This window comes from Balaenoptera physalus, assembly GCF_965194825.1.
Source record: "Balaenoptera physalus genome assembly, chromosome: 6".
NCBI classification, from domain to species: Eukaryota; Metazoa; Chordata; class Mammalia; order Artiodactyla; family Balaenopteridae; genus Balaenoptera; species Balaenoptera physalus.
Window position 1 is genome coordinate 118399104 of NC_138885.1, and position 144179 is coordinate 118543282.

A 144179-nucleotide genomic window follows, 5' to 3' on the forward strand; every position below is an offset into this window, starting at 1 on the left:
TTCGACAAAACCTTGTACACAGAGCTACAGAACTTTTTGCACATCTAATTCCTCTACTTGTTCAGAAGCTTCTTAGAACCTTGAAATAGATCCCCTGCCTGAGGGCCAGTTCCTCTCTTGTTTTTCAAATGAGGAACTTTTCTGATCACCTTGACCTCTTCCCTCAGTTAACATTTCTTCCCAGAAAGTACAAAGATTATTCTGCTGCCTTAGGTCATTGTGACTAATTTGGGTTTTTCCTCTTCCTTTTTTTTTTTTTTTTTGTGGAGGAGTGTAAAGATGATGCAGAATGTATCTAAAAGTTGTGGGATGATGTGGTTGAAGTGATTTAATTCTTCCTGTTAAAACAACTATTTTTCATTTTGGCAACATACCAAACCTAAAAAGAACAACCAATTTACTTTAAAAAAAAAAAAAAAAGACAGTTAAGACAAAGGATACTAAGCCAAGGAAAGGCAATACAGGTAATGCATTTGGAGGTCTAGGTCCAGGCCAACTCTCAGAGCTGCCTCTGTTTTCAGCCTCTGTTCTCACCGCTGCTCTCCCCCTCCCTTCCCTCAAAGATGAAGCCCACCTGCTTCCCTCAAGTCTTACCTCAGCCACCCCTCCCGCTACCCAGGGCAGAGAAGCCCATCTATTTATGGTCGCCCCCTATTTCCATCTCATATGCTGTTTTCTTCTGATTTTTATTTTTATTAGGCAAACAATCCACACTCATGAAAACAATTATAAACTGGAAGGTTGTGGGGTGATTTAGCAGCTTCTTCACAGCCAGCTCTGTGATTTTAGTGAGGATTTAAGGCCCAGTTTAGTTTCACATGTACAGCTTTTGGGCTGTCCCTTTCATGGTTCAATTGTAAGCAACGTCTCCCATCACAGATTAGGGGGTAAAGATTTAGAAGGAACTAATATGTGACCTCTCAGTAAATCAGTTGATAAGACTTAGGAAGTCATTTTAATTTATATTATTAACCTCACACTTTGAAGTTGTCTAAATTGGCTGAAAATAAGTATTCTTGGTGCCTTATTGGTTTATCCTTGCAAACCTTTGTCATGTTTTCTCGTAGTCATTTCCAGTGATAAGCCTGTGTGTGTATTGTGTGTAATTGTGAGCAATGTACAAGCTTAAATAACGTGCTGACACCACTGTTTCCAAGTTGGTATTCATTAGGCCGTTTCCTCCTGGGCTAGGGCTGCACTAATCCCGACACCGGCTGCCAGGAGAAAACCTCATGGAGCCCACACCGCACCTTAATAACAGCATCCGCGACCTGCAGTCTCAAGTACAGAATGGGAACCCCAGAGCTAGGAAATGTAGTTGTATATTTTAATGAACTGCTACCCCTGCTAAAGAGGCTTCTTTCACTTTTGTGCTCTACAGAAAGACCAAGGGGGGTAGGAGGGACAAAGCCTTGAATAACTGCTTTCTAACACCGAATGTGGCCAACAGGACAGAGAACATCACAAATCTAGGCAGGTGTGAGGTACAGTGGCTGAGGATTTCCTGCTCCCCCTGCATGCCCTCTCTTGCCTCCAAAGTCCGATCAAGGGATCCTGGGAAAGAAATACGCCTGGGTCGAGGAGGGTGGTTTTGAAAGAAAAAGCTACCAAGACATTAAAGCAGGGTGAATGAAGGGTAGGCAGGATGAAAGTAACTAAGTAACCTGGCTCAGAACTCTCAAAAGCTTCTAGCAGCTTGATGACAATTACAGGATTTATTTCAGTCTGTGGTACATCATTTGAAGACAATATTACTTCATGTTGTTACAAACTGTATGTATAGCGTGTATGTGTTGTGGGTGTGTATATAAATAATATATATTATATATATGAGAGATTTAGTGACTTTTGATACGGGTTTGGTGCAGGTGAATTTATTACTGAGCCAAGTGAGGCACATACTGAGTCAGTAGTTCGAGTCCAGGGCATTCAGTACTTTTCCTGATTTCCATGTGTGTATAGTGCCTGTCCCATGCGGTATTGTTAGTGTCATGTCAAATCCAGAACTCACAAAGCAGAGCCAGCGATATTTTATTTGTAGACAATCAACTAGAATCTATAAAATTATTACTGGCAGATGATTATAATTCCGGATCCCTAACACTAGCAAAAGGAAACCCAGAGCATCTTGATAAGAAGTTTTCTGTTTTTGTTTTGTTCCTGGAAGTCAGTAGAATAGCAGTTGTATGTGGTTATATTAGTGCCAAGATACTTAATTTGCTGACCTTATTATTTCAGAAAAAAAAAATTGTATGTATTATACTTGTGGGAAGTTAAAATAATGCTTTGAGATTTTTATCAAATATGGAGAGTAGTTATTTATGAAAAACAAAGAAATGTCTATTTTTGTTTCTTTGTTCCCAATTAATGTAGCTAAATTTTAAAGTGCATTAAAGCAATGGTAAAGCAAATAAGATGCTGTACAAGTAGTTTTCTCATGCTTTCATGGAGAGACACTGTTTTCTAAGAGTATCTGAAGGAGGTATGTGCATTCTAACTTCATGATCAGATTTCTCGGATGTACTTTGAATATAAGTGGCAACGTTTTTATTGATAATAAAATCAAAGAAATTCCAATCACCAGAAGGAGAACTAATGAAAACATGTTTTACCTGAATGAATATACTTCATAGGTTTCTCCTGCTGATCCTGTGATTGTTTCATGATTCACTTGAAGAAATGAAGGAAAATACACATAAGAACAGAGACATTACCTGAGATTGTGTTCTATTTTATCAACCCTCCATCTATACTCTGTACTGAAGCAATTTGGATAGAAGTGCTGCTGTTGTTGTGTGTGTCTGGTTTGCAGTCAGAAACTCCCAAAACTTCATCATTCAGCAGTTAGATCCACAACTTTGTATTAAGGTCTAAATACAAGTCAGGGAACCCAGCTAAGATAAGAGGATATATGGTTCTCCCTCTGTATTTGTGGGTCATTGGTTCCAGTAGTCTCCCTCCCCCCCGTGCCACCCCATACCAAAATCCATGGATGCTCAAGTCCCTTATAGAAAACGGTGCAGTATTTACATATAACCTACGCACAATCCTCCCATCTTCCCCCGCACCCTCCTTTATACTTTAAGTCATGTCTAGATTACTTATAACACCAAATACAAATCCTAAGTAAGTAGTTGTAAATATAATGCAAATGGTTGGTGGTGTGCAGCAAATTCAAGTTTTGCTTTCTGTAACTTTCTGAAATTTTTTTCCCTAAGTATTTTCAGTCCATGGTTGGTTGAATCCACTGATGCAGAACCTGTGGATACGGAGGGCCAACTGTAAATTGATTTAGAGTTGGCACTTCCCTGACAATCTGGACAGATGCTTAGTAAACCTGAGATAATTAATTTAGCATCAAAGTGAGTACTATGAGCATTATTAGATTGGTACATGTTAGGGCATTTGGGAGAACAGAGAATACAGCAGTTGAGCTGGATCCTGGTGCAAGAGCCACTGTGCCTTACCCGTCCAGGTCTCTAGTTGGCACATCTTCCCAATGCTTTCTCATTGTTCATTCCCCCCAGTGGAAAAGGGGGGCACTGTTGGACTTAGGAAGTTGGAGAAATAGGTAATAATGCTTCTTTTAGTGATTTAGTTACAGAGCTCTTACGTGCAACAGAATGAGAGGAAGTAGAATGGTTCTGTGCATAGATTTGGGAGCTAGACTGATTAGGGATTCAACTCCCAGCTCCATCATTCATGGGCTGTTGATCCTGAACAAATTACTTAAGCTCTTAGTACTTCGTTTGTGTACTGCATCTTATACTTTCTCATCTGTGAAAGGGGGATAATGATAGTACTTATATTTTAGGGTTGAGAGGATCTAAAAGATGAAATCAGGTTAAGGTAAGTAAAACAAGGAGGAAGCAGCCATTCAGGCATGGAATGGAAAGGGAATTGAAAGACTAGTTTTCAAATTTGTGTCTGCATAAGAATCATTTGGGCTTCCTATTAGAAATGTAGATTCCCAGGCTTCAGCTCCAGGAATTGAGATGAATTTGGGATCCAAGAATTAGGTCTTTTTGTTCTGTTTTAGTAAACTTTTAGAATGATTTTAGGTTTACAGAAAAGTTGCAAAGATATATCCGTTTTGCCCTAATATTAACATATTATCATAGCACATTTGTTAAACTAAGAAGTCAACATTAACGCACTACTGTTAACTCCAGACTTCATTTGGATTTCACCAGATTTTCCACTGATGTTCTTTATCTGTTCTAGGATTCCGCGTTGCATTTAGAGAAGCTTCATTTCTTACAGGGACTTTCAGCCCATGAGAGGCAGGTGGTCTGGAGACCACATCTTGAGAAACACTAGGACATGTCAAGGGCTGAGGAAGGTCAAATTGCCCCATCCTCACCACCATCCTGGTGGTGGGGGTGTTGGATATAGAAATTTGATTTGAAGAGTTGGGATGGAATCCTCTCCCTTAGATGAGAGGGGTTACCTTAAGAAGTGAGGCATCTATTCCTAATGCCAGATGAAATGAGTTTTGGAGTTTGGAAGGTGGGGTTGCTGCCTAGCCTGAGGAGATACATCTAGGGATGTGGGCAGATCAGGGGAGTGAGTGCAGCAAATTGGGAACAACTACTTTGTGGGAACACAGGAGGGCTCAAGTAGTTGATTAAAGGGGATTACAAGGGGCCAGTTAGCCCGTGAGCCATAGAAATCCTGTATTTCCTGGAACCTGGTGATAGTGTTTTAGAAATGGCTCATAGTAGTAACCAACATCAAGCACTGCCACATTGGACACGAGCAGAGAGTCAAAGGGTGAAGCTGAGATGACCTTGTTGAGAGAGGGCAGTGGGAGGTGGACAAAACACTGATGCCCTGCGTTTGGAAGAGTCGGTTCCCACAGTGAGGAGATAAAGGGCCACCATCTGGGGAGCTAGAAGTAAAGGTCAGTAGAATTGAGAACGGTAAGATGAAGGAATAGATGTTGTAAGAAAAAGCTAGCAGAGTAATTTGAGGTCTTGAAGTAGAGATCGACATATTCTTGAGGACCTTAGGTTCTGAGGCTGTCACTGACTTTCTCTAATCACATTCAAATTATTTAGCTGCCCTCACAGCAGTTAAGTAATCACCTAACCTGTTCCTTTTTTTTTTTTTTTTTTTTTCTTTACAGAACATTCACCTCTTTTCATTTGACTCTGGATTTCTCTTAATTTCTATACTACTTCACTTTCCTGGTTCTTTCTGCATGTTAGCGATCCTAAACCATAAACTGGTATTCATAACATTTCTTTCACATGAAGTACATGTTATCTCATCTGCCAAACCCATTTAAAACGGACTAGTGGAAATTGCCTCAGAAGCCAAACAGATTGCACCTGTGTACAAGGGACCAGGTGTCTCTGAAGGGCTCCTAGATCTTCTGTATTCTTGCTGGCACGGTGTCAGGCTGGCCAGGCTGGTGAGTGGCTAACAGTTAAGATTTTAGGTGATCTAATCCTTAACTTGATAGATGCTGGGTGTAATCTACAGATTCTGCATAGAAATTAGCACTTACCCCTGGGAGAGCCCCTACCAGCTGTCAAGTGCTTTACCAAATAGCTCTATACTCAAGAATGCGGCTTCTGGGTGAGGGAACAGTCGTAGTCATTTTACATGTGGTTAGAGAGAAGTCTTGGGTGATGAAAGATTTTAGCTAACCTACACGCTATAGGTAAACATTTCCAAAAACATTGCATAACCTGAATACAGAGTGAATTGTTTTCCAGTAAATACTGGCTTCAGCATTTTTCAAAAGTCAAGGAATGGTATATTTTATAGAATGGGAAAACTAAGAAATGAAATTTGACCTGTTGTAAAACTAGGATTTAGTGCTGTTGAATTTCAAGAATGGGCATACAGGGTACATTAGGAGTAAATGTGAAAGCATAGGGTCATGATGGAATCTGATACAGGGTGGAAAAAATTTCTCTTAACCAGAAACACTGGGCCCTAAGAAGTTGTCTTAGGGTCAACCACATGAATTTAACATACAAAAATGGCAATTTAATTTGGTTCAAACATACATTTCAAACTTTTGTCTTTTCCTTGTAAAGAATAAAGTTCAGTTCACGGTATACCAGAGTTAAAATTGCACAGATGTCAGTATTCCAATAGAGAAAAATAATTTTTCTTAAAAAGCGAAAAAATAAAATTTGAGTTCAGGTAGTCAGATATTCTTTTATAGTCTTACTACTTTAGGGAACAAACCCTTCTTCGGTATAAAAATCTGGAAAAACATGCCATAGTTGCCACCCTATTAATAACTAGTTTCCATGCCCCATATTTGTTGGAGAACCTACTTTGTGATGTTTAAATTTTTACCTTAAGTTGCCTCAATTTCCCATTTATTAAAATGGCTGTATTGCCTCTAGAATTAAAGCTGAAGGGGAAAAGCAATTTTTAGCGATTCCCCTTATTCTACCAACTTGTTCTTGAAGCTACAGTCATGCCCAATGTTCCTACCCCCAATTTTTTTTTTTTCAAACCTTCGACCACTCGAGATATGTCAGCATTTCTGCTTAGTAACTGGCATATTACTACGCGGTGCAAACTATTGATATAAACAGTGACTTGTGATCGATTTTTTTTCCCTTCTGTACTAAATCAGATCATTTCTCCTCATCAGCAACTTAACAAGAACAAAGTTAAAGATGTGACCTTAGGAAGGTAACTAAGGTGGAGGAAATACTACGGCAATACTATCAGGACTGATGGAATATTGCTCAAGTGCAGTGGCTAGGGTCTAAAAGAAACTTGAGAGATCTGGTATATTTCCAACTGAATGTTAAGTGAAATAGCATGTTAAAGTCAAATTACGTGGCTTGTTTAAAAGTCACCCTCTTAACAGCAACCACAATTCTACTGCTTCCTGTTCTTCCATTTTCTTTCCTGTTCAATTGCTTGAAACCCTCAAACAACAAGTTCTGATTCTACAGTATTCCTGTAATTCCTTTCTCTGTGGATTTACCTACTTTTATCTTTCAATGTGCATTTCCATCTTGGCACCATAACAAACAATTCAAAAATGCCATCTAATGCATTATGCCACTGAGCACTGTAGCCAGTGATTTTAAGTGGACTAGATTATCTTCAGGTTGAAAAGAGCGTAAGCTGAAGAAATAAATGTCTACATCTTAACTAAAGGCAGGGGTCAAAACAACTTATGAATGGTTAGTTGGAAAATGCTTTAAGGCCCGACTATCAGAGCTGACTGAAAACATTTGAGTTAGGCAGAGTTGTAATGTTATGTGAACAGTGAGAAGTGTTACAAACACAGTAGCCATATATTTTAATTAAAACAGAGTTTATTAGCTTTTCTTTTAATATAAACATGAGGAAGAAAAACCACATAAGTTGTAGCATTCTTTTCAAAATAAAACTGCAATCAGTACTTGAATTTCCAAGCTCCAAACTCCATAAACAATATTTTTTGAGGTGGTAGATTGTAGTATTTTATATACCATAATTTATCATTTATGTCTCTGTCCCTTAAAAATGATGGAACCTGCAGCACTCAGTATAATGTGAAGCCTTGCTATAAAGAGAGAAAGTACTTCTGGCCCAGAAATGCTTTGTTTACAGGCAAAATTCCTAGGATTACATTTGAGAAGGTAGGAGGAGAAAGATTTCACATAGTTGAGAACACTTTTTTTTTTTTTTTTTTTTTTAATATTTCAAGTTTAGGTGACATCGTTACCAATCTCCAAAAAGACTGATTACTGGACCTCCCTGCCTTTTAAAGCCTGAGGTAAGGGTTCCTAAGGTTTATATGTTTCCTCTTACATAGAACTTGAAGTGAGACACCTACAGCCAGGTTAACACACAGGATAGAAAAGCTGTTTCGTATCACTTACTCTCCTGTCACTACTACTAGGGTCCAGTTCTTTTCAATTTATTACATGTGAATTAACACTGTTGTTCATAATTCCTTCACCAAATCTAGAAAAAAGAAACTTAGGTGATCAAGCAGGTAAGCAGCCCAGCCTTGCAAAGGACTATTTTAAAAAGAGGAGGGGAGGTATCCCCTCAAGTCTTAGTGCAATTTTAAGCTTTGATACTTGTAGAAGTATAAATGCCACAAACTTACGAAACATCATTTGAAAGTTTAATCGAATTTCTTCTAAACTCATTTAGTTTTGTAAATTTTAAACGTTAAGCGTTTATTGTTTTATTTTTTATTTTTTAAAATTTATGTATTTATTTATTTATGGCTGTGTTGGGTCTTCGTTTCTGTGCGAGGGCTTTCTCTAGTTGTGGCAAGCGGGGGCCACTCTTCATCGCGGTGCGCGGGCCTCTCATTATCGCGGCCTCTCTTGTTGCGGAGCACAGGCTCCAGACGCGCAGGCTCAGTAATTGTGGCTCACGGGCCTTCCCAAGCCAGGGCTCGAACCTGTGTCCCCAACAAGAGAGCCTGCGACAGTGAGAGGCCCGCGCACCGCGATGAAGAGTGGCCCCCGCTTGCCACAACTAGAGAAAGCCCTCACACAGAAACGACCCAACACGCCATTAAATAAATTAATTCATTTAAAAAAATAAAAAATAAAAAAATAAAAGCTTAATGTTTAAAATGTACAAAAGTAAATGAGTTTAGAAGAAATTCGATTAAAGTTTCAAGTGATGTTTTGCCAGTCTAGCATTTATACTTCTGCGACACTGTTCTGGAGTATCCAAGCACACTATATTAAAGCTTAAAATTGTTCTAAGACTTTTGGGACACCTTCTATTTCATCACCGGCTTGTTAATTACTGGACCACCATGTTGGCTGGAATTATGAAAATATCCTTTAACACAAGTACATAACAAAGAGGAAAATCATCACAAAATCAGAAGCACCATTATAGTTAACAAGAAATGCAGCACGGACCCAATAGAAGGAAATAACCTACTTTCTCTGTTTATGATCGCAAACATGCTAATATGCTAATAAGTACTGCCTGCAAAGAATTTGGATGACATGTGTTATTCAGCAGCTTTTTGGTTTAAATTGATTGCCAATAATGACTAGCAGCTTCAATGATATAGTAGGGAGGAAGAACCCTGCAAAACCTAACGATGCTACAACAGTCTGTTCCGAAGTTTGGCTTTATGAGTTGTTAGGAGTCCCATGTTTTTTTTTTGTTTTTTTTTTTGGGTTTTTTTTCTTTTTTGTTTTTTTTTGTTTTTTTTTCTTTTTTGTTTTTTTTTTGTTTTTTTGGTTTTTTTTCTTTTTTTGTTTTTTTACTTTTTTTTTTTTTTGGAGTCCCATTTTTTGATGGTAATACTGCACTGATTCTAAAGGAATATGCAGCAGTATGGGACAGTGAGGTAAGAAAAACATAGAAGTTATATAGCTAGTGTCTTTAAAGTCTAAAAATCTAAACTATTAATTAAAAAACCTCACATAGCTCACAGCTATCAGATATCTGTGCATGGATTGGGAGCAGATATCTGTGCGTGGATTGGGAGCTTTTAGCTTTGGAGTGGTTTTTGTAACTCTGTTTACAATAAAAAGGACAGAAGAGCGTGTTACATTGACGAGGTCCCGTTCTTTCCTATGAGCATAATCTTCGCTTGTCCATGAGTCTCTTGAATTCAATGTCTTTCTTTAAGGTGAAAATACTAACTTTGCTGGTTTCTGAGCAGGAGAGGTGATATTTCTCCAGTCTTTGTTTCGAGGGGTTTATGATGTTACAACCCCTCACTTCTCCCTTAAGAGAGGATGGCATTGGAGCGCCGAATACCAATGAAATGATCAGCGCTGAAAGACCTTCTCATAGCAGCTCTACACACGTCTTTGTATTTGTCGTCACACAATCTGGAAATGGCCTAGGAAAGTCAATCAGGTAGAACATAGGTATAATTAGGGGGGGAAAAAAATGTTCGGACCTTAGAAAAACAAAAAAAGCATCATTGATAAGCCACACATCTCCATTCGTTTAGATAGTTCATAGTTACTGCTACTTTGGATAGCTGATATCTACACTAACTGACAGTTCCCTAAGGTAATAACCTTTAAGGGCTATGATTAGATTGCTGGGGCAAGGGGTAACTTGCCCTAATAACTTAGAGTTACTTAAAAATTGGCTTCCTAATGATAGGCTCCTAATAGCAATATCATCTGTTACCTACACACGTGATCCTTAAACGTAATGGACATACACTTGGGCAAAATCAGTGTTTACTCAGCTATTCAACTTCTCTTCAGTTTTCATTAGTTATTACATACTCTAGGAAAATTTTAATCAGGTAGGTATGTGCTGAAGGTAGGAGAGGTCTAATGACAAGCGCTGAAAGGTGCTATTTCACTTGCACATAAATTATGGTAGAAAAACATCTTATTCTAAAGTACCACCAAGGTACCACAGAAAGTATCAATTTTAAATGTGTTCATTTCAGTTGTGAATTTTGCTGTATACCCACCAAAAATCATAAGCCATAAGTTTTACGTTGTTCCATGTACGTTACCATTTATATTAAAAACTCATGTACTTTCTACATCCAGTATCTGAATCCACATTATACCTTCCAAGTATAGGTCTCTCAGGTTAGCCACGGATGCTTTGTCTAATAAACTCATGGGACTGAACTGTGATACACACACACACACACACACACACACACACACACATACACACACACACACACACACACACGAACTGCAAGCTGAGTAAAAAACAGTTAAGAGGGAATTCCCTGGTGGCGCAGTGGTTAAGAATCCGCCTGCCAATGCAGGGGACACGGATTTGGGCCCTGGTCCGGGAAGATCCCACATGCCGAGGAGCAACTAAGCCCGTGCGCCACAACTACTGACCCTGCGCTCTAGAGCCCGTGCTCTGCAACAAGGGCAGCCACTGCAATGAGAAGCCTGCGCACCGCAATGAAGAGCAGCCCCCGCCCGCCGCAGCTAGAGAAAGCCCGCGTGCAGCAGCGAAGACCCAATGCAGCCATAAATAAATAAATACATTTATTTATTTATTAAAAATATCAAGACAGTAGAAATAGTCCAAAACATCAATTATTAAAAAAAAAACAGACAGTTAAGAGTGGTAAGTAGATTATGTAGGTACATCTGATTAGGGATACAATTTTAAGAAATTATTCATGTATGGTTATATGTAAGTGTAGAGGTTCAAATGGAAAACCATTAAGAACAGATTAAATATGATTGAAAGTATTCTGAATTATGGTTACAGAAGAGACAATTTTTTTTTTTTATAATGTGGGATCCCTGTATAAACCATAAAAGACACAGGAAATATGATGCCAACGGGTCAATAAGCTCTTCAAACTGTTAACAGCTTTCCATTTTCCTAATCACTGCTTAATATAATTTAGCTACAGGTGTGGCTTCGGTGGCTGACAGAAAACCCCAGTTAGTGATTTCACAGCCTTACCTCTAAGTTCTGTGCTCTTTCTTTGCTAAGAGGAGTGAATAGAACATTCAGGTTGTTGTCATCTGCTAAGGAGCGAAGGTCAAAGTAGTATTTGGCATACACACTGAAAGGAACATTAATATTAAACTGAAGTAGCTCCACGAAGTGCCTTTCCATCTCATTCCTGGGGGAGGAGGAGAAGACAAAACCAACACAGGACAATTTTAGTCAACTGGGCTATCTTCAAAAATACCATTCTGAGCTACTAGGATGGCTCTAAATACTGTTTTGAAACCAATAATGGCTACCCAGCTGGATTAATACCCTAATGTGCAAACAAGGTACAGCTATTTGTGGTCCTTTCTGCGTCCCAGCACTTTGAGTCTGGGACAAGGGGGAAGAGGTCACGGCCCTCTTATGCACTCATGCTGCTGACTCAGGGGCTCATTCTTCAGAGTTCCATTAGTGCAGCTGTACGATTCATGCTCCACACTCACTCACGAGGCCCCGCTCTAGTGATCAGTTGAAAGGAATGATGTATGCTGTTTATTAGCTCTGAAGAACTTGCAGACATTTTCACCGGGCTGATGACAGGAAGGGGCTTACTGAAGTAGAGACGAGCCAACAAAAGGAGTGGGCACATCACCACGGCAACAAATGGATCCATCGAGAGCCACTGCTATTATCTCTGAGGGGGGAAAACTCTTGAGGCAACAAGGATTCATCTCAAGTAAATAAATAAATAAGCTACATTCGATGGGAAAGGGAATCCCCCCACCCCCACCCCCACCCCGTGCATGGGGCTGTGTCAAAGGGCATAATGCAAGTTTCTGTTCACCTTAAAACCTTACTAGGGTGAGTTGTCGTCACCATGACAGGACAGGATGCACTTTTTAAGCTTAGGAAGGCAGTAAGATTATGTCTCAGCTAGACTAAACCCACTTTACGATACGACCTCTGATAGAGCAGTTGTTGCCCCCGGTGTTAGGAGAGCAGCCCAGAATGTTCAGACCTACCGCCCCTTGCCAGGACAGACTGCACACGCCCACAGAGGGCGAATTCAATGAAGTGGGAAAGTAGAGTGCTGGGAGCAGGCTTCTGCTATATGACCATATCCAGCCATTTGCTTGCCAAATGTTTAAGTAAATAAATATAAAGTTAGAGTAAATCTTACCACTTTTCACAGCAATCACTTTAGAGAGTTGATTAGATAAAAATGATAAATACCCAAACAAACATGCAAGTGGCTTATTTTACAATACATTTGGTTTCTTGGTTTTCAAGTGTTAATATTTTATCCATTGGATAAATCAACAAATGCTCCATGTTCTCCTGTATGGAGAGCAGAGTATGAGCAGAAATGAGGTTTCTCATTTGTTGAACTTTAAACCTAACTGAACCTACTTCCAAAATTAATTTCCTGTTCATACGGCCAGAAGTCTATAGAAATGTAAATCAGATAATGTTTTGATAATCAGCTAATCAGGACTTAATTTACTACAGGAATAAATGCACTTCACTATCCCTTTTATATTTTCTCCACTAATACATTTTAATTGTGTGGAAATACAGTACTTCATAGGATTAACATGTCTATTAATAGAGCTTTAATCACTGAAGAAAAGCATTATGCCTACAGAATATGCATCTTCTGTGTTTTTTGCTGTTTGTAAATGGCTAGGTGGCTGAAGAGCCTACCACTTACAGGCGCAGCAAACTGTCTGAACAGCAGCTGCTCAGTTTAACTTACTCTTTTGAAGGGAAATATATATTTAACAAGACACAGAGATGTTAGAAAGTTTTAAGGAAAAGCTGATAGACAGCAATTTTTCAATTCAGACTCAAAATGAGACCATTACAAATAGTAGTCAACAGCAGAGGGATGAAACAAATGTGTATTAAACACTTTGTTGTAATGCTTTCCAACTCCCAAAGATCATAAACAAAAGCAGCCTATTATAAACATAACTCCTGGTGATTCTCCGTTCTACACAGAAAAGCGTTGTTTAGAATTAGTTTCTTCATAGCTGGACAGTGCCGCCAATGCTCCTGGGCTCAATGTCTATGAACACCCACACGTTTCCCTGCATGTTCTCGGATGTTGTACCTGGAACCAGAGCCCCAGTCAGCTCAGCTGCAGATTCTGAGAAAATTTCAGCTGCCATCATGGCAGGGATGGTGTTCACGATTACAAATTTTCCTTCCTTCAAGGGACCAGTTCAAAGACTGATGATAGTGTTGGTCAACGTCACTTTAGTTTCTGCAACTTCCAAAAGTACTTCTATTCATTTCAAATTCATTATCTGCTGTTCCACTGTTTGCTAAGATTGCTACCAGCAATATCACCACGACCACCTGGTTTACATGATCACCAAAGTGGGCATTTTCACCAAAAGCCACTTTGACAGCTACTGACAGTCACTGGTCCCTTCTCTTAGTCACAGCTTTCCTCGCTTCAGCTGTAAATATGCACTTTGGTAATTGTGAATTATCTAGGGTAAGGGGCAAAGGTAACAAAAACAAACTCTTGCCCCTGCCTGCCATCTTGATCGGCCTCTGCTGTCCAATATAATCAAGAGGTGTCCTTTCACATTTTCCTGAATGCCACCCACAAAGACAGGTTCACTGTCAAGCGGGCACTTCGAGAGTCTGCTGGAATTACCTCTCTGGCTCATCCTGCTTCCCACCCTTGGGGCCCTTCACCAGAGCCAGATTGGAAGCCTGGCGTTTCATGCCAATGTGAGCGTGCCATCTGTGAGGAGAACCTGCCTAGTTAACTCAAGGCCCCACAAAGTGCCGCTGTGTTTGCTGAGTGCCCTGGGTGAGGCCCCAGGGATGCTTCCCGGACGACCTGAGAGGTAGGTGTTTCCTAGCTCAGCAGACTTTAGGGGAGGAGACAGGAACACAGGGATCTGAAACCTTTATATGTGGCTACCTGTACATCATAGTTTCTGTAACAACAGAACCTCAGATAAAAAGGAGAAAAAGACCAGCAAAAGCAAATACACAATGTGTGACTCAGGTTGAAATTATAACCTGTCAGTAGTCTAGAGGCCCTAAGACCTTAACAGTGGCCACTTGCTTCAAAGACCAGGCATGTGCCCCTTAAAAATGGACTGGACCTGGTAGACAGCTTTAAGAAAGCTGTCAAGTTACTTACTGTACCATGTTGCTCTGGTAGTGAGCTTGTAAAATGTTTGGCAAAAACCACCAGAAAAATAATTTCAATTTCTCAAGCAGAATATTACAACAATAACACATCAAGACCTACCAATGAATGAGGGGAAATACAAATTGTTATACTACAGCTAGATAGAAAGAAGGCTGTAATTTTATGTCTATTTCAGCTCTCTGCACAAGGTAACCTTTCTTAAAATGTAACATTTCTTAAAAATGTAAACTTTATGAGAGCAAATGAGGTATTGGAAAATGGTTAGAAAGTTCACGGTAACCTTACAAACTCACATGTCCTCAACTGTAACGTCCTTGAGGATCTGGCAGTCGTCCACATTCCATACAGCCCGATCGTCCCAAAACTCGGAGGCAAGAAGAATGGCTCCCAAAACAATTCTTTTCCAGTTAGTGGGGCAAATGTCGATCTCAGCATAAGTTAAAAGCCTTTCTAAGTAAACCTGCAAAAGTAGAGCACTGATCTTTGATTTTCGTTCAGTTTAAGTGCTGTGATAAGAATTGTTAGGAATGACAGATTTCATCTCTTTTTGACACCCCTTTTATTCCTAGGTTCTACAAAGACTTTGCTCAGCCAAGCCAAGGCCAGAGGCCAGGTCACAGTTGTAAGTCAGATATTTCTGTGAGTCTGATATTTCTACTCTGCCCGTGTGAATTTCCAACCCAATTTTGGTCACAGGAATGAAAGGACATCTCAGCAAAGGGCATTCTAAAGACACGCATTGTATTATTACCTTCCCACTTGTCAAGGGCAGCACATACAGCCCAGTGTCGACTTCAACTGTTCAGTAAATGCTTGAGTGCCTATCACGTGCAATGTTAACTACAAGACTGGTGGTGGTTGCATGGCGATTTTACATAACGCTTGAGTGTGTAAAATTCTGGTAAGACTGAGCACATCTTTACCTTCTCTTCAGAGTCAGTCACCAGTCCTTTTGTGGCATGAACTTGAAGATAAAAACTGGTGGTCAAGAGAGCCTCCCAGTGGCTGCTGCGTGGCACAGCAGGACAGGCAGTACAAAGGGGCTTTACAACTGTCAAGTATTCCCATATTTTAGTGCCTTTTGAAGGAACACACATGCATACAAAGGGTAGTCCTTTTCATAGCCCCAATTTTTCACATCTCCATTATCATTTCATTATTCATTTCTGTCTTACATAATCTGCAGCTTAGTCAATTCTTTTGGTTTTAAGGTGGGAAGACCTGCCTGTGTCTGTATCCCTGGGGCTCCTCTAAACCTGCCGGTTTGTGAGATGATTTCACGGTTTCTTTTACATGTATCAAATGTCTACCCTACAAAGAACTGGATGGAGTTAACAGCTGAGCAAAGATTAGAGAGGTAAGCTGTGATTTGTTGTTACCTCTGTAGAAGAGTGTATATGCCATTTGACAAAAAGAAAAATGTCCAGTTTGAAAGAGTCTGTTTACTCTCTGAAGGGTTATCAGATTGACAGCTCAGATTCGCCCATGCCCTCCAAACTCTACTGTGTTTTCAAACATGGGTATTGAGATTATATGTTCTTAGTGAAATTCGGCTCCCATTCCCCAAAGAACTCAGCACTCTCTAGTACCCTAAGAACGACTCTCCCCGCAAGGTTCAACTCTCTACTTTATGGGACTCATCAGAGGCACTGAAACGACACTGGCAATCTCTCAACTTCCTCTCACCTTTGTACTGGCAAACTTGGTACACGTGCTGATATTCATTTATCCCACTTGCCCTCCTGTCTCGGAGGAAGCGAGATTTCTTTCTTTTCACTGAAGCTAACTCTCCTATGAATGAAGTTGATCCCACCTCACTTCTGCAGAGCACTGTGCCCACAGTTAGTCTCCTTTTGAACAACTTCTCCCTGTCAGAGGCTTCCTCCAGTGTGAATGCTTCCATGTCCCCAGCCTGTCCCCCACTGCCCCTAGACGGCGTCCTCAGGCCTGAGGCCAGCTCCTCATCTCCCATCCTCTCCTTAACCCACTTCAGTCAGCCTCCTGCTGCTACCACTCTACAGAGACTACTCTTGCCGTGGTCACCGGTGCCTTCACACAAACAACCCAGAGCTCTTCGTCCCAGAGCTCCACTCCCCAGGCCTTCCCTCATAAATGAAAGAGCACTGCCACACGCCCAGTCGCTGAGACCAAAAACCTGCACTTGAGTGTATCCTGCTCCAATCTGTTAGGACTTCTTGCTATCTCTACCTTCACTGGTACCCTGACCGCTTTTCTGTCTGTCACTTCTGACTTGTATCGCTGCCACTGCCTAACTTCTCTGCCTCCCAACAGACTACAGTCTGTTCTCCCCAAAGCAGCCAGGAGAGCCTCTTAAATTAAGAGTACTTTATGCGCCTGCTCCAGATCTGCCAGAGGCTTCCCATCAAACAAATACCTTCTTCCCGTGGCCTGCAAGTTACGAGGCCCTGTGCGGTACGGCCTTGTCCTTCCGTGACCTCATCACCTATGCTCTTTCCCTCATTCCCCGCTCGGATCACAATGGCCACCTTGCTTTTCCTTGAACACACAGAACAAGTTCCTGTCTCAGAGCCTTGCACTTGTCCCCTCTGCCCGTAATGCCAGCGTACCTGATCTTCCTCAGTTCAGCCAGGTCCTGGGTTCAAACATTACCTCTTTAAAGAGGCTCTTCCTGAGCTTTCTAGTAAGCCCCTCTAATCACTTTATCCCTTTACCTTGCTTTCTCTTCATGGTTTTTACCACCACTTGAAATAGTCATCTTTTAAAAAACACTCATTAAAAAAAAACACTTATACTTTGCTATACACCTGAAACTAACACAACACTGTAAATCAACTGTACTCCGATAAAAAAAAAAAAAAAAAAAATTTACGTCTTCCACACTTGCTCCATAAAGGCGAGAACTTTATTTATCCAACTTGTTCTCTCCTCCACCCCCCACATGTAGAAAAGTGACACAGAGTAGGTATTCAGTGACATGGTATTTATGACATGAGCAACTTCTTGGTAGCATTTAGCGTTTGGACCATACTCTCCTTCTTGAACCTCTCCTGGTGTCTCTTAGGGTTCTCTGCTGGGTTTCCTACCACTGTAGCCACTCCTCTGGGGATCTGTCCCTTAAGTGCTGACAGTCCCTAGTAGGATCTATCTTCTACCCACTTTTTATTTTACATACTTTCTCTGCATTTGAACAGCTACACTTAATTCCCTCCCTCTAGCTCAGATTCATGCTCCAATCCCATATATTCAAATGATTACTAGACACTGCCATTCTGCTGTCTCGCAGGTACATCAAGCTTAACTTGGCTACAAAGAAATGCCCCTCTTCCAACCCAAATACTCTCCTTCCTGCATTTCCTAGCTCTCCATATGCAAGCACCATTCCTGCCTCTCTCAAGCATGTGCTAAGCACTCCAAGTGGCCTGTAGCGCCAAGAAAAGGCCTGTGTCTGATCCAGTACCCACTGAGGGGTCTCTTTTCAAAAGGACAAGCCTCCTGTCCTAAATTCTGCCTTGATAGGAGCAGGCAGTGAGTGGCCTAAGTATTCCTTCCCTGCAGACCACGCAGCTGACTTTCCCCCCTACAGGTTTGCTATAGGGAGGAGTAAAACAATCCCAACTACCTCTCACTTGAATATGATTTATTATTCAAATGATAAAATCTTACCATAGGAATTAGGAATGGATGACAAAAAGGTCCTTACACAGCTGTAGCTTAGCAGGCTAACTAGAGTAAAGCCTTCTGAAGTCCTACTGGCACCCTAGTCCTGGGCAACTTCACATGCAGGCAATAAGAGGACAGCAGGGATGGTTAACACCATTATCCATTATCCAAGGAACAGAGAACTGAGGGCAGTAGTTCTCAGTCAGGACACACATCAGAACTGCCTAGGCAGTGCAGTCTGGGACTCAGCTTCAAACTGCCCGGAACCTGTTTCTGCCTGTGGACCAGAGCGCTCAGTGATTGCCCCGCCCCACCACCACCACACGCGTCGTCTGTGTGTGCGTGTGTGCACTGTGCGTGCGTGTGTCCCCTCAGGTGTGGAAGGAGAAACCAGAAATCTCTCCTGCTGCCTTTAATAGCAATTGTTTTCTGATGAGAAAAGCAATGGCAACGTTTTAAATCATAATGATGATTAAAGCTCAAATGTGTATACTTTACTTTCTTTTGATAGGTTTCTCTTAATAAAGTTCTAATGATCGTTTCAGGAACCTACTTTCATTTGGGAAAAACAGGACCATACCATGTGTACAAGACAGAAATTTCTACAGATGCTTTATGAAAGAAAAAATATCTTACCAAAGTTACTACTGCACCTTCAGCAGTTAGCTGTGCGGCACTAGAAAGAGTATGAACAAATCCGTAAATGAATTTGTGTTCAGGATCATGCTCGAAGTATTCCTCTGGAATCTTTTCTCGCTGAAGGGAGAAAAAATGCAATTTAAGTATCCACGGAAGAAAAATACTTAAAAGTACCCTTAAGATAGCAGTCTTCACACTTGGGCCCACGTGCCCCTTAAAATAATTCTGATTGGGTGACATGTCTTGTAGTCTTTTAAATCTAAACAATGGGATCCTAAAATACCACAGTGATCCAGTACTCACCACCATTCATTAAAGAAAAATACAGGCACAACCGCAGAAAATTTATGTATTTCCACGTTCCTCCCCACAGAATTCTAACCAAATGTAAACTATTGGGTTGGCCAAAAAGTTCATTTGGTTTTAAGTAAAAATAAAAGACACAGTTTTCATTTTCACCAAGCATTTTATTGAACAATATATTCACTAACCAAACAAACTTTTTGGCCAACCCAATACTTTTAGGCTCAAAAGTCTTGCTGATCACCATATGTCATACTTTTCTGTAGTCAACTTTGAAAACACATTTCCAGTGTCCTGTAACCATAAGGCTCTAAGAATGTGCTGTCCTGTACAGCAGTCGCCAGCCACGTGTGGCCACAGAGCACCCGGAGAAGTGAATTTTAAAACTTTGTCATTTTAATTCGTTTAAAATGTAAACAGTTTTCTAATTTTCTTCTTAGAGGCCTTATCATATTAGGTTTATTTACAAATATTTATATTGTTTGATGCTATGGAACATCATCCTTTAAAAAGATACATTTTCTGTTACTTGGGTATGTTTACTTACCTGCTCACTATTCACACAAAGTGCAACTCGGTTCATATCCATCAACCCCTTATACAACACGCCTTCGGGAAAATGACTAGACACAACATGGCGTGGGGAAGAAGACTTAAAGGAAGATGAATTTGACTTCGAGCTGGAGGAAGTAATTTTCTTCTAGTAATTAATTTCAAAGCAAATCAGCATGAAATAAACACAACTGTATAAGAGAAAAATACCACTTCAATAAAACTGACACTTACTGTGAGTGGATGTAATCTCTCATCAAAAATATCCAAGGATCTATCTGCAACTCTATAAAATAAGAATGTGCATTTAAAAAATTAATTCAGGACTTACTATCTTAGTAAAATATCGGCTAGGAGTAGAGAGAGGGGTAGAGGAAGCTTAACCTTCAACGAAGCAAACAGTTTTATAAATTCTTCTCCTGGATTCCACCCTTAGAAAGGTTTCCTGACCTATTTTTACTCAGCACATCAAGTTCTGTGAAACCTTTTCTACAACAACCAGCCAGAGTTGCCTCTATAAGCACTGACCCTCCCTAACAGGCAATGCTAGTAAACCAATATATTTTCACCCCTCTAACCTCACACTGGAATATGCAAGAACATTTTATGAAGCAGTGGTGGTGGGCAATAAATTCTTCTCACTTCAATCAATGTGAATATGAGATTCATGGTTTTTTCCCGTTTTTTTCTCTTTAGTTCTTTATATCCTTATTGTGTATTTCTTCTTGTCTCTTTTAAATAGTTTGAGTTAAAAATGTAATTGTCTTTTTATTTTAAAAGAAACCAGGCTTTTTAATTTAAAATTTCACCACACTAATACACTGCGCTCATTTGAACAGCGGTTCTCTAAATGTGGTCTGCAGGCCTCTGGGATTCTCCCCTATCCCCTCCTTCAGGAGGCCCAAGAGGTCAAAACTGCTTTTATAAGAATACTAAGACACTACCTGCCCTTCACATTGTGTGACATTTGCTATGGATGTATAAAAGCAAAAGTGGGTAAAACTGCTGGTTTCTGAGCATGAATCAAGGCAGTGGTACCAAACTGAATTAGAAGTCATTCAATTATTCACTGCCACTTGCAGTTAAAAAATCTGCTTGAAGAACATCCTTGATAAAAGAGTAAAAATTAATAGTGTTCTTAAACCTTGGTCCTTCTTTTTAATATTCTGAATAAGTGGAAAGTATGCATTAAGCACTTTTACATACTGAAATATGGCTGTGTTAAGGAAAAGCACTTGTGACTTGGCGGTAAGTCATTTTTTTCATAGAACACCATCTTTATTTGAAACACTTTTTTCATCGAACACCATCGTTATTTGAATGTACAACTGACACAGTCATTCTTTCAAAAATGAACAAAGTGAGCCTGTCACTTCAAGGAAAATAACTCTAAAGTTATTTGTTGCCAATGATAAAATTCAAGCCATCAAGCTAAAAATATCAGGAGTTTTGGAAAACTTCTACCTTCGATTGTGAACTTGACAACTTCTCAACACTTAAAAGACTTTTCTGGTAAGACTGGTGGTGATACTAACAAAAGTGAGTTTTTGACACTGTCTAAAGAAATGTGAACCAATACTTTCCAAATGACCAATGTATAATATTATAAAGTCAGGTACAGGTAAAAAGATCTACTCAGTATGCATGACAGATCAATGGGTATTAATTTAACATAGTATTTATTACAAGTTCATTGATATGATTTAGAATTCCATTTTAACTAATTTAAGAAACTAGCACATGCAGACTTTTGGTACAGTATCAAAGAATATACCAAATTATCTGAAGGCTTTAAAAATACATCTTTTTCCAACTATATATCTGCAAGCGGCTGGATCTTCTTCATATTGTTTCTTCAAAACAAATGACTGAAGACAGAAGAGATATGAGAATCAGCTGTCTTCTATTGAGGAGATACTTTTCTCTCAATATTTTTTGTTGTGGAAAATAGTTATTTTTCATTAAAAAAAATGATTTATGTTGAACACTGGGGTTCCCAATCAGGGGTGATTTCGTCCCCCAGGGGACTTCTGGCCATGGCTGGAGACAGTTTTGGTTGTCGTAATGTGGAGGGAAGAAGGTGCTACTGGCATCTAGTGAGTAGAGGCCAAGGGTGCTGCTATATATCCTATAACACACAGGACGACACCCCACAACAAAGCATTATCTAGCTCAAAATTTCAGTAGTGCTAAGGCACACCCTGTTTTAATATACAATGAATTTAATTTTTTAAATTCTCAATTTCAATTTCTAATACAGTAAATTATCAATATAACCCATATAAACAAATACTCTTTGGGATGCTCAGTAACCTAAGAATTAAGGGTCCTAAGAGAAAAATAAATGATTCACTTCTATATTGTAATAAAAGCACTCTAATAATAAAAGCTTATGCCAGTAACATCTATAGTTATTACCTAACACTAAACTTGATACCTTGTAAATTAATTAGCTGGAATAACAAGATAGGTTTCAAAAGAGCTCACCTGTTCTTGATGTGGTAATATATTGCTAAAGTCATACTGTGGAGGAAAAAAAATACATTGTCATCACTGATTTTTATCATATCAGGCCTGAAGACATTTTTAAAAAGGGGTTAGCAAGGAGGGAAGACCTTCCAGAGGCCCAGTGGCCCCGAAATCCTCGAATTCAGAACAGTACCACATGGGTGCTTTCCCCCTTGTTTTAGGTTCTTCAGCTTTTAGCAAAATTAGGAGACCCAAAATGCTAGATATGCTGTTAGAAGGCATGTTTTGGTTGATTATTATAATATATAAATTATTACATATGTCCCCTGTCATTTGTCCTTCTACCCACAAAACCTTCTGTCCTGTACAAGTTATATCTATATATACACATGCTTAAATTTAAGCCATATAGTAGTTTGTGTGTGGGGGTGTGTGTGTGTGTGTGTGGTTTTTTTGTTAGCCCCTGCATTTCAGTTGATTTAGTTCGCTATCCACCTACCCATCCGTTTTCCATTATTTCCTTAAAAGTAAATAATAAAAGTGCTCTATACCAAAATGATTTCAAATCACTTTTACATAATTATTAGAAAATTTAATAGCAAAATTTTATAGCCACAAAACTGATGATAGGTCTAGCTATCCTGAAATAAGCAGTGCTAATAAGACAGCATAATACTACACAGTATCCTATTAATGACAGGTATTTCCAAATTATTTTAAATAAAGTATTAACGAACAGATAGATACAAGTCCTTAGGTAGTCTTTTTTAAGTTACTATATTCCTAAGTTATTCACAGATGTTGTATATTAGGCAACAAAGGGGTTCTCTGGTTAAGTTATATGCTCCCCTTTGTTCTCAGTGTCTAAAATGAAACTCAAAATAATTGAGGGAAGGCAAATCTGAATTTTAGAATAGGTCTATAGAATCTTAGCACTTGTATAAAGGCCTGTAACACCGTTAGCATCAAAGATGGATACTTCTATAGTGCTTCAAAGTTTCATCTTCAAATTGATTTTAAAATCACAGCATTAGAAGTTTTATGATGGAAAGGACCACTGAACCGTAGATGACATTTAATTAAACCACCCATTTTACAGATAAGGGAACCAAGGCTTAAAACTGACTTACCTAAGGTCCCACTAATTATCAGAAGCAGTTCTCTTTCTCCTGCCCTCTAACCAAATAGTGGCTCCCAAGCTCAGCTGCACACTGGGATCATCTGAGAAGCTTTAAAAACTGCCTGGCTTCTGCTTCAAGATGTTCTGATTTAACCGGCACTGGGTATGACTTGGGCATCAGGACTGTTTTTAAAGAGCCCCAGATGACTGCAGCGTGCAGCAAAGTTTAGGGATGAATGAGTTAGGGTTAAGATCGGAGAATCACTCGGGATGCTTTTGTCCATATAATCATGCTTCACATCATTCCCCATCTTGTCAACAGGTGTGTGTGCGTGGGTGAGAGAGAGACAGACAGACAGACAGACACACAGACACTGTGTCTTGGAGGCGGGGGCAGGCGGGTGGACTTTGTGCATCCAGAAACATATATCTTGAAAAGTTGCATAAGTGATTCTAATAAGGCTCACCTACCCCACTGAGAACAACTACCCCACTGAAAAGTAACCCCATGATAAACATTTTCAAAATCATTCCTAAAAGCCAATTGGCCCTATTAATTTTCTCAGTAAACCTTTATTTCACCAATAATGAATGTGATGAATGATCATTTCTAAAACTTCATGAGAGCAAATTAAAATTTACTGTACTTCCAAAAATTAGACTAGGTCGGGAAAAAAAAGGATGAAACCTTCTTGTCTGAGCAAGGTTAATCTTTTTTTTTTTTTTTTAATTTTATTTAATTTTACTTAATTTGGGCTGCATGGGGTCTTTGTTACTGCGCGCGGGCTTTCTCTAGTTGCCAAGAGCGGGGGCTGCTCTTTGTCGTGGTGCGCGGCCTTCTCACTGTGGTGGCTTCTCTTGTTGCACGGCACGGGCTCTAGGTGCGTGGGCTTCAGTAGTTGTGGCACACGGGCTCAGTAGTTGTGGCTCGCGGGCTCTATGGCACAGGCTCAGTAGTTGTGGCGCACGGGTTTAATTGCTCTGCGGCATGTGGGATCTTCCCAGACCAGGGCTCGAACCTGTGTCCCCTGCGTTGGCAGGCAGATTCTTAAACCACTACACCACCAGGGAAGTCCCTGAGCAAGGTTTACTTTCAAAGTACTTTTGAATTATATACTGGACATCAGACTCTTTTGAATTCAAAAGAAGCTGCGACTCTAGCCAAAGTAGAGTGGTTTTTGTACCCACAGATTCAGTGTCTTGGCTGAATAAAAACATTCAGTGATTATGTGATAAGTGCCCAAACTCAGGACTTTAGAGATGGGGCTCAATTTTTGCTGAAACATGACTTGACTGCAACTATTATTGTAAGCACAAGAGGAAAGTTACATTATTATGACTGTGAACTTGCTGTCTTTAATTAAAGTAGAAGTTACTGATAATTTAAATAGCTAAAAAAAAAGCTGGCACATTAAAAACCAATTAAAAATACAATTAGCTTATAAAATTAAGACAACAAATAAAATTAAGGATAAGGACATTAATATTTTCAAATAGCATTTCCCAAACTGTGTTCTGGAAAATCAACATTCATATCCTAAGGAGATGTTAATGTTTCGTGGACAACCGCGAGGGAGGAGGCAAGAAGCTCTGCATCCCGTTTGGTTTTTTTCTCTTAAATAAGCTTGAAAGGTTCATCATTAGGGTGTTTTGAAAGTGCATCTCCAATTGTGGACTATGAGGTGCTCCCAGAAATTAAAGAATGGTTTCCATCATCATGACACTGTTCGTGTCTCCTTAAGTATAAGCCTGACCACAGCCATGTTTCCGAAACCTCACCTCTTTTATTGTTCTCTGCTGTGATTGATACAGTGTGTTGGAGATATATATATATAAACAAAACTTAAATGTGTCTATTAAGTTAAAACCTCAGTTGAACAAATTTCATCTACAAAGAAATTAAGCTTGAGTGTGTATTTCTTAAGACTGGTTTGATATATTCTCCCCCTCTTTGGGGGACAGGAAGGAGAAGTAAAATTTCATACAGAAAGAGTGCAGGAAAAAAAAAAAAGCACAGTGGGATAAATCTGACAAACTCCAATTAAATTTAAATGCAGATTCGCTTTGGTGCCAGCAGGGGACAAGCTGTTCCTTCTTCTAAGAGCAGCTTCCAAAGTAGTGCACGTTGTTTGAGGACTACAACTCATACAGTAATAATTGTCTCTAGAAACAGCCAATCAAAAGCACCTCTCTTTCTCACTGTGTTCAACAATGGCTTAGCAACAGAAACGCGTCAAATAAAGATTTATACTTTTTCTGGGATTTCTTATTTGCTAACTGGCTTTCCCTTCTATCATGCGCTCTAAGATTAAAATGGAAACTGAAAATTCATATTTAGGTCCTTGAAATCAATCTATAGTTGACACCAGTTTTTTAACCTGATCACTGAAAAGGACAATTCAAATGAATGAACTTATGTATGTCTAGGATGCTTTTAGCGATAAGGGGGTCTGTCACTCAGCCCTTGGCAACCTACTTGTACTCACCATTTTACTGTGGTTCTAAGATTAGGCTGGCTGACCGTGCTGTCATCTAGAAATATTGTTGAGCATGAGCTATACTTTTTAGTAAGCTGCCCTGGAGATACCTGAAGGGGAAGGGAAATAGAAGAAAATGTCACAGTAAGTTAAACCTATCAAGTGTGTGTTTTTCCTCGGTTAAAATGTCAAACGATAAAGCATTAAGATTTTTCTTACACTCCATGAACTGCCTGAGTGTGATATCATGTGCAGCTCTATGGGAAACCTCTATACTCTGACTTCCACAGACGAGCTTTGAGAAATGGGTTATAAAATGCTGCCTTGATATAGTACCTATAATCAAACCTGGCAAGCACCTATTATAAATTACCTTTATAATAATGTAAAAAGTTTAGAATAAGATTTCAGGGTTTTTTCCTTAAGCAATGAAATGCAGCTGAGATTTCCTATTTCTATTCAGTTACTACAATAAAACGTAATGCTTTATGTAATACCGATGTAGGAGCATTTCACTGCAGTAAATGAACACCAATAATAAATGTATTAGTTCAGGAGACAGTGTGACGAAACAAACGTTTTCCAATCAGAGGCTGGGCATGCCAGGGCTGCTCTATCACTAAAAAGCTGGGGGCCATAAGTCTCTCTGGGCCTCAATTTCCTTATCTGGAGGACAAAAAGGTACTGCTTAAAGATTCTCTCGCATCCAAAAAAAACGGATAAAACAACTCTGAGAATTTAACTTCTCACTTCATGTTTAAGTAAGACTGCCAGTACATTACTCAAGTGAGAACCTCAGAGAATACTTGCCATTCATTTCAAAATTGTACTAATTCTGTTCTACGTGTTATTTGACACTCCTGCCTCACCCATGCTGCTCTCTGCCTGCAATGCCTTTTTCTTCCTCCTGTCCCAGCAAGCTTGACCCCATCTGCCTCTAGGATCCCTTTGCCAGCAGGCACACCACAAAACTTCTCACTTTCTGCACACTCACACATCTAATTTACCAACTGTTCCATGGTCTCAGCTGCTTGCATAGTACCACCCTCTTAAGTAAACAAGATTCTCCAGGTTAGGAAGATTCTTCTCCTACCTCCAGCTACTGAGCACAGAATCTGGGACAAATTAGGATTCGACAAGTGTTTGAGAAATTATTTAAGATCAGTTACAACTGGAGGTAAATCTTACTAAAGATACAAATTCGTGAGAATTTATCTACAGTGGTGTTGGATAGGTGACAAAGAACTTTTTGAGACCCTCTAGAGAATGAACTATCTTTAAAACACTTTAGAAGTATCCATTTATTTGTGAAGAGCCCATGAACACGGCAATAGTCAAATACTAAAATGGCCTAAACTATGTTAGGACAACTCTGTTCCTTAAAGTAAGGCCAATAACCAAATCCCAATCACTGAAAGCCACTGGAAGGAAGAGTAGCATTCTTTAATACCACAGAATACGAACAATTTTAAAGCTGGGTTTTGGTTTTGGTTTTTGTTTGTTTACTAATTCAGATGAGCCTTCCTTCCTCCTATTCATATAAAATAGTTTTCACCATGCTGTCACACTCTCCCATCAATGTCCTCCACAAATACATGAAAGGTGAGGCAGGGAGAAAATCTAGTTGATGCTTTTTAAAATACAGAGCATTTAAATAAAAATTGCCAGTATCCAATAATCAGAAATATCCAAATGGCATATATAAAACACCATTTTGCTTGTTTCAGATGCTTTATGCAAAGCCACTTATTCCTTATTAACAAAAAGTTCTAGATGTAACATATTTGAAACAGTATCACTATTTGGAAGACTAATTTCTCCTTCAAGCTAGAAATGTTTTAAACTAAAACTCTGATATGGTCCTTAAGCTATTTGGTTAATGTGTAATTTTAGAATCTCAAAAAACAGATACAGCATGAAAAATGAAAATTCACTCATTCAAATACTTTGATTCTAAACGAAGCAGGTTATCTTTTAAGGTCACTACTATTAGGGTATAATATGACATACACTACACGTAATAAAAGTCAATGCTGACCAAAAATCTATATATATGAGGGGAATAAAAATAGTAAGGAAATGTACCAAAATATAGACTAGTTGGTAGAGCTTTGGGTGCTATTTATCCTGTTTTCCTCTATTAAAAACTTTTTTTTCTATTATGAATGTATATTGATTTGTCTTTGGAAATATTACTGCTAAAACATTTAAAATTTTTAATTAGATGTGCTCTATAATCCTATGGGGGCTCATTTAAGTTGTATCAGCAACTTACAGTCTACTGGCTCGATCCTACAAAAGAAACACTTCCACAGGCCTACTCCTGAAACTATTCAAACTTTCCAGCATCTAGTGTTCACTAAAGGATGGCAGAATTGAAGCCTCTGAGCAAAGCCTAGATATGTTAGCTGCCAGCAGATTACTTTCCTCTCATCTTGCTTGAAAATTTAAGATAACTGTCCCTTATGATTAAAGCTTTACCATTGCTGGCTCACAACCTCAATAAACTGCACTGACACACATAAGGGTATAAAATGCAAATACAAAAAAAAAAAAAAACAAGTAGCAAAAAACACTACTGACAGTTTAATGTTCATAGGTATTATTTCAATTGGTCACTGAAGAAGAGTATTTATCTTCATTCAGCACTAAGGACAAAATACATGGACTTTTACAATCTTTATAAGGGGAAAGGTTGCTTAGTAGACTGCAGGTTTAATGGTGAAGACTAGAAAATAATCATACCTAGGAGGCTAGTAAGTAACAACCCTCAAAGCTTATCATTAAAGGTCAAGTACCTGTTGAAATCCTGCCCCCACCCAATGACTCTTCCCATTGTGCCTACTGCCTCTGATTTTAACCCATTAAAAGAATAAAGCTGGAGAGAGCGAGAGTACGAAGTGCGGCAACCCGAGTCATGGCAGGACAGGCATTTAGAAAGTTTCTTCCCCTCTTTGACCGAGTATTAGTTGAAAGAAGTGCACCCGAAGTTGTAACCAAAGGAGGCATTATGCTTCCAGAAAAATCGCAAGGAAAAGTATTGCAAGCAATGGTAGTAGCTGTTGGATCAGGCTCTAAAGGAAAGGGTGGAGAGATTCAACCAGTTAGTGTGAAAGTTGGAGATAAAGTTCTTCTCCCAGAATATGGAGGCACCAAAGTAGTTCTAGATGACAAGGATTATTTCTTATTTAGAGATGGTGACATTCTTGGAAAATATGTCGACTAAAATAAGTCACTATTGAAATGGCATCACGTGAAGCTGCCCGTTCCCCCAATGGCATCACGTGAAGCTGCCACTGAAGTTCTGAAATCTTTCATCCTGTAAATAATTTCCGTGTTTCTTTTATAATAAAGTAATGATATCCAAACTAATGATATTCATTGTCTCTGAAATTTCGTTTTCTCTGTATTGATTTAAACATTCCCAAATAAAAGTATATAAATGAAAAAAAAAAAAAAAAAAGAGAGAATAAAGCTGAAGTTCACTTTTTTCTTCCCCCTTTTCACAAGTTTTGGATACGTTTATTAAGCATCAATGACTTTCACTGAAAAGTCTGTAATACTCCATCTATGTTGCACATTAATGGACAATATGGTAGGGTGAGTGGTTTGAATAGAATTCATACTCAAGGCCTTAGTAGAAAAGTATAATATTCTAATTATAGGTATAATCAAAAATATTGTCTGAATTAATATCGTTAATTATATTGCATTAAACTTCAAACTCAGAACCTATATTCAAAGAATAAATCTAAGTTTGAGTAGACTGACCACAAATCTATTTCCTCTCCCCCTTCTTTCAGATATCATCTCATTAGAATTAAAGGCATTTTTTAAAAAAGCTATACATAAGACAGGATAAACAGCAGATGATTTTTAATGTTTGAAAGGTGAAAAGTCTAGATAAAGGAGTGGTAACTGACCTGGCAGAACAGAGGAAGCACAACCTTGGTACCTACAGAGAGTGACTAGGACAGGAACAAGAAAATCAGTTTGTCTTACAGAACCCAAGGCAGGCTCAGAGTTCAGAGGCGTGGTCCCCAAATCCTTGCAGTGAGGCCCATCAGTTAACGAGTTGTCCAAGTGATGCTTCCAATTAGATCTTAACAGACAGCCAAGGACCATCACGCGTTTGAGGGAAGCCCCCAACAAGTAAGAGATCAAAACAGGAAGAAGGAATGGGACTTCCCTGGTGGCGCAGTGGTTAAGAATCCGCCTGCCAATGCAGGGGACACGGGTTCGAGCCCTGGCCCAGAAAGATCCCACATACCACAGAGCAACTGAGCCCATGCGCCACAACTACTGAGCCTGCGCTCTAGAGCCCATGAGCCGCAACTACTGAAGCCCGCACGCCCTAGAGCCTGTGCTCCGCAACAAGAGAAGCCACTGCAATGAGAAGCCCACGCACCCAGCAAAGAGTAGGCCCAGCTCACCGCAACCAGAGAAAGCCCACGTGCAGAAACCAAGACCCAATGCAGCCAAAAAATAAATAAATAAAATAAAATATAAGGACGCTTTAAAAAAAAACAAAACAAAACGGGAAGAAGGAATTGATGGGAGTGATAAAAACTCAGGAGCAAATGAAAACTTGAAATTGCATCAGTGAAAAAAAGAATGACAGGATATAAGAGAACTCTATAAATTGAAAATAAGGTAGACAAAACAATATATTCAATAGAAGGATTAGAGCACAGTCAAGGAAATCTCCAGGAAGCAGGACAAAAAGACAAAATGCAAAGCAGGAGGGGAAAAAAGTTAGCGATCTGGTAAGTCTAAGACTTCCAACATCTGAATAATAGGAACCTGGAAGAAAAAAACAGAATATCAAAGAAACACACAAAAAAGGTCTATACCAAACCAAATTATGAAATTTCAAAATCCCAGGGAGAGGGAAGGTACTAAAAGGTTCCCGAGAAGGAAGGGATGGGGGAAAATGACTAAAATCGGTAATGTACAATGTACCATACAATGTCAACAGGTTTAAGAGCAACAGTGTAAATGAGAAGATGAGAGGGAAATGTCTTTAGAACGGCAAAAATTAGTTTCAACTGAGAATTCTATACTTTATCAAATAGAAGGAGTTTCAGAGAGGCTAGATCTCTCTAAACTTTCTGCCCATGTGCCCTTTTCCCAGGAAAATGTGCTCCAGTAAAACAAGGAAGTATAACAAGACAAGAGGGAAACAGAATCTAGGACATAGGGGATCCAACATAAGAGAGCAGAGTTATGTGAGATCCCAGATGACTTCACACAGATATCCCAGGAAAAGAGGCATAGAGCAGGCCTAGGGGAACACTAGTCTATATGGGAGTAGGAAGACAAAAGATTGGGGCAAAGTGTCTCCAAGAAAAAAATGGAACAGATGTGGCTTAGTAGACGGAAAATAGTTTTCATAGGCATGTGACAAATGTTAAAACATTTGGGGAAAAAAATAACTGTTAGAAAACAGGCAAGTGAATATAGTCAGGAAATTAATTCCACAGAAAAAATGAAGAATGTGAAAGCAGGGAGACCGGGCAGGGAGCTACTTACTGCATTTGGCTGTGTGAGATCACGTTGGCTAGGAAAAGGGGGATTGGGTTATCCTAGAGAAGTGCAGAAGTGCTCCAATTTCATTAATATTTAAGAAAAAGAATGAAGGGTGTACAAGGAGGAGGCACAGTCAGAGAACTATATGGCTCAGCAATGCACAATATTTGCAGAGTCGTAGTAATGTAAACATTGATTCTGATTTAATAAAAACTGATACATGTTGAGGGAACACAGGGAGGGAAATAACGTCATGGTGGAGCGAAGAAGCTCAGCTTTCACCTGCTATGACAAGAAGTCAATGGACAGTGCTAAAAATTAACTTACCTGTTATACTTTTATTACTTTGGTTAAAAAATAAGATCAAAAAAATAAGGCAAAAGAATTTAAGGCAGATCTTTATACTACAACCGTATTAGTGAAATTTAACGTAAATGTCAGAACCCTTAAAAAATGGGCACTACTAAGTCAAAGACTTTCCTGAATCCATTTGATAATTAGGAAAATAGAGATTTAGAAAATCTACAAAAAAGAGGTCCATGCTAACAGTATTGGATCCATCATATTTTTAGGAATCATGGCAGACATATTTTTAATTCAAACTATTAATTTCTTAACTTTTCAACTGTTTACTTACATGGTTGAAATGGTTGCTCCTCCTCTTTTCCCGCACTAAGAATAAAAAAAATTAACTGATGAATTCTGATACAAATGCCATAGAAAAATAAAAGTAGTCACTAATTATCTGATGGATTACCAATAACACAATGAGATAGAATTCCATTCTATTTTTTAAAATAATTTCCAACAAAATATATAATTTAAATCACCCAGCAAGATGAGTCCTATAAATAAAATCTAAAAACTTAGTTTCACTTTTTTGACCTAATAGATATTCTGTATTAGGCACAAATGAAAGACTCCCCATTTACAAAAGAAAAGGACAAAGCAAATCAGGCCAGGTGAGAAACTTAGCTAATAAAAAAATGTACCTGCTGCATAGCTGAACTACTAGCCAGGAGTATTTTCTAAGTCTTCATTTACACACAGCTTACTTTAATTACCACAATCTACAGATGACGACTCTACGAACCAGTTTCTGGCCAGGCACTCGTCTCCGAACGCACCAGGATCTCTGGAAGCATCCTGAACCACTTAATGGTAACCTACTCAAATACCTTACTGAAAAAATACACAACTGGAAAGTAACCTATGTTAAACGTAAATTTTAAAATGAGTGTGCTGACCTAAATGAACATATCTACAGCACACAAAACGGTTTTGCTCCAACAAAGGCCAGAAGAATAAAAGCCTGAAGAGGGTCTTAGGCCACACTCTTGCTCACATTGCCTCCTTTAACTCCAGACAGGCATCACAGGCACGGATTCCTTAAGGCTGAAGAGAGAGACAGGCATGGGACAGCTTTTCTTTTACTGTCTCCAGAGCCCCTCTACATGTGAGCAGCTCATGGCTCTGGAAGAAACTGAGAAATAGAGCAATCCTAACCAGAAAGGAGTGGCTCAAGTACACACACTAGAAAAATGCAAGTTAGAAACCCCAGGAGCTTCCAGGTTGGTGAGCATGTAGTACCCTTGCAGAGGGCATCAAAGCTCTGTGCCCTGTCCCCATGCCTGGCCCTATGCATCTCTTCCATCTGGCTGTTCCTGAGTTATATCCTTTTATAAAAACCAGTGATCTAACGGAAAAAAACAAAAAGCAAAACAACAACAACAAAAAACCAAACCTCCGTTTTTTATTGTGCTGCATCACTTTAAATATTATGGAATGTTCACTTCTTGTATTCCTGCTCTCGTAATCAACTGAAAAACTTGGTCACGTATGGCTTTTTAGCAAATAAACTAGGATTTAACATAACATTCAGGAAGACAAGCAGGCAAGCAGGAGTGCAAAAAATTCTACGGTTCTGATTCTCATCTTAAAACAAGGAGGACACAGGAAATGTATATGAGTTTCACATGCTGAGGATAATCTTCTGGAAAACCCCATATGGCATGTTGCTCTTATTACCCTGGCACAGCACTACATTAGGATGAGAAAGTTTTGAATAGCTTAAAAGTTCTGAGTAGCATAAATCTGGATGTGAGATAGGCTCGTCTGGTTGAACACTGTGTAAAACAGGGCCAAAATCACAAGGCTCAATTCCCACATATAACAACTGATTTTTCTGATTTGATCAAATGAAAACCTAACTGTGACCTAAACCCTATCATTTGTCTTTAACATATGTGCTCTTCGGAGCAAGGGGAAAAGGACAAAGTAGCATGGAGAAATAGACCACATCTAAATCATGTGGCCAGTTGACTATGTTGATAAAGAGGTGGCAAAATGTATAAACAGATAGTCTAAGTGTTCTCCTCCCTAAAACACTGACAACTAAAGGAAACTGTATCATCAACATATTAAAATAAGACAAGTGAATACATAAAAAAGTGAAACATTTAAACCACTGTAAGAGTTTTTCTAAATACCTCCTATAATACACAAAACAAAAACAGTTTTCACTCTTTTTCTCAGGGAAAAAAAAGCATTGCCTTACCATCTGTTTGAGATTTGCTCGGAAAAATGGTGCTTGCCCTTGGGTGGTCAGAAGGGTTTGGTTCCAAAGCTAAGTCTGTATAGGAAGAAGAGAAAAAGGTGTGGTGATTTAGTTGAGTAGAAAAATACATGATTTTAAAGATAGCTACACATTGATTGAAACCAGTTATTAATAGTCTTGAGAAGAGCTTTTAGTAATGACAAAAAGGCAATTTTAGTAAAGGCACAATATAAAAATTCTATTGGGAAACAGCAAAATTGTAGAAACTCTCCATACATGTGGACTAAAACCATGGCTATGTCTTAGACTTCTTTAACTTGCACCTAAATAATCTATGCCATTTTTAGATGAATCATATATGTGACTCCCCTCCTATTTATCAATTAAAAATTCAGTCACCCTCTTTTAAAGCTGATATTACTAGCACATTCCAGGAACAGTCTCAAGAAGCAAGTTATGCTGTGGCCAACTACTGTCAGATACCAGCTCAATATATCAAATATGCCAAAACGAAGTGAGTTGCTTTTGGCAAATGTTCTTCAGACAATCAAATGGCTAATTCTAACTCCATTCAACAAATGAACTCATTTCATTGGCTGTGGTTTATCTGGGGGCTATTCATCATGGCAGATTTAAGAGGACTACATAAAAGTTCAATGTTCTAATCTAGAGGAACACTTCCATGAGAGTGATTTTTAACTTTGCCCTCTATTTCCAAAGCTAAACTCACTTCTTCATTCCACGCTGCATGATTAATTTGGGGCTTCAATAAGAGTACTTTCTGGAGCAGATCATAGGGCTACTAGAAAAAAATTTTGGCCATACCTACACGAAAAGGTGGGTCTGCCTGTAGCCCACCTTGCACCAAGGTGGGATAGCGTCTTCTATTTAGGCAGAAATACAAAACAAGCACAAGCTACCACACAGGATAGTACGGTTGTTGTTTCAAACAAACAAACAAACATAAAAGCCCTATGACACTTCCTCAGCAAAGTCCATCTCAAACCATTTAACCAATCTTTTAAGAAACTGGACCAAGATTCAGATAAAGAGTAATGGTTAAGGCAATTATTTCCCAAACCACATAATAACTGATCTGTTTTTGAAAGATGGCTTTGATGGTCAAAGTGAAATACAAATATATCCCTGCCTCTTAGAGAATCCAAAGAATACACACATTGATATATTAAAAACTAATTAGTCTAGTAGTGAATTCTGTCTAACCCAGCATTTCACAAATGTATCTACCTAGAATCCCCTTTTCCCACCCAGAAAGAATGTGGCACGAACAGTAATTTTGGACTTCCCGTTTTAACAGGAATCTGAGCCATCCATTTTAATGTCATTGCCAGCACTAGTAATTTACAGAGCTAAACCAACTGCTTTGTTCTTCATGAAAATTCCTTCACTGAATTTGAAGTTTATCAAGCTGCTTTTGGAGAAAATATTCTATTCAACATTTTTATGTAAAAGACCCATACAATTATTTTAAAGTTTTTTTCTCCTACATATTTGAAAAATTAAGACAATGGGAAAATAAATTATTTCAGCTGTACACAAAATGGCAGGCAGAGACTTTCACAGCTGCCTCTAACCTATAGCTTCCGAAAGAATTCATGACTACTTACCTATACCAAAAAGAAAGTAAATAGACTACATTTGAATCTAAAAAATAAGCAGAAATGTTTGCAAAGTAGCTGTCTTATTTATCAGTGTCTATGGCATGGTAAAACTTAACAATTTTCAATGGAAGTCCAGGAAAATTAAGTGCCAGAATCAAAGAGAAGCAAGCTTTAACACACACACACACACACACACACACACACACACAGCCGCCAAACCAAGATGTGCTACTACAGATCTAAATACAAAAGTCAAGAAGGCTGGGATAAAAGAAATGACAACATGCAAAAAAAAAAAAAGTAAACTTAGCCCAAGTGACCAGAAAAAAGCTGGCACTCTCCCTACTCTATCCTAGGGGGTTCAAAGGTAGGCACAGGACCCAGGAACGGCCAATCAATCACAGCTGTCCTGGGGCTTGCCAAGAAAAGAGAAAGGCAGAACTGTACTCTAGGATCCTTAGCTAGTCTTGAGCTGCTGGACACTCCCCTTGCTATCATGAGGGGAAAGGCTTTTCAGGAGACATCAACAGAGGAGAGCAGAACTGAGGAGATCATTTAACTCCTGGGTCAAGTAGTGCTTAACTCTGTGATGTTCTTTTAACTTGCAACTGAAGGAGACCTGGTTAATCAGCAGTACTGATGATCACACTAAAGGTGGGGAAAGGTAAAAGTCACTTGCTCATTCCTTTAACAAATATCATGAACAAAAATCTGCATGAGACAAAACGATGCTCTGTTTAAAAGTTACACACAACCATTCACAATCATTAACACACAATGATTCACAACCGTTACTTTTAGTTGCTTTTCTTATACGTTAAAAAAAGCTCTAATTAGTGTACAATTTATGTCTTCTTGTTACTAAGAAGCGCTCTCCACCCCACTGTTGCATATTTATTGTTTAATGAATACACACTGGCCCATCAAGTGTTATTCCTATACTGGACTTAGCCAATCCCCTATTGCTGGGGATTGGTGCTTACAAAGTTCTATTCTTAAAATATTATGAGGAAAATCTTCATGTACATAGTTTTTTAAAATAATGGTTTTATCTCCTTAGCAAAGATCTTCGGAAGTGGAATGACTAAGCCAAAAGGTTAGATCACTTTCACGGCTCCATGTACAATGCTAAATTGCTTCCTAAAGAAGGTGGGGGGCACATTAGGGTATAATGCTACCAATCATGACATTTTGAGTTCCTACCCTTGCTTTGGATACTTGAAAAAAAAAAAAAAATTCCTACTGATATGAATGAGGAACCTCACTGTAGATCTAATTTGTATTTCTTCTGATTACACAGTTTGACCATTTTCCCACAGTTATCAGTGTTATTTCCACTTTGGTGAGTTGGCCTATCATTTGAATGTACTGTAAACACCAGGGCCCTACTGCTGTCAGTTTGCATGAGGTTTTCAGAAAATATTAATCTTTTGTTTATAGCCTATATAACTTGCACTTTTTGCTAATGAAAAATACCACATCACTATCTTATAGAATGGACATGTGAGCCATTAGACAGTAAACTCATACATACACACAATATTTCTGCACTTCCCATGAACTATCTTCCCAAGAGCCTAAGGAGACTATGATAAAACCTACCACACTCTTCACTATCACAAAGGTAAGACTGCCAACTATTAAGCAAAGCTTTACCACCCACCATCCCTCTCATCCCTCTCCCCACCACATGCACACACAGTAATTTAGAGACTTCAGGGAATTACTGTGCATTCAGGAAATTACATGGATTCTTCCGAAAGTTATTTCTTTAGAAACCTCTAAGAATGTTTTACCCAGGAGAAATATTCTTGAGCTCATGATTAGGGGTTATGATTAAAACTGTATTTTAAGACCCATCATTTTTGTATTATCAATTTAAATTGCAACTTATTTGACAGCATGATAGGTCGATGTAGAAAAAGTATGATTAAAAAAAAATTAAACTCGGTCTTCATGTAAACATTCCTCAGAGGAAACCTGTAAAACACCACCGACACTGAGTACTGTTTTTCCTCCAATCTAAGATTCTACCAGTTGTTAAGATCCATCTCAATTGCAGTTGTTAAAAGTGTGAAAACATAGGCAACTTAGAACAAATGAAATGCATTACTGAAGGCTAAAAGTGTTAAAACTATGCTATCAAACTGTCGATAAATGATTTGTCCTTGTTAAAATATTAGAGGGAGAGGGAAGTGACCAAGAAAGCATCTGACAGAAGCAGCATATTTCAGAAAGCGATTAATATCGACATATTGATTTCAATATATTCCAAATAAACAGGAGATGTCAGCAGTTTCTGGGCCAACTGCTGAGCACCAGTTTACTTAACGGTAACCACTGCATTTACTGAATTGCCCTAGCATCCCTATACTGTGCAGTGTATTAGTTTTATGGCTCATAATACAAACATTACAATCTTTACAATTACCATGTAAACTGATGATTTCATCTCTTTGCGTCCACACTTTCCACCGCAGTCAGGGAGTTCCTGCCAGCCAGCCCTGAGCTGGGCTGCCTCACCAGCGGGTACACAGCAGGCTCCTGCACCTGCCAGGCTACTGCTCACCCAAGCCTTGATCCTGCTTTCCTAGCTTCTGACAATCCTGGCTTCCAAACTTCCCAGCTCTGGTTTCCAACTGCTTCTGTACCTGCCTCTACCCTGGTTCTCAGTTTTGCCTTATTTTAATCCTCAATCAGTGTTACAGTGATCATGACTGAGAGGTGACACATAGGTAAGTACACCTGGCTTTATATATTTCTAAAGAGCACTTTACTCAGTTTCTTGGACTTTTAAGAACCTTTCTGGGTTGCAAGTTACCTTCATTTCATTTCACATTACGCAGTGTTACTGTTTTAACTCTTAAGTTTTATTACTTTAATACACTAAAACAACAACAACAAAAAAGGCTGAGAAAAAAGGTAGTATTCCAAAGAAGCTCACATAATGTCAACAATAAATTCTGTTCCTATATGCCATGCATTTGGAATTTACAGTCCTACTCTCTATCAATACTCATTTTTAAAACCTTGGACAACTCAATTTATACCTAAGAGAAGAATTCCTACACTACCTAACTCAGAACATGGTGAGAATCAAATGAAATGCAAGAGCAATCTATATACTACAGCCTATTTTAGACCCTTATTAATATCGCTTTTTTGTTCAAGCCACTGTTGGCTCTCACCTGAGCTACCGCACCAGCCTCCTAACTGGTCTCCCTCTCTGCTTCCTTCCACCCTTACAGTCTATTCTCACACAGTAGCTGGTCTGATCTCCCTCCGCCCTCTCTACCCCCCTTCCCTTTTTCTAAGAATTAACATCATTCCCCTGCATATAATCCTTCAATGGTTTCCCATTACAATTAGACTAAAATTCATATTTTTTGGTCAAGGCCCACTAGGCATACAAGGTCTTAATCCCCCATATTCCTCCTGGCATTCATTCACTCAGCTGCAGCCACCCATCTTTCTGTCCTTGGCACGCATCAAGCATATTCCCTTCTTAGGAACTGCACAGAAGCCTCTTCTCCCACAGCCTCACACGGCTCTCTTAGGACTGCTCATGGGTCGCTTAAGGAGAGAAGCTGTCTTTAACCACCCCTTGTAAAACTGTCCTCCTCCCCAGCCCATTACCTTCATTTTCTTTCTTAGTGTTCTCACTACGTGATGTTATTCTTGTGTCGTCAGCCCCCAGGCACCTCTAGAAAGTAAGGACCTGAGTTAGGATACGGGTTTTGTCTTGTCTAACCACTGTTTGTCCTGCCTCTGGAATGGTGCCTAATAATCATGTTTCAGTGTACCCAAAACCAGTTAAGGTTTTCCCAATTTTCCCACATCATCTAAGATTTCTTCTAATGCTGTCTTTTGATGTGTCTGTCACCTAGGACCAGAGTTAATTTCAGATCTCTTAGAGTAGTAGTTTAGTTACTCAGAATCAAAGACACAAGACAGGTTACCAAGAACCACGAAAACCTAAAAGAGGAAATCTAATGTTCAGTGAAAAATCAATGGTAACTTTAATTTGGAAAAAGAACATTTAATGTTAAAATACCTTTACTACAAAATGACTCACCCTATGAATTTAATTAAGTCGTAAGACAAAGTGTACAATCAGAATGCTATAGGGAAGTATCAATACAATGCATCAGTTTTTATCTGTGTCCCCTGACTAAAGCATTATAATGGGATTATAAAAGATGCTCAACCATAAAGGCTGGGTAAATGAATTATGCTCCAAGGTTATTCGATGGCCCAGTAAACAGTTGGTAAAAGGCAGGCTGTAGAGCTATGCGCAGCTGCATGGAAATACATCACCCTGGAGCACTCTCTAGGTGTCAGCACGGTTACAGGAGCTTCATGTTGTTACTTTTCTTTATAACAAAAAGTTACAAAGTGGCACATAAAGAACAATCCCATCTTTGTAAAATAAACACAATGTTATGTTTATATGCATACAAAAGGTTCAGGAAGAATCAACACCAAAATATTAATAAAAATTCTGGATATTCTGTGTGTGAGTGAAGGACTTTTCTGTGTTTTCTCAATCTTTCACATCAAATGTTCATTAATACTGTCACCAAAAAAAGGAAAGATCTGTTGCTCAGAGGTTTTTCCACATCATATTGCCAATTCCTTCCCTACCCACTCTTCAGGGGGATGGGAGGTAGGGGTCACTTGAGAGAGCACCTTTCACCAGAAAATTAGCAAAGCTCCTAAGGTCAGAACATAAAGGCTGTATGAAAAGTTGATGAATAAAAATAAAATCAGATAATAGGACCGTAGCATCTTCTTTTCTATTATGACACTACCATCAGTTATATTAGATATACTGTTAAAGACAAAGTAGTAAAAAATTCTTTTGAGTCTATCTGAAATCTATACTACGTTCTTAGGAGTTACTTTTTTGAGATGGCTTGAAGAAATCATGTTCTTCTCCAATGTTTCTGAAGAACAAGACAGAGCATCATTTATGTACGATTTTCTCTAAGTAACCAAATAATTCTTCACTGTAGAAAAGCCAAAATGTTTTATATCTGAGTAGGTATTTCTCAGTTTCCAGGGAAACTGATACAAAATTGTCTGAAATAAAGACATGAAGAGCAAACTTCCAATGTGCCTGTACTTTATATTTGGTGTTCTGACCTTGTTTCTATGGAAACTTAATTAATAGGCAAATGCTGAAATTGAGGTTTCTCTTATCACTTTATCGAATGCCCCCCCAAAAAAGACAAATTGAAATGAAATTTTAACAATCATGTTAAACATAAAAAGGTAAATTCTGTACTCATGAACTCTATTTTTCCAGTTCCTGATTTAGCACTCCTTCCTTATCATACATAGTCGTATGCTAAATGCTTAGTACCTTACCTGCCCGCTTACCAGCTTCCCCTAATGTCCCTCTGTCCAGGGCATTCTCGGCTTCAATTGGATTTCACCAGAACAAACTCTTTAAATTATATCAACGTGTTTACCTGACTGATAAATTTAGGCTATTTCATGACTTCTACTTTTATTCATATCCATTGCAATGTATGTACAGACAGAGAATGGAGAGGTAAATGTTGCTTCTGAGTTGTGTACAATAAACTGGAATGGCAATAATCAAAACTGGAGTATGCTGAGATAGGCCTAACTTATGGATAAATTATAATAAAATATAAGGTGCACTCTAAACAGTTTCTTAAGCATCCCAAGAACTGAATTTGGCATATCTACCACCTCCCAAGTCTGTCTCTTTTGTTCAGTAGCTGTGTTACACAGTCATTTCAGATCTCTAAGTCTTGGCTTCTTCATCGGCAACAGAGGGAGAATATATACGGGCCTTATTTGTAGATGGAAGGGCCGAGTGAAATACACAAGAAAATGCATTGTAAATCTTAAAAGAATTCTATAAAGGTCCAATTTTCGTCTCTCATCCTACACTAGCCAACTACTAACTGTTTTTAAAAATCATTTAGAGGCTTACCTTATAGCAACAAGCAGAGCAGTTTTCACAAGTACTTACATGCTTTGTGTTTAAAGCTACAATTAATTCACATAATTTGTTCATTCTTTCACAATATCTAACGATTCTGAAAAGGGAGTACTTTCCACTTACAAAGCCACGTCCATCATAAGGGTGAATCCACAGGCTTCATTATTCTAACTTTTAAAGAAATTAAATAAACCCAACTAAAATTTAAATAGAAGAGCTGTAAGACATTTCGTCTATGAAATAATGAAATAATCTCTGGCATTTAAATGAAACAAATGGGCCAGTGGGGCTTTAACATCTTTATGATACAATGTTTTATACTTCAAAGAACAGTCTTTATTAAAGTGCCACTATGCTACCCAGAATTTTTTTTTTTTTTAACCTAGAGCCATCCCTTTCCAAAATTCTAGAGGCAAAAATCAAACATTTCCTCTCTTCTCTCTCTCCTCTCCTCCCCGACAACACCCACCCCCAGCCACTTAGTCTACAGAACTTTTACCTGAACATTCCTAAAGTTAAATAGTATTCTACTGGGGGGGGGGGGGGGCGGAGGAGGAGGGAGCCATGGAGACATTTTTCTGCAGGATGGATGTGGTATGTTAACTCCCAAACCTTTATATTACAAATTACAATCTGAATTTGTTTTTTCTCCTTTGAAACTTCTGTCCAGCAGTCTCAGGAACCACCTCACCCCTCCCTTAGAACAGGCAACGTGCAAAAGAAGTCGGTTAAGGCTGTGCAACTGAAGACATACTTGTGTCAAAGTGGGAATTTAAAAGTAATCAGAACTCCATGGGGTCTCCTTTGGTAAAGAAAAAAAACCCAACAACTATTCTCTGCAGCCGTGGCAGTAACGTTTCACACCGTTCACAGTTATTTTAAGCCCCTCTCCCACCATTTTCTTTCCTATCGTGTTCAAATTATAGTTAGAAGGGATAAAGTAGCTTCTATCAGGGCGACTGAAAACATTAAAATCCAAAGAATTTTAGTTAAGAACACCACACTGACTCTGTCCATCTCTATTTTGAATTTAAATGACAAATCCTCTAATGTTTGTCTTAATTGTCTCGAGTATCAACTACCTTAAGGAATAGAAATCTGTCATCAGGCCCTTACCTAGTTCCTTCGCTTAGGTACCATCTGGATAGGGAGACGGGATGGATACGCCGAAGTTAGAGTATTTAAGTTTGCATTAAGAAAAGAGAGACTACACCAGAAAGTCTCTGCTAAGTCCCACGAGATGTTAAATAGAACCACGAACAGGAAGGGCCGCGGATTGGAGGGTCTCAGGCCGGGCTGGGAAATGGGAACGGGGGAAAGAATTGGGCATTCGGGTAGGGAAGAGGGAAGGAGACTGGCCGGACGCGACTGGTAAAGAATAAGGGGTGGGGACGCCAAGCAGAGCCAGCCTTCGTCCCCGGTGCCCAGCCCTGGGAGAGCCAACTCCGGGCAAGAAGGAGCCCTAGGCGGCGTCTCCCTCCCGGGGGACCCTGGGGGCGGCGGAGGCCAGAGGTAAGCCCAAGAGCAGACGGCGCCGACCCCGCGAGGGGCGAGGCGCGCCCGCCGCTTCTTACCTTCGGGCATCTCCTGGTCGCTGATGTGCTGCAGGTGGTGGCCTTCGCCACCTGCGAAATCCAACTCGGCGGGTTCCACGGTAGCCGCCGCCGGAGCTACTGCCACCGCATTCCCGGCCGCCGCCTTGTAGACCTCAGACTCGCAGTCCGGCTCCGCTGACCCCCTGCGCCGGCCCGACTTGGGGCTGGCATTGGGGGACAGGCAACAACACAGCGAGTTCCCCATGGGGCGCCTTCACTCCTCGCCGCCGCCGCCTCCGCTCGTCCCCCGACTCTGCCGAGCACAGAAGCCGCCCCCTCCCCCAACAATGGCGCGGCGGGCACTGGCAGCCCCGGGCTATGCCGGGGCTGTGCCGCACATGCAGACGCGACTTCGCCCGCCGCTCTCCTGTCCGCCCAGCCGCCGGGGCCCCGGGCAGGGGTACGGCCCCGGCCGCACCCCTGCCCAGCCGCTGGGCCCCGGGCAGGGGTCCGGCCCCGGCCGCACCCCCGCCGCTGCCTCCCCGGAACCAACTAGTCTGTGAGGGCGGTGACCAGACCCGCTTATTTAAAAGGGCTGGGAACCAGACAAGCGCTGAGACGCGCAGCCACTGAGGGAGAGAGCGCAGCCGGAGCTCCTCCTCCTTCCGCTGCCGCCTCCCGACTGAAAGTAGCTAGCCCGGCCGGCCCTTGCCTACCGGAATGTGTCCTTCGGTTACCTGGTTACGACGGACCAATCACGACCAGAGTTCCCTCCACGCGCCCTCCTCAGAGCGCAGGCATGTGACTCACAATGCCCCGCCCCCGCCCGCGGCTGCCCCGCCCCCCGAGCGGCGCGCCCCAGACTCTGGTTTCCATTCATCTCTCGCGCTCCGAGCTTTCCGGTCCTGCGGGAAGCGCCGCGGGAGTTTGTTAATCGAAGCCGTCCTGAGTCAGTGGGCTCTGTAGAAAGCCCCTGTTCGTAAAATGCCAGTTCAGTTAGCAACTCGCTTTCACCGGGTCCACAGTTGACTCATTTGATGTATTGCTCAACGAACTTAGTTTCACCCCAATTTTTGACCGTTTTTTATAACTGAATGCTCCTCCTGTCTTGCCTTCCAAAGAGTGTTAGTTTCCGCCTACAGTTTAACCATAGCAACCCCCGGGGCCCTGGTCCTACTCTCAATAAAGAGCTGTGGCTGTGTCTTGAATGAGACTCGAGGACACGTCACCCCTCCACTTCCTCATCAGCAAATTAGGGACCAAACTCCCCCCTCCCACCTCTGAGGCGCTGGGATTCAGCAACTCGCTTTTCTCGCCTGTTGCTCTCTTCCACGGCAGGAGTTTCCAGGTTTCCCTACTTTAGCCAACAACAACGCATAAAGCACGATTTTCTCATACAAACTTGAGAGTCACAAAGTGAAGTACCACGGTCTTGATTTGATGAAGATGATAACGATAGTTAACATTTGGCAAACACTATGCGCCCGCCCCCGTTCCAAGTGAGGTACTCATTTAACCCTCGGGAACAAAATCCTCAGAAACCTTCATTTTACAGATTTTACAGACGCTAAGTCACGTTCCCAAGGTCACATGATTGCTCAGGGGTGTGGCCAGGATTTGATCCCTGATTGTGTGGATCCCCAAAGGCACCTTATTGTGATCATCAGAAAATAAAGGTCGAAGTCAAATTTGGTTGGAAGTGGCATAGTGTATCAGGATTTTCTTTTTTTAAGGAGGAACAATTTTTTGATGTGGATTTTAAAATACTTTCCCTTCATTCAACATTGATTAGTCCCTCCTACATGCCAGGCACCCGTGTGTGAAAAATAGTCCTGCCCTCAGTGACCTCAGGCACGGTGAGAAAACAAAGGCTTAGAAAGCCCAACAGTCTGAGGTCACACTGCTGCAAAGTACTTAAACCTGAAATTCAAACCTAGATCTATTAACCCCAAGTAGATGCTGGGGTAAAGAGCTTGGTTTTCTTCCCAGAAACATGAGAGCCATTGAATGTTGTGAAGTTAAGGAGTCACTATCAGGTGGTTTGTAGTGAGGTCACGCTTGAGAATAAGTAGGACTGATGGAAGCAACAAAACCCATTAAGAGACTTTATATTCATCTAAGAGAGGAGTGAGGGCTCAAACTAAAGGCAGTGGCAGAGATTGGAGTGGAGGGAAAGGATCTGAGGTCATCTGGGAGGTAGAATAGAAGTGCTCAGTGACTAGATATGGAGCGGGAAGGGGAAAAGAGAAGCAAAAATGGCTGCTAGGGTTCTGGCTTAGGGAACTATGTAGAGTGTGGTTACTTTTTCTTAGATAGTGCAGGAAAAGGAAGAGGTTTGGGAAGGAAGATCATTTTGGGTTCTGTTAAGCGGAACATGGAAATGGAGCTCTCTGGTTGAAAGTAAGCCTCTGCAGGCTAAGTCCATTTTGTGATATCCCAACTTATGTTTTCAAAAATAACACATTAGATTAACCAAGATGGCGGAGTAGAAGGACGTGCTCTCACTCCCTCTTGCGAGAGCACCAGAATCACAACTTGCTGCTGGACAATCATTGACAGGAAGACCTTGGACTTCACCAAGGAGGATACCCCACGTCCAAGGACAGAGGAGAAGCCACAGTGAGACGGTAGGAGGGGTGCAATCAGAGTAAAATCAAATCCCATAACTGCTGGGTGGGTGACTCACAGGCTGGTGAACACTTATACCACAGAAGTCCACCCACTGGAGTGAAGGTTCTGAGCCCCACGTCAGGCTTCCCAACCTGGGGGTCCGGCTACGGGAGGAGGAATTCCTAGAGAATCAGACTTTGAAGCCTAGTGGGAATTGATTGCAGGACTTTGACAGGACTGGGGGAAACAGAGACCCCACTCTTGGAGGGCACATACAAAGTAATGTGTGCATCGGGACCCAGGGGAAGGAGCAGTGACCCTGGGGGAGACTGAACCAGACCTACCTGCTGGTGTTGGGGGGTCTCCTGCAGAGGCGAGTGGTGGCTCTGTTTCACCGTGGGGATAAGGACACTGGCAGCCGAGGTTCTGGGAAGTTCTCCTTGGTGTGAGCCCTCCCAGAGTCTGCCATTAACCCCACCAAACAGCACGGGTAGGCTCCAGTGTTGGGTTGCCTCAGGCAAAACAACCAACAGGGAGGGAACCCAGCCCCACCCATCAACAGTCAAGTGGATTAAGGTTTTACTGAGCTCTGACCGCCACAGCAACAGTCAGCTCTACCCACCACCAGAGCCTCCCATCAAGCCTCTTAGATAGCCTCAACCACCAGAGGGCAGACAACAGAAGCAAGAAAAACTACAATCCTGCAGCCTGTGGACCAAAAACCACAGTTACAGAAAGATAGAGAAGATGAAAAGGCAGAGGGCTATGTACCAGATGAAGGAACAAGAAAAAAACCCAGAAAAACAACTAAATGAAGTGGAGATAGGCAACCTTCCAGAAAAAGAATTCAGAATAATGATAGTGAAGATGATCCAGGACCTCGGAATAAGAATGGAGGCAAAGATTGAGAAGATGCAAGAAATGATTCACAAAGACCTAGAAGAATTAAAGAACAAACAAACAGAGATGACCAATACAATAACTGAAATGAAAACTACACTAGAAGGAATCAATAGCAGAATAACTGAGGCAGAAGAAAGGATAAGTGACCTGGAAGACAGAATGGTGGAATTCACTGCTGCGGAACAGACTAAAGAAAAAAGAATGAAAAGAAATGAAGACAGCCTAAGAGACCTCTGGGACAACATTAAACGCAACAACATTCGCATTATAAGGGTCCCAGAAGGAGAAGAGAGAGAGAAAGGACCAGAGAAAATATTTGAAGAGATTATAGTCGAAAACTTCCCTAACATGAGAAAGGAAATAGCCACCCAAGTCCAGGAAGCGCAGAGAGTCCCATACAGAATAAACCCAAGGAGAAACACGCCGAGACACATAGTAATCAAAGTGGCAAAAATTAAAGACAAAGAAAAATTATTGAAAGCAGCAAGGGAAAAACGACAAATAACATACAAGGGAACTCCCATAAGGTTAACAGCTGATTTCTCAGCAGAAACTCTGCAAGCCAGAAGGGAGTGGCATGATATACTTAATGTGATGAAAGGGAAGAACCTACAACCAAGATTACTCTACCCGGCAAGGATCACATTTAGATTTGATGGAGAAATCAAAAGCTTTACAGACAAGCAAAAGCTAAGAGAATTCAGCACCACCAAACCAGCTCTACAACAAATGCTAAAGGAACTTCTCTAAGTGGGAAACACAAGAGAAGAAAAGGACCTACAAAAACAAACCCAAAACAATTAAGAAAATGGTCATAGGAACATACATATCGATAATTACCTTAAACGTGAATGGATTAAACGCCCCAACCAAAAGACATAGACTGGCTGAATGGATACAAAAACAAGACCCATATATATGCTGTCTACAAGAGACCCACTTTAGACCTAGGGACACATACAGACTGAAAGTGAGGGGATGGAAAAAGATATTCCATGCAAATGGAAATCAAAAGAAAGCTGGAGTAGCTATACTCATATCAGATAAAATAGACTTTAAAATAAAGAATGTTACAAGAGACAAGGAAGGACACTACATAATGATCCAGGGATCAATCCAAGAAGAAGATATAACAATTATAAATATATATGCACCCAACATAGGAGCACCTCAATACATAAGGCAACTACTAACAGCTCTAAAAGAGGAAATCGACAGTAACACAATAATAGTGGGGGACTTTAACACTTCACTTACACCAATGGACAGATCATCCAAAATGAAAATAAATAAGGAAACAGAAGCTTTAAATGACACAATAGACCAGATAGATTTAATTGATATATATAGGACATTCCATCCAAAAACAGCAGATTACACGTTCTTCTCAAGTGCGCACGGAACATTCTCCAGGATAGATCACATCTTGGGTCACAAATCAAGCCTCAGTAAATTTAAGAAAATTGAAATCATACCAAGCATCTTTTCTGACCACAACGCTATGAGATTAGAAATGAATTACAGGGAAAAAAACGTAAAAAAGACAAACACATGGAGGCTAAACAATACGTTACTAAATAACCAAGAGATCACTGAAGAAATCAAAGAGGAAATAAAAAAATACCTAGAGACAAATGACAATGAAAACACGACGACCCAAAACCTATGGGATGCAGCAAAAGCGGTTCTAAGAGGGAAGTTTATAGCTATACAAGCCTACCTAAAGAAACAAGAAAAATCTCAAGTAAACAATCTAACCTTACACCTAAAGAAACTAGAGAAAGAAGAACAAACAAAACCCAAAGTTAGCAGAAGGAAAGAAATCATAAAGATCAGAGCAGAAATAAATGAAATAGAAACAAAGAAAACAATAGCAAAGATCAATAAAACTAAAAGCTGGTTCTTTGAGAAGATAAACAAAATTGATAAGCCATTAGCCAGACTCATCAAGAAAAAGAGGGAGAGGACTCAAATCAATAAAATCAGAAATGAAAAAGGAGAAGTTACAACAGACACCGCAGAAATACAAAACATCCTAAGAGACTACTATAAGCAACTTTACGCCAATAAAATGGACAACCTGGAGGAAATGGACAAATTCTTAGAAAGGTATAACCTTCCAAGACTGAATCAGGAAGAAACAGAAAATATGAACAGACCAATCACAAGTAATGAAATTGAAACTGTGATTAAAAATCTTCCAACAAACAAAAGTCCAGGACCAGATGGCTTCACAGGTGAATTCTATCAAACATTTAGAGAAGAGCTAACACCCATCCTTCTCAAACTCTTCCAAAAAATTGCAGAGGAAGGAACACTCCCAAACTCATTCTATGAGGCCACCATCACCCTGATACCAAAACCAGACAAAGACACTACAAAAAAAGAAAATTAGAGGCCAATATCACTGATGAATATAGATGCAAAAATCCTCAACAAAATACTAGCAAACAGATTCCAACAACACATTAAAAGGATCATACACCACGATCAAGTGGGATTTATCCCGGGGATGCAAGGATTCTTCAATATACGCAAATCAATCAATGTGATACACCATATTAACAAATTGAAGAATAAAAACCATATGATCATCTCAATAGATGCAGAAAAAGCTTTTGACAAAATTCAACACCCATTTCTGATAAAAACTCTCCAGAAAGTGGGCATAGAGGGAACCTACCTCAACATAATAAAGGCCATATATGACAAACCCACAGCAAACATCATTCTCAATGGTGAAAACCTGAAAGCATTTCCTCTAAGATCAGGAACGAGACAAGGATGTCCACTCTCACCACTATTATTCAACATAGTTCTGGAAGTCCTAGCCACGGCAATCAGAGAAGAAAAACAAATAAAAGGAATACAAATTGGAAAAGAGGAAGTAAAACTGTCACTGTTTGCGGATGACATGATACTATACATAGAGAATCCTAAAACTGCCACCAGAAAACTGCTAGAACTAATTAATGAATATGGTAAAGTTGCAGGATACAAAATTAATGCACAGAAATCTCTTGCATTCCTATACACTAATGATGAAAAATCTGAAAGAGAAATTATGGAAGCACTCCCATTTACCATTGCAACAAAAAGAATAAAATACCTAGGAATAAACCTACCTAGGGAGACAAAAGACCTGTATGCAGAAAACTATAAGACACTGATGAAAGAAATTAAAGATGATACCAACAGATGGAGAGATATACCATGTTCTTGGATTGGAAGAATCAACATTGTGAAAATGAGTATACTACCCAAAGCAATCTACAGATTCAATGCAATCCCTATCAAATTACCAATGGCCTTTTTTACGGAGCTAGAACAAATCATCTTAAAATTTGTATGGAGACACAAAAGACCCCGAATAGCCAAAGCAGTCTTGAGGGGAAAAAAATGGAGCTGGAGGAATCAGACTCCCTGACTTCAGACTATACTACAAAGCTACAGTAATCAAGACAATATGGTACTGGCACAAAAACAGAAACATAGATCAATGAAACAAGATAGAAAGCCCAGAGGTAAACCCACACACCTATGGTCAACTAATCTATGACAAAGGAGGCAAGGATATACAATGGAGAAAAGACAGTCTCTTCAATAAGTGGTGCTGGAAAAACTGGACAGCTACATGTAAAAGAATGAAATTAGAACACTCCCTAGCACCATACACAAAAATAAACTCCAAATGGATTAAAGACCTAAAAGTAAGACCAGACACTATAAAACTCTTAGAGGAAAACATAGGAAGAACACTCTTTGACATAAATCACAGCAAGATCTTTTTTGATCCACCTCCTAGAGTAATGGAATTAAAAACAAAAATAAACAAGTGGGACCTAATGAAACTTCAAAGCTTTTGCACAGCAAAGGAAACCATAAACAAGACGAAAAGACAACCCTCAGAATGGGAGAAAATATTTGCAAATGAATCAACGGACAAAGGATTAATCTCTAAAATATATAAACAGCTAATGCAGCTCAATATTAAAAAAAAAAAAACCCAATCCAAAAATGGGCAGAAGACCTAAATAGACATTTCTCCAAAGAAGACATACAGACGGCCACGAAGCACATGAAAAGATGCTCAACATCACTAATTATTAGAGAAATGCAAATCAAAACTACAATGAGGTATCACCTCACTCCTGTTAGAATGGGCATCATCAGAAAATCTACAAACAACAAATGCTGGAGAGGGTGTGGAGAAAAGGGAACCCTCTTGCACTGTTGGTGGGAATGTAAATTGATACAGCCACTATGGAGAACAATATGGAGGTTCCTTAAAGAACTAAAAATAGAATTACCATATGACCCAGCAATCCCACTACTGGGCATATACCCAGAGAAAACCATAATTCAAAAAGACACATGCACCCGAATGTTCATTGCAGCACTATTTACAATAGCCAGGTCATGGAAGCAACCTAAATGCCCATCAACAGACGAATGGATAAAGTTGTGGTACATATATACAATGGAATATTACTCAGCCATAAAAAGGAACGAAATTGAGTCATTTGTTGAGACGTGGATGGAGCTAGAGACTGTCATACAGAGTGAAGTAAGTCAGAAAGAGAAAAACAAATATCATATATTAATGCATGTATGTGGAACCTAGAAAAATGGTACAGATGAGCCAGTTTGCAGGGCAGAAGTTGAGACACAGATGTAGAGAATGGACATATGGACACCAAGGGGGGAAAACTGTGGTGAGGTGGGGATGGTGGTGTGCTGAATTGGGCGATTGGGATTGACATGTATACACTGATGTGTATAAAATTGATGCCTAATAAGAACCTGCAGTATAAAAAAGCAAACAAAACAACTAATACTAAACTTTCATTGGGTTATTTGTATGGAAATATGTTAATATAAATGTTTCAGACATTACATGAAATTTCTAAAAATCTTATATTTGTATTTGTATGGAAATATGTATGGAAATATGTTAATATAAATGTTTCAGACATTACATGAAATTTCTAAAAATCTTATATTTGTATGGAAATATGTATGGAAATATGTTAATATAAATGTTTCAGACATTACATGAAATTTCTAAAAATCTTATATGTTCTGGTATAATGTTATATGTAATAATCCTAGTTATTACTTTAAAATGTATATCTCAGAAATAACTAATTTTCTTGTCAACTGCATTATTATGAACTTTCATCAAATCTTTTACCGTGGTCATTTTTAAGGCTTTTGTCATTTACAGACAGTTCTGGGTGTACTCTGATGATTTTGCAAATATGTTCCTATAAAAGGGTTTCATCTTCAAGAAATTCATGGAAAAGACTCTGACATGTACAGGTTTCTGGTAACTGACTGTACTGCTGAACTGAATGAATAAGCATTTTCAGAACTCTGATGAAAAACTTATGAACTCATAAAAGTGCTAACAAAAGATCAAGATGAAAAAAAACAATTAATTACATGGGACTGAGTGAACTGATGAGGATGAGTATAATTTTTGTGACTTTCTGTCTGAATTAAAAAAAAAAAAAAAAATCCCACAAGGACTCAGAGGCAAAGAATATACAAATCAATTTTCACTGCAAAGTAAAGGAGCTGTTACAGTGGAGGATTACTGGACTGAATGTCAATATTATGACATAGTATGAGTGTGTTTCATGTTTGGTAATGGCAATCATTGTTGCTTTTGTTGTGGTCATCCATGTACAATGCTTGGTGTCAGTCTATTTATCTCTTGTAAAAATAAAATACAGTGTGTGTGTGTGTGTGTGTGTGTGAAAAAAAAAAAAAGGAAATGATATAAATGTGACTATGAATGAGTGTATTCAATAGTTAAAATGATCTATTATATTAGTGATATATATTGTGGAATTAGTATTGTTTTTCTCTAAAGAGCAATGTGGAATAAAAGTTATTTGTTTCATTTAAAAAAAAAAAAAAATAACACATTAAATCAATTTAAAAATGTGATTGGGGAAATTCCCTAATGTTGACGGCTAAGAATATCACATTTTTCATGGAGCAACTTGGAATCTATGGTTTTAGTAAATGAGGCATCCTATGTAAAATAAAACTGGTAAATGAGAGCTCTACCCACCACCAGAGCCTCCCATCAAGCCTCTTAGATAGCCTCAACCACCAGAGGGCAGACAGCAGAAGCAAGAAAAACTACAATCCTGCAGCCTGTGGACCAAGAAACACAGTTAGAGAAAGATAGACAAGATGAAAAGGCAGAGGGCTAGGTACCAGATGAAGGAACAAGAAAAAACCCCAGAAAAACAACTAAATGAAATGGAGATAGGCAACCTTCCAGAGAAAGAATTCAGAATAATGATAGTGAAGATGATCCAGGACCTCGGAATAAGAATGGAGGCAAAGATTGAGAAGATGCAAGAAATGATTCACAAAGACCTACAAGAATTAAAGAACAAACAAACAGAGATGACCAATACAATAACTGAAATGAAAACTACACTAGAAGGAATCAATAGCAGAATAACTGAGGCAGAAGAACGGATAAGTGACCTGGAAGACAGAATGGTGGAATTCACTGCTGTGGAACAGACTAAAGAAAAAAGAATGAAAAGAAATGAAGACAGCCTAAGAGACCTCTGGGACAACATGAAACGCAACAACATTCACATTATAGGGGTCCCAGAAGGAGAAGAGAGAAAGAAAGGACCCGAGAAAATATTGGAAGAGATTATAGTCAAAAATTTCCCTAACATGGGAAAGGAAACAGCCACCCAAGTCCAGGAAGCACAGAGAGTCTCAGGCAGGATAAACCCAAGGAGAAACACGCCAAGACACATAGTAATCAAACTGACAAAAATTAAAGACAAAGAAAAATTATTAAAAGCAACAAGGGACAAACGACAAATAACATACAAGGGAACTCCCATAAGGTTAACAGCTGATTTCTCAGCAGAAACTCTACAAGCCAGAAGGAGTGGGACGATATATTTAAAGTGATGAAGGAGAAGAACTTGTAACTAAGATTACTCTACCTAGCAAGGACCTCATTCAGATTTGATGAAGAAAGCAAAAGCTTTACAGACAAGCAAAAGCTAAGAGAATTCAGCACCACCAAACCAGCTCTGCAACAAATGCTAAAGGAACTTCGTTAAGTGGGAAACACAAGAGAAGAAAAGGACCTACAAAAACAAACCCCAAACAATTAAGAAAATGGTAATAGGAACAAACATATCGAAAACTACCTTAAATGTGAACGGATTAAATGCTCCAACCAAAAGACACAGTCTCGCTAAATGGATACAAAAACAAGACCCACGTATATGCTGTCTACAAGAGACCCACTTCAGACCTAGGGACACATACAGACTGAAAGTGAGGGGATGGAAAAAGATATTCCATGAAAATGGAAATCAAAAGAAAGCTGGAGTAGCAATACTCATATCACATAAAATAGACTTTAAAATAAAGAATGTTACAAGAGACAAAGAAGGACACTACATAATGATCAAGGGATCAATCCAAGAAGAGGATATAACAATTATAAATATATATGCACGCAACATAGGAGCACCTCAATACATAAGGTAAATGCTAACAGCTCTAAAAGAGGAAATCGACAGTAACACAATAAGAGTGGGGGACTTTAACACCTCAATTACACCAATGGACAGATCATCCAGCCAGAAAATTAATAAGGAAACACAAGCTTTAAATGACACAAGAGACCAGATATATTTAATTGATATTTATAGGATATTTCATCTGAAAAGAGCAGATTACACTTTCTTCTCAAGTGCACATGGAACATTCTCCAGGATAGATCATATCTTGGGTCACAAATCTAGCCTTGGTAAATTTAAGAAAACTGAAATCATATCAAGTGGCTTTTCCAAACACAACATTATGAGATTAGAAATCAATTACAGGAAAAAAACATAAACAACACAATCACATGGAGGCTAAACAGTACATTACTAAATAACCAAGAGATCACTGAAGAAATCAAAGAGGAAATCAAAAAATACCTAGAGACAAATGACAATGAAAACATGATGATCCAAAACCTATGGGATGCAGCAAAAGCAGTTCTAAGAGGGAAGTTTATAGTAATGCAATCCTACCTCAAGAAACAAGAAAAATCTCAAATAAACAATCTAACCTTACACCTAAAGGAACTAGAGAAAGAAGAACAAACAAAACCCAAAGTTAGTAGGAGGAAAGAAAACATAAAGATCAGAGCAGAAATAAATGAAATAGAAACAAAACAAGAGCAAATATCAGTGAAACTAAAAGCTGGTTCTTTGAGAAGATAAACAAAATTGATAAACCTTTAGCCAGACTCACCAAGAAAAAGACGGAGAGAACTCAAATTAATAGAATTAGAAATAAAAAAGGAGAAGTTACAACAGACACTGCAGAAATACAAAGGATCATAAGAGACTACTACAAGCAACTCTATGCCAGTAAAATGGACAACCTGGAAGAAATGGACAAATTCTTAGAAAGGTGTAACTTTCCAAGACTGAACCAGGAAGAAATAGAAAATATGAACAGACCAATCACAAGTAATGAAACTGAAACTGTGATTAAAAACAAAAGTCCAGGACCAGATGTCTTCACAGGTGAATTCTATCAAACATTTAGAGACCAGCTAACACCCATCCTTCTCAAACTCTTCCAAAAAATTGCAGAGGAAGGAACACTCCCAAACTCATTCCATGAGACCACCATCACCCTGATACCAAAACCAGACAAAGATACTACAAAAAAAGAAAATTACAGACCAATATCACTGATGAATATAGATGCAAAAATCCTCAACAAAATACTAGCAAACAGAATCCAACAACACATTAAAAGGATCATACACCATGATAAAGTGGGATTTATCCCAGGAATGCAAGAATTCTTCAATATATGCATATTATTCAGTGTGATAAACCATACTAACAAATTGGAGAATAAAAACCATATGATCGTCTCAATAGATGCAGAAAAAACTTTTGACAGAATTCAAAACCCATTTATGATAAAAATCCTCCAGAAAGTGGGCATAGAGGGAACCTACCTCAACATAATAAAGGCCATACACGACAAACCCACAGCAAACATCATTCTCAGTGGTGAAAAACTGAAACCATTTCCTCTAAGATCAGGAACAAGACAAGGATGTCCACTCTTGCCACTCCTATTCAACATAGTTTTGCAAAAAACTATGTAAATAGTGCTGTCAGGTAGTGCTTCTTCTTTGGAAGAAGAAAAAGAAATAAAAGGAATAGAAACTGAAAAGAAGAAGTAAAACTGTCACTGTTTGCAGATAACATGATACTATACATAGAGAATCCTAAAGATGCCACCAGAAAACTACTAGAGCTAATCAATGAATTTGGTAAAGTTGCAGGATACAAAATTAATGCACAGAAATCTCTTGCATTCCTATGCAGTAACAATGAAAGATCAGAAAGATAAATTAAGGAAATGATCCCATTCACCATTGCAACAAAAAGAATAAAATACCTAAGAATAAACCTACCTAAGGAGATAAAAGACCTCTACTCAGAAAACTTTAAGACACTGATGAAAGAAATCAAGGATGACACAAACAGATGGAGAGATATACCATGTTCTTGGATTGGAAGAATCAATATTGTGAAAATGACTATACTACCCAAAGCAATCTGCAGATTCAATGCAATCCCTATCAAATTACCAATGGCATTTTTTACAGAACTACAACAAAAAATCTTAAAATGTGTATGGAGACACAAAAGACCCCGGATAGCCAAAGCAATCTTGAGGGAAAAAAACGGAGCTGGAGGAATCAGACTCCCTGACTTCAGACTATACTACAAAGCTACAGTAATCAACACAATATGGTACTGGCCCAAAAAAGAAATATAGATCAGTGGAACAGGATAGAAAGCCCAGAGGTAAACCCACACACCTATGGTCAACTAATCTATGACAAAGGAGGCAAGGATATACAATGGAGAAAAGACAGTCTCTTCAATAAGTGGTGCTGGAAAAACTGGACAGCTACATGTAAAAGAATGAAATTAGAACACTCCCTAGCACCATACACAAAAATAAACTCCAAATGGATTAAAGACCTAAAAGTAAGACCAGACACTATAAAACTCTTAGAGGAAAACATAGGAAGAACACTCTTTGACATAAATCACAGCAAGATCTTTTTTGACCCACCTCCTAGAGAAATGAAATAGAAACAAAAATAAACAAATGGGACCTAATGAAACTTAAAAGCTTTTGCACAGCAAAGGAAACTATATACAAGATGAAAAGACAACTCTCAGAATGGGAGAAAATATTTGCAAATGAATCAATGGACAAAGGATTAATCTCTAAAATATATAAACAGCTAATGCAGCTCAATATTAAAAAAAAAAAAACCCAATCAAAAAATGGGCAGAAGACCTAAATAGACATCTCTCCAAAGAACACATACAGATGGCCAAGAGGCACATGAAAAGCTGCTCAACATCATTAATTATTAAAGAAATGCAAATCAAAACTACAATGAGGTATCACCTCACACTGTTCAGAATGACCATCATCAAAAAATCTACAAACAGTAAATGTTGGAGAGGGTGTGGAGAAAAGGGAACCCTCTTGCAGTGTTGGTGGGAATGTAAATTGATACAGCCACTATGGAGAACAGTATGGAGTTTCCTTAAAAAACTAAAAATAGAATTACCATATGACCCAGCAATCCCACTACTGGGCATATACCCAGAGAAAACCATAATTCAAAAAGACACATGCACGCCAATGTTCATTGCAGCACTATTTATAACAGCCAGGTCATGGAAGCAACCTAAGTGTCCATCGACAGACAAATGGATACAGAAGATGTGGTACATATACGCAGTGGAATATTACTCAGCCATAAAAAGAAACGAAACTGAGTTATTTGTAGAGATGTGGATGGACCCAGAGACTGTCATACTGAGTGAAGTAAGTCAGAAAGAGGAAAACAAATATTGTATATTAACGCATATTTGTGGACTCTAGAAACATGGTACAGATGAACCGGTTTGCAAGGCAGAAATAGAGACACAAATATAGAGAACAAACATACGGACACCAAGGAGGGAAAGCGGGGGCAGGGTGGTGGTGGTGTTGGGATGAATTGGGAGATTGGGAATGACTTATATACACTAATGTGTATAATATAGATAACTAATAAGAGCAAATGATTTTTCCAAATGTGCTATAACATACACACACACATGCACGCACACACTGTCTCCTGTTTGTAATCAATTCTATCCCACCTGGATCTTTTCTTATTAATCCCCCTCAAAAAAAAGAATTAAATGATAGTCATTATTCTAGAGATATGAGTATCCTCCCTATTTTTCTCCCGACCTTACAGGTGAGTCACACAAAGAAGTTGGTACCTGCTCACCGTCGCACAGAGTCACCTGAGAGCATCCAGGCCCCAGACTCTGGGGTCACAGAGCCAGGGTACAACCGGGCAGCTGATGGTCCAGGCAGCCTCCCGAGACGCCAAGCTGAGCACTTATGATTAACACATACGGTATTCTCGGAAGGTCGTGTCTCTCTCCCTCATAACAGCCATAAACATCTGCGATCATGTTTTCCGTGTGTCACTCTTTTCCTGTGCACACAGCCACAGCCGCACCCCCAGCAACAAGCAGCAGTCACCACTCGGGGCAGGAAGGAAGCACCTGTCGCCCGCCACTCACGCCCCCCTGCCCCGCCCCAAAGCCTGCGCTTCCAGAATCTACCTCCGCTAGTGGTCATGGGTGGGGGGAGCTGGGGGGTGCTCACCGGCATGCACCTTGTGTCTGGACCCCTTCTGTCCTGCTTTGTCCTCTCAGCTCCCAGCACAGCTCCTAACAGGTGCTCACACTTTGCTCTGTTAGTGATGTACACGCATAAATGGTGTGCACGCAGGTGCAGGTACGTACACATCTGTAACCACAAAGTACTTTTCCAAATGACATTTAAGTTTACCTTCATAAAGTCCTGACCCCTTCAGGAAAACCCTCACGGCTGTGGAAAAGGCCAGCTTGGCGCCACTTCTCCTGGCTGCCCTCCCCGGCAGGAAGGCAGTGAAACCTCTGGCGTTTCTAATGCCACAAATGCAGAAGCTGCTATTTGTCTACCTTGTCACACAAGCCATGACAGCCTGGATCTATCACCAAGATGACAGGACTAGCACTGCCTATGTCGAGCCCACACACCTTCCCCAAAGCACTGCTGCCGCCTCAAGGGGTCCGAATGTCCCCAGGTTTACAGTTGAGGAGTAATTTCATGCTCCTCAGCACGTAACAAAAACTTAAGATAATTATAATGTGAAGAGTCAACTAATGGAGCCATTTGGTAAAGTATAATTATCTGAAGAGAAATCATTAAGGATAATATTCAGCAGGATAGAGATGAGAAGAGAATACGGTATATTTTACCATTAACAGTTATGCTGATTTGTAAAATTGATATCAAAATGCAGCAATTATAAAAATATAAAGGCACAATTTTATTCAAACCCGAAATAGCTAATCAGGGATTCCCTGATGGCACAGTGGTTAAGAATCCACCTGCCAATGCAGGGGACGTGGGTTCGAGCCCTGGTCCAGGAAGACGCCACATGCCGCGGGGCAACTAAGCCCGTGCGCCACAACTACTGAGCCTGCGCTCTAGTGCCCACGAGCCACAACTACTGAGCCCCCGTGCCACAACTACTGAAGCCCGCACGCCTAGAACCTGTGCTCTGCAACAAGAGAAGCCACCGCAATGAGAAGCCCACACGCAGCAACGAAGACCCAATGCAGCCTAAAATAAATAAATAAATAAATAAATAAATTTACACAATAGCTAATCATAAATATAAATTCTCAGTACAAGAGTCAGAAACAGAACTTCCTCCCTCTTACAGCATGACATACCATTAATTCAGATAAATACTTATGATTCAACAGTGCGTATCAGCTGTTACGTACCAGGCATGTAATTTATTCACCCAGTCTTGCGTCTCTTTCTGAAAGAAAGGGGAACTTCCCCCCTCACTCACAAGCAGCCTCACTGGCAAAGCTGCAATCATGCCCTTTCCAAAGGCAATCATTGACTTAGACTGGTCCATATTTACACCTGAGGGTGGGATGAGGCCCATAAAGCATACGGGCACCAGATACCCAGACAAACGTGGGTTCTGAAAGCAAGAGAGAAGGGGCGCGGCTGTGACTGGGAATGAGCAGGGCTGATGGAGGCTGGGACAGAGGCCAGGGACGGGGTCAACGTCCAGGGAGAGACGAGAGCGTGAGCAAAGGCCCTGAGGCGGCCTCAAGGGCACGAGCACATCAGACAGAGACATGAGCTGGCTGGGTGGTGCTGCCGTTGTCTGACATATAAACACAGAGAGAGAGCGGGGTTTCGGGATTCAGATTAGGCGGAGGATCTTGGAAGTGTTAACTGGACAGCCAAGCGGGGCTCACCGAGGCACCGTGTTGGGCATCAGTGGGTTAACCAGAGGCAGGTGAGGCCACCTGGAAACATACAGCGAGAAAAGAACCTGCAGCAGAAGGTCTGTACACCGCACTCTGAAAGGCAGAGCAGAGGACCAGGTCCCCAAAGAGCCGGAGACGGAAGGAGGAAAAGCAGAGGGTCGGGGAGGGAGGCGTGCCAGGTGAGCCGTCAGCAGCTCAAACCCCTTGGAGGTGAAGCCAGAGGGGCAGCAGGTCTGGGGACACGGTGGCCTAAGTGTTGCAGGGACAGAGGTGAAGATGGCCAGCTGGGGGCAGGGACCACGAAGGGACAGCTCCCAGGGCAACACACTCGGAGGGAAAGAGTCAGGGAGGTGGGTTCAGCTCCCCTGCCACCTCTTGGATTCTGACTTAGCAAGGGAAGCTGGTCTCCCTTTAAAGAAGACCCGACGGCCACCGCACTTAGTTTCTGAAAGTCGTGTCACGCAAAATGTGTGCGAACGTTGTCAAATGTGACATTTATTGTCAATAGAAAGTGTTGTAATTCCTGATAGGAATAATTGGCAGTTATGTCACACTTTATAAATACAGATTATTCTCCTAAACACTAGCTCAATGAACAAAAATGTCCTAATGTAGAATCTGGGTGCATCCATGTGGTTATATTCTTACTGATATGAATTCATAAAACAGACAATAAAATATACACCTGCTGAGAGCATTCACATTCATTCTAGAAATGGAATTGGATTCTTACAATGATTTGTCATTCAAACTACTTCGATTAAAATACAAATAATTACAGTTACTTCTCTTTTAGTCAACGCTTAAATGCAATTACCACTCACTGGAAGGGGAGGGGAGTCAGCCTTCAACTAAAATCAGCACGAGAAATAAAACAGTATGAATGCTAATAACACCATGAGATTTACAATACTGAACCTTACCATTTATATGATCGTATTTATAATAGTACAATTCAGCGCCATAATACAATGGTATTCATCCAAATTTCAAATGAATTTTGGCGCCTATCAAAACTAGAATTGCTGTCAAATGTCAACAGTTTAGAGTCAGATTTATTCACTCAGAATAATAAGTGTGACTGTAAATAACCTGCAGACAGTGTTGAGTGCAAAGCGCCGAGACTCAGCCGCTCTGGAAACTCTCACAAGGTCATCGCCGGTGCCAGGGCTCCACGGCAGGGCAGCTCGGCGCCCACACGTAACTGGCCTTTTCTAACTGTTTCCAACAGGGCCTGCTGAGTGGTCCGCTAAGCAAGCTAAGAGTCACATTCACTTTTTAAAAGTCCTACTTCTTTGCTTCATTAAAAGATAGCTAGTTAACAATATTTATGGATGTAAAACTACAGCCTCCGTAGAAAACAGAAACTGTCTCACCAATAATTTCAATTGAGAAATCACAACAGCATAATATTCGCCACACTTTTGCAACAGCCTTGAAGATGAGACGCAAGAGAGGAAGGAGGTGAGGCTGCGGGGAGGCCGGAGGGCGGGCGTCCAGGGCGCCGAGCCTCCGCCGCTCAGCGCAGAATGAGTGGGGACCTCGGTGGCCTGGGGGAAACTGACATCCAGTGTTCCCTGAAAACAAGCCCAAAGCTCTCCAAAGGTACAATCTGAATGACAACATGCAGTAACCAGCTGATACTAAGGAAAAGCACACGCCAGTCGAAACACAAATACTTTTTTCCACGAAATTCGCATGCACTTTTCCCCCAAAAGCATTTCTTGAACCTGCCTTGGTACATTGCAAAAAATACAGGTAGATTCTAATTAGCGAGTTTCTGAGGATGTCGGAATCAGGTCTGAAGTGACTCAGAACCCAGACCACAGGTTCTTCGGGCGAGGGGGAGGCAGGGGACACACGGTTCCCCGTCCCCGTCCCGCCTGGAGCGGCCACCCATCACCCGTGTCCACGTGCCTCAGAGCGAGTGTCTGCTCTGAGAAGGACAGCGCGGGGGCCTGGGGTACAGAGACGGACCTCACGTGCCCGACGCCACCTGCTTCCTGTGGTGGCAGGCGAGCTGCTCTCATAATTCTGCAGCTGGGGTACCCGTGTGACAGAGAGGGAACCGGGCTATAAACTCACTGACACGAGCTCCCTCCCTCCACCCAGCGATAAAGCAGCTCGACGTCTCCGTCTGCCACTCACTCCCTTGACCGAACTCACATCAGTGCTGCCCTCTTGTCACCCTTCGTAAGTGTGTCTCCTGGGACATCTAGGGACATGGAACTAAATTAACGTTGAAATTTAAAAAGCCACATTTATGTTTATGTAGCTATACAGGCATGTAGATATAAAAGGTCGCTGTTCTACACATGTTTGGTGAAATACGGCAATTTTTACATCTGGTATTTTCAATAAATAAGCACACTTTTTAAACTTGGATCTTGGAAACCTATCCAAGATAGGAAACCTATCTCCTGGTAAAGTCAGGTAATTCCCCATCTTAAAATATGTGAATCTTGCTTATGACATCATAGAGATCATCAGAAATTCTACACTTGAAATCAAAGATGAGTCAGCAAGGATGAGAAACACGTGACAAAAGCCTAGAACAAACGGACATCCTTCCCCAGAGGTTACCTGTTTCCTTTAGCTCCCGCGACAACTCACATCTCTAACTAGATGACGAAGTGGTGACATTACTAGATGCCTACTTTAAATGACCTGACATGCTCTCACCTTCCAGTCGCCAAGCTCACCGTGAGAACTCACATATGACTGGCTCTCCCAGGCTTCCAGCCCCTCGACTGAAGCAGTGATGTTAATTAAAAACAGAAAATTGTGTTCAGCACAAACCAACAGCAGTGTTTGAACAGGAAAGCAGGACACCTTTACACACTGCACTGGCGGTTCTCCACCCAGGGGTTTAACCACAGGGACACAGGAGACTCAGGGACACAGGTATATGAACTGGCTCAACTTAGGGAATACATGTAACAGGGTACGGCTACCTAAAACGAAAGAGAAAAAGAAGTTCCAATCCTGAGCAAGAGACATTCAAATGTGGCCAAATTCTCATGATTCAAACCAGCAGTAGTAAAGAACATGTTGTTTTTCTGACTTCAAAAAAATGTTTACAACTAGAAATATAATGGGTTTGAAACGATTTTCTTGTATGTCATCATTTTTCTAATTAGAAGCACTAAGTTCTCCTTCTTAACTGAAATGATTAAATAACTATGTAAACTCAATGATGTTATGGACAGTTACTGATAAGAAAAGCAGCAAATCTGCATGCTTGTCTAGACTCCAAGGATTCAAGTGAAAAATTTATGGCCATCAGAGGTCCACAGTGCAAAGATGTTTAGGGCCATTTTCCAGCCAAGGTTCCAGCCATGATTGTGAGCTATGAATGTTCCCGTTTTAAAAGACACATGTGTAGACAGAACAGTTAACAGATTTGTTATAAATGAGCAAGAATCTGAGCTCTGCTGTAGGCCGGAGCACGCAGCATCTGAGCACACCTGATTACTTAGGACACCGGAGGGACCATTCCTGCTATTACGGGATCCATGTTACTATTCCAACACTTGTCCTTTGGTGCTGACAGAACTTCCTGGCTGGAACACAATCATCGCTGGAACCTTGGCTGGAAAATGGCCCTAAACATCTTTGCACTGTGGACCTCTGATGGCCATAAATTTTTCACTTGAATCCTTGGAATCTAGACAAGCATGCAGGTTTGCTGCTTTTCTTATCAGTAACTGTCCATAACATCATTGAGTTTACAGAGTTATTTCATCATTTCAGTTACGAAGGAGAACTTAGTGCTTCTAATTAGAAAAATGATGACATACAAGAAAGTCGTTTCAAACCCAGTATGAGGCACATAGGATGCATCTTATAATCAAGGTTCTTATTACAAATAAGCACTAGTTACAGCCTCAGCAAATGGGGTATGGAGCCCCTTTCTGAGCCCCCAATTTAGTATCTTAATGGAGTCAACATTTAGCACCCTGGAGAGTACTTATTTGAGAACCTGCAGTTGACATATTTTTTAAAAACTTAAGTTATTGCCAATAACTCGTCCACGGAGTCAATTATGCAGTATGATCAATCCACTTGGTTCTTCCACTATAATTACGGTGGTTACACACAGGACGGCTGCAAGAACACCTCAAGCAGATGCGCAGCTCCTAACCAGCGAGCGCATGGCCGCAAGACTCCAGGCAGTGACAGAACTCCCAGCCTCTTTCTTAAGCACTTGACTTCCGACTACCCCAAGCACGTCTTCCCGGTTTAAGGAAAACTGCTCCGTGACAAAGTACTTTACACAATCAGCACGGAACTTCACATGAAATTTAATTTCAAGATTTTGTGGAAACACCCCAGAATTGTATAACTTGATGGAAGAAGCAACTGTCTCTACATAAGCTTTTTTTTTTTTTTTTTTTTTTTTTAAGAAAATCATACAGTCATTAGTACTGCCCTGGTTTAGAAGCATCCTGACACACAGGAATTTATAAAAGCCTTCAACCCATAGTCTCCGAAACATTTCTCTGTTATCCTGAAAAGGACTGCTAGACACACGCCGGTTTTTACTGTCGCTCCCGGGCTTAGGGAGTCTGTGAGGACAAACCCGAAGGGAGGCGGTTCCAGCCGGATTAGTCAATCAGTCGGGGAGCCTCGGCTGCGGTTCCTAAACTGTTTCCAGAACACTCGGTTATGCTGGGGGTGGCGACGCGAAGGCTTCCAAGAACTTTTCGTTTTTGACTGAGCCACATTTCTGTTTTCCCCCAACAGTTAAGTTATTTAGAAGTAAGAGGGTGGAGGGGAGTCGTCTGGGGCAGGGATAAGAAGAGATGTCACACAGACACGCACGCACGAATCGGTATCACGAACTGGGCGTCCAGAGCTGAGCTGTCCCCTAAGTAGCGGGGCGCTCGGCCGGGGGGGGACCCCAGCCCGGGCAGAGGCCCCCCCCAAGACGGAGAGGAGCTCAGGAGGACGCCCGCCGCGGCCCCCGAGGCCAGGAGCCGCTCGCAGGGAGACAGGAGGGGCGAACCCCCAACCCCCAACCCTGGAGAACCTGATTCCCACGGGCCACGGAGCCGCTGCACCTTCACGACGGGGAAAGGCAGACCCTACAAGTTTCCGTCTGGGATGCTGGGCCGGGAGGACGGAGGGTCAGGGGGTCTGCGCCCGCCCGCCCGCACGAGCCGCCCCGGGAGATGGAGATGGGGACGCAAGAGGGAAGGGGGCGCCGGGTGAGGAGGGGGCGGAGGATGAGGAGGGGGCACGGGGAGGGAAGACGGGTCGCGGAGGAGAGACAGGGGCGCTGAGAAGGGGAGGGCCTGGAGGGAGAAAGGGGTGCAGAGGGGAAGGGGGCGCAGGGAGAGGAGGGGCGCGCGCAGAAAAAACGGCCGGGAGGTCCGGCACTCACCCTCGCGGGCACTAGCAGGCGGCCGGGGCGCCCGCGGGGGGCAGCCGGGGGGAAGGGTCCCTCGGCGCTCATCGCCGCCCACTCGGCGGGACCAGCGCTCCGGGCCGCGCGAGCTCAGCGCCGAGGACCCGCGCGAGCCTCCTAGGGCCCCGCGGTCGCCACGTCCGCGCCCCTCTGCGCTTCGGCGCCGCTCGGGCTCGGCTCGGGCTCCGCGGGCTGCGGCGGGAGCAGCCGAGCACCGCCCACCGCCCGTGAGCACCGCCCACCGACCTGAGCACCGCCCACCGCCCGTAACCGCCGCCCGCCGCCCGTGAGCACCGCCCACCGTCCTGAGCACCGCCCACCGCCCGTGACCACCGCCCCCCGCCCTGAGCACCGCCCACCGCCCGTGACCACCGCCCACCGACCTGAGCACCGCCCACCGCCCGTGACCGCCGCCCACCGTCCTGAGCGCCGCCCACCGCCCGTAACCGCCGCCCGCCGCCCGTGAGCACCGCCCACCGTCCTGAGCACCGCCTACCGCCCGTGACCACCGCCCCCCACCCTGAGCACCGCCCACCGCCCGTGACCACCGCTCGCCGCCCGTGAGCACCGCCCGCCGCCCTGAGCACCGCCCACCGCCCGTGACCGCCGCCCACCGCCCGTGACCGCCGCCCGCCGCCCGTGAGCACCGCTCACCGCCCGTGACCGCCGCCCACCGCCCTGAGCACCGCCCACCGCCCGTGACCACCGCCCACCGCCCTGAGCACCGCCCACCGCCCGTGACCGCCGCCCACGCGACGCGCCGGGAGAGGAGGGGCGCGCGGCTGCCGAGGGGCGGGACGCGTCCCGGGCTGCGGCGCTCCGGGGGAGAGCGGGAGAGGTGATAGCCTCTGGGGGCTGCCGCTCCCCCGGGCCGGGGCCGAGCGCTCCTGCCGCTCGGCGGCCCCTCCCCGCCCCTGCTCCCCGGTGGATCTGACCTGGGGCGTCCCCCCGTCCGCAGTCGGGTGCTTCCGGGCCTTCCCCTCCCTCGGAGGGTCGCAGGGCAGCTGCCTGCCGGGTCCCTGGGGACCCCTCCGCCGGGGTCTCCCCGTCACGTGGAGCTGGTGCTGGACCCTGGGGACTGTCCAGAAGAGGAAAGGACGCCTCTCGCGCCCGCGCGCCCCACCCGCGCCCCGGGCTGGCGGCTCGGCGGCGCCCGTGTCCTCGCTGCGGACCCGGCGACGCCCCGGGGCGCGGGGCTGGGCGCACCTCCGGGCAGTGGGGCAGCAGCCGGTCGGCGAGTCCCTTGCTTTCTCAGGACAGTATCAGGCTGCGTAGACTCAAGTCATCCTCGTTCAAGCGTAAATGAAAGTTTGGCATAAATCTCAGGAAAACACACAAACCCCCCCCTCAAGCTACCAATGACTGGTAGTTTTCTCTTTTAAGGATTGTGTACAGAGTAGTAATGTCAGGGTTATAAACACAATGAAAAAAAAAGAAAAAAAGTATGATAAGAAACAGGATATGTGCATATTGTCAAATTATCTCCTCACAAGATATTTTTTAATTTCAAAGGAGAAACAGTAACTTTACAGTGGAGAATCCTGGCAGACACAACTGTAACCAAATGATCAAGGTTAATCTCACCAGTAACGAAACATGCTGACATCAAGTGTTCCCTGATATGATGCACTGAGAAGAAGACAGTTTCGATTCTGTAGTATTCTTGCCAAAAATGCATAACCTAAATTTAATCTTGAGGAAATACCAGGAAAACCCATTCACTTAACAGGTGGCCAATACTCTTCACAAATGTAAAAATCATGAAAGGGAAAGAAAGATTCTGAAACTGCCCAGATTGAAGAAAACTAAGAATATACCACAACAAAATACAATGTGGGATCCCAGACTAGGAAAAAGACATTAATGGGGAAACTGTTGAAACCTGAATAAAATCTGCAGGCCAGTTAACAGTATCATATCAATGTTATTGTTTCTTCATTCTGATCATTGTGCTATGGCTATGTAAGATGTTAACATTTTTAAAAGCTGGGGGAAAGGGATATGGGAAGATTGTGTACTAGTTTTGCAACATTGTAAGTCTCAAGTTTCTGCAGAATGAAAAACTAATAATAATTTTTCTTTTCTGCACCCGGTCAACAGCTTTTGGAGAAGCAGGTGGACTGTCAGAAAGACACTCCCAAGTCAAATTCTGGATCTGATATTTATCTAGCCACGTGACTTCAAGGTAGTTATTTACACCCACTAACCCTGAGCTAGTCCTCCAGCTGTACGGTACTCACCATGATCCCCACTTTACAGATGAGTCAGCTGAGGCAGTGCACATAAAGTGCTTATGACCTGGTATATATTATTATTGTTATTATTATTATTATTATTATTATTAGACATAAGGGAATGTCATTATGCAAGCAAAATCACCTATTTCAATTATTTTTATTAAGAACTTCCTCATCTAACGAAGAATCAAAGGAAGAAGGCAGGGATGCAGTGAGTGGGAAAGAAAAGAAAAAAGGAGCTAGAAGGAGGAGGCAAGGGCTAGAGAGAGGGAAGTGGGAGGCAAAAGAACTGCTCCTTAAATGATAATAAAAGCTACTTTTCAGTAACATGAATAAGCCACTGCACAAAAAAATAATGTAGGAACTACATCCTTTTTTCACCCTTTTTTAAAAATATTTATTTATTTATTTATTTTTGCGGCAAGCAGGGACTACTCTTCATTGTGGTGCGTGGGCTTCTAACTGCGGTGGCTTCCCTTGTTGTGGAGCATGGGCTCTAAGTGCACAGGCTTCAGCAGTTGTGGTGCACAGGCTCAGTAGTTGTGGCTCGCGGGCTCTAGAGCTCAGGCTCAGTAGTTGTGGTGCGGTGCACGGGCTTAGTTGCTCCACGGCATGTGGGATCTTCCCGGACCAGGGCTCGAACCCGTGTCCCCTGCATTGGCAGGCGGATTCTTAACCACTGCGCCACCAGGGAAGCCCTTTCACCCTTTTTATACTGGGAGTTTCAAAAAATTCATATTCACACTAATATAGTTAACAAAGTAACTGCTAATGTAAAAATTGAATTCTACATGATATTTAATCACTGTCTCCTCATTACTAATCAATCATGGTAATTGATAATGATGATGACAAATCCATTTCCCTCCAGAAGCCACCTCAAGTCTAACCTCTTACCTAATACTCTCCATGGAAGCCAGGGTCACCCTACCCAGGTTAGTGCTTCCTATCTGGAACCTAATTACAGATAGGCAGACAGATAGATAGATAGACAGACAGATAGATAGATAGATATGGACAAGAGAATAGACGTATATATGTCAATCCCAACTAATAAGAACCTGCTGTTGAAAAGTAAATAAAATAAAATTCAAAAATTAAAAAAAAAAAGAGAAGAGATGGATGGATGGATAGATAGATGATAGATCAGTGAATAGGTAGAGGGCAGAGATGGATAAACAGATGATAGATTGATAGATAGATAATCTTTGGATTTATGCATTCATATCATCACTGGAAGAGTCAGATAAAATTCTTGAGTAAAGTGATATCCAACTAACATAAGTACGATACATCACCCGAATCAAAATTACTATTTAGGAACACATTTGTATATTAATTTATTTACATAACATATCATTTATTCACTCAGTGAGTACCAGCTTCTAGACACTGAGGTGGAAAGCAAGGAACAAAACAAATTTCTTGCGCCATCAAGATTACTTTCCAATGGAGAAGACAGAAATAAAGTTAAAAATGTATTATGGCAAGTCGAGACAAATGCTATGAAGAAACATAAGGCATAGTAAGGGGCAAGAGATTTCAGAGGGGCTATCTGAGCATGAATGGTCAGAAAAGGCCTCTTGGGTGAATAAAGAGCCATGTGCGTATCTGGGGGAAAGGGCTCCAAATCAAGAACGCTGCACGTGCAAATGCCCAAGGACTCGACTGAGGAACACAGAGAAGAACATGCTGCTTGCACATCGAGATAGGAGAGAACAGTAGATGAGAGGGAGTCAGCGGCCCCATCGCTCAGGGTCGAGTAGGCCAAGGGACGCCATATATGTCACCACTGGGGGTACGCGTGCATATCATCACGGGAAGACTCAGGTAAAATTCTTCAAGATTACACAGGAACTTGCAAAAACCCATGGGAAGCCAGCTCCTGTTTTTTCTCTGGAGTCCACCGGTTCCTGAAACCCAAGGCAGCCTGAAACAGGTGTGCACAGGGCTAGTAAACCTTGGTGAGGTGAGCAAGACTCTCTAGGTGAGACAGACATCTCTTCCTCGCTCTGTTTTTCTTGCCTTTCACATGTGACTTTCGTATGTTACTTTCAGACAACGCATGTCTGATTATGCAAAAGGTTCAGAGCCAGGTAGCATGGAAAAACGTAGCTTTCTGTTTATTTCTAGGCCCAAGTCTCTTCAGGCAGCGATGCCCACAGATCTCCACCCTTACTGGAGGCGGCAGAAGGAAAGGAGGCTAGAGCCAAGCCCAGCCTCCTAGAGCGTCCAAACCTGATTTAAAGCTATTTTGGAGCCAAGGACATTTTCCTGAATCCATTCCAAACAAGAATGAAGATGTTGGTGCATGATATTTTTGCAAAATATGCAGGCTCAGGAATTGACAGACTTTACATTTACATCAAACATGAAGAACCATTTGTGAATCCTTGCTGCAGAAAGCTGCTGTCTGCAAGCCAAAAATAATAGCATAAAGAATAATAATAAAACAAAGCTGGCACAAAACCTTGTCTTCCTGGAAGAGGGCCAATTTTTAGTTTGATAATAGCGCTGACTCTTGGAACCCGAAAGGAAAATAAATTCCTACCCACACAATCTGCATTGTTCCTCTCCTCCTCGTGTTAATTTTATCTCACACCTCAAACACATACAATCATTTATTTTTTTCTTATTGAAAGTGCAAGGTGTTTGTTCTAAAAGTAAGTTGTCTGCATCTGATTCCATAAACAGTTTCTTCCTGATGATTGCTATTTTTAAGGCTGTTGCTTTAACTAAAGTTATAGTAAAAAATTAGAAATATTTTCTTCCAGTATTCTTTTGAGATATGTGTGTGTGTGTACATACAGTCTTTATAACATGAGAACTAACTGCCCATTAGGCCTATTCAAATACACAATCAAATATTTCCATAAAGAAAAAAATAATAATCAAACTTGTTTGCTGCATGTTGAGCAAGAACTAGAAACTCCATTTTTTACCCCCAGTCAAGGGCCACACACAATGAAAAACTCATCCCGTCCAAGAGCCACTCAAGTCAGCTAGTATTTTTAAAAACTGGATTATAAATATAAACTCACCTGATTCTTAAACAACACAATATGAAATGGTCAAGCACACAAATATTTCTGGAATGCTTTGATTCCACTAGGTGACCAGTTACCTGGAAGAACACCCAGAGCAAGAGATAGAAAACAGGAGCTGACAAATTCATGCTCGCATCAGAAGCCCCTGCGGGGCATGTCATGATACGGACTGCTGGGCCCCACTGTCAAAGTGTCTGATTCTGGAGGTCTGGGGTGAAAACTGAAACCCTACAGCTCTAACACGCTCGCAGGGGATGCTGATGATGGACCACAGACCATACTGAGCCATAATGAGAGACTGGAGGGAGGAAAACAGGAGAGGAAGGAAACATGGAGGGGAAATGAAGGAGAGCAACGTAGAGTGAGGCAGGGGGGGTGGTGTGTGAACCTGTCACCGCCTTGGCCCACTGAGAGGACCATCAACACATACTCCCCCAACCCCCTCTGCAAGCCAGCAGTGCAGAAGTAAAACAATGAACTCTAACAGACCTTCTGAGTTGGCTGATCCCGCCCCTTCCACAGCCCTGGTTAAGTAACTGACTTAGTCCTGGCCAATGAGAAGTAAGTGAAAGCCACAGGGTAAGTGCGGCTTCAAGGAAAGTTACACTCTTGGTCCCACTGTTCCTTTTCCTTCTTCCTGCCCATACAGAGACCTGAGCCAGGAGATGCAGTAGCCACTCAACAGCCATGTAGGCATGAGGACACAGGCATCCTCCTATGCCAGGTGGAGAAAAGAAAAAAAAATGGGAAGTGCCTGCCTGTATCACGGAGCCACGGTCCCACCACGCCCACCATGACGTCCTACGCCCAGTCTTCACGATGGGCAAGGCAAGAACATCCCTCTCTGTTTAAACCTCTGTTTGTTGGGTTTTCCAGTACCTTCAGCTGAATGATCCCAACTAATATAAAAACTAGCCAAGTACTTACTAGGTGCCTGACACTATGTGACTGCTATACATGAATTATCTCATTTAAAATAATAATGATTTAATCGAGCACAAAACTCTCAAGTGCTCTGCTGATGCATTCAGAAATACATTAAGTTCCTACTTTATTCCAGCCATGGAAAGCACAGAACCTGAACGCAAAGGACTCACAGGTAATATTCGTACCATAGTGATCCCATAGGAGAAGCAAGCAGAGCTTGTGGTGGGGGACCCACAAGAGCCTCCGAACAAAACCAGGTGGATGGAACGATCAGGAAGGCTTTCTGGAGGCAGAGACCCCTGAGCTTGATACTTAAGGATGAGTAGGAACTGAGCTTATTCTTACACATGCAGCAATGCCTCTTTAAATGTGATGGCAACCGCAACCCAAGGGGAAAGAGGGGAAGAAAATCTTTTCTGGACTTCTACAGCAGTGACCAAACAAGGTGCAGCCAACTCTAAATGCACATACAAGTGGAGGGGACACTGGGTGGATGGTGGTTAAAAAAAAAAAAGTTTGATGCCATCATCAAAGATACACGCTCTTCTTTGTTAGCTACATCTTGAGATTAACTGCCTTTCTTAAATACAAGTGAAACAGATGCATGGCAATCAAAGAACAACAGTCTGGGGAAAAGGTTGACGCTTCTGAATATGTCTTTTCTGCAAAAATTAGGACTCAAATAGGACCTGGGAGAAAATAATTGTATTTGTAAATAACACCAAAATACATTTTTCCGGTAGACATGAGAAAACTGTGCAAAGCTCTGTTCTTTGAAAGCAAAGATCTTATGCCCACAACACAGACTCAGCTATGGTCTTTAATAATTGTCAAAGGCATCATGTTTTATTTGTTTTTGAACCTTAAAAACAAAAGAAACACTTTAGAGACTCACGTTGCATTTCATCCCTCAGCTATGTTACTAGATGGCATCAAATCACCAGGGAGAGTAGGTCCACCTGTACCTTCGGCTACACAGGCACACAGTAAAACAGAAGAATGGGCAAAGGACTTTGAGAACTTTTTCAGACTTTTTTCCTGATAAACAAGGACTTCTTAAGTGGTGCTGAATTCAAGTTATATGACAACTCTGTTTCTGCCACAAGCAAACTGACTTCCCATAGTCATCACTTGTCCTCATGTGCTGGGGCAGCCTGGGTATATGTGCTATTTATTTGCCTGTATATCTGAGGATCCAGAGACAAAGTCTAAGAACAATAAGATACTGGAACATAAGTAGACCTTAATGTTTCATATTTAAAATTTAAAGCTCTAAATAATTTAACACAATTATTTTCTACCGATGACATCATTTATAATATGCCAGGAACCAGGATAAATGCTTTACACATATTATTATTAATCCTTATAAAACCTGGCAAAATCAGCATTATTGTCCCTGTCTTCTTTAAAAAGATGAGCAAACCCAAACTGAAACAAAGAAAGGTTAATTCCCTGCCCAAGATCACACAGCAAGTAATGGAAAAAAAAAAAAAAAATGGAAATACAAACCCAGGTGTATTTGATTCTTAAGTTCTGGCTTTTAACTGACATTTTATATTGTTTCTCATCATCTTCACCAAGGGTTGGCAAACTTCTACCCATGGGCCAGTGCACACAATATAATGAGAGGGGGTGGAATTGCATCTGATCTCCCTAGCACCTAGCCTATCGGCAACGGCTAATTACCTAAAGGCTCAATTACACACCACTCAAACTCTGCAAAGGAGCAAAGAAATCTATTATACGCAGAAAACCTTCATCCTAATAAAATCATTAGCTTCAAGAGGAAAAGGAGTAATTCAAACTTGGAAAGCAGAAGTATCTGATGGCTTATGGCATTACAAGATTCTATTCTGCTTGTAAGAGAAAAAAAAAATCTGTTGGCATGTTTTATGTGTCAGATGAAAACTGTATCACCCAACAGAGCCTGCCTACATTCTAGAAATTAATGTGTTTGTGGGGAGGAGTTCTTTTTCAAACCAGGTCATAATGTACGCCTGCCAAGTGAACCCTCTCTCTTCAGGAATATTCAAAGCACAAGTAGCAACAGGACAGAGGCAGAGCTGCCCCTGAAGGAACAGCCAGGCGTGTTTTATTACCAAGAAAGAGGGAAAGCAAAAGAACATTCTGCGTAACCAAATTAAGTTGTGAAATACCCAAAAGTAACATGTCAAGAAACTCTTATTTGTAGGTGGAATTAAAAACAACACAACAAAAAGATCAATTTATGCTTGAGCTGCATCAGGGGCCGTTTCAGGTCTTCTGTTATAGAAGGTCTCGATCTGCACTTACAGACACAGCAATCAGACTTCATTACAGACAGTATTTACGTCTGAAAATTCTGTTTCAACTTCCCCACACCCAGCCCCTGAGAAACTTCGGTGTGAAATTATCCTGAAATCAGGAGAGCACAAATAGCTTTTCCAATGGGAGGCAGGAGGTTCCTTTTTCCATTGTGGATGGCATGTCCACCTCCAACACCCTGTGCAGACAGGCTCCCAAGCTCCCTACCTCTTCACGCCCCTGACCCTTTCTCGCTATCACAGCTTCACAGCTCTCTGTCCTGTCCCATGAGGACCAAATCCCAGTTGTGGCGTAAATGGCCCTGGCCATGGAAGAGCACAAGGGTCACAACGCTACCCAAGCCACACAGAAGCATTTTTTTTTAATTAATTAATAAATTTATTTATTTATTTTTGGCTGTGTTGGGTCTTCATTTCTGTGCAAGGGCTTTCTCTAGTTGTGGCAAGCGGGGGCCACTCTTCATCACGGTGAGCGGGCCTCTCACTATCGCGGCCTCTCTTGTTGCGGAGCACAGGCTCCAGACGCGCAGGCTCAGTAATTGTGGCTCACGGGCCCAGTTGCTCCGCGGCATGTGGGATCTTCCCGGACCAGGGCTCGAACCCGTGTCCCCTGCATTAGCAGGCAGATTCTCAACCACTGCGCCACCAGGGAAGCCCCACACAGAAGCATTTTAAAGAGCTCTTCCACAGAGCACTTACAATCTTCTAACATAGCATATAATTCTGTTATTTGTTATTGTCACGCGTTGCCTCTCTCCCTCCGCTAGCATGCAGAGCCATGTTCCTTGGGCACCTCTGCATGTTTTATACATGGATATATTTATCCCAAATATTAAGTGCAGTGCATGGGAATTCCTGGCAATAGGTGCTCCAACAATATGTGTTGAATCAAGATGTGTTGAATGTGCTGAGACTTCCCATTTTTAGTGCACATACTTTTTAGCAGTATTGCTTTTAAGCAGAATATATTTATGCCTCCATGGGGAATTACAACAGCTATGATTGCAAAAAGGAAACAGGAGAAATAAAGAGCATACAAAAAAGACTGAGATAATATGTCATCCTGCATTCATGTAACAGAACGATAGGCGACCAAGTGAAGATGATTAAGGTCAGATGTCAAGGACAAATGGTGGCGTCTTCAGGTCTTGTGCTGCGTTCATGCAGAAGATAATCTGGGTCCATGGAGCTTTATCAACCCCATAGAGGTAACTATGCCTGGCATGATGATCATTTTCGTAGAAGTCTACAGAGTTGACCCCTCCATACTTTTTAGGTTTTGAAATGATAACTGTCTTGACTTAACAGGATGCTGCTCGTATTGACACACTCAAGAGCATACAGGGAAAACAGGTTAAATGGTAGAGGACTGTCCCACTTGCATTTCTGAAACTCAGATCTAACGATGACATTCTCATCTTCACATCCTCAATGATTGCTGGTTGCCCATGTGCTAAGGGCTGATTTCTTTGTGTGGCAAACTTGCTCAGCTCTTTGGAACATTCTCCAGCTATCCATCTCCATATCCAAGTTTTCATCACCCCCTTTCCACCTCCCTTCCTCCAAAGATCTTTAGACCTGGGGCTCCAGGTCCACCCTCATGAAAAACTGAGAAAAAAGCATCATTCAGTTTGTCAAATTTTCATAACCCCTAAGTCACTCTTTGTCCAATAACCATCCATTTATTTTAAAACAAACAAACAAACAAACAGGTTCTAGTTAAGGAAAAGCTATGTACCAGGCATGGGGTTTAAAAAAAAAAAAAAAAAAAGGAAAAAAATTCATTTGCATTATTTCACTTTAATACTAAAAAACAAAATCCTATCAACACAAATGTCATTCTGCATGTATATATATAGACGCTCAATAAGTATAAGTGCACTTCACCCAAGAACAGATAAAGATGGCCTATAAACACAGGAGAAAATGTTTAGCATCTTTAGCCATTAGGGAACTGCAAATTAAAATCACAATAAAATACCACTATTAAATGGATAACTTTTTTAAACCGACCGTACCCAGACTGGCAAGGGGGTAGAGCAACTGTGACTCTCACGCACTGCTGGTAGGAAAGTAAAACAGCACAGCAACTTTGGAAAACAGTTTGGTGGGTTTCTTACACAGCTGAACACTCATTTAATGCACGAGGCAGCAATCACACTCCTGGGGATGTATACAAGTGAAATGAAATCACGTGTTCACGCCAAGACACAGGTGTACAAGTATGCAGTGACTTTATTCATAGTCACTCAAACCTGGAAACAACCCAATGGCCTTCAACTGATGGGCGGATAAACAAACTACAGTAAGTACATCCATACAAGGGAAGACTATGCAACAGTAAAAAGAAAAGACCACTGATGCTCTCAACAAATTGGACGACCCTCAGAGGTGTTATGCCAAGGGAAAGAAGCCAGACACCAAAGCCTCATGCTGTATGATTTACTTTCCATGAGATTTCGGAAGCGGCAAAACTGTGGACAGAGATGAGATGGGTGGCTGCCAGAAGCTAGGAGGGGGAGGGCCTGACCACAAAGGGACAAGAGAGAACTCTGGGAGGGTGACGGAACAATTCTATATCATGATTGTGATGGTGATTACATGGTTATAAGCGTTTGTCAAATCTCAAACCATATACTTAAAGTGGATGTGTCTGACTGGATGCAAATTACACATCAACAAAGCTTAGCGTAAAAAACAATCAGTCACCAGAAAGAAACACAAGTGCCTTGTCGTAGACCACAAGGCTCCTGAATGGTCAAGCCGGAGTGTGCATCTGCAGTATGCTTATTTATGTATTTCCAAATGACTTACCAGTACTGCTGCCGCTCAGGAATATAGTACAGCACAAAAATACGTACATAGGAAAACATCTATCATTATCAAACTTGGACATAAAACCATATAGTCTTCTTGATCGTTTTTATTTATTTTTTCGGGGGCGGTCAACTTTTTGCCAGATGTGACAGGGACAACGTTCTGACCTCACAATATAGCAAACAACAAATACAAATCAGACATTTTCTTGCGGTTCGTTGTGCTTGGAGGAGTACGCTTGGTTTTAACAGGTTGTGTGTTTTCAGACTTCTTTTTAAGCTACTCAAATGTCCTGTGGAGGTTGGCTCTCCATAAACTTCACGACATAATCTCTAGATCAGCCTGCCCACACGTGAGCGAGGCCAGGCACGTGCCAGTGTCTTGGGCGCTCTGTCCTCGGATTACCTCTCCTCCTGCTTCTGACGCGGGACACCTACCACACAGCTTGGGTGTGAGCACCAGGAAGGGTCTGTATGCGTGTTGACAATGCTAAAGACCTTCTGACACTGACACGTATTGTTTATTCTTTCAAAATGGTCTCGTATTTTCTTCCCCCATGCAACAGACTGTCACAAACACCTCCTTTTATGTTTGCCCAATGTGGAGATGTCTCTTCCGGTTGGCCTCCTTTCCCTAAGATACTTAAAGATATTTTACAGTTTCCATTTCTGTGCCAAGTCTTATACATCTTGGACCCATCATCAGATCTGACACACATTGGTCATGCATCTGACTCCCCTTTTCCTATTTATTGAAAGCAATCTTTTTTCCTGCTAGTATCATTCTGGGACATTTCTTCAAGAATGACATTTCTAGGACACTGCCTTAAGAATGACATTTAGAGAAAATTCTTCAGTGTATGTTTTTTGTAGATTTCCAGAAACAAGTGTAAATAGTCTAAAGGTCTCTTGCAAGTAACTAACTTCCTTAATCCTACCTTTCAAGGCTGGGGGCTTTTTTGCTTTCCTTTGCCAATACTGAATGGAGTGCTGGGGGGGGTCACCTTCCTTTAGTTTTATGACTTTTATTGTGCTGTGCTCATTAAAACTTAGGGACTCCCACACAGCCCACTTCTGACGAGGCCTTATTTGCCGCTTCCCATTGCTTTGTTTAGACCTCCAAGTTTTCTGTTTAATTTCTCTTTCACTGTAAGCTTGAACCTATAACCATCAACTTTTTTCAAGTTTTTCTCAACTCATCACTGGGGACATTTGGGCCAAATCACCCTTTATTGTGGTGCCGGGGCCACGGGGTTGGGGGGCCGTCCCGGGCACTGTAGGACGCTGAGCAGCGTCCCTGGCCTCCGCCCACTAGATGCCAGGAGCACCCCCTCCCCCAGGTTGTGACAACAGAAAATGTCTCCAGACATTACCCAGTGTCTCCTTGGGGGCATGATCGCCCCCAGCTGAAAACCACTGCTACCAAACGACCCGTTCCATTTAAAAGAAGACCCTCAGCACTAACAGCTCAGGAAACTATATATTAAATTTGCCAGCAAGTTGCAAGTAACACCCAGCAGCCGATTACTTAACAAAATGGAAGTACTCATTTTCTTAGGGGAGACTGAGAAATTCTTCCTTTTCAATAAGAAAAAAAAAGATCATTCCAGGTATCTATTCTGCTTCTCTAGAGAAGTGCCTCCTAAAGATATCTGTTCCTTCCCCCACAATGTCCTCACAGGGATGAGCGCTCCCCTTCACCTTCCCCTGCAGAAAACAGGCTGGCCATACCAAACATCCTTCACGTTCAGCCCATCTGAACAATGGGGATAATAACACTAGTGCCCACCACATAGGGGCAGCAGGAGGATTACATGAGTTAACATAGACGGTGTGTCTAAAACAGCCCTCCTGTGCAGTAAGTGTCTTACAAGGAGTAGCTCTTAACATCGTGACAGCCAGAAAGTGCCATTACTCAATCACTTACTCACATTCTCATTTCACAACAAATAGTCTTTACTGAACATCTGTGCTATGTAGACACTCTGCTGGACCAATGTCATTGTGCTCAAGAAGGGTACACTCTGTAAGGAGATGATGATGATAAAAGTGTAAACAAGACGCAAAGGTGCCAGACAGGGTGCCAACTGTGTCTAGAGGAGTCAGGGAAGGCTTCCTGAAGGAGAAGGTAGTCGAGCTGAGATCTGAATGACAAGAAGAAATTCTCCAGGGGGCAAGGAGGATGGAGGGCACTGCATTCAGAGGTCAAAGCAAAGGCTAAAAGTCCAAGAGCATGAAGTAGACTTCAAAATCACTACCAGTAAAAATGTGATCGGGGAGCTACGGGAAATGAGGCTAAAGAGCAAGCTGGGGTCAGCTCATGACCAGCCTCATGGAAAGTACAGCCTCTCCCAGAAGGCACTGAGGACACAAATGCCACGGGGTGTTACAAGGTTGACATGTGGGAGGTGCAGGGTCAACCAAGACCATGAGAAATGCCCGGTCAAACCTAAATGAGTTTCTTGACGACAGGACTTTCCAAAACATTTAAAATGCCAAAGGTGATTATGAGTTTCCAAAGGGAAAAACTTTAAGCAGCAGTTCCCAAACTTAGGTGACAATCTCGTAAGAGCAGAGCTCCGGAAGGGATCTGGACTGGGAAATATCGCTGAGCGAATGAGAAGACATTAAAGACTGTTTAATAAAGGAATCTCATCACCAGTTTTGCACATGAGAAATGTCACTCTAATCTGACCAACATGGAGAGATTAAATGGGATTGGAGTAAGCCCGGAGGCAGGAAAAAACAGAGGGAGAGCCACACAATATTCCAAAGGATAATAAGAGACCCAGTTAGGGTCACAGGGAGTGGACACGGAGAGGGCAGAATGCCTTGGAGAGACATTAAGAGGTAGGAGCGATGTGATGGTGGGTAACGAATGTTAGTCCTGAGAGAGAGGGAGACGTACAAAAATACCCAAGTTTTCACCTTAAGCAATAAGTGAGATGCTGGAACTACTCACTAAGAAAGAAATCAGGAAGAAAAAAGTTGGTCTGAGGAGGAAGACAAGGAGGACCGTTTTAATGGGTTGCGTGTGAGGTACCTGTGAACGTTCATGGGTATGCGGGTAGGGGCGGCAAAGACCCAGACTAGAGAGAGAAATGCCAGAGCCATTGCCAGAGAAGTGGGTTGAAACCGCTGGCATCAAGAGGACTGGCCAGTGAAAGAGTGCAGAGTGAAAAAAGAAAGGTGACACAGACCAGACCTGCGGAAGAACACCATTTAAGGGCCGGACGGAAGGGGGAGCCTGCAAAACAAGTCACGGAAGAGGTGGGATGAGAAAAGAGAGCGTAGTACCACGTGACGCAGGAAGGACAGATAATTACAAAGGAGGGAACGGCTCCATCCGGACTGAAGGTGAAGTGAGGGGAGGAGGAACACTAAAGATCCCACACCGGATGCTTCTGACAACACCCCTCCAGGAAAACAACTGTGGGAGCCCCGGTTCAGTGGTTCTCAAATTGACTGTGCGTCAGGATCCCCTGGAGGGCTTGTTCAAAGCCAGCCTGTGGGGCTGCCCCCAGAGTTTCTGGTTCACGAGGTCCCAGGTGATGGTGGTGCTGCTCCGGAACCCCCCTTTAGAACCACAGCTCTAGATAAGGAACGCTGACCTTTCCTCTCTGCCTTGAGCAGAACTGTCAGCTGGGGAAAACACAAATGTTTCATCTTCTTTCTCTCTGGCCCTCTGATTCCAGAAGACGGAAGTAATTCATTTTATTGCCTTCTCGTTCCAACTTAAGGAGCCCAAATCTACCACATTTCACCAAACATAAGAGGGTTTCGACTACAAGACACACCTTTATTTTACATAAGAAGAAAAAGATGCCAATAATTATGAGACGTGGCTGATTGTGAGAAGCAGTCTGATTTCAGAACGTGCTATCCTACAAAAATGTACATTTCAGAATTGATAAAACGTGGCCAGTCCTGTCCTCTAGGGCCACCTGGGCAAAGTCTGAACAGAAGCCTGCTCGCCAGTGGGACCTATGATTCTGTGTCTCCTCTGCTCTTCCTCTTGTGGGATATACACACGTGCTGGCATCCACCTACCAGACCCAAGAACTCTGCTGCTCCTGGGATCTCCTAGAAGCTGGGTCCTTCACCTGAGCCTCCAAAAGCATCTAACCCCACATTCCTCCAGTTCTTCAGAAGTCCTCAAAACTCATTATTAAATGTATGGGCACATTTGCACGTAACTCCTGCATTTCCCACATTTACCCAGGACAATGAGTAGCCCAACCCAGAGTGTTCTAGCCCAGACAGCCTACCACAGAGACGATCAATTCAAGAAATGCCATCACTATAAACAGCAAAAGTTAAAAGGAAACAGACACCCTCATGCTCATGCTATTTTTTCTCCTCTTAACCAGGAGAAATCTTCTGAATTGCACATATGATTAATTCAAAATGACTTATAGCCAATGGTTACTGTTTATTTGAACCTAGCTGCATGACAGATGCTTCTATCTGTATATTCTTTCTCAAAAGAAGCATTCAAGGTAGATTATCTTTTAATGTGAAACTAAGACTCAGATGTTGGTGGTGGAGCCAAGATTAAACAAATAATAAGGGATTCATTTCAAGAGTATAAAATTTTCATACACACGCTATTTTATAAAGACTTCCCCTAGCCTGACACTGGCCAGTGTCCACAGCCAAAATACTCAGGCAGCGCCAAAAGCACAAGCGACCCTTTCACCTTTTGTGGTACCTAGAAGAAAATGTCTTTGACTCTAGTCTATGGAGTGAACTTTCCACAGAAAGTCAAAGCAAAATAGCTATCGATCTCTGCTCTTTCGCGGGGAGTCTCACAGCACTCCCTTCTCTTCTGAGAGAATTCTGCTTCCCCACTTTGTGCCCCTTTGCTCTCAGAAGTACAAGTTGAAGGCAATCTGTCAACTTCTGTGGGGCCTCCCAAAGCCAGGCATTGCTGGGGTTGTCATGCTACAATAAACAACCACGCTTTTATCACCAACACTCCCTTGTAAGATACAACACTTTACATATGTTCTACAAAACGTGAAAATGGCTACACGAAGGGCAGGCACATCGGAAACAGAGGGAGGCCATAAGACTATCTGTTGAGACATTTTCCGGGTCTAACCCTGAGGCCACGCTTCCTCTGAGGGGACCCAAACCTAGAAGGAGCCACAGCTAGAACGTTCTTACCCAGGCAGCCCCTTCCACACCATTAACACAGCAGGCGAAAGGTCAACCAAAACAAATGCCTTATACAAACAGTCGCCAACATAAAGTCTTTTTCCTTGGGAGAGGGCTTGGACATGACAGGAGGAGACCTGATCCCTACCTGAATGTCCCAGGAGAGTGCCCAGTAGTAGCAAATCCTCCAAGAGGGTCAAATTTGCCTGTTATTTTTAAAACCTGAAACTTAAAATAATCCCAGACCCCTTGGCCACGTGTCGTAAAAACTGCCAGATAAGTTATACACATGGAATTGATTCCAACAATCCACCAGAGAAAGGGGTCTCTCAAATTTGGCAGCGTCTCATTTCCACATGGAAAGAATTACTGGAACTGGGCAGAGGTGGAAGGGCAGGGGAGGAAGGTGGGGAAGGCCGGTGATGATTCCAATGAGCGGAACCATATTGCACTATCAAGTATGCAGTGTGGTCCGAGCACAAGTCACTGTAAACGCTTGGAGGAAGACTTTTAGGAAAGCTTATCCTTTTAAACATAGTTTCATACTTTAGAAAGACAACAACTAAAGATAGTGAGTTAAAGACAGTTTCATAGTTTGTTACAGTTTCTACAGTTGTTCTTGCTCTGGCAAGGTTTTTTGTTGGGTTTTTTTTTTTTTTTTAACCTTTCCCAAATCTGAAAGCAATTAGTCCTCTGTATTCAAGCTCTCGTATTTGGAAAAGTCATCATTATGAATAGGTCGACTATGAGCTACCTGCAGGATTTCAGCTCTCCCACATGTGGGAAATGCTGACCCAACATCTGTTTTCCAGTAAGATCCTGTCTTGACACAATTTGATAAGTACATCTGCATTGCCCCCAGGTGTTGGAAGGTCAAGTGATAGATCCAAGGTCACACAGAAAACTAGGCTCCCTTTTAATTACCTGAATTCTTCTGGAAAGGTTTCTAAAGTAAATGGGTTCCAGGAAACCTGAGAAGCAATACCCAATGTTCACAGGTTTGGTTTGGTTAGAAGACACTAGTAAATAAAGCATCATTCCCACAGTCTTCTTCCGAGTTTAGATACAGCTTTTGAGGCTCTCTCTCTCTGAAATTCTGTAAAATTGTGCAGCTCACTGGAATCATCACCAGCCTCTCCTGGTTGCTTGCAACTGCCCAATCTATCTACAAAAAGCAAATGTTACCTAAAGCCTCCACACTCAGAGTGTGGTTTAAGAGGCAGCAGCAACAGCATCTCCTGGGAGCTTGTTAGAAACACAGACTCTCTCTCCGCCACCTCTCATCTACTGAACCATAAACTTCATTTTAACAAGTTCCCTAGGTGACCTGTATGCACTGACTAAACCAGGGGAAGGCAGACTACGGATGCGCAGGCCAAATCCGGTGCTGTCTGTTTTTGTAAATAAAGTTTTACTGAAACACAGCCAGAGCCATTAACTTGTCTTTGCTTGCTTTCACACTAGCATGGCAGAATTGAGAAGCTGCAAATATGTACATGGCCCTTTACAGAAAAATGTTTACTAACCCCTGATCTCAACCTTTACTGTGGTGGCAAAGGGGGCGCTAGACACCTATGCTAAAACCACAGCAGGAAATTATCGTAACGACAAAGTAGACAGTCTTTTTTTGATAAGAGATCTGCTTGGCCCATTAGGTAATGGAAATCATCAGGCAAATTTCTAGACCTCATTCAAGTTAAACCCCCCAAGGTCCAGCACCATTTTCTACCCTATGGACCCTGCCAAAGAAACACAGTGTCTGTCTTTATGAAATTTACAGGCAGAGAAGATGTAATTAGCATGAACTTAACATGGCACCCGGTATATAATTCATTAATGCATTAGAAGGACACAATTTTTTAAAATTAATTTATTTATTTATTATTTATTTTTGGCGGCATTGGGTCTTTGTTGCTGTGCGCGGCTTTCTCTAGTTGTGGCGAGTGGGGGCTACTCTTCGTTGCGGTGCGCAGACTTCTCATTGTGGTGGCTTCTCTTGTTGCAGAGCTTGGGCTCTAGGCGCGCGGGCTTCAGTAGTTGTGGCTCGTGGGCTCTAGAGCACAGACTCAGTAGTCGTGGCGCACGGGCTTATTTGCCCCGCGGCATGTGGGATCTTCGAGGACCAGGGCTCGAACCCATGTCCTCTGCACTGGCAGGCAGATTCTTAACCGCTGCGTCACCAGGGAAGCCCGGACACAATTTTTTTCATACCAAGTTCTGGTTATTTAAGCCACACGTGAAATAGTTAAATAGAAACCGCCAGTGAAAGAGCAGGTGGGAAGCTTTTAACTGAAACCACCACTGCTCCTATGGGGGTGGGTGATGGGGAGACTCAGGGTAGAGCCACATGCGTGAGGCTTGATGTACCAAGTGAAGAATATTCTCCCTGACCCAAATCTCTCCCCTCCTGTCCCTCCCTCTCTCTCGCCATCCCTCCATGTCCCTCTTCTTCTCCCCTCCCTGCACCTTTGCCCAACATGTGATTTTAAAGTCTACCACCTGCATTTCCTCGATTGCAAGACCTCTGCTGAGATGCCACCAGTGGTTTTGTAACAGGGAAGAACAAATGTGACTCTATATTAGATTTCTTTCTTTTACTTTAACCTTTGTATTCTATCGTCTTTGCTTCCAGTTAAGAATGTTGCCCATACCGTGAAATACATAGGACAGCCCATTCTCAAGTCTATGACCTTTAACGGTATAACACTTTTCCATTCATATAGCGATTAAAAGTTTCAGAACAGAGGATAACATTTGTCTTGTTGGAGGATTATAGGAACATTGTGACCTAACCTACGTGGACAGCTGCAAGAACGAAGGATTCCGACACCAAGAAGTTTGCAAGAACCAACCACAGCCCCTCCCCTTGTAGTATACTAAAAGAAGCCTGAATTCTGACTTGGGTAAGATGGTTTTCTAGGACATTAGTCTGCCATCTTCTCGGAGTCCTGGCTTTCCAAATGAAGTCATTATTCCTTGCCTCAACACCTCGTCTCCCGATTTACTGGCCTGTCGTGCAGTGAGCGGAACGAGTCTGGACTCGGTAACAGTTTTGGCAAAAATGAGAAGACTTTCGATCTGAGCCCCACCTCCAGGGCCTGCACCATGTCACTCTCTGAGAAGAAACCTGGCCAACACAAAACATACAGGGTCTACCTTAGAAGGAGAAGAGCAGCCGGGAAGAGAAAAGAGGGGAGGGTCCCAAGGAGAAGGTCCTGGAGACACTGGGGCTGAGACAGTCCCATAGACACATGTGTGGTACCTTCCAGGTGCCTCAACACCCAAGGTCGCATCCCACACAGGCCGGGCGGCCTGCTGCTACCCTGCTGGCTGTTTGTGTTTGTTCACGTGCTTACTGGTCTGTGGTTAGGTTAGCTTTAAGCAAACTGTGGATGATCATCCTACTGTATGGTTTTGGTTATTCTCAAGTAATCATTGCTTTAGAAAAATCACAAGTACTGAAAAAAAATTTTTAATTAAAAACTTTTAGAGTAGCAGAGTCACAAAACTCACACCCCTACTTGGACGAGCAGAAAAGGTGCTCTGTAGTTCTCCATAAAGTATTATACCTTACTCCTAAAACAAACTCTCCCCTCTGACCCAATCATGAGCAAGAAAAAAAAATTTACTTTATGTCCACTCCAGTGCAAAGCATAGTCTTACAGAACAACATAGGTGAGTGGCCCCCAAGGTGTGGTTCCTGGTACCACCTGGGAGCATGTGGGAAATGCAGAGTCTCAGGCCCCACCCCAGACGGGCCAAATCAGAAACCTCAGGGGTGGGGCCCTGCAATCTGTGTTTAGCAAGCCCTCCAGATGGCTCTGATGCACATTCAAGTTGGAGAACCATCGATTAGATAGACAATCCCTTTAGATAAACAAAGGTGTGTTAGCGTGTTCTTCCCTTGGGTTTTCTCACCCCTAAGACTGTGTGTGTGTGTGTGTGTGTGTGTGTGTGTCTGTGTGTCTGTCTGTGTGTAGGGGGTGGGGGAAGTTCGGAGGCTTTGGGGACCTCATGTCAGTAAATGAAGGGCCAGGTCCATGGGGGGTTGTCCTCTGCCCTCAACAGTACCAGGAGGTACTTCTCATGCACCTGGTGTTGCATTCTCAGCAGACATCTGAGGCTCAAATATTAGAGCACTGGTTGCAAACTTTTTCTGCAAAGGGTCAGGCAGTAAACAGCTTTAACAGCCATAGGGTCTCAGTTACAACTACTCCTGTCCGCCGTTGTAGTGGGAAAGCAGCCACGGGAATATGTGACTGAATGAGTGTGGCTGAGCGCCAACAAAACTTTATTTACAGGAACAGGCAACGGGCTAATCTGGCTCACAGGCTGTAGGCTGCTGAACCCTGAGTTAGAGTAACATGAGCTGCCACAACAAATAAGCCCACATGTCTCAATGGCTTTTAGGATACAAGTTTACTCTTACTCTTGTACCAGTCCAACGCAGTCCAGCGTTCCTAGCTGTCAGAAAGGTTTCCTCCAAGGACGCTCCGGACACCCAGGCTCCGCCTGCTTTGTGGCTCCACTCTCCCCCCACCTATTCCCAAAGGGACACGCATATCTCACCAGCAAATGAGTCACCACACCCCTCCTCAAGGCAAGAGGGCTACAAAACAGACTTGACCTGGACACCCACTCCCAGCAACATCTCCACACTACGGAAGGGGAAGTGAATTCTGGAGACCATTTAGCCATCCTTTTCACACAGGAGAAGAGAAACAGGTGGTGGCTGGAGGAAGATAAGATGTCAAGGAAGAGCTTTCATAAGATGAAATTCATGTGCACGTTTGTACATGTATATAAAGGTCTTTTCCATCATTTATCAATGTACACAACTGTTTTTTAATCTGGCAGGTGGAGGGGTGGATGGGAGACATCTGTGGCCTGAGGAAAGTAAGGTGAAGCCCCTCATGGAAGGGGAAGTGAAGATGAGGGAAGGAAAGCTGGGGCACACTAGGATGGACACCCCCCGGCCCTCCACCTCTGCCGGGATTAAAACCTACATCAGATATTGGCGCCAATGTACTAATAAAGCCAGATTCTGGAAAGATGTGAGATAAAATCTTTACGGCCTGTAGACAGACACTCCTTTACAGACCTTAGTATTTGGAATCTTAGTACAGTTCTATACACCGAAGGCCCTTATCAAAATGAGACTCCAGATGCGTGACAAATTGTGTTTTGAAAAAAAATCATATTTGAATTGCACAAGTTTAAATAAGCCAGTGATAAGCCAAATAGCCTGCCTCTTGGAGAGCTGGAAAGAGAAAAGGGTCAGGACGGGAAATCATAAAATAAACAAATCACTGCTATGAAAATTTATATGGCTCACCCCACCTCTGAAATGAGAGTTCAAAATAGAAATGCTTACTCCTTACCACTGGCTATTAGATCAAGATGTGTTTAATTCGTGAGTGTGCTGGATGCCATTATTCAGCCATGCTGTATATTTTTCCATAGATCTGAAATATCCGCTGTTTCCTTTGCTGCCTCCTCCCACATACCAGATACTTGAGAGCAAATCTCATTTAGATGATGTTTTGTCTAGAGGCAGCCGAGCGGCTTCGTAATAAGGCAGATGCAGAACACGCAATTTCAAGCACTAGCATTCAAAAGCACAGAGCTAATTACCTGTAACTGGGGAAACAAGGCAGAGACGGATCCCCTGTTTGTGTTCCAGCAGGAGGCGATCAGAAAGGTCTGTGTGCCAGGGCAGAAGAGAGCAAAGTGCGTCCTCGCCAGCACCGCCCCAGGTCCCACCAGGAGCTGGGTGGATTGCAGGGCTGGGGGCCATGGAAGCAGCCCAACCACGTCGCAGGGTGCCATCCTCAGACGTGTGAACTTGGAGACGCTGAAGACTACAAGCAAAATGGCCATGCAGCTACACTGCCGGAGGACGGCCATACCGTACTTTGTAGGAAGTCCTGGCTGCAGCAGAAAACCAACATATGTGGTCCTTCTCAAGACGCAGTACCTGCCATCCCAAGGGGGCCAAAAAAACCAACAAGAAACAAAATAAACACACATTTCGGTTCCTTAGATCATTTTCCCTTCACCTTTTTTTTTCTCTGTTTTTCATTTAACAGTTGGCCATCTCTTTCTTTTTAAACACAGTTGTAAAGTATACCAAGTTTTCGTCACTAATTATTTCTCTTTTTCAGAGAAATAATTAGTGACGAAAACTTGGTATACCTTACAACTGTGTTTAAAAGGAAAGAGATGGCCCAAATGGAGTCTGGCCTTTAGAAAGTCTGACTTTTCTCAAAATTAGCTCATTGCAATTTAGGGGGAAAGTACAGATGGAGGAAGAAGGTCAAAAGTGACAGGATAGGGGTTTCCCTGGTGGCGCAGTGGTTGAGAATCTGCCTGCTAATGCAGGCGACACGGGTTCGAGCCCTGGTCTGGGAAGATCCCACATGCCGCGGAGCAACTAGGCCCGTGAGCCACAACTACTGAGCCTGCGCGTCTGGAGCCTGTGCTCCGCAACGAGAGGCCGCGATAGTGAAGAGGCCCTCGCACCGCGATGAAGAGTGACCCCCGCTTGCCGCAACTAGAGAAAGCCCTCGCACAGAAACAAAGACCCAACACAGCCAAAAATAAATATAAAAATAAATAAATAAATAATTACTATTAAAAAAAAAAAGTGACAGGATACACCTAGAATTCTTTTACACTAATAGCAAGTTCTTGGAATTTATAAATATCACCAATCTTTGAAATGCTGGATGGGGAAGACACTGATCCCACACCTTTCCTGTTTCCCTCTGCCTATAATGTCCTACCTACTCTTCCCCATCTTGCAAAATCTGCAGTGTTTCAAACTGCAGCTCCTGGGAGTTTGGTGTTGGTAGATGCAAACAATTACACACAGCACGGATGGACAACAAGGTCCCACTGTAGAGCACAGGGAACCTATATTCAATTGTCCTGGGTTAAACCATAATGGGAAAGAATATTAAAAAGTATATGTGTGTGTGTGTGTGTGTATATAACTGACTCACTTTGCTGTACAGCAGAAATTACCACAACATTGTCAATCAACTATACTTCAATTAATAAATAAATTACTCAAATTGCAGCTCCTTTCCTAAGCCTTCCAGCCAGAGTTCACCCGCCCTGCCCCAAACTATTGTCTAATGCTTAGGGGCTACTCCCCTAATTTTCTGCTTTTAATTCTTAGTTATCTTTTTCATGTATTTCTGTTTTAAATGCCTCGACTTGATTGCAAGTTCCTTAAAGACAGAGACTGTTATCACGTGTCTTCTTTGTCATACATCTTTGTATCTTTTCTCCCTCTGAAGTGTTTCCAACTTCAGCTGAAAGTAAAAAGTAGAAGCCCAAAGTTTTCAACACAGGTTAAAGAATATTTGCCCCTCATATGCTTAAAGAACTGCTGGGTAAATTAAACCATAAATCTGAGACAGCAGAGCCATTTCTCCACTGCCTAGCAGACCTAGCTAGTCCAGGTCAATAGGACTGAAGACAAACAAAACAAAACAAAACAAAAAACCCACCATCATAAACACCATGAAATGTGCAGCCTGAAATTTGCCACTAAAGCAAAGCAAAGCTTTCCAAGGACAAAGTTACTTTGAAATCCCATTTTAATTTCTGACATGTAATTATTACTACATAAGCTGGGCTGAGAAAATTTACACTCTTTTTGAAACATAGTCAAGAAAAGTTAATTGCAAGTGTAATATTTTCAGTAAATTATTTGGAAGAATGGGGGATGACAAACATTCTACTCTAGTATAATGTACTGAAAAATTGGTTGTAATCATCTACTACAATCAAACGTGAAGATTACATACATATACATAAATACGTATATATATATGTATTATGCACAAAGTATATTACAAACACATATACTTTTGTTGTTCTGCTTGTTTATTTTGAATTAATTTTATTGTTTGGATTATTAGAGTTTGGACACTGGCCTCATTCCCCACCTAAACTATAAATTGAGAACCAGGGGTCCTGTTAGAAATTCCAATCGGGCTTTCTATAGTTGAACCTCTCACCCCTGCAGTTTATAAAGTGTTTTCACTTTGTTTTGTTTTGTTAATATTTGGAGTTGTCTCTGTCCTCACTTGCTCTCCTCAGCTAGGCATTTCTATGTCCAAATGGTACAGGTTGCATTTTTCATTAGATTAGAAGAAAAGTTCCTGCTTAAAGTTCTTGATTCACTATGAGGCAAATCCTAAACTTGTCTGACTTATTTTAGCAAATTCTTGACATAAAAACTTGAGAACCTGTGCTGCATTTTGCATCATCATGAAAGAGTAGATTTACCTGAAAGAGTTCCCTTTGTGGCTTTAAACTACTTCTACTACATAACAGAATTTAGATTATTTTCCTCCAATGCAAGTTCCCATTTCTGTTTGGTTGGCTTTCTCACGAGTCTGACATCAGTGCCCAGAATGAACAGAAGCGATGGATGTGCACAGGCTCTAATTGGGACTCTAATTATTAAGCTGGATCTTGCTTGGGGGCTGTAATTATGATGTGAAACCGTATTCCCTGTTGCCCACACTGCTACTGCAAGCTAATCCTCCAAGGCCCCAAGTCCGTCTCCAAGGGGTGAACACGCTGACGGGACACCCAGGTGACCTCCTGTTTACCATGTGAAGCCACTGCCGCCAAGAGAGACAAATCCAAGGTCAAGGTTTCACCTACCGTGCTCTGAGACCTCCAAATCCGGAACATTTCTGAGCATACGTGTGGTTTGTTTAACATGTTTCCCTGAAAAGAGCCTGAGAGTCTCAAAAGATGTCTAACTGTACCAATGACTCGTCCACAACACAATTTCTTTCAGAGGAAACTGGGCAAGACTCCACGGAAGGGCCCTGGGACTGCAGGCAGCAAAAACACCCAAGGGCACAGGTGCTGCTTCTCGCAAGCGCCTCTGGTGAGAACATGAAGGGGGCTGTACTCGGGAAGGCCGGCTCTGGGGCCTCCCGCCCGCCGTGGCTGGGAGCTTAGCCACGTCAACAGCAGGTGCCTGAGTCACGGCATAGTCCAGGGAGCAGGCAAGCGGGCCCACAGTCCACACCGTCCCCTGAACCCCGGCCTCGTGGGCAGCACCCCTCCCGTCCAGTCCCGAGAGAAAGCCCACCGCCGCCGGCCCGCTCGTGCGTGACCGAGCACAGGCCACACGCGCTCCACGTGCCAGCAAAGCGGCCCCACGCCCCTGTGAACTGTAGCACACGAAAAATACCTCCTGAGGGAGAGGCCATGAGAGCTGCAGACCTCTGGCAGGAAAGTCATGACATAAAGAATCCACCCAGGCGATCCCAGCGTCGGCCGAGGCTGCTGCCTGCCCTGCTTGCACACGCGCCTGGGTACCAGAACTCGCTGGTGACAGATCACTGCACCTGCAGCTCTGCCGTACTGACTCGTTCATTTTATCAAAGACCAAGAATTTACAACGGTTTGGATTTCTTTGGCTGCCCTGTAAACGGCCATGGGCATGAGTCGTGCGTGGCCACGTAGCCACGTCAGGACACCAGGGGGTTCTGGGAGAAGACGGGTGGGGTGCGATGGTGTGGGGAATCGCCACCACTACAGGTTGAACTGGGTCCCCTCAGAAAGATATGTTGTGGTCCCAACCCCCCGGACCTCACAATGTGGCCTTATTTGGAACTAGGTTTGTTGCAGACAGAATTCATCAAGATGAAATGCAAATCAAAACCACAATACACAACCTCACACCTGTCAGAATGGTCATCACCAAAAAGACAACAAATAACAAGGGTTAGCGAGGATGTGGAGAAAAGGGAACCCTGACACAGTGATGGTGGGAAGGGAAACCGGGGCAGTCACTGCGGAAGACAGTATGGAGGTTCCTCAAAAAACTAAAAACAGAACTACCACACGACCTAGCAGTTCCACTTCTAGGTATTTTCCTGAAGAAAACACAAACACTGATTTGAAGAGATATACACAGCCCTATGTTCATTGCAGCACTGTTTACAATTGCCAAGATATGGAAGCAACCTAAGTGTTCATCAACAGATGAATGGGTAAAGAAAATGTGTATACACACACACACACACACACACACACACAAAGAGGAATACTGCTCAGCCATAAAAAAGAATGAAATCTTGCCATCTGTGACAACATGGATGGACCTGGAGGGTATTATGCTAAGTGAAATAAGTCAAAGAGAAATACTGCCTGATTTCACTTACATGTGGAATCTAAAAAACAAAACAAATGAACAAACACAACAAAACAGAAACAGACTCATAGAAACAGGTAGTTGTAGAGGCGAGGGGGTGGGGGGTGAGTGAAATAGGTGAGGAGCTTAAGGGGTACAGACTTCCAGCTACAAAATAAATGAGTCACGGGGATGAAATGTAGAGCATGGGGAATACAGTCAATAATAATGTCGTATCTCTGTATGGTGACAGATGGTTAACGACTTACCGTGGTGATCATTCTGTCATGTACAGAAATACTGAGCCACTATGTTGTACACCTGGAAATAACATAGTGCTGTAGGTCAATTGTATGTCAATAAAAATACAACAGAGAGAGAAAGAAAATGCACACACACAGAGAGAATTCATCAAATGAGGTCACAGAGGAGTAGGGTGGGCCCTTAATCCAATAATGACTGGGTGTGCTTGTAAGAAGATGGTCACATGAAGACAAAGACACACAGAAGGCAGAGATTGGAGTGACACGTCTACAAGTCTAGGAATGTCAGGGCTTGTCAGAAACCACGGAAGATAGGACACAAGCAAGGAAGGCCCTTCAGAGGAGGGCCGCCCCGGTGGCACCTTGATCTGGGACTTCTGGCCCCCAGGACTGTGAGAGAACCAATTTCTGTTGTTGTAAGTCAGTTTGTGGTACTTTTGTTACGGCGGCCCTAGGAAACCGATACAATCACTAAGAATCATGGTTTCTGCTCTACTTTATAATCAAGACAAGTGCTTATTAAAATACTGTTTTGGATGCTGGCTGTAATGTAGCAGCAATTTTCATAATAAAAGACATGCATCGCTTTAAAAAAAAAAAAAGGCTTCCCTCGCAGCCTTTCAGAGCATCCCTGCCTAAGGAAACGGTCCCTCTGATGGGCTCTGGTCCTGCGTTGGGACTTCAGCCCATCCTCACCCGGGTGGTTTCTCTGCTCAACCACAGTCACCTGCATGTCCTGGGAGGAACCTGGGGTTCGGGGGGGAGTGGAGAGGGACAACGTACAAGATCCCAAGTTACCGAGTTGACAAAATGCTGCCTACAAATGTATACATAAAAAAGCATGTTTTAAAAAAAAAAGCATGTTTGTTTATATGACTGCTACCTACACGCGTCCCCGTATGCATTTTTAGATCCTTTAAAACAGCACAATTTTTACTGTTTAACATCACTAGATAATTATTCTAAAAACCAAGGTGGTGTGTGGGTTTCAGATCAGTAAAAGAGGCCCTGGAACTAGAGCCTAGCCGGGCCCCCAGGGTCTATGACATCAACCAAACCACAGAACAGATGAGAAACCATTACCATAATGAGCTCTTTCTCCATTCCTCCCAGTAATGAGTCTTCTTGAAGAATTCATTCAAAATTCTGAAACGGTTTCTCTTCAAAAGGAGAAAGATACGCTTATTGAGAAGGGCAGAAACCAGCTCGTATCTGTGTGTGCATATGTTCACCCTCTTGTCTCCTCACCTTTTAGGATGTCTGAAAAGTGAAGGGATCTTCACTTACTCCAGGAGTTCTCCGGCATATCAGCCAACGATTCATGCTTCTCGTTTACCAGGACTGAAAAGAATGCCGACTCCACACGGATTAATGGCAAACAGTTCTGTATGTGATCAAGAACTAAGCCTGCTCACTCAGCCATAAACGAGAACAAACTAATGCCATCTGCAGCAACACGGATGGACCCAGAGATTGTCATGCTGAGTGATGTAAGTCAGACACAGAAAGACAAACATCATATGATATCACTTATATGTGGAATCTTAAAAAAAGGACACAAATGAACTTATTTACAAAACAGAAACAGAGTCACAGATGTAGAAAACAAACTCATGGTTACCAGGGGATGGGGGGAGGGAGGGATAAACTGGGAGGTTGGGACTGACATATTCACACTACTAACATATAAAACAGATAACTAAGTAAGGACCTACTGTACAGCACAGGGAACTCTACTCCGTACTCTGTCATGGCCTATATGGGAAAAGAATCTGAAAAAGAATGGATATAGGTATATGTATAACTGATTCACTCAGCTGTACACCTGAAACTAACATAACATTGTCAATCAACTATACTCCAATAAAAATTAAAAAAAAAAAAAAAAAAAGAAAAAAAGGACTAAGTCTGCTCTTCGAACTTCTGGATTCTGTTATTCCACACCCAGCCAACCAGGATCAATTATTAGAAAATACAAGGGACAACACCATTGAGGATTTCGTGACATTTATAAAAGCAAAAAAACACGGTCTATTGCCATTTATTAAATAGTATACACCTTATAAGAATGGAAATTCAATGAGTACATATATATGAGAAAAAAGGTGAAGAAATCTTTAGTCAACTCTACCTAATACTCGTCATCCATTTGGTGTGAAAGAAACCATCTCTTGACTTTATCTAATTAATTAATCAGCTACCATTTAAAAAATATATGGGGCTTCCCTGGTGGCGCACTGGTTGAGAGTCTGCCTGCCAATGCAGGGGACACGGGTTCGAGCCATGGTCTGGGAGGATCCCACATGCCGTGGAGCAACTAAGCCCATGAGCCACAGCTACTGAGCCTGCGTGTCTGGAGCCCGTGCTCCGCAACAGGAGAGGCCGCCACAGGGAGAGGCCTGCGCACCGCGATGAAGAGCGGCCCCCGCTCGCCGCAACTGGAGAAAGCCCTCGCACAGAAACGAGGACCCAACACAGCCAAAAATTAATTAATTAATTAATTTAAAAAAAAAAACAAAATCTACATTAAAAAAATATATATATATGTTAACATTCAACTTCAAAGCTATATATTTTATTTTTTTAAATAAATTTATTTATTTTATTTATTTATTTTTGGCTGCATTGGGTCTTCGTTGTGGCGTGCCGGCTTCTCACTGCAGTGGCTTCTCTTGTTGTGGAGCACAGGCTCAGTAGTTGTGGCACATGGGCTTAGTTGCTCCGCGGCATGTGGGATCTTTCTGGAACAAGGCTTGAACCCGTGTCCCCTGCATGGGCAGGTGGATTCTTAACCACTGCGCCACCAGGACAGCCCAAAAGCTACATATTTTAAAGCAGATGAGCTCTAAATCCAGGACCAGTCACTGCTGTTGACTCGATTTCACAACAAAGCTCTCTGAGCCAGGAATTCTCAGAACCAACAGGAAGGGCTTACCAAGGATACAATTCACCTTGGTCAGGAAACCAGAAAACTGGTGGCAAGACAAGCTGAAATGCTAAGGCTCCCAGTCTACAGCAGAAGAAAAGGAACCTGAAGACAAATGTATCGGTAATGATCATCAATTGTATCCTTCACAGCCTTGAAGTCACCTCATTGAGCTTCAACAGTATTACGAGGCATTCCAGATCGTTCTACAGATGAGAACTACACACAGCACAGAATACTGCCGTGCTCGTAACCATCTCTCTCAGAAAGACAGCATTTGCGTGTGACGACGAAAAGAAGGAAAACGCAGTCACGGGGTGATCACACACCTGACTTCCCGTGGACACAGCCAGCATTTCTGCCTCACTTGAGCACACACCAGTGGGCCAGGGCTGCAATTCCTGCACGTGGTTCCCTGGGCTCTCTTCCTGCCCACCCGAGACCCCACAGCCCCTCACCACCCCAGTCACAGAGGTGGGAGAGGGGCCCGAAGCAGAGTGAACGGGGAGCCGGGATCCCAGAAACGTGAAATGGGGGGTCCCGGATGGAGGACATCACGCTGCCTTATTTCCTTACGCGACCTTCATGCCCACGTCACACTTCTAGGGGGAGTGAACGGGTCTGTGTCTGCTACTAGCTTCCAGAAACAAGTTCTGTCCTTACAGAGGCTGCCCAAAGCTGGACAGCTGTCACCAACCTTTGCAATTCACGTGATAAAATACCCTATACATACCCAGCCAAGGAGCACATTCCTGTAGGAGAGGCCAGCCCTCACCCACAACCCCCTTCCTGCAAACTCCATGGAGCCCACACGTGGCCACGAGAATCCCAGCGCTACCTGACCCAGATGTTCGTGGTGGTCTAACTGTGAGGACAGAGATTAGCTGGCAGAGGCCGATGGTAGGGGCAGGGGTGCCATCCTCCAGGCCCTGAACGCCCCCCGGATTTCTGCCACAGTTTGTCACTGATGCGCTCACCCCAGAGACTCAGACCCACCGCTGCCAAAGGTAACCCCCTAGAACACGTTACATCATTCTCCAATCAACAAACTCTCCAGTGGTCCCCTGAGCACCTGTAACGCAGCCCACATGCCCTGACCGGTTTGTTCCCTCTAGCAAGAAAGAAAACCCGTCTCTCTGCTCCAATATTACTGAGGGGTCTGGCCATGTTCAGGCCTGTCCTATCCAATCAGATGATAAACTGAAGTTTTATTTCTCGGTATACCTCCCGTGCCCAGCACAGCGCCTGATCCGCACGACAGACTCAGCAAGTACCGGCTGCGCTGAATTAAATTCAGATACAATATTATGAAAACACTGCAGGAAAAAGCATGGCTTTCCATGCATCTAGGAACAACACAGGCAGGCTTCTGGGCCTCTTCAATTTTATGACTCAAATACCCGTCAAGAAGTATTTCCAACTGGGGTCAGAAATGCTCATCGACGTTACCTAAGTGGAGAGGTGAGTATTCTTCTCTGTTACAAAGGAACGATGCTCTTTGGTACTTTTTCCAAGCTGTGACATCCTGCAGGGTTTCCATCATAAGCAGTTAAAAGCAAATGAAGACCTGGGGAGCTTTACTGATCCAATAGAGAGAGACACAGCAGCGCCAAAGATTGATTTCCCACCACGGATGCAGGTTTAGTACAGCCATACAGCAGAGAATCACAGACTGAACAGGCGTTCTCACTGGTTCCTCCACTCTCTCTCCAGTGCTTCTGTGGGGTTCACATATGAGCACCTCTTCCTTTTATAAAGATCCCCCCCAAACTGGAAGTTTCAGTAATACCCCGGAAGCCCAATGTTCATGATCTTTAATAAAAGGAACCACGGCCCTGTAGCTGCTTCCGAAGTGGCACTAACCACCCTGCTCTGTGCTCCAAGGTGGTGCAGGAAAACTGGGCCCCATCTTCTAACTCCTCATCCTCACCAAGACCAAATCAGCTCCTAGAAACCAGAGGCTGGTAGGAGGAAGCACATTTAAATTCTTCATAACACCTACTGTTTTCCTGTGAACGCAAGAGAGTTTTTTACTCTTCCCTTTCCCACCAGGGAGCCCCAATTGGGGGTGGGAGCTTCAATTCCAAATCTAAGTAAGAGTTCCCTATCAGTAGCCTGCCTGACAGTACAAACCGCAGTACTCTTGGAAACTCACATCCAGCTCTGGCCCAATAAAACCCTGGGTACTTGTCAGTGTCTCTGCTTCCCTTCCACCTCTAACGTCCAGGAGTGCTTGGGCATCATCCATCACGTGATGGAGACACTTATTTTTCCTCCCAGTGTGTATCCTTCTACACCCTCCCCCCCCAATTTATTCATGGAAGAGTCTAAGCTTGGTCATCCACTATGAATTGGTGTTATGGCTACATCTAAAATGAAAAAGATTAAGAGAACAAAAAAACCCTCTTTTCCTTGTATTCCAACGTATGATGTATTTTATTTTCCAATCAAGATATTGCTTGTGGGTTATATACTCTTTTCTATGAGCAAAATTTGTAACACATTCATGGGTGTCCATTTTTTTCTAGCTCTGGGGAGACCTATACTCCAAAATGAATTTTGAATTATAAACAAGTCATTGAATCAGTTGCACTGGAAGTAGCAATGTGGCCAGAGCCATCGCAGGAAACGGGGGAGGATGAAGATGAGAAGTTTCGAGGCTTCCAAGAGAACACTTCTGAAAACAATCAAGTTAACTCTCCACACAAACTCACGGGTTCACGGCACACCGCCTCGAACGAGACCCCATCTGCTCTGTGTCCCTCTCCCTCTCGCTGCAATGACCCTACCCTGCTGAGAAAGACCCTCCCACCAACTCCAGCTGGGGAGTTCCACCGAACCATGTGGCAGTGTGTAGGAGGAGACAACAGAAGCTTCTCATTCAGGATGCTTTGGGTTGACTTACGTTTCCCCCAAAAGATATACTGAAGTCTTTACCCCCAGTACCTCAAAATGTACCTTGTTTGGAAATATGGCCTTTGCAGAAGGAATCAAGATAACTTCATTACAATGTTCCTTTTCCTCAAAAAAGTCCCAGGTTCATTTCATGGACGGAAATATATGGAAAGACCAGTGCCAATGTACTAGTTTCATAGGGCAAACAGTTTTTTTTGTTGTTTCATAGGGCTACCAAAACAAAGGACCACAAGCTGTCGGCTAAACAGAAACGCATTCCCTCACAGTTCTGGAGCCTGGAAGTCCTAGATCAAGCAGCCGGCAGGGTTGGTTCCATCTGAGGGCTGGGAGGGAAAATCTGTTCCAGGCCTTTCTCCTTGGCTTACAGATGGGCATCTTCATGTTCACATGCATCTGTGTCCAAATCTCCTCTTTTTATGGGACACCAGTCATACGGGATCAGGGGCCACCCCAATGACCTCCCTGGCTTGGTTACCTCTATAAGACTCTACCGCCAAATGAGGTCACATTCCAAGGTGCCAGGGGTTGGGACTCCAACATATCTTTCTTTGCGGGATGGGGGAGACAGTTCAATCCATAACAATGATGTTGACTATATAATATGTAAAGCCCTAATAGTGGCAAGAGTTAACAACAGATGCAGGAAAGGAGAACACTGCTTAAAGACAGGACTAGGGTGGCCTTAGAACTCCTTACTTGGGCTTGTGCTTGGGTAAAACATCTGAGCCTGTATCAGTGGGGGGCAGGCCAGGCCAAGGGCCATCCCACTGTACAACTCCTAAAGGACACACACTTGACTCAAGGGATGCTTGATCGAAACACTTTCCATAAATTTGGGGCATATCATGAATTTCTTTCTTTAAAGAGAAAAAAAGGATTCTGTCAGTGTCTATGACTTTGGGCATTTAGATATACTCTGGCCAGTGGGTGGTTGAATATGTGTGTGGGCTAGAGAACCGTGAGAGAGTGGGCATTCACTGTTGTTCCCGATTAACATCTTTGGGAGGAAAAATGCTCCCATAATTTCATAAAGAAAATGAAAAGCAAAGAATTCTATAGGGTCCAGGGGCAGAGGCACTTCAGTCCTCTGAAATCGACAGCTAAGCTCACATTCTAAAATAAAGCAGTGGATATGCCTCAAGCCTAAAGCTTTGTAAACACCCTTCCCCATTTTTATTGGCATTGAATCTGTATTTCTAACTTACTTTCCCGATTCTTCTATCCACTGAGGTCTTATAGCCTCTTCCTCACCATTAGTTTCCCTTATGACTTTCTCCTTATGACTGTTTTCGAATCAATGTCAAAAATGTATATAGCCTCCACCCCATCACCTATAATGAGGTGCTCCAGGCATGATTGGTGTTAAGGGGAACCATGGCATGGGGGCTTCAGGATCCTCCAGCTTATTCCCAGGTCTTCCCTAAAAAGGTTGGGGGAAACTGCAAGGAGACACTTAACGATTACACAGCCCTCTCTACTTGGGTTGGACACCTGCACCTCGTGCGGCTTTACTTTAAAAGTGAGAAAAAAGCACGGCCCAAGGACTGCACGGGGCACGTTATGGACTGTTACATATACCTTGGCGACGACCTAGTCCACACTCGGATTCACAGAGGGAAAGCTCTGTGATGACTTTCCAGCCTCCTGCACACGTCTCATGCACACGCACTTCACACATCCACCAGCCTCCATGAAGAACTTTAAAGTGACATCCAAAACAATATAAAATTTATGCAACCCAGAGAGGGTACCGCGAGATGCTAACGTGTGCATTTCCAGAGACTATGGCACAAGTCATGGGCCGTGCCAGAGGATGGCACTCTAGACGATGAGGAATGAGGACCTGGGGTTCTCTTTCTGCCCCTACAAGATATTAAGCCAGTTTCCCAGGGACCGCTTAACTCCCCTGAACTCAAGAGGCCACAAAGAGAGGGAAGGGCATTCAATGGGCGGCTGCAGAGCCTCAGAGTTGATAGGGCGGTGGTTCCCAAACAGGGGCGGTAACGCCCTCAGAGGATGCTGGACAATGTCTGCAGACGTTCTGGGCTGCCCCGAAGGGAAGGGACGGGTTCTCCTGGCATCTACCAGGGGGTTGGCTCCTCATGGTGGAGGCTGGCCTGTGCACTGTAGGACGCTGAGCAGCATTCCTGGCCTCCATCCACTAGATGCCAGAAGCACCCTTACCCCCAGCTGTGACAATCAACAGTATCTCCATACCCTGCCAAGAGGCCCCTAGGAGGCAAAACCGCCCTGGCTTGGGACTGCCATTCTAGGGTGAACGGCCCACTTTGCTGACCCATGCCTCCTATGGATACTCGTATTTAGAGGGCTGGCTTGCATGACAAATAATTGTAAACATTTCTTATCTTCCCTACGAGCCATCAGCAACTTGAGAGGAGCCACATCGGAACCATCTTTAGCTCAACATTTTCAAGCACTTTTTAAACACTGCACATCTATTTTTCACCAATGAAGCCACACATTTGCCTGCAACATTCTCCCAGTCACTACTGCAACCGTCTGGTCCCTTACTAGACTAAACAGTCTCCTTGTGATTTTATTTACAAAATAATTTATTTCGTTGAGGCCAGGTGAATGGTAAAATGTCACCAAGTGCAGACTGGAAAAAAACCCCACATGCACAGTGTTTCTGTGTACTTGATTTTTAGCTCTCCTGAAGTTTAGGAGAATGACTTTATGTCAACAATTAAATTAAAACGGAATTACCTAAAACTTCAGGAAGGACACCCCCAACACTTTTTGCATGATTTCATGGTAAACGGTTTCAAATGTAGCACAGTACAAGTCAGACTTGAGGGATACTGTTGCCAGATGTCAGCTGTGAAAATCTTGGCGCTGGTTTAAACTCCGGCTGGTGACCAAACCCATTTGGGGCGCTGGCACACTTAAAAGAAAAAGCACCTCAATTTATAAGTTGTGCTTGTTTCCACTGAGGGTTTTCAATTCCTAAAATGTCCTAGGAATTTGAGCCATGGTTAAGGATTCCCTTTCATGTTTGTCTACCTTTTCCTAAAAGCCAGCAAGACGTTGAAGAGAACGGCACCTAACACGTGGCTCCCAGGAGCCATGAAGTCAGTGACTCTGTCAAGGGAATTATTTATTATATGAACCCTTTAAATCGAAAAACTGAAACAAGATTAACATTTGGGCAAAAAGGTATTTACATTTCAAACACGAAATAATGAGTTCCCTCTTATCAGCAAGGTTGTTAAGCCACTTCGCTGCCAGCAACGGAAATAAAACGTGATGCACCCATCTAACGTTATTACTGACGAGAAAACCTTCACGACTAGAGTCGCTGGACCATTTCCCAGCCACCTGTGGCCGTGGGTGAGCCCCATTTTTGACAGTGTCAGACACGGATAAGAACCGCCAACTATCTCACAGGGCGGGGGGGACAGCCCACCACACAAGAGTCAGGACATGGCTTTGCCACCTCCCTGCAAGGCTCCGAAGCCCCCCTCCCCATTCACTAGGCTGCCAAAGCAACTCTCCCTCCGAAGCGTAACTTCTGGAACCTCATGAAAAGAAAAGCTCAGCTCTGCAAATACAAAGGTGAGAAGGGAAAACATCTCAGAGGTGAGAGACTTCGCAAAGGGAGGGCATGCACCTGCCCAGTCTGTTCTGTTCTATTTCGACGTGTCTACATCTTAACATCACGAAACTTATCTGATTTGACTGTAACTCTGCTTTGCAGACCTTTGAAAGTGTGACACCTCCACTCCCGTAGCTGACAACGAGGTGAGAATGAAATCCAAGTTCTGAAACCTCCGAGTGCCGCTTAAAGGGTTCCGCCTCAGACAGAGGAAATGCAAACTGCGGCATTTGGAGAGTTTGGGGGATGGGGGAGAAGCCTCCAAGCATTCAGGTATGTGCTAATAATTCGAGATAGGAAAGTAAAATAAACCCACCAAGGTACTACATAGTGATTCGAGTATGTGGCTCTAAAAAAAACCCGTTCTGTTTGAAGCTCTAATCTCACAAGACACTACAAGGATCCCTTCAGGCTAAAATCTATTTCCGGTGGATTCTTAAGAAGTTAGTCTCCCAAATAATTCTCCCCCCATCTAGGGAAGGCACCACAAAGAGGGCTAAGGTTAAATGCTTATAATAAACCCCAGAAAGAGAGCAAACCAGGACGGGGCAGAAGCAGCATCAATAGGGAACATTTTCATGGAGAAATTTTCCCAAGAAATTTTTCCAAGTACTATTAATACCAACGCTATCAAATTACCACCTAGGAATCCCTGAGAACTGGAACACATTACTCTCTGCTTACAATGTGCCCCCTTACCACTCTGTTCCTTTTAGAGTAAAGACACCTAGAACCGGGGAGGTTATTACAATAACATATGCACGGATATGAAAAATGGTTTAAGGTGTTTTGTCAGGAATCTCGGACAAGTTCACTCTGGGAGAGTGCCTTGCTTTATAAACTTAATTTTAATACACCCTGGTGCTTCCAGGACTCTGACTTGTGATGCTCTATCCTAAGAAATGCATTTCCTTGAATAACCGCACCAGTGGAGTCTCTCTGCATCCCATTTTAAAGGTATGGGCTCCGGGGGGCTGTCTCAGGTGGGGAGGCAGTAGGCTCTGGGGGTGAGGCCAGGGCAGGTGCAGGCATGGGAGAGGGGAAGCAATGGTAGAGGCAGGGCAGTTAGGAGGTGAGGGAGGGGAAGGGATGGAGATGGCGTACGGCAGAAGACGGGCCCTGGGTAGAGGGTGGGCTTGGGGAAGGGTGGGGTGAAGTAGGGAGATGGAGGGCTTTGGGTTTGGGAGGGCAGGGAGCTGGGTGCAGGACGGGGAGTAGGTGCAGGATAGGTGAAAGGGCACCAGGGGGAGGGGAGCGGGTAGGAGAGAACCCGTCCCCAGACCACAGCCATTCCTGTGGCGCCCACCTGGCCTTACACCTCCCCACACTAGATCTGGGCAGCAGGTAGAGGTGGGTGACACCTGGGGCACCAGGAGGCCTCCATCTGCTAAATGAACTTCAGCTGCTGTTCTTCAACCTGGGGGCATTCCAAACAGGTGAGCACTGTCACCCACCACCCCTTCCATCCATCGTTCCCTCACCCCAGACACCGTATGGTACAAGCAGAGCGTATCTGAATGTACTCCGTGGTGTTCGAGGGGTTTCCTCGCATTCAGGGGCAGGAAGCTAGGCTAACCCGTGCGTGTACACCCCCTTCACCATGGAGACACCTGCGGACTTCACAGAGGTGTGGTCTGCTTCAAGTTCCTAAGCAGGACTTAGGGATGCCTGAAGACAAGAAGAAGAATTTGCTCTCATTAGGGCAGTAGCCAAGACTTCATTTGACACCATGCGTCCTATTTATTCACCCCTGAAAGCGTGAAAAGCAGCCGATTTCTCTACAATACAGAACACAGAAAATATCCCAGCTGAATTCTTCACCACCTTCGTGTCGGATGTGCCCTAATCTTCTAGTGACGTGTCAACACCAGGATGAGACAGCACCAGACCCCCGGAAGCCAAAAAGATGCCCACCCACCTCCCACCCCAGACACATATTTATTTTTCCCCTCAAGTAGAGAGGAATTATGTAGATTGCATCGCAGTGATCCAAGACCCAGAAAAAAGTCCTCCTTAGAAATCAGTTACAAATGGTGGTGATGAATCACGCTTAAATTGATTTTTTTTCACGGCTGTGGCTATTCTCATGTAAAAGAAAAAACAGGAAACATGAGTTTTAAAAGGCACTGGATGAGATATACAGAAACAAATATTAAACCCCTTTATTTGAAATTAAAAAGTCTAACAATTCCTTGAGAAGGCAAGATAAACACCTAGGGAAGAGGATGTAGCTGAGCCAAGTACATCCTGAAGCTACAAACTCTCCCGTGGGGGGGGACGGGGCCTGTGCCCGTCCACTAGTTTGTAGTCAGTGCTCAAAGCAATGCCCCACCTGGTACAAGCTCGGGAAATGCTGGCTGAATGATGAAGAGAGGGAAGAGGGGAGGAGGGAAGGGGGGGGGGAGGGAGGGAGGAAGGGAGGGAGGGAAGGAGGGAGGGAGGGAGGGAGGGAGGGAGGAAGGAAGGAAAGGAGGGAGGGAGGGAAGGAGGAAGGAAGGAAGAAGGAAGGAAGGAAGGAAGGAAGGAAGGAAAGAAGGAAGGGAGGGAGGGAGGAAGGAAGGAAGGGAGGAAGGGAGGGAGGGAAGGAGGGAGGAAGGAAGGAAGGGAGGAAGGGAGGGAGGAAGGAAGGGAGGGAGGAGGGGAGGGAGGGAGGAGGGGAAGGAAGGAAGGAAGGAAGGGCTCTGTCTGGTCTGACTAGGTCAGACGGGGGCAATCCCATTACGAAGGTATCAAAGAGACAAAGTACCACATCCCACGCCCACCCCTCCAGAAGCGAGGTGTGAAAACAGGCAACATACGTGAAAACTCAGAGGAAACGTCTCTCCCATGCAGCACATGGTACAACATGTAACATGGGAAGACCCACGAGCACTCTGGCCTCTGGCACCCCGACGTGGGCAGTACACTGACCGCTGTTCTGAAAGGAGAGGCGACCACATGCTGGCCTAGTAGTCAGCCATAAGAAGTGATGGAACCGTGACACAGGCTACAACATGGAAGGACCCTGGAAACACTGTGCCTGGGGAAATAAGCCAGACACGAAAGGACACGTATTATATGATTCTACATATATGCGGCAGCTAGAATAGTCAAATTCTTAGAGACCGGAAGTAGAACGTAGGTTACAAGGCGCTGGGGGCAGGGAGAGATAGGGAAGGGTGAGGTATTGTTTCACTGGTTCAGAGTTATTTGGGGGCGATGATGAAAAAGTTGCAGGTAGAGATGGTTGGCTACACAACATTATGAATGTATTTAATGCCACTGAACTGTACATTTATGAATGGTTAAAATGATATTGTTATGTATATTTTCCACAATAAAAACAAAAAAAGAGGGCCTTCCCTGGCGGTCCAGTGGTTAAGACTCTGCACTTCCAATGCAAGGGGCGCGGGTTCGATGCCTGGTTGGGGAACTAAGATCTCACATGCCACGGGGCGTGGCCATAAAATTTTAAAAAAAGAAAAAATACGTGACTGGATATGAAAGTTTTCATAACTACTAGGTAGTCTCTTTGACCTGCTATACAAATAACGACCCAAGGGTTAAGATTTCGTAACTATCCACAACCAAGGTGGGTGAGAAGTCCCAGGTTCGAGAAGCCACAGCTACACCCCAGGAGCTGTGACACGATCTCACTCCTTTGAAATGCTGCATACTTAGCACTTGGCAGCAAGGTCGGCGCCTCGGGCAGTAAACAGAGTGGACACGTGGGAAGAAGCAAAGGAAGAAGGATGCGGAGCAGTGGGTAACGATAAACGTCAAGAAGGCAAAGATTATGAAGGAAAAAGCAGACGCAGGAGACAGGAACAGGAGTCAGCAAGAAGAGAAAATATGGCATCAATAGATAAGGAAATTTATAGAAGCTTAAGGGAATGAACGATTAAGCAACGCATTTGCCTGTGGAAAACTGAGTTTTACAATCCTATTCAAAACAACGTAGATTACCACAATAAAATCAAAGCTGTTCTTCGGGTGACCAAGTGGCTTTGTTTCACTCATTAATAAACGAGCTGGCTGGTTCCCAGGCAACGCTCTGGACCAGCACCTGCCCCCTGGGCATTCTCCCTGGTCCCAGCTGCACGGAAGGCCCCATTTCCCAGACATGCCCGAGGAGTACATGCGGCCCTCTTAGGCAAGGATGCCTGCCTCTGGACTCCAGAAACCTCTTCGTCACCGGTGCGCTGGCTCAGACGTCACCTCCCCGACCTCCAGAAGGCAGGTGCAGCCCCACACAGCTGTCATCACCCCGCAGGAGGACGAGGACACTCAGGGGACCCCCTTCCCAGCAGAAGGGGCAGGGCTTTGCACCCCGTCAGGCATTCCCTAAGACGGCTGACGACTGGCTGGTCCTCTGCACTCCCCGACCCACCCCACTGCCACCACTTGATTATAATAACCGGCACAGAGCATGAGTCACTACGTCATCCTTGAATGAATACATACATGTCAGAATAACAACGATTTAGTCCGTAAGTATAGCAACTGGTAAGAGACAGCTTAAATCAGCTGGGACAAGGGAGAGCGGTGAACTGGGAGATAGAGCCTGGCATCTGAGCAGAGAGAGGCAGACAGGAGGCTGTGCGACTCCGTGACCTCTTCTGCTACAAAATGAGGACAGAAGAGAACATCAAATGGGCCTAGTGGCTGCTGAAGGGCCAGGCATTGTGCTAAGTGCTTTCCGTGGACAACTGCATTTAATCCTCATATGAGGGGAAAGATGTTCTTTGACAGAGCACAAAACTTAGGCTTAAAACTTGGAGCTTTTGCTCAAGAGCACATGGAGTGAACAAGAGTCCCAGCTGGGATGGCAGAGCCCGAGAAATGTTGGACCAGCTCCATCTCTGGGATCTGTACCGGGTCTTCCCTGCTGGGTTCCTCCTGGCCCCGACCCACTTTTTCCGCCACTCCTCCCTCCACAAGCCCCCCACACCCCATAATGACTTGGATTGGGGGTAGCCCCTGAGGCTCTGAGGGATGCCCCCAGGGGCATCCTTTGCCCTATGGGATGCGCCAATCAGGACTCAAACAGCCCCACCTTCTCACTGGTGTCTCTTAACATTGCTAAGAACGGGAAGGAGGGGCCCCTTCCAGTGAGGTTGAGGATAAGACTACAGATCAACCAGAATGACATGCAGTGCTGATTTAGAAGCTAAATTCAGAATATCCCTGAACAGCCCTACTCATAATAAGCAAAGCAAAAGTAAGGGGAAAAAAATCTTTAAAAATTCAAATGCCTTTAAAAGATGCTGTGTTTTGAACATGGGTGGGTTTTCTTCCAAGGAGAGGAACACTGCAAAATGAACTTCCTTAAAAAAAACGTGCAAATGTTCAGAATTCCAATGTAAAACCAGCCCTACCTCTGTGACATTTTGTTCAAACTAAATAAGGTCTCAGTTGATAGTTTTGCATGAAAATACATTTTGGTACATTCTTTACAAAGAAACATAACTGCTAAAAGTTATGGCAACACCAACCAAAACATTAGTTAATCATATTAAATCGTATGTAAAATAATTCCTTGGGAAAAAAAAAAAAAACCCTCTTTGTTTTAAAATAAGTTTAGACTTATAAAAAGTTGCAGAAATACTAGAGAGTTCCCACGTAGCCTTCACCTAGCTTCCTGTTGTGTTAACATCCTAAATAAACATAGCAATGGTCAAAACAAAGAAATCAACACGGGCACAATACACCTAACTAAACTACAGACTTTAAGCAAACTCACAGGTCCTTTTTCTGTCTCCGATTTCCATCCAGGACCCCACAACCCATTGATCTGTGATAGTCACCCTTTCTTTCCTTGCCATTCAAAGCCAGACTCTTTGGACGAGCACAAGAAGTTATTTCGTGCACGAGAAGTTATTTCGTAGAATGCCGCCCCCCACCCCACCCCCCCGTTTGGGTTTGTCCAATTCGTCTCTCGATTAGATGCAGGTTATGCATTCCGGGCAGGAACACCACAGAAGTGATGCTGTGTCCTTCTCAGGGCATCACATGATGTCACTATGCCTTATTCCTGGTGAGGTTATCCATAGCAGCTGGGCTCAGGTGGTGGTATCTGCTGAGACTCTTCCCCATAAATCACTGCTCTCCTCTCCTTGGTAATCGGCAAATATCTTAGGGGAGATACTCTGAGCCCATACTAGTATTACGGCATGATTCTTACACGTTAGGGATATAAAAATTACCACATGGCTAACAATGTATACTTTAAATGGTTAACATCATTTGTATCCTTTTCAAAAGGAGAACTCCCAAGAGGAAATCTTTAACAACCCAATTTTTAAAAAGAACTTTTGAGTTCAATCATTGATGAAGAGTTAAGCAAGAGTAAGTACAGGGCTTCCTTGGTGGGGCAGTGGTTGAGAGTCTGCCTGCCAATGCAGGGGACACGGGTTCGAGCCCTGGTCTGGGAAGATCCCACATGCCGTGAAGCAACTGGGCCCGTGAGCCACAACTACTGAGCGTGGGCATCTGGAGCCTGTGCTCCGCAACGGGAGAGGCCGCGACAGTGAGAGGCCTGCGCACCACAATGAATAGTGGCCCCTGCTTGCCACAACTAGAGAAAGCCCTCGCACAGAAACGAAGATCCGACACAACCATAAACAAACAAACAAACAAAAAAGAGTAAGTACAATGCTTAAAATGTCAAGGGATTAGCTGTGTTTGAGGAGGAATCCAGGCAGCTGAGAGCAGCAAGAAAGTCAATCCCAAAAACACATCCTAAGAGGAAGCCTTGGTCCATGAGGCATCTTGCCAGGAATCTATCCGAAGGACGTTCCGAATCATCACTTAATTTTGTGTAATTTTTATCCTGAGTATAAACAAAAGTTCTCTTAGAGTATCCATTTCAAAATGATACTGTAAATACAAGTAAGTTGAGGGCTAAGTTTATTGCCAATAAACACTTTCACTAAAAAGAATGATTTCTGTACCCCATACATTGTTTTAAAAAAAAAGTCTATTCGTCTTAAAAAATGAGTTACGATGCCCTGTGGTAGAAAACGCCCACATGACCTGAAGTCACAAGCAAACTAGCATCCTAGACCCATCACTGAGACCTAAGAGCATGATTAGTTCATCTGCAAGCATCGGTCTGCAACCCCGATGGGGCTCAACCCAACGGAAAGACCCCTTCAGATGGGCATGGTGGGTGGGGTACAAATGAGAAGCAGGGCCAACTTTAGCATACTTAAAGAAATACACTAGAGACACAGTTATGTAAAGTTTTAAAATACATGTAAAACTCTAGTGAAAAAATAGTGTGTTCTTAGAGCACCAACAATTTGCTTAAATAATTAAAAAGGAGTGGATGTACAGTCTTACAGACACACGGAGATCATCCAATACACAGTTTACTTTCTAAGACTTCAAGCAAACGCATCTCATGAACCTGCACTATAAACCGTAGCCGGTTTCCTTGGATTTGGAGCCAGACAGGGTTCTTCCCCAGCCCCACTGCTCGCAAGAAGTGTGACCCTGAGCAAGTGCGCTCACTTCCCTCCTGGGGATGGGATGACAGGTAAAACCACCTCTCAATTAAAGGCAACCATCTGTATAATGAACACGTTCCAGCAAAGATTTTCTGGTAGCTGGTGAGTTAATCAACTCAGCACATTTGGCTCAGAGTTAAGCTCACAGTCACTGGGTGGGGTGAATGGTGTCCCCTGAAAAACGTACGTTGAAGTTGTAACTCCCGGTACTCGTGAATGTGACCTTATATAGGAATCAGGTCCTTTGCAGATGGAATCAAATTAAGATGAGGTCATACTGGACTAGGGCGGGCCTTAAGTGCAATGACTGGCGTCTTTAGAAGAGAAAGGAGAGATTTGGAGACATAGACACCTGGAAGAAGGCCGTGTGAAGATGAAGGCAGAGACTGGAGTGATGCGACCACAAGCCAAGGAACGCCCGGGGCCACCGGAAGCTAGGAGAGAGGCATGGAGTAGATTCTCCCTCAAAGCTTCCAAAAGGAACCAACCTTTCCAATACTTTCATTTTGAACTTCTGATCTCCTGATCTGTGAGAAAATCCATTTCTGCTGTTTTAAGACCCCCTAGTTTGTAGTAATTTGTTTACAGCAGCCAGAGAAAACTCATACAGGATAATGATGGTATTTGGTAAATACATTTTAAAAAATACTTCTATATTAGAGATACATCCGAAAATACTCAGGGGTGAAATAACACGATGCCTGAGATTTGCTTTAAATTACTCTAATAAAAAGAAAAAAAAACAGTGAGGGGACAGGTGACACCAGCTCATGAAATCTTGACAGTGGTTGAAGCAGGGTGAGGGGGAATATACCAAAATATTCTATACACTTTTGTATGTTTGACAATTTCCATGTTAACAAGCTAACAGTGTATATGTCACACGTTAGCCGACTAGCATCTAAACTATATATGCAGCGCTGTCCCAATCTTTAACCAATGCAATCAACTTTAATATCCAATTTTACTTACTAGCCTCTTTGAAACAGGAACAGCAGCAAAACCACGGGAACCCCATTCATTAAAGCAGCCATCACATAGCGACGAATGGCCGGTAATCATCCAACTCAGTTTCTTGAAATAAACCTGAAATTCATAAACCTCAACTCCCTATATGCTTGATCAGATAAACAGTATCACAAGCATCACGGACTTAGGTGCACTGGATAAAAATAAGGAAGTCTTTTTTCTAGGCACTAGGGCCGTAGCGCGCAAACAGAACTAAGAAATGGAATCAACACGTTGAACGCTTGACCCTTTCCTAAGGCTACCCCTGTGGGGATTAGGTTCCCCTGGGGAGCATCAGCAAAGAAGCGTTCAGCTTATAGACCTAATGAATGCAACGCGGGCGGGTCCAACAATATGACCATCATATGAGAGATCGCACTTCAAGTGAGTACGAAAACACTGCTTAAACATTCACTTGCTGTTCTGAAGCCATAATTAAGGCTGTGAGTGTACTGGCTGGGGGCCTTCACAACACATCTCATTTGTGCAGTGGAAGCCACAGGCATCTGCTACCCGGTCTCCAACCCTCGGGAAATGGTCAGCAACATTCTGGTAACGATGCTGAAGTTTCCCGATACGTTCATTTAGCAAACGCGGGCCTGATTCTCATAACCCCTCCTCGGGGAACACTGGGCTCACGCTTCACCTAAACTGCCCTGGAAAGAAATGAAACCGGAGGGGCAGCCCTGAGTCAGCGTCCTTCAGGAGAAACCTTGGCGAAACCTACGTGAAAAATGAGATGAGAAACACAGTCAGGGGGACCTCCCTGGTGGCGCAGTGGTTAAGAGTCTGCCTGCCAATGCAGGGGACACGGGTTCGAGCCCTGGTCCGGGAAGATCCCGCAGGCCGTGGAGCAACTAAGCCCATGCGCCACTACTGAGCTCGCGTGCCACAACTACTGAAGGCCACGAGCCACAACTACTGAGCCCACGTGCCGCAACTACTGAAGCCTGTGAGCCACAAGTACCGAGCCCACGTGTCACTACTACTGAAGCCCACACACCTAGAGCCCATGCTCCACAACAAGAGAAGCCACCGGAATGAGAAGCCCGCACATCGCAACCAAGAGTGGCCCCCTGCTCGCCGCAGCTAGAGAAAACCCACGCACAGCGACAAAGACCCAACGCAGCCAAAAATAAATAAAATTAAAGAGAAAAAAAAAAAAGAAACGCAGCCAGGCCTTGGCCGGGCTGGGCCAGGCAGCAGACCTCCAGCAGCTCACAGGGGTCCCTGCTTCGCTCAACAGGCAGCAGGCTTCCTTTGACTTGACCCTCACATTTCCAACTTCCTTTCAGAGTTCGGGGACCTGCACAGCTGGCCCGTGTACAGGGACCTGGCCCTCTCCAAGGAGACAATCTTTGGAGAGAGCCGTTCCTGCAGCACCGAGCAAGTGGAAAGCACCCTAGGCCAGGGTTTCTCAGCCTTGGCGCCGGTGACATTTGGGGCTGGGTGGCACCGTTGTTGGGACCGTCCTGTGCACTGCAGGGTGTTGGGCAGCATTCCTGTTCTCCAATCCCAGAGATGAGGGGAGCGCCTCCCTCCCTGGGACAACCCAAACCATCTTCAGACATTGCCAAGAGTCGCCGGGGGGCAAGATCCCCCTTCAGTGAGAACCAGAGCCCTTGAAGGCTCCTCACTGGAGCCTAGTCCAGTTCTGGAATGTTCCGGAGCCAAGTGTGAACTCTGACTCCTTTTGATGCGTCCTGGTGGACAAGAAATGGAAGAACCAATCATAACAGAGAGCACGAGAAAAGAACTTGCAGATGTGCAACCTCACGAGTTTAACCGACTCACTCAGACGGCCTTTGGGAAGATGAAAAAAAACTGTTCCTGTGCAACGTCAGGCCTCACGTGAAAGGGGTCTTTACCATTTTCACTCAGCAGGGCTGTCATTTCTAGGGACTCAAGATGGATGTGCGATAATTTTTCCAAGAGCAACAAGAACCACAGCAGTACTAATAATGACAGGGGTTAAATCAATATGATTTTAACGAATATCAAGGCTGGTACCAGGGAATTCCCTGGCGGTCCAGGGGTTAGGACTCCGTGCTTCGACTGCAGGGGGATGGCTTCAATCCCTGGTCAGGGAATTAAGATCCCGCATGCCAGGCGGCACAGCCAGGAAAAAAAAAAACAAAAAGCTGGTACCAGTGTGGTTCCCTTTACTTTCATGAACCCACTTAAAAGATCCCCTCTGTCATCTCCATCTTCCCGTTCCCTTCCTCGACCTTCTGTCACTCCCAGGTGCAGAAGTGCTCACATCCAGCGTGGGAAATGGCTGTGGGCTCCCTCCTTGCTGTCTTCTAGGGGGGTGGGGGGGGGGGGGGGCGGGCAGGGACTAAAAGGCTGACTTGTTGAGAGGAGGTCAGGGTGTAAACCAGCTAGCAGTCCCATGCTGCTCACTTCTCTTCACGGCCGCACGGGGATCCTAGCCCGCCAGATCCGGAACCCCCAAATGCAGAGGGCATCCCGTGCTGCGTAAAGGAAAATGACAACCAGCTCTTAGTGACTCACGGCCCCGTCGTTTCCTCCCTCAGCCTCGCAAGAATAAACAGGGCATGCTTTCGAGTCCCTTCTCAGCTCACATACGGGATCTGAAAAGTCAATCTAATTATTCTGGTTCCGATTTCCAGTTCTATCGGTAAGCGTCGACACAAGATATGTCAAGGCCAGTCCCTAGAAGACGTAAAATCGGAATCCTAGAAGCTGCGCCTTCCCTACCCCACAGGCAGGTGTCCTAAAGCCCCTTTCACACCAAATTTAAGACTGGAGTTTGCGACGAGGCCTGGGTGGGCTTCCCAGTGCATCGACGGTGGAGATACAGTCCGCAAAGTTCAGCTCTGTTACAGCTTCTTGCATCACGTTGTTGTGGAGATGAATTCTGTTATAACAAGACGCCTCAATTCTCTGCTGAAAAGGAATTTATCTGACACCTCCCTCCCCCTCTCTGTGGTTTTATTTTCCATGGCTGGCACACAGAGTAATTCACACATTCACAAATATTTAGGGGAAAAAAACACAAAACAATAAACTGCCTGGAACTGGAACAAAATGCCTGCTACTCTTCGCTTTAAGGCATTTTACATTAAATAGGATCCAAAATCCCCCCGGGGTTTCAAGTTTGCCAGAGAGCTTATTTTTGTGAATGATTTCAACTTAACTCCTAGGATAACTGTCTTATTAAATTGCTGACACATCTGTCCCACTTAAATCTATGGTTTCTGCAAACAGGATAAAAATGACTTCCACAGAATAGAAGCATCATGGTTTCATTTCTTTTTCCTCTTATTATCAATGTTATCTGTTTCGCAAGCTGTCCGACCTTCCTCAGGATGACAGAGGTCGCAAGACTTTGCAGTATCCTTAGAAGAAACGGCCCGTTCAGTTCCACGATGCCAGGAGCGGCCTCGCTGCCGAAGCGGCCCCTGCACCTGCCGCGGCAACCCGTCTGTGCTCGAGCACAGGACGCCGCTTGTCTGACTGCAGCATCCCGTTCCGGTCTGCACCACCGACAGAGCCCTTTTCGGCCCCGCATCTCCCAGGGCTCCTTCCCGCTTCCTCCAGCTTGGCGCGATGCAGCGCTCAGCCTCGACCCTCAAACGTGCACGCGGTCCTCACGACGCCCCGTCGTTCTCGGGACCAGGGCCAGCTCCCACGGCAGCAGCTTGCTTTGGGGGGGAGGGCTGGGGGTGCTGGGAGGTGGGGGACCGCCTCCAGCTGGGGTGCGTGCCGGGCCGTTTACTACACCCAGGAAACGTTCTTAAGAATTCCCTCACGGCCCTAACGAGACGTGGGTGCCCCTCTGCGGCTACCCAGCGGACACGGGCTCGATACTGCCAAGACGGGTTCGCAAAAAAGGACCTTTCCAAATGCTTTCTGAGTATCTTGGAGGGGTAAGTCACCAAACCCGAAGTGACGAGGACACATCCAGGCCCCATGGCCGTCTCCCGCCACGCTGGTGACCAGGGAGGGGCAGGGTTCCCGTAATTCAACTTGAGAGAAAGCAGCGCAGAGCAGGGAGGACTTTGTGGCTTCTGTCACTTAAAAGGACACTCTCAGACTGACCCCTGACAAACGCCGCCTTCCTACCGTACACTCAGTGGACCAGCACACGGGGGGCGGGCGCCCCACTCACCGCCTCCGCCTTGGTCCCACTGGGCGGCACACTTGCCCCGGCTCGAGCCCGTGAGCAAGCTCCCTCTCGCCATTTACAAGATGGGGCCGCGGCCGTCTGCGCCCCATGGAAGGACCAGGCCAGCCTCGTGAATCTGCAGCAGGGTTTCTCCCCCACGGCACTGGTAACATTTGGGACCAAATCACTCTGTGGGGGGCCGTCCTGTGCACCACAGGATGCTGAGCAGCATGCCACCCACTAGATGCCAGGGGCTCCCCTGCCCCCCGGCGGTGACAACCCCAGAACGCCTGCAGACACTGCCAGATATCTGGGGAGGCGGAGGGGCGGCAAACGCAAACCACCTCCTCAGAGAACCACTGCTCTCAGGGGTCAGGGACCACACAGGTTTCCAGGTATCCCCCCAGATAAAGGCCCAGGTCAGTCTGGCTCTTCTACAGACGCATCTTGTCTCCTGCCACCACCGCGGGCCTCACTGAACTCACCCATCAAATCAGGCTCCTGATCTACCCGCTCTGTCCACGAAGGGCAACCCCTGGCCACATGTGGCTCTTTAATGTTAAATGAATTAAAATGAAACGAATCTAAAATCCAATTTCTCAGGCACACTGGCCACATTTCAAGAGCTCAAGATCCACACGGGGCCAGGGGCTGCTCCACCGGATGGCACGGGTGTGGAACGACCCCACCTTCCTAGGAAGTTCCATCGGGGGCGGCTGCCCGAGGCCATCCGACGGTGTTCATTACAGTTCTAACGCCACGCGTGCTTCTCGAGGGCCTCAGGAGAAGAATGACCGGGAGGCAAATTAACACCAGGCACGATGGAGGATGTAGGCTCGGAAAAATAAGAATAACTCATTGCAAAGAATGTGGCGGTTCTTACAGATTTAAAGAATGGGAATTTCCACAAACTGACCACTGGACCCTTGGACAAGCTGGTAATTTTAAGAACTGTATTTTTTAAAAACAGGAAGTCGAGAGAGAAGGCATTTATTCCAAATTTACAGGCCATACATGAAAAATATATGAACCTGGAAAATACTTAGATGGGCCTAAAAATATAGTCTGGGTTAAAGGAAAAGGGTTGCACCTACCTCATCCGAACAAGCTACGTGGGCCCATTTAAATGACCTGCTGCACCTCATCACGTTACCCGACCTTCCCTGATTAGCCTGCTCTCAGTTCTGTGCTGCTGGAATTCTCCGGGTCCATCTACAAACCTGTTTGCATACTGCACCGCCTTCAGCAGGCCTGGCATCTGCCCAAGTGTGCGGCACACAGCGTCCGAGGCATTCCTGGGTACAGCACACTCATGTGCCCTGGCTTGTCCCAACCCAGGGAAGGACGCAACACCTTCCAAACTTCAAATAGCCCTGTTGTGCTATACTCTGGGGGACGGGGCGGGTGCTAAAAGACAAAAACACATTTACAAGGATACTTATCTTAAAAATCCTTAACTTGAAAAAATGTACATTTTCATCTTAAAAACCTCCCTTTATTATTGGGTTGGCCAAAAAGTTTGTTCGGGGTTTTCCGTAACCTCTTACGGAACATCTAACATCTTTTTGGCCAATCCAATATTTTGAGAGCAAACGGTTCACTGGGTCATTTTGATCTTACTTTTGCACACATCCACACAAAACCTGTACTGGAATGTTCACGGTAGCATGATTCCCATGGTCAAACCGTGGAAACAACCCATGTCCATCAACTGATGAATGGATGGACAAAATAGGGTCTATCCCTACAATGAAATAGTATCATTTGTCTATAAAAAGGAATGAAGCACTGACACATGCTAGGGCACGCACGAAATCTTGAACACGTTATGCAAAGTGGAAGAGATAAGTCACAAAAGGCCATGTATCATATGATTCCATTTATGCGAAAAGTCCAGAATAGGCAAATCCACAGGGACAGAAAGCAGATCTGCAGTTGCCAGGGGCTGGGGAGAGTGAGGAAGAAATGCGGAGTGACTGCTAAGGGGTATGGGCTTTCTTTTGGGGGTACTGAAAATACTCTAAAATTAGATTGTGGTGACGGCTGTACAGCTCTGTGAACACCCTAAACACGATCAAATCATACACTTTAAGGGGGTGAATTTGATGGTACGTGAATCATACCTCAATAAAGCTGCTGAAAAAAGTGGCTCTGGCTGAAGTGGCTACAAGCCATCCAGCCTGGGCCATGAATCACAAATGCACTAACACAGCTCATTCCTTCTCTGAGACAGTGGATGCAGTCAGCAAGCAGAGGATGTTTCCACTCTAGGGAAGAGTGTGTGTGTGTGTGTGTGTGTGTGTGTGGCGCAGGGGACACTCACTTTTGATAATCACTTCTGCAGTATCAACAGAAGGGAACATTTTCACAGTCGTTTCTGCACTTTCTCCAAGGAACATTCTTTCTTGCTGGGGGACAGTGGACACACGGGGCAGGAAGTCTGTCCCAGCCGTGACTCTGGGATTCCAAAAGCGATTCCAAAATGCAGTAATTCGGCTGCCATTTCCAAAATCCCTGCACGGCCCGGTACACCCCACTCTGTTCGTCCTGCAGGTGCTGCAGTCCTGTCGATGAAGTCCTGTGACGCCGGGAGGGGCGCCCGCTCGCCGAGCCTCGCGTGCACCCTACCTGGCTGACACAGAGCCTGTGGTGCGGACACTCCTCAACCTCCAGAGACTAAATGGACCCGAGAACCTGCTTTAGCCACTGGGACCCCAAAGCCTCCCGGGGATGCGGAGCAGCTCTGCCCATGCCCGGGCTGCTACACGAAGGAGGCATCTCACTCTCCTCTCAAAGGGAGTGCACGGCTGCAGCATCACAGCATCAGGACCAAACCAGAGAAGACACGTCGCAAGAAGCAGATCCCTGACAGGGTGACGTATTTTGTGGCACATCAGGTCACGCCAGCCCTTGCTAGCCACAGTCCAGAATTTCTTTATTCACAGCTCAAGAACTCACCGCAGCTGCAGAGTTTACAGGTTTCGAGCGCCATAAATCCATCTGCCCCCTGCTTATCTGAATTTCATACAAGATTAATATTCTACCTACATCCACTGACAAAGACAAATAGCTACAGCACGCAAAGTGACAACATTCTATGTCAGTAAACACTGTGACAAGACTCAGCTGAAAACACATTTGCAGCTTAGATTTGGTGTTTTAGAGGAACATACGTTTTGTAAACCAAACACTATGTGGTCACATAGAAAAATGCCTTCAAAGTGGATGGAGGTCTTCCCTGGTGGCGCAGCAGTTAAGAATCCGCCTGCCAAGGCAGGGGACACGGGTTCAAGCCCTGGTCCGGGAAGGTCCCACATGCATCCCACGGGAGGAGCAACTAAGCCCGTGCGCCACAACTACTGAGCCTGCGCTCTAGAGCCCGTGAGCCACAACTACTGAGCCTGCACTCTAGAGCCCACGAGCCACAACTACTGAGCCCGAGAGCCACAACTACTGAAGCCCGCGTGCCTGGAGCCCGTGCTCTGCAACAAGAGAAGCCACCACAATGTGAAACCCGCGCACAGCAACAAAGAGTTGCCCCCCCTCTCCGCAACTAGAGAAAGCCTGTGTGCAGCAATGAAGACCCAACGCAGCCAAAAATAAATAAATTAAATAAATACATTTTTTAATGTATTTACTGTAAAAAATGTAAAAAGCTTTACATTTAATGTAAAAAAACTTTAAAAAAAAGTGGATGGAAAAATATTAAAGGTCAGGAAATACCCAGCCCTTTATCACTGTCAAATGGAGTGCCTCCGATTAGGTTTGTAAATGAAAGAATGAAAGTAACCAATAATGTAATTAATTTAACAAAGAAAAAAATGTGAATCACACTTAAAATTAATCAGCAACATAAAAATAAAGACTAAATGCGTACCCAATAATGTAATTAATTTAATAAAGAAACTATAAGTTAAAACTTGAATCATACTTCAAATTAATCAGCAACATAAAATAAACCAGAAAATCCTTCTGCTGTGAGGATCTGCCTTTCAAATGAAGCTTTTCTTTAGGTTTACAAAAAAAAAAAAAAAAAAAAAAAAGCATACAACGGCGCCTTATTTAGTTCGAAAAAACAAAAGGTAGCTGGTGTCTGTGTATTTTAAAAGACTTAAAAATGCCACGAGAGCACTTTGTTGAGTAAGGTAACTTGCCAGAGATAATATAAATTTTGTAACAGATTTTCAACTATTTCTATTGCGCTTACATCAACCTCCAAGTCTGCACCCTACGATTTCCATCTCAGACCAAAAACCAGATCAAATCTTTGTGTGGCAGGCACCCCTAGCAAAATAATATCCTGCTCCATTCTCAGCACCCAGCACTCAGAAGGCACTCCTTACCTGCGAAACAAAAGAACAGATACAACATGAATTCTGTTTTCCTACTTTGCACCAAAATGTCAAAGAAATTCATTTCAATTGTTCTGTGTAAATAAAGTTATAAGCTCATGAGAGTTGAAAAGACACCCCTGCAAGTAAACAACAGTTGCTTTAGGATTAAGTACCGCAATAACGTGTCAGGACAAAATCAGATCCCAATACAGGAGCGCTAAGTAGATGATGCTTAAGTTACAGACACATTTCCGAATAATCAAGAACTCTTTCACATAAAGACTTCATCATGTTGATTGCAAAGTGTCTCAGAAGTTTATACACCCAGAGCCAGAGTTTACACTTTCGCAGAGAAGGAAAGGCACAAGAGGTGGAAAGAGGAAAACATATTCAGGGGCAGCGGGGGACATTCACACATCTCCATTAGGGGGTTCTGGTGAAAAGCTAAGGAGGAAGAGCCCTCAATGCAAGAGAGCACGGTGGGACGTGGGCTGGCACAGGGTGCCATTCTGAACACTTCTGCTACCCATCAAAATACTCCTTCTATTGCTCTCTCCTTCGGAAGCTGACGGGAACGAGGCAGGTGGGATGAACATATAAGCTCATCTCAGAAGACAGTTCCTACATCAGCAGAGAATTGTGTTAAGGGCACTTGAGGAAAAGTATGAGGAAGATTCTGGAGTGTTCTATGTGAGTACCTCGTCATTTCCCCACACACCACCTGGAACACTTTCTATGTCTAAACAGTGGTCACAAGTCAGACATAAAGGGACCCAACTTTAAAATAGTTCTTTGTAAACCATTCAACTATCCATCGATGGGGGAAAGGATAAACAAACTATGGTGCACACACACAATGGAACATTATTCAGCCACAAAAAGGAAAACGGTTCTGACACATGCTACACCATCGCTGAACTGTGAAGACATTTCACTGGGTGAAATTAACCAGGTACGAAAGGACAACTCTTGTATGATTCCACTTATGTGAGGTCCTTAGAATAGTCAAATTCAGAGACATAAAGAAGAATAGTGGGTGCCAGGGGCCGGGAGAGGGGACTAGAAAGTTGTTTAATGAGTGTAGAGTGTTAGTTTGGGAAGATGAAAAAAGTTCTGCACGTGGATGGTTGCACAACAATGTGAACATACTTAACGACACTGAACTGTACATTTAAAAATGGTTAAGATGGGAAATAAAACTGTCACCTATTGGGAAAAAAATGGTGAGGATGGTAAATTATATGTTACGCATATTATCACTATAAAAAATAATCCCTTGTAAATCTGACTTAAATAGGTATTAAGTAAAGGCATGATCTTTCAGTTACAGTCTTCCGGAGGACTATTTTCATGTCGGGGGTTCCTTTAAAAATTTGCTAATTGTGCACAGAGGTATCTTATAAAAGTAGGAACTTGGGGACTTCCCTGGTGGTCCAGAGGTTAAGACTCCAAGCTTCCACTGCAGGGAACGCAGGTTGGATCCCTGGTCGGGGAACTAAGATCCTGCCTGCCTCGTCGTACAGCCAATCAATCAATCAATCAATAAGTAGGAACTTGGAGGATCCCACAATTTTTTTTTCTGATGGCCGTGCAGCATGCCTTGTGGGATCTTCGTTCCCCAACCAGAGATCGAACCTGGGCCCTGGGCAGTGAAAGCGCAGTGTCCTAACCACTGGACTGCCAGGAAATTCCCCGCAATTATTCTAAGTAATAAGATTTAGAATTATCACTGACCATAAAAAAAAAAACCAAATTATGCAAACTCTTTAACAGACTATAAATTAAATGAAGTTGAACTGAATTGATGCCTATGAATTTATACATACGATCACACTGTCAAAAATGCATTTCTTCCTGCAAAGGAGAACATAATTTAGGAACAGAAATGCAAGCATATACTTTTCTAAAAGTATAGTCATACTGCGTATTCGTGACATCGTAGGAGGATCAAAAACTCCTGACCATGGTGCTTCAGAGTCAATGCCAACAGGCGCTGAACTACTGTGAAAGAAGACAGAGGGCGATGTTCAACACGTGCCAAGTTTTGGGCCAAACCCCAGAGCAGCCAAGCTCGTACTACTGACATCTGGGGCCAGATAATCCTCTGGTGTGTGGCGGGGTGCGGCAGACTGTCCCGTCCATTGTGGGATGTTTGGCAGCACCCACTGACACCAGTATCACACACACCCCCAATCAAATCAATCAAACGTGACCATCAAATATGTCTCTAGACTTTGCCAAGTGTCCCCTGGGGGTAAAAAACTGCCCCCACTTGAGAGCCACTGTCCATAACCAAGAAAGAGATCTCTGGGAACCACCCATGTTTACAAGGAAAGCCAAAAGGAAACACTAAGAAAAACAACATACTTTGATTTGGTACAAGAGCCAGAAGTAGCAACAGATGTCAGAAACGAAAGAAACGTCTCACCATTTTCGGGCCAGTTTACAACCAGAATTGACAGCCAATTTCAAGAGCTTATTCTTGAATTTAATTAATCAGAACGTAATGTCTATCTGCATCAGATTCCATCGTGAAGAAGTTCACCAGACTTTCAATCCCTCAGTTGGGACATGGCTGCTCCCGACGGCCCTTGCCCAGCCTGCGTGGGTTCGAGAGGAAAGGAGCAGCTTCTCGGGGGAAAGCAGTTTTCCTGATGACATGGAGGGAGGGAGTGTCTGTGGGGCTCGACCTGTGTGTTCTGGGCATTCAAGAAGACAAACGTCGTTTGAAAGAACAGTACACTGAATAAATCTGAACCGAAGGTCGGAAGGGAGGAAGGAAGGGCTGAATCACACTATCAACAGCACCTCATCAAGCACGTTTCATCAGCTGGAGACCACAGAAAATGCAATTGTTCCACCACATGGAATTCATGTCTTTAAAAATCAACAGGCGATGGTTCCGAGGGCACCCGGGACGCTTTATGGCTTTCGATAAGACAAATGAGCAACACCCCACTCTAGCCCATGGCAGCCCAGGCCTGCTGAACAAACCCCACCCCTCCCCGGGCTGCCACCTGCACCAACTTAGTATGAAAACCCCGGCAACCGGTTTGGTCTTTAACACAACGGTCCACCCAGATGAGATCCACAAAAGACACTGTTTTGTCCTTGTTTCTGTGCCCACTTCTAATTAATTCTAACGGGAAACTCTCTCTGAGCTCCAGGGAACCACTTCTCTCAGTCAGGGCTCCTTTTAATGACAGCTACCTGGCTCATTTGAGCCCTTCTTGGATTTTATGACTAGAAAGGAATTGGTGAGAACTGGCCACCCATCCCAGTTACTAGGAACCCCCTACCAAAAAAAAAAAAAAGAACAGCAGAGAACAATGAGAAAGCAGAAGGCTTAGAATAAGCAACACGCGTGTGCGCGCGCACACACACACAGACACACACACACACACACACACAGAACGCAGCCCCAAAACAAACACTGTGTAGTCCGGGGTTCTCCATCACTTCCAGACTGTGACTAAGGCAGGGGAAGTGGGAAAAGAGCAGGAGGAAGAACAGGCATGTGCGCTGACTCGATGCACTCAAGACACTGCTGCACACGCTGTACCGAAACACTACGAAGCAGGATTAACCTCCTCGCTGCACAGAAAAGAAGACCGAGGCTCAGAGGATCCCACCAGCCTCCCACATGGGCCAGAGGCGCGGGTGATGGAAGCAGGGGGGCTCTCCTGCTCTCCTGCCTCTGTCCTTGCACTACGACAACACTGACAGAGGACACCGCTCAGCCTCTCGCCGCCTGGATGACTGAACTCCAGGTGGAAGCAAGCAGCCCCTCTGAAGGCAGCTCCCGGAGACGCGCGTGGGCAGCAGCTCTGGGAGCGCAGCCGGGTGGCTCTCGGCAGCAATGACACGGATGCGTGCCCCGTGGACCGCGGGTTTGACTTCCATCACCCCAAAAGCTGACAACACCTGCAGGGCTTCCCCGGGCTCCCAGCTGCCTGACCCTCCTTCCCGATCACACACAGAGGCCTCCAAAGGGGGATGCGGCTCAACAGGACAGCGGGCTTGGCTCCCTCCGAGCTGGGTCTGTTTCTGTCCACGAAAGGGATTCATCCCCAGCGGCACGGCTCAGATCCCAGCCCTGACGCTGGCACTCTTCTCTTTGGCGGGGGACGCGGGGTGGCTTGCTCTCCGCATCAGCTGGGCCAGAACTCTCTCCTGAGCAGCGTCCTGAAGGTGGGGAAGCCCAATGCCATCGCTGCATCTTCCGAACTCGGCAGCTCCAGCACTGCCCACATGACCTGGGGAGGCCCAGGGCTCCTCTGTGCCATAGCATCCTTCTCTGGGCAATAGAGGCAACAATGGCACCGACCTCGCCGGACGGCATGAGGAATAAATGGGACCTGAAAACAGCATCTGGCTCACACCGAAACCTGTGCGTGGGTGTTCACAGCAGCTCTGTTTGTCGTAGCCTCAAACCAGGAAGATCCCAGATGCCCTTCAACACATGAGTGGATAAATACACACTGGTGCACCCAGACTGTGGAATACTAGGCATAGGCGCTGGTAATGATACACAACACCTGGGATGGATCTGAAGGGCTGGAGGCTAAGTCACTAAAGGCAGTCTCAAAAGGCCGCACGTTGCACGAGTCCATTTATGGAACATTCTTGAAGGATGAAATTACAGAGACGGAGAAGCCAGTTGTTGCCAGGAGCTGGAGAGGGTGACCATACAGACGGGGCACACGGAGCTTTCCTTGTGCTGATGGAAGAGTTCTGCACCAGATTACAATGGGGGTTGCTCGAATCTACACGTGATTGTATTTCATACACTGTCCGCATGCACCCACACACGCACGCACATAAGAACTGCTAAAATCCAGATAAGGGCTGCATTTGTGTCAACACTGCCCATGTCAGTTTCCTACTCTCCATAAGCAGTACCTTCACGTAAGATGTTATCAGCCGGGGAAGGCGGAGGAAGGTGCTCTAGACTTCACTGTACTATTTCTGCAGCCTCTTTTTGAGTCCAACGTTACTTCAAAATAGAAGTCTTCAAAAATAACGGTGTCTGATTCATGAACAGATAAACAAAATGTGGTCTATTCATACAATGGAATGTTACTTGGCAAACAAAAGGAATGCTACAAAGAAACTTGAAAACATTATGCTAAGTAAAAAAGAAACCAGTCACAAAGCACACATATTACATGATTTATTTCATTTACATGAAATGTCCAGAATGAGCAGATCCCCAGACACTGACCGTAGACTGGTGGTGATCAGGGGCTGGGGGAGGTGGGAATGGGGAGTGACTCCTAACGTGTATGAGATTCTTTGGGGAGTGATGAAATGTTTTAAAATCAACTGTGACGGTTGCATAACTCTGTGAATACACTAAAAACCACTGAATTGTATGTGCACTCCAGATGGGTGAATTGTCAGCTGTGTGAATTATGACTCAATAAAGTTGTTAACCAAACTATGGCAGTGTCTGGCACACAGTAAGTGTTACAGAAGTATTTTGCCATGATATACTCATCCTTCTTCACCCGTAGGGGCTGGTTCTAAAGGTCACCTTTGGTGCACAAACATGGCAGCTCTAATGCTAAGAGAATCAGAATCAGTCTCCTTTAGGCACTGTGCAGACAGGGTCGAGTTCAGAGTCCTTGCCTCTTCCTTATACCTTTTCTGCCCCTCCCCCCAGTCCCTTGCATTCCACCAGGCTGGCCTATCCACTTTTCCCTAAAAAAAATAAAAGCTTTCTTATTCCTGACTCCTCCCCTTTGCCCACAGAGTCCCCGTCTAGAACGCCTTTCTTCAGTACGTATTGAAATCCCATGCAGCACCGAACCCAACCCAAGTGTCCCTTTCAAGAGAAAGGTCCAGCCTTCCTCAGCTGCTCCAGCACAGGCTGATAGACCCTTCCTAGGAATTCCCACAGCAGGAGATGTCTGCACCACCCACGGCACAGCCCATCCACACCACGGCTTTCCAGCACCTGTAATCCCTTACCCCAAAACACAAGACACACCTCACACATCCTTGTATACTCCACAATGCTCCAGAAGTAACAGATTCAAAGGATGGTCATCCCAGAAATAGGAGACTTTCATAAAAGGTGGTCTGAAAAGGATGTTCTTGATGTGGGTGAGAATCGGGCCTCGCTGTAAACTGGGTGAAATACAGCAGCCAAGATGGCAACTCCAGAACCCAGACGGCCCTGTTCTCGGTGAGTCTGGGTTCTCTCTACCCCTCACAACAGTCCACGTGGGGCTCAGACAGAAGGAAAACGCCTCCCCAGGGGCCTAGAGCACAGGCCACGTTGCCTCACAATGGTACCAAACAAGGCTTTTATGGAAAATTCTGGTTGGTCCACAAGCAGTGGATGCCTGTCATTTTCCAAACACATTCTGAGAGGCACATACAAGACAAAGGGAGCCTGTGAAAGGCAAAAGAGTCAAAAAACTCTGTTTATTATAAATCAGCCATCTGAGGAAAAATAAGTACCTGAAACGCACATGGGAAAAACCAGCAGCAACGACGCTTGCCTCGAAAGCACACGCACTTTAACGACCATCTCCACTTCTCTCTCCTAAAGTTCCTGACTTCCAGAAGCTAAATAACACAGGAGCTTGCTATGAAGTGCCGACGCAGATACAAAGCATTTTCTGGTTACCAGATCACCTACTACAAGAAATCCTGGGAAATCACTGTTTCCGGTGCGTACAGCCAATACAGTAATAGTTAATTTTTAAGCCCAGAAAACGTGGAGGGGTTGACAGGATATTCATTATGGAATAAGAAAGAAATCCATTTTACAATTCCACTTACTCAGAGCCAAATGCAGGCAAATCCCTTCTTCTTTCTAGGGTTTATTTTTAGGCCTGTTTTCTGTCTTCAGTTACCTGTCAATGAAAAAAATACCCAAAGTCAGGCAAAACATATCAACGAAGACATCTCGAATACATTCTCGACCATTCCCGAAGCAGGCAGACTTCTGAAATAGGAGGTCTTAAGAAGCTGAAATAATAACGGCGTCAGATGGCGGACCACCACCGTAGGTGAACGGCAGGCTTACGTCTCTAGGTAAAGCACACGACGCGACTGTCCACACACACAAATCTGTTCAGAAGTCTCGCTATCTGAGAACCGACTGTGATCACGTTCCCAGGGAATTCCAGTCACTGAAACATCTACCCATCTCTCATTTTTCTCTAGCATCCTAAAAGACGCTAAGTGAAAACACAGGTATTTCTAGATTCAACGCAACTCAGCACATGCTTACTGAGAACTACACGCCCAGTCCTGTGGAAAGCGGAAACGCTGCTCAGTGCGGCCCTGGTTTCCGGGACACCTGAGGTCTGCCGTCATGTGACACTTACCCGGCCGGACAGTGAGAAGGGGGGTTGGGGGGATCTCAGTGAGGGGAGATCAGTGACGATAAACTCGCCAGAAAACTCACAACGAGACCGTTTAACAGGAGAGAAGTGATGTCGCTCAAACTGGTAGTGGGAGACAAGGGACCAGCGGACAAGGAGCTGAGTTTACACCGGGGGCTGGGATGGAGCTCTACGAGGAGGGAGCCCTCGAATGGGAGTGAGAGTGGCCAGCAAGTGCGAACGTCCCGTGGTGAGATCGACCTTGGCGACTGGGAGACAGGGAGGAAGGTCAGCGGACTGGGCAGCAGAAGTGAGTCCTCCTGGATCACAGAGGACTCTGCAGCCCTTGCAAAGGACTCTGATCCTTTCTTCTTGACCTCTCTTCACCCAGCACCAGACTGAACGACAAAAGAAAATGTGACCATCTTTCTACTTCGACACCCTTCAGGGGCTCCCATCGTTCTTAGAACAAAACCCGAAGCAGCTCTTGCTCAGCAGAGGAACACAGTGGCTCACACAGTGCAGGTGGGGAAGATGAGAGACGAGATGGAGAGGGACGCACAGAGTCTGAGGTGTCCTGGGGGTGCGATGCGGAGGACACACCGGTAGGGCAGAGGCGTGCTGGGGAGGGGACGGAAGAAGCAAGGACGACTTCTAGGTTCAGAGCTTGAGCAAAATTTGGACGGTGGGGCCATTGCCCGGGATGCACGAAGGCTGAGCGGAAGAGAAATCAAGAGTCTTTTAAGGTGTGAACTTTGAAACGCCCACTGGCTCTGCAAGCAGGCTGTTAACTAGGTAGTTAAACACACAGGTCTGAGCAAGTGGGACAGGTCACAGTCACAGAGTTAAGTCCGGCAGTAACCATGACCTCTGAAGCTGTGAGCCTGGAAGGAAGCATCTGATGCAGGATTTCTCATCCTCGGCACTGCTGGCATTTAGATCAGACCGTTGTGTCTGCAGTGGGGCTATCCTCTACGCTGCAGGATACTGAACAGCATTCCAGGCTCTTCCCACTAGACACCGATAGGAATCCCCCATCCTCCCAAGGGGTGACAACCAAAACTGACCCACACTGCCCACGTCCCCTGGAGGGCATACTCGCCCCGTTGAGAACCACTGGTCTCAAGATGGTCATGCTAAGTGAAGTTAGGTCAGACCGAGAAAAACAAGTGATATCATACGATATCACTTACATGTGGCGTCTAAAAAACTGATACAGGGAATTCCCTGGCAGTCCATTGGTTAGGACCCCGAGCTTTCACTGCCGAGGGCCTGGGTTCAATCCCTGGTCAGGGAACTAAGATCCCACAAGCCGTGCAGCACAGCAAAAATAAATAAATAAATAAAAATAAATAAATAAAAAGTAAATAAATGATATAAATGAGCTTATTTACAAAACAGAGACAGACTCGCAGACATAGAAAATAAACTTACGGTTACCCAAGGGAGAAGGGGGGAGGGATAAATTAGGAGTTTGGGATTAACAGATACACACTACTATATATGAAATAAAGAACAAGGACCTACTGTATAGCACAGGGAACTATATTCAGTATCTTGTAATAACCTATAATGGAAAAGAATCTGAAAAAGAATAGATTATACATATATAATCGACTATATATATAATATATATAATTGACTATATATGTAATATATATAGTCAATTATATATGTGATATATATAATTGACTACATATATAGTATATAATCAACTATACATTATATAATCCATTATATATATAATATAGTCCATTATATATATATTACATATATTATATATACTGACCACTGAACCCTGAGATGACGGACCTGGCCAATGAGACAGAGGAGAGTACAGCAAGGTAGGAGGAAATCCAAAATGTGTGGCGTTCTTGGCTTCTAGTGACAGCCGTCTCTCAAAAATCAGGCAAAGACCAGCAAACAACTGCTACTGAGATGGAGGACAAGGAGGACCGCGGCTGACAGGATGACCAGGACTCATGCACGCCGTCTTCTCCGCATGGAAGAAATCTAGAGAGGCTTCATGGAGGAGGTGGCACTTGTTGGCGCAAGAAGTCAGGCAAGGTAGAAGAGGAAGGGGCTACTGCTTGAGCGGTACTGGAAGCAACGAATGGGAGCAAGAGGAAGGCACGGAAGTTTCCCAAAATATCGGGGGATGCTCTCGCTATCATGGTACTCAGGAATGAGGATGCTGACAGCAAGCAGAGTACCGGAGGGCCAGTCGGTGGAGAGAACGCGGCTGCCTCAATCCAGCAGAGGGAGGAAGGCGTCGCCCGAACGGTACGGACCAACGTCACTCTTTGGGCCACCAGTGTGAGGACAGCTGCAGTGGTTTTGCATGCTGGCTCCAGGACTGCCCCAACAAGAGCTGGGAGACGGGGGGACCAGAGCCTTCCCTTCCTGACTTGCTCCTGAGTCATCCTAGACCCCCTACCCCCCAAAGGGGCTCTGTCTGGACCATCAGGAATTGGAGTTCAGGAGCCCCTCGTGAGCTTCTGGCTTCTTTTTTTTTTTCCTTCATTTTGTCTAAGCTGACAAGGAAGGGCACACGCTTCTGGCAGATCATGCTCAGAACGCTGAACTGTATGGAGGTGCTGACAAAACACGCCAGAGGCCTGATCCCTTTCACTGCCCTGTTCTGTCTCCCTTCCACAGCATTACTGTGCACATGCATTTTATTTGTTTAAATGAAAACGTTAAATAAAAAAAAAAAAAAGAGCAGAGTTACAGGCCTCACTTTGCTCCTAATTAAGAAACTCTCTCTGAACCAGAGACTGTTCAGCTGTGAAATGAGGGTATTAAATTATTTATGAGGTTTCATCCACATCAAAAAAAAAATCTGAGGAACCGTTTTCCTGTTGACTTCCTTTGTAAATTCTAAGGGAAAACACCTTGCAAGGAACTGAACCAAGAACTTGCAAAAGAATTGTTGGGGGAGGGGGGGAGGGAGGGGGGAGGGAGGGAGGGAGGGAGTGGAGGTAGGAGGAATGTATCTCGTCCTGCAGCCAACTGAGCAGAGAAATATATCCAAAGCGCGCATTTTTTTCCCCCGAAGTTGCCATAATGATTAACATTTCCACTCTGGAGAAATTCAGTTGTATCACCCTGAAAATAATGTGAAAAATCTAAAATATGTTTTCCGAAGCCACGGTGCATGACAGAGGAGCCGCGGTTTCCTCCTGAGTCCTTTTCTTTTTTTAGTGAGCCCTGAATTAACCGGGCCAAGAGCCAGGGGCTAAGACACATTCTGGTCCCAAAGGCAGGGGTGGGCGGCGGCGGTTCACGGTGCCAGAGAATTCCAAACCACTTCATTTGCTCCATGTGGGGTTCAAGCTCTGCGTGATGAGGCTGCTGTTTCCTGCATTGCCCATACTGTGCTGACCAGCGTTTTTATATATTGAGATGATTCATTCCATACCAGATTTTAAATCCTTTAAATCGGTGCTTCTCCAATGGCGCTGATTTCGCCCCACCCCCGGCCCCAACCCTGGGACACGGGGCAACGTGTGGAAACATTTTTAGTTGCCAGGACTCCGGGGAAGAATGCTACTGGCATCTGGTGAGGCCAGGGAGGCTGCGAAACATCCCACAGCACACTGCATAGAGCCCCCTCCACAAAGAATTATTTGGATCAAATGTCAATATCACCAAGGTGGAGAACCCCAAATCTGAACCATACTAAGACTTCTATAATTCTGCCCAAGGTATATATACTGTGTACTTTCATTTTCCAAACCACTTTTATTCTTTTCAAAGTAGTACACGCACACAGGGGAGGCAAAACACTCCTCCTTTTTCACGGCAAGCTTTCCAGCACCATCTATCCTCAATTCTACTTCACAGAGCAACCACTTTCAAACCTTACAACTGTTTCTGTTATTGGCAGTGCTCCCTAGTATGGACTTCCATGTTTCTAAGTAAGCTGCTTATAATATATCCTATCAACGTCAGATACCACTTAACTTGATTTTCTCACACATGGAAGAGGATTTTTGGTTTTTAAAATTCCCATCACCAATCCTGGACTTACCCTCCCATGTTTCCCCAACAGTATAACATTTGGGGGGTTAAATCTAGACTGCACACGTATTATTTTGACAATGGAATCGGTACCGCTGAGCAAGCAGTATAGTGTGATTATGATTCCTTTCTTATGCAACTCTTAAATTTTCCTGGGATTATTGCTTGCCTCTGTTTTTATTTTCTTTGATAATTCCTCCAACACCCTCCACAACCTTTCAATTTTTAACTCGGATAATCTGTCACAGTTCCATGTCTATCCTGCCCTCACCCCCACCCCCTCTCCCCAAATATATACACACCAGACCTTCCTCTGGTCTCTGCTCCAGTCTGTACTCGTCAGAGGTGGGTCGGCTCAGAGCAGATGCCCCGAGATCACACCAGCATCCTGAGAATTCCTTCTGCCTCTTTCTGTTTCCAGGACCCCAAATCTTCCCCTTTCTTGGTTTACTCTCTCATTCTGATGGGACACATTCTCTAGTAGCTTCCTGAGAAGTGATGTATGAAATCTAAATTATACTGATATCCTGAACATGGACAAACAACTTTATGCTACTCTTAATTAACAACCAGTGAGGGAATGACTTCAAAATTCTGAGTGAAAATAAATTTTCATAGAATTCTAAGCTCAGTCTGTTTTCTAATTTAAGAAACATGATGTCATTCTGATTCAAAATCCTTCCTATGACTTTTTTTTAAATCTAGAAAGTGCTTAGATACTGCCTTTATCCCTGATTTTCTAAAATGACATGATGATGAGCCTTCATGTAGTAATTTTTTTGATGTGCTGAATTTTTATTCACTGTTCTAGTCACTTGGTTTGAAATTTCTCTCTTCTTCAGACTTGAGGTATTTTCCCCTCCCTCTCTTTCCTGGAATACCTGTTAGGCAAAAAGCTAACTAACCATCTCTCATCTGATAAAGCTTTCTGCACTGTACCTTCGTTATCTAGTAAGGTATTCATTTAGCCACATGTGACTACTGAGCACTTGAAATGTGGCCAGTACAACTGAGGGCCTGACTTTTAAATTGAATTTAATTTTAATTAATTTAATTTAAAGAGCCACACGTGGCCAGTGGCTACCATATGTGACAGCCCAAATCTAAAGAGGAAAAAAAGACAGCAATGGAAGATCAGTGCCGTTAGCACCCACCCTGAGATGATATTAAACACGAGTTCAGAAGAAAAAATTGAGAGCAATTTCTAAATCCCCGCCGTTACTATTTCCAATATAAGGTTCTGTGATTTAATTCCTTAGGGCCTCCTTCCTCGTTAAGAACTTGAGGACCTTTTAGAATGATATCACACAAGCAGAAGCATCCCTCTGCACCTAAGACTGGATTTTATTACACCCAGTGTGTAAACAGGGCAACCGAGGGCCCTCTTTCATCTGAGGTGAGATAGGAAGGTCCCTCACAAAACAGAAATTTGTACCGTACTCACAACATCATAGCAGAAAATAGCAGCGAAACATAAAAAATAATAAAACACAAGGGACAACTGGTAGGTTGCTAATGGCAACTTCTTTGAATGCCACCTCATGACGGCAGTCAGGGAGCCCTCACCCCATCACACTTGGGTGTAGAACACGGCTCTCTACATATGCTTTGGCAAGAAACACTGCTTCTGCATAGTGGACGCTCCAGGGGAGAGAAACTAGAACAGCACGCAAGGCCTTCTCTGTGCATTCATTCATTCGCTTACTCATTCAACAAATGTCACAAATATCGTAAACTGTCATCTATCTATTAGCAACAACCAAGACAGAAAACAGAACAAAACCAAACTGCACAAGTCCTATGCACCTGCCACAAAGCCAACCAGCCTCTTGTTTCATCAGAATCACTGAGAACCACTTTATTATGGCTGAGTACAGAATACAGCCGGCATGCCCTAGCTGTGCATTCAAAACAAACAGCAGGATCCCAACCAAAAGAAAGTCACTCTTCTTTTTTAATCTCTGAAGAAAAACAAACGTAGCACTGTAGGTACAGGGAAATAAATAGTCAGGAAACATCATTCATTTTTAATTTAAGAATCAATGGGGAAACATATTTTCTTCATATACTCTTCAGGTAAGTCATTTAATATCCATTCGTTCCTGCAAAATGACATTTTATTATGCTTGCAGGTTTTACAAGTTCAGTGTAAAAGTATGAGTTATTCAAATGAGGAGAAACAGAGACACTAACCAAGACACATATAAACTTGATTTCTTCTTTAAAGCATTATGACACTAATAACAAGTATTTAACGCTTGTAGAATTGGCAAAATCAGTATTGTGAGCATGCATTGATGTATATGAGCACATATATATAGACATGTGTATCATTTACCCATCACCCCACGACAGCAGATTCAACCATATACATGTCACACGTGACGAATGCAAAGCACTTTCCCAACTCACACCATGATATGCCAAATAAATCCCATATACAAAGACCAAGACAGGACTTGTCACATGAAAATCTGGTATGAGAGAGGTAACATAACATGACCCAATTGGGCTTACAACTATATAATCCATCCAGAGCTAATATCAACGGAAACAAAAACACGAAAAACTTTAATAAGCTATCAGTCGCACAATATTTGTTTGTAAGCGTTAAATTTTATTCAGTGGCATGAAATTTTATTTAGTGAGAGAAAAAGAATCACAACATTTAAAGATGATACATTAAAGTATTAGGATAGGGACTTCCCTGGTGGCTCAGCGGTTAAGAATCCGCCTGCCAATGCAGGGGACACGGATTCGAGCCCTGGTCCAGGAAGATGCCATATGCCACGGAGCAACTAAGCCCGTGCGCCACAACTACTGAGCCTGCGCTCTAGAGCCCGTGAGCCACAACTACTTAAGCCTGAGCTCTAGAGCCCGTGCTCCGTCCTCAGCGAGAGAAGCCACTGCAATGAGAAGCCCGCACACCGCAACGAACAGTAGCCCCCACTCGCCGCAACTAGAGAAAGCCCGCGCGCAGCAAAGAAGACCCAACGCAGCCAAAAATAAATAAATTTATTAAAAAATAAATAAAGTATTAGGAAAGCATGATCTTTCTTATTCAGCAAATTGTCAACCAACAGCAATCTGAATCGCTCCCCACAGATATAACACCAAACTATCGATATAATCTTCAGGTGACACATCAGTTTCTGGTCTATAGATGACACAATGAGGGTACCATGGGGTAGAAGAGAATGCCAATTAATCTCTTCCTCAACTCCCAAAGCACTCTCTCCACATTTTGCAATGAGCACTAAGTGTACTTTTAAATGTAATTGTCAAGCACGTTATTTAGTCACTGAAATTATCATAGAAGTTTCTGAACGCCATATGGTCCCGGTGTTCATGTTTCAGTTTCTATGATTTGCAAACACATCCTACTCTCCCACCCCTCACCTGGAAAGGTCAAGTGTACCGTCCTCAATTTCATTTAGCAACACAGCAAGCAAATCCCTTTGGGAAAACAAATTCAATTCTGTGCTTACCTAAATACCTCAAAATCTAGGACACCAATGGCAATGACCAGCTAATTCAAGAACAGAGTATTAAAACACACGTGCACACACACACACAAACAGGCACACAAACACATCTTCCTATTCACAAACCAAAGTGCTTCTTCAAGTGTCACCTCCCTATTTAAGGACATCAGAAAGATGTCCTAAGTAAAAATAAAAATTTTAAACTAAAACCAAAACACCCAACACTCTCACACAAATACACTAGAGTTTCACTATACTGAAAGAAGCTCAAGAACACTCATAAGGCAGAGACCAAAATTATGCAACTCTCTGATCCTTCCCCCTTTGGAAACAAGATGCCCTCAAAATGACTTAAACCCCAGCCTTTTCCAAAAGTGGGAAAAAAATTTTTTTATTTGTCAAATTAACGACTGGGAGGTGGTGGGTCACTAGGAATTCTGTTTCAGTTTGCACTGAGGGTCAGTCCTGCCCCCAAGTCTTTAGACCAGTGGCTCCCAGCTGGGGGTGACTGCGGTCCCCAAGAGATGTCTGGAGACGTTTCAGGTGGCCACACCTGAGGCTGAAACTGAGGGTTTCTCCATCACCAGCAAGCTCAGGCAGTTCAGCTAACAAACATGTCTCCAGTCTGTCTACAGCTGCCTCAGCACACCACAGACTCTGTCTGGCCCTGCCATGCCTCACCCCCGGGCCCCAATCTTTTGCCCCGGCTGTTAACAAGCTCTCCTAGCTGGTTTCACGTTCCCCAGCCTCGCGCCTTTGCGAGAACCCATGCGTTCGACCCTGAGAACTGTATCGCTGGTAGCATCTCCAAGTCACCTGCCCTTCTCACCCTGTCTGCAAGCGCCCCACTGACCCCACGCCTTGCTGCCAGAGGCATTTCTTCCAGGCACACCCCTCGGGTCCCATAATGAACGTGAGAACCGAGACGCAGCTCGGCCTTAGCAGCTCTTCTGGTTGTGATACGGACATGTCCTGTTATTCTATCCAGGATGCAGTTGGCCTGGCAACTGGAGTGGGGTAGCTGGGGCCAGAAGGGCTGTGACAACCCACCCCCGGCCGGCTGCACGCATCCTTGGGCCAGGCTTCCCCACGCCTGCAGTTCCACGTCTGCACAAAGGGGACAGGTAATGACGGAACCCTCACAACAACATCAGGGGGGGACCCCACCATGCACACGCACAGAAAGGACAGAGAACCCTCCCTGGCACAGAGAGACCACCACCTAAGCATTGGAGAAAACTCCTTTCACCACTGTGGTCCACACATTCCGGAATCAGCTTACAGCCTCGTCACCAAGTGTACGTGTGGCCCCAGACAAGAACCTGTGAGCCTCCTAGTTCCCTCTCCCTCTAAAAACGGGACGAAGGACGCCTACGTTACACGACGGTCGGGAGGAATAGAGACCTTGATTGTGAAATACACAGCACAGCTCCTGGCCCATCAAAGCAATTAACCAGAGGCCATTACTACGGGCTGTTATTAACGGGGAATAGCCAAGGCCCTGAACTGATCCAGAAAAGTCACTCCAAATCTTTCCTTCTCATAAACTCGAAAAATAGCTATTCTTCCTGCACTAATTCTTTTTTTTTTTTTTAATTTATTTATTTATTATTTATGGCTGTGTTGGGTCTTCGTTTCTGTGCGAGGGCTTTCTCTAGTTGCGGCAAGTGGGGGCCACTCTTCATCACGGTGCGCGGGCCTCTCATTATCGCGGCCTCTCTTGTTGCGGAGCACAGGCTCCAGATGCGCAGGCTCAGTAATTGTGGCTCACGGGCTCAGTTGCTCCGCGGCATATGGGATCTTCCCGGACCAGGGCTCGAACCCGTTTCCCCTGCATTGGCAGGCAGATTCTCAACCACTGCGCCACCAGGAAAGCCCTGCACTAATTCTTTATACTTGTTTAGCGGGAGACCCATAAGAACTTTTACTTCAATAACCTTGATTTCATTTCCTGCTTTTCAACTAAAGTTATGAAGCATAATCAAGGCTCTGAGGCCCAGTTTTCAATGGAGTTTAGAGGAAAGTGCTCTACCACTCTTGTGGAGACAGAAAAAGAATTTCCGCTCCATTCAATGTACCTTTAAGCCCAGGAATTTATTTTTTAATGGCTTTTTTTCCCCAGTAAAATTAAATGATTCAGGACTTATGTTAATTGTTATGAATCTTTCTTTCATAGATTGGTTTCTAAAGGACTTTAATTTTCACACTTGAAAGGCCTAGAAAGTTTAACTAGGGTCTGCTCACCAGCTGCTTTTGACTCAGTCCTCATCGTACTAAATTTAGACATACACTTTGCCCCGACGGACTTCAACAGCACACATTCAAGCAGCTACATTAAAATAACATGCTGCTAGCGCATCAGAACTCAAAAGCCACTGTAAGCCGGCAACTTCCAAGAAGACACAGCACTCTCTCATTCCCTAAAATACCTAATAATTTCCCACCTGGGAAAAGAAAGGAAGAAAATGATTTGAGGTGGGTCCCAAACACACACACGCACAAAATAGCAAAAGTAACATAATTAACCGGGTAAATCAGGGCAAACAGAAGGTAATGGCACGAAAAAATGAGATAAAGCTGAAAGGTGAAGACAGGACCCAAAGTTTGCCATCAGACACAACTTGACATCAGTTGGAAGGGAACTATATAAATCAGATTCTGAGTTTCCTAGACATCGATTCAAAGAAACAAATATAATTAGATGCTTGATTCACAGTATCCAAAAAATGAAGGAGATACAAATATCAAAAACACAGCCTCTAGAGTTTGATACACATATAAAATTTCTCCCATGGGTCCCAGAGAGGAAACTGTGGACTCGGTAGAACTCTACCCTCAGTAACTGCTGTCCACCAGATTTTCACTGGGTCACTTTTAAAATAACCCTCAGTGTTAGATAACCATACAGCACCAAAGCACAGCTCAGTAAATCAAATTTACAAGTGGGTAACAATATGGTAGCAGCATGTAGATCTCCGCACAGCCCAGTTTACTCCAAGGCTACGTCTTAGAAGTGCTCCAAGTCCCAACTGGGGGGCGGGTCTCCTGGGGTCGCAGAAACACATTACAGTATATCGTAAACACATTTTGGTGCCAATAAATATACCACTTCTACAGTATTGCTTCTAATGGTTGCCTAGTAACCGACTGTATGGGCTAGATCATACTGTGATTTTCACCACTGCGTTCAATTGCTTGGTATTGTAAGCGATGCCCCAATAAAACAAGGAGAAACATTTTGTAAGTGTCAAAAACTTTTGCGAACTACCTACACTAAAAAAAAGAAAGCTGGGGCTTCCCTGGTGGCTCAGTGGTTGAGAATCCGCCTGCCAAGGTAGGGAACACGGGTTCAAGCCCTGGTCCGGGAAGATCCCACATGCCGCGGAGTAACTAAGCCCGTGTGCCACAACTACTGAGCCTGCGCTCTAGAGCCCGCGAGCCACAACTACTGAAGCCCGCGTGCCCCAACTACTGAAGCCCATGCGGCTAGACCCCGTGCTCCTCAACAAGAGAAGCCACCGCAATGAGAAGCCCGCGCACCGCAATGAAGAGTAGCCTCTGCTTGCCACAACGAGAAAGCCCGCCGCAACTAGAGAAAGCCCGCACACAGCAACGAAGACCCAACGCAGCCAAAAATTTTTTAAAAATTAAAAAACAAAGCTGCATTTTATTACCTAATGTTTAAGGGAAAACACCTAATAGCAAGACTACATAATGGCAGTTAATTCCAAGGTGCCTTTGAAATTGTTTATGGTTCTGTTAATCACAATAGGGTCTAAAGGTATTTGCAGAATAGCAGCACACACGACACGTGAACCATGCCTGGTATGTGTGTGAACAAATTTCCAAGCTTCCTGAGAAATAATTACAAAATATGTGGCATTAAAACTTTTCCACAAATTTGAGTTGAGAACTTCAGGAAAAACATCGTGAGCTAACCATGACCTTTATTTCACAGCAAGATATTCACCTGTCTTTCTTCTTGAGACGATCCTGGTTGATCCCCGCCGTCCCAAGGTAATTATTAACAGTGCTGCCTTTCCCTCTCAGAAGTGCCCCAATTTGGACAATAAATTATATGGCCGCTCGACTCAACAACCAAGATGGCCTAGGTTCCAGAACAACAAGCTAGGAATGCTAAGGTCCCAGACATGGGTTTCTGCATAAAGAAGAAGGAAGTTATTAAATCTGGAGAGCCTAACACAGCAAAGGTGGTGGAAGCGGCCCTCGGTCAGAACCACGTGAATTGTCAAAGGAAGCTTCCTACTCTGCTGTCTTGAAATAATCCACTCCTTCCACACAGCCAACAAGTGTAATGACCAGGCCTCATCCTTCCCACTTCTCGGGGACATCTGGCATTACTGTTTCTATAACCCTCTCCTCCACTGGCTCATGTCATGGCCACAGTTATCCAAGTGAATGGGTCCAGAGCAATCCAGCTGCATACAACTTGTTGCATACAACTTCCCCCTGCCTCATCTTTCCCCCTGCAAAGCCACACATACATCTTCCTAAACCAAAGGTTTAGGAACTCATCACTCAAAATACATAATGGAAAACATCACTGCTCCGGAAAACACCCAACTCACTCCTTGCAGTTCCTGACTGAACCCCTGGTTCCTACAACAGAAAAGCAGAAAAGCAGGCGGTAGGGACTAATACCAGGTCAAGAATAAATTGTTAAACTACTGTAATCGATGCCATCTATGGTAGCAGAGTCACCCCTCCGCACCCAAGTTGTGCCCATCCTAATCCCCAGAACCTGTGAATATGGCAGGTTCCCTGGAGCGGGGGAGTTAACAGTGCAGATGGAATTCAGGTTGCTAATCTAACCCTAAAAAAAAAAGTTATCCTGGATTACACAGGTGGCCCAAAGTAATCAGGGGAGTCCTTTTAGTGGGGAAGAGGGTTTCAGGACAGCCAACGTCCAAGCAATGCAATGTGAGAAAGACTCAGCCATGGCTGGCTCTGAAGAGGGAGTAAGGAAGGGGCCAGGAGCCAAGGAACACAGGCGGCTTCTGGAAGCTGCAAGAGGCAACTGAAAACAAAACAAAACAAATATTTCCCCTAGAGCCTCCAGAAAATAAGTGTCCCTGCAGACACCTCAATTTTAGTCCAGGGAGAGCCGTGTTGGACTTGTGACCTCCAGAACCGTGAAGTACTAAACGTACGTCATCTTAAGCCCCTACGTTTGTGCTCATTTGTTCCAGGAACCACAGGAACCAAATACAGCCTCCTGCTTGCTGAATACCAGTTCCCTCTGTGCTATAACCCCTTTAAGAGGGATTATAATCTGGGCGTCAGGGAACGTACAGTGCAATCCATCTGTGGTCTCTATAGCTGCTTGAGAAGCTGCAGCATCAATGCTGGCTGCAGGGAGGACTTCAGTCACTCGGGGTGGGATGAGGGGGAGGCGAGTGGGGACCCCGAGAGTGAGCACCTCCTTAAGTTTCATGCCTCTCCAAGGGGGCTCGCTCACCTCACCCCTGTCGGGGCCTCACTTCCTCAGCATCTGGCCCCAACTCCCCCGCAGTGCCAGGTTTCGTGTCCTATGGCCGTGCTGTCTATTTCCTGATGAGGATTCTGTTCTGAAAACCTGCACTCTCCTTCCCAGTGTTTCACCCCTCAGCCCGTCCTTTTAGAGTCCAAGCGAGTCTTGTTGCAAGGGCTTTGGGAATGGACTCGCCCGTCCTGACTCATCCTTTGTGCCCGAGGAGCCCTGAGTCTCTGCGGCCTCTGGGCGGGTGTGGGGGTGGTGGTGGTGTCAGTGCCACCGTTTCTTCCTCTCTTGGGCATCACTCGTTAATTCCTCTGCTCTCCCATCTGCTCAGACCAAGCTTTATGAGATGCTCATTACCCTATAGAGACACAGAAGATCCGCTCAGCTCCTTTCTTCAAGGAACTCGTGATCTTTAAAGCAGGCGATGAAAACCCCTCATTTCCTACTCAACAAGCGACGCTGTGGGCCTTACAACTGAGGTTGAGGAAGTTCTTTGAGAGATGATGACAAGTGCTGGTGAGGATGTGGAGGAACTGGAACGCTCACACATCGTGGGGAGGAACATACAATGACACTGCCACTTTGGAGAACAGTCTGGCTGTCCCTCAGAAAGTTACACATGGAGTGACCGTATGGCCCGGCAATTCCACCCTGAGGAATAGACGCAAAAGAAATGAAGACAGACGTCCACACAAAAACCTATGAACAATGGTCACAGCAGCTCATTCATAAGAGCCAAAAAGTGGAAACGGCCCACACACCCACCAACTGATGAGTGAATAAGCAAAATGTGGTCTATTCATAACAACAGAATATCATTCAACAATAAAAAAAGAGTGAAGTGCTGACTCACACAACAACATGAATGAACGCTGAAAGCAGTATACTAAGGACTCCCCGGGTGGCGCAGTGGTTAAGAATCCGCCTTCTGATGCAGGGGACACGGGTTCGAGCCCTGGTCTGGGAAGATCCCACATGCTGTGGAGCAACTGAGCCCGTGCACCACAACTACTGAGCCTGTGCGCCACAACTACTGAGCCCACGTGCCACTACTGAAGCCCACGCACCTAGAGCCCATGCTCCGCAACAAGAGAAGCCACCGCAAGGAGAAGCCCACGCCCCGCAACGAAGAGTAGCCCCCGTTCGCCGCGACTAGAGAGAGCCCACGTGCAGCAACGAAGACCCAACGCAGCTAAAAATAAATAAATTTAAGAAAGCAGTATGCTAAATGAAAGGTCAGACACAAAAGACACATATTATATGATTCTACTTGTTTGAAATGTCCAGAACAGGCAAATCCATAGAGACACAAAACAGACTGTGTTGCCAGGGGCTTCATGGGTAGGGGAGTAGTGCCAACGGGCACAGGGATTCTTTTTAGGTGATAAATGTTCTAAAATTGTATTGTGGCGATGGCTGCACAACTCTGTAAATTTACTAAAGATCACTGAATTGAACATTTACAACAGGTGAATTGTGGTATGTCAATTATGCCTCAATAAAGCTGTTTTTTAAAAAAACCTCTCTGAGATCCTTAAAGCAAAGATTAGCTATGTATATGTGCACAAATGTACAACAAAACATACAGTTACATTGTTATCATACAATCTAAAATCTAGAGACAACTTCCAATTTTTTTAAAAAATGAAACCTCTTTATTTGTTCTGTTACAAAGGATTTAAATAAGCTCACTGCCTCTAATGTCAAATGCCTAATTGCATAATTTAAGTTGGTAAGAGGCCTATAGATAGGCTTTCTCATTCAAATTACACCTGAACAATAAGTTTTATTCCATCAACTCATATTTATACATAACATGATTTTCAGCCGGTTTGAGATGAAAACTGAACACGTAAAACATTTCTTCTTATAGTCACAACAGAATCCAGAAGATGAAACTCACTAGAATATCCGCTTATTAGGACTCAAGAATCGTAACACCTGAAGCCCTAGTTTAAGTGGATTTTAAATTCAGTATAAGTGGATTAAGAAATCCAATTTTCTGGTGTCATACATGACAAAAGCTTCAAGAATGACAGTAAATTATATATTTTTAAATTGCCCAGTAGGTAATAAACCTCTTGTTGGGTTTTTTCCAGATGGCGTAAATTTCAGCCCTGCTTAGAAAAAAAAAAAAAAAAAAAGACGTATGGAACTCACACACTTTAATGTCAGCTCATTTCTGTGAAAGTACTCTTCCATGTCGGACTGAACCATCATTATAAAATCAGAATTTTGTAGGGCTATTATTTTTCCCAGGTTCTGCAAAAGAACATGGTCAAATCTGGTCAATCTTGGCAGCACACGTCACACTGGGCAGAAACAGGATCTAGGAAGATGGCGACAGCAAACACCGCCAGGCTGTATGTCTCACTGCAAGAGGAGGAAGCAAAGTCCTGGACCCTGACCTCCTACCACTTGCTAGCTGAACCCCTTCGACCCTGCGTATGAAACTCCTGACTGGAGCACCTAGACGGGTGTGTCCCCTATCTTAGTATGCTATGGCTGTTGTAGCAAAAGACCACACACTCAGCAGCTTTAAGCAACGCAGACTGACTGTGTTACACTCTGGAGGTCAGGTGTCAACAGTGGGTCACAGGGCTGTGCTCCTTCTAGAGGCACCAGGGAGGGGAGAAGCTGGGTCCTGACCTTGTGCAGCTTCCGGAGGCCGCCCGCCTTCCTTGGCACATGGGCCCACATCACTCCAGCCTGTGCTTCACTGGGCACATCCCCTCTGATGCTCACCCCCTCTTCGTCCACTGCGACGTACCTCTGTGGTGACGACTCTGGGCTCAGGAGGATCATGTCCCCACCTGCAGATCCTGAAATCACATCTGCAAAGTCCCTTTTGCCGTGTGAGGTCACACGTTCACAGGCTCCAGCATCAGGCCTGGGACGTCCTTCGAGGGCCATGACTCTGCCTACCACAAGTACCAAGGACCAACTTGAGAAATGTGAAAAGAACCTGGAGTCTATGAAACATGACACAAGAGTAAGGCACAGCGGCGGGAACAGAGATTGGAAACAGCAGTGTTCATTTTTACAACGTTGACCGGTGGTGGTAGTAGCCTTTCTTTGCTTTAGGCCAATCCACACATTTCTGCCTGTTTCTGGTGGCCTCTGGCCTCCACCTCACCATCTGTACAGAACTGTGGTCAAGGGAGCGGGCAGAGGTGGGCTCCGCCTTGTGAACTTCACAGTTCAGGCTGGAGCCCCAGAAGTGGAGGCAAGCCCGGCCAGCTCCTACTCGCGGGAGCCTGCCTTGGAAGGCACACAAACTCTTGAGTCTTAACACTATCTAATCCTCCCACGGACTACAATCCCCACATCACAGATATACAGACCGAGGCCAGATGATTTTCACAGGATCACACAGCTATGCGGCAGCAGAGTCCTAGACCGGCCCCTCGTCCACCGCACAGAAAGGCCATGGCATCTTCCTTCCTCAAAGGCTATGGGGTCAGCCCAGTCCCTAAATGCCTCCACTCTCTTTTTCCTAAAAAACCCAAACCAGAAGCACGTGACCTCACAGCCAAGAGAAATACAACCATGAGATTCACAGCCCCAAATGGAGGCACAGTCGAGGCCCCCTCGGCAAGCTGGGCCCAGCTTTGCATGACGTGGCCCTGCCCACTCGGGGCCTCACACACCTGCCCTGCTCCCTCACCTAAGGGCCTTGCACCCACTCGTCCAGCAGGTCCTTCTCAGGGCACACGGCAACACCCATACCTTCACCCCAGCTCTGCCCCCTGCAATGGGGGCCGCTGGCACCACGCCCGCCTCTCCAAAGAGCTAAAGTTCTCAAGGGGAGCGGTATGCTTGTTCTCTACGACTCCAAGCCAGCCGAGCGCCTGGCACAGCACGTGCTCATGAAATGTGGGCACCGTGAATCCACATTCTTCACCTCCACGGGCAAAGCTGAACATGGACAAATGTCCCATGTCCTCTCCACAAACATTTTGGAACACAAGCATTTCCAAAAACTAGCATGTGCCAATACAATTCTTCCTCCATATTTACAGGGAGCTGTATGTTCGCATAAGAGCCCCTCTCTCTTTACCCATCTCTGCTTCTGGACCAGGAAGTTGTATAGGAGAACAGTGCAACATAACCAACTTACGTGTGCAAAAGAAAATTTTGTTGAAATGTGCCACGCTAAAAATTAGAATGTTGTAAACTACATTTTGAAAATATGAAATCAACTCTACTTTGCACCCTTGAGTGGAAGAAGAAACGAGGCCCTTTGGTCTTAATGTCACTACCACCACCATCATCAACGAGACATATGCAGCAGCACACAGGAAATTACAATCTCTGCGGAAATGCTGCGGATTCATTTTAAAACCAGCTTTCAGGGCACAGTCCCACAGCACACGTCCTGTGTACAGAGGCAGTGTTGTGTGTGCATGCGTCTGTGTGTAAGAGAGAGAGAGAGAGAGAGACAGAGTGCATGCCTGTGCACATGTGTATATGTGTCTGTGCATATATAATATCTTACATTAAAAAAATCATGAAGTGGGACTTCCCTGGTGGCGCAGTGGATAAGATTCTGCACTCCCAATGCAGGGGGCCCGGGTTCGTTCCCTGCTCAGGGAACTAGATCCCACATGCATGCCACAACCAAGAGTTTGCATGCCACAACTAAGGAGCCCACGTGCTGCAACTAAGGAGCCTGTGAGCCACAACTAAGGAGCCCGCCTGCCGCAACTAGGACCCCGTGCAAATAAATAAATAAATAAAAATAAAATTTTTAAAAAGTCATTAAGTGAGGCTCCAAAACACCCTCGAGTCCCGAGTTTGCGAGCCTCAGTACTATGAACGTTTGGGTCCAGTCGTTTCTGGGGTGGGAGCTGCTGTGTGCATTGTAGGATGTCTAGCAGCATCCTTGGCCTTCACGCACTAGAAGCCAAGAACATTCCTCTTAATCTCCACCTGTGACAACCAAAAATGTCTCCAGACATTGCCAGATATTCCCTGGGGAACACAGTTGCCCCTGGTTGAGAACCACAGCTCTCAGCTACCAAAAAGTCCCCAGGATGAGTGTGGCCGGATTATTTAAAGCATACAGGGTCCCTGAAACCAGAACAATCTACTTTCCCAGATTATTATGAATTACAATGAGAATTATCTTTCTTTGAGGGGATCTTAAAAACGCAATAAATTCT

The 144179-nt window shown here is 43.8% G+C and overlaps 1 protein-coding gene across 1 annotated transcript; it reads right to left on the reverse strand.

The window, feature by feature from the left end:
- Positions 1-9382: 9382 nt before the first annotated feature.
- On the reverse strand, positions 9383-93550 carry LOC309662263 (cyclin-Y-like protein 1; the record flags this gene model as incomplete). The annotated part of the gene is made up of 12 exons (XM_082464722.1): positions 9383-9802; positions 11371-11533; positions 14815-14981; positions 18800-18919; positions 19892-19943; positions 22145-22180; positions 25733-25833; positions 31890-31924; positions 33810-33884; positions 65294-65509; positions 92941-92991; positions 93532-93550. 12 exons carry the CDS (start codon positions 93548-93550, stop codon positions 9686-9688), a joined length of 1152 nt encoding a protein of 383 aa, XP_082320848.1. The 3' UTR covers positions 9383-9685.
- Between the last annotated feature and the right edge of the window lie 50629 nt (positions 93551-144179).